At 42.6% G+C, this 142,092-nt stretch overlaps 7 protein-coding genes across 12 annotated transcripts in view; 5 read left to right on the forward strand and 2 right to left on the reverse strand.

The window, feature by feature from the left end:
* Positions 1–895: 895 nt before the first annotated feature.
* On the reverse strand, positions 896–10,004 carry tsnax (translin-associated factor X). Its single transcript, XM_041947619.1, has 6 exons — positions 9,706–10,004; positions 8,692–8,781; positions 8,469–8,583; positions 7,999–8,129; positions 3,341–3,462; positions 896–2,647 (listed from the first exon to the last, which is right to left on the reverse strand). The coding sequence occupies exons 1-6, from the start codon at positions 9,719–9,721 to the stop codon at positions 2,270–2,272; spliced, it is 852 nt and encodes a 283-aa protein (XP_041803553.1). The 5' UTR covers positions 9,722–10,004; the 3' UTR covers positions 896–2,269.
* Positions 10,005–11,860: 1,856 nt separating this feature from the next.
* Positions 11,861–32,775, forward strand: egln1a (egl-9 family hypoxia-inducible factor 1a). The gene is made up of 5 exons (XM_041947407.1): positions 11,861–12,858; positions 25,763–25,882; positions 31,830–31,966; positions 32,050–32,117; positions 32,220–32,775. The coding sequence occupies exons 1-5, from the start codon at positions 12,154–12,156 to the stop codon at positions 32,273–32,275; spliced, it is 1,086 nt and encodes a 361-aa protein (XP_041803341.1). The 5' UTR covers positions 11,861–12,153; the 3' UTR covers positions 32,276–32,775.
* Positions 32,776–33,189: 414 nt separating this feature from the next.
* Positions 33,190–38,849, reverse strand: gpr137ba (G protein-coupled receptor 137Ba). Its single transcript, XM_041947348.1, has 7 exons — positions 38,212–38,849; positions 36,894–36,943; positions 36,520–36,742; positions 35,100–35,246; positions 34,768–34,896; positions 34,252–34,373; positions 33,190–34,148 (listed from the first exon to the last, which is right to left on the reverse strand). Exons 1-7 carry the CDS (start codon positions 38,590–38,592, stop codon positions 34,034–34,036), a joined length of 1,167 nt encoding a protein of 388 aa, XP_041803282.1. The 5' UTR covers positions 38,593–38,849; the 3' UTR covers positions 33,190–34,033.
* A 5,501-nt stretch (positions 38,850–44,350) lies between these two features.
* On the forward strand, positions 44,351–58,935 carry nid1a (nidogen 1a). Its single transcript, XM_041947339.1, has 20 exons — positions 44,351–44,619; positions 46,593–46,895; positions 46,973–47,199; positions 47,280–47,581; positions 47,710–47,850; positions 48,407–48,658; positions 48,956–49,156; positions 49,314–49,547; positions 49,718–49,855; positions 50,401–50,529; positions 51,371–51,514; positions 53,094–53,213; positions 53,699–53,926; positions 54,094–54,266; positions 55,486–55,612; positions 55,721–55,892; positions 56,561–56,718; positions 56,800–56,923; positions 57,572–57,684; positions 58,353–58,935. Exons 1-20 carry the CDS (start codon positions 44,416–44,418, stop codon positions 58,481–58,483), a joined length of 3,621 nt encoding a protein of 1,206 aa, XP_041803273.1. The 5' UTR covers positions 44,351–44,415; the 3' UTR covers positions 58,484–58,935.
* Positions 58,936–60,753: 1,818 nt separating this feature from the next.
* Positions 60,754–120,003, forward strand: lyst (lysosomal trafficking regulator). 5 transcript variants are annotated; one of them, XM_041947160.1, is made up of 54 exons: positions 60,754–60,794; positions 62,167–62,445; positions 71,702–71,793; positions 77,031–77,229; positions 79,915–80,005; positions 80,999–83,099; positions 86,616–87,564; positions 87,676–87,837; positions 90,343–90,496; positions 92,289–92,500; positions 92,588–92,654; positions 93,343–93,452; positions 94,196–94,565; positions 94,656–94,812; positions 94,927–95,100; positions 95,184–95,344; positions 96,055–96,245; positions 96,896–97,141; positions 98,020–98,193; positions 98,998–99,147; positions 100,305–100,442; positions 100,528–100,726; positions 100,819–100,947; positions 101,473–102,094; positions 103,050–103,230; positions 104,601–104,770; positions 104,945–105,175; positions 105,360–105,526; positions 106,438–106,590; positions 107,248–107,439; positions 107,558–107,769; positions 107,882–108,091; positions 108,561–108,737; positions 108,963–109,039; positions 109,159–109,347; positions 110,316–110,461; positions 110,564–110,660; positions 110,853–110,914; positions 111,103–111,158; positions 111,266–111,418; positions 112,801–113,045; positions 113,283–113,349; positions 113,436–113,592; positions 114,177–114,317; positions 114,429–114,646; positions 114,741–114,971; positions 115,096–115,285; positions 115,381–115,517; positions 116,235–116,333; positions 116,794–116,933; positions 117,074–117,171; positions 117,268–117,424; positions 117,509–117,580; positions 117,669–120,003. In XM_041947160.1, the coding sequence occupies exons 2-54, from the start codon at positions 62,365–62,367 to the stop codon at positions 117,805–117,807; spliced, it is 11,493 nt and encodes a 3,830-aa protein (XP_041803094.1). In that variant the 5' UTR covers positions 60,754–60,794; positions 62,167–62,364; the 3' UTR covers positions 117,808–120,003. The 5 variants fall into 5 exon arrangements, with proteins under 5 accessions (XP_041803094.1, XP_041803095.1, XP_041803093.1 ...); XM_041947161.1 differs by having other exon boundaries at positions 100,531–100,726; XM_041947159.1 differs by having other exon boundaries at positions 94,196–94,812.
* A 1,742-nt stretch (positions 120,004–121,745) lies between these two features.
* Positions 121,746–130,852, forward strand: LOC121614036 (guanine nucleotide-binding protein G(I)/G(S)/G(O) subunit gamma-4). Of its 2 annotated transcripts, XM_041947801.1 has the most exons (3): positions 121,746–121,765; positions 122,097–122,169; positions 130,724–130,852. In XM_041947801.1, the coding sequence occupies exons 1-3, from the start codon at positions 121,746–121,748 to the stop codon at positions 130,850–130,852; spliced, it is 222 nt and encodes a 73-aa protein (XP_041803735.1). The 2 variants fall into 2 exon arrangements, with proteins under 2 accessions (XP_041803735.1, XP_041803734.1); XM_041947800.1 differs by lacking the exon at positions 121,746–121,765 and having other exon boundaries at positions 122,071–122,169.
* Positions 130,853–136,137: 5,285 nt separating this feature from the next.
* b3galnt2 (beta-1,3-N-acetylgalactosaminyltransferase 2) overlaps positions 136,138–142,092 on the forward strand; it is an 8,010-nt gene continuing 2,055 nt past the window's right edge. The window contains exons 1-8 of the mRNA XM_041947863.1: positions 136,138–136,338; positions 137,018–137,144; positions 137,518–137,618; positions 139,603–139,802; positions 140,058–140,153; positions 140,714–140,821; positions 140,940–141,018; positions 141,628–141,811. Of these exons, the coding sequence (XP_041803797.1) occupies positions 136,230–136,338; positions 137,018–137,144; positions 137,518–137,618; positions 139,603–139,802; positions 140,058–140,153; positions 140,714–140,821; positions 140,940–141,018; positions 141,628–141,811 (1,004 nt within the window). The 5' untranslated portion in view covers positions 136,138–136,229. The remainder of the gene's footprint in view (positions 136,339–137,017; positions 137,145–137,517; positions 137,619–139,602; positions 139,803–140,057; positions 140,154–140,713; positions 140,822–140,939; positions 141,019–141,627; positions 141,812–142,092) is intronic.

Raw genomic sequence — 142,092 nt, forward strand, 5'->3', positions numbered from 1 at the left:
AGGCTATGCCAGTGTTATTTTGGCTATTGAATATAGGTCAAAAATGCACGTTATTTTTGCATGTTTTTACACACCCTGAACACATCCTGGTATAAGTACAAAAGTGCTCCTTTGTTTGTGCAGTGAGGGGATGAATGAGAAGAGACCCCACATAGAGCAGAGTCTTTTCATCCTCCTTCCCACGCATCCAAATGGTCCTTTCATTCAGCTCGGCTGGCTGATGGACAAGACTCAGTGGCGTAGAGCTCAATTCAACAAGGCAGAGCGCAGCCTTTACTTCATTAGGCCACACTATGGGGGGTAAGAGAGCTGTGTGACAGAAGGGATGACATCCATTGCCACGCATGTACTGTAGAGTGAGGTCACCTGGCCAGTATTAAAGATTAGAAGTGCTTAATGTCTCTGGACAGCAACTCATGGCTCATGAAACAACTCAGTGTTTCCGCATGCTGCATAATTAACACTGGTGGCTTTCAGCAGAGGCTTCTCTCTGCTTCATCTGTAAACTCATACATCAAACAAGAAGCATTTTTCAAGCCCTTGTTACATTATCTTTACCTCTCTATACTTACATTTGTATCTTTTCATTCTGTGATGCACTTGAGAGGCATCAAAATGACTGGTTGCAACAGTCAGCAAGGTGATGGGGAGGATGGTGCAGAGGGAGATGATGCACCTTCCTGACACTGCTTCACCCTCATTTGTGTCACATTTACCTTTAAACATTAATTATTTTTCATGTCAGGTTTTTCAAGTTCTGAAAAATAAATCAGGAATGGCATTTTAAATTTCATTTATTTGACAAGGAGAGGACTTCTCAGACAGGAGGTCGGCCTGCCTCGGGCTGCTTGACATGGAGATTTCTAAGACATGAACTGAAATGAAAGACCCTAATCAGAAGTTGATTTCACCCATCTAAATAATATATAATTACACACATACAGTATATAATACTACAATGTATATGTTTGTTTATTGGATTAAACTGATTTACACACCAAACAAAAGAAACCAGACCAGTCGTCTGTCTGTCTCTGACTCCCTCAATAAAAAACAAAAACAGCTTAAAAATCTGACCAAACAAAATTAAACATGTGTAAAGCAACAGCTGTGAATAATAATAATTTGCAGTATCGTGTTTCATTAAGTTATATCTTATTTCTACAAAATGTATTGGAATAACACCTCGCTGAAGACAGGATCCAGGTCATCCATTTGTAGTACTGACACTGGCCACCAGATGGCAGACTCAAATTACATTCAAACCCTTTCACGGTCAACAGAATATCAAGAGGGATGAAATAAAGCATGATCTTATCTGTGGATAAACACAAAACTCTCAGCCAACAAAACAACAACCGTCGTACACGTGTTTGCATTAAGAGATGCATTTCAGCCTAAAGCTCCATTTGACCTTGTCAGAGTTGAGCAATAACTGGCTGTGAAGCACAGCAGCTGCTGTCTGAGATGGAAACTGGAAAACCTATAGAGGCAGTCTTCTTGTTTTTGTTTGGATGTTTTAATAATCAGACTCACAAGTGGCCATTTCTCATAACCTCATAACTTTTTCCTCAGCTATGAATAAGAGCCTCTGCTGCTGATTACAGATTAGTCAGACATCACCGTGTGGCCGACCATCAATGCGGCCGAATCCTTTCTCACTGCCTCAAACATCCATCTGGAAGGTCAGAATTGACACAAGGGGATGAGGAAGCAGCAAGTGGATATCAGGTCTCTGCCAGGAATATGTCTCGGCGCATACCAAACCTTACTTTGAATTAACGCAGTGGCGAGGATTGTTTAAAGATGGTAGAATGAGGAGGCGAGGGCTTGTGTGTTTGTGTGTGTGTGTGTGCCAGCGAGCCTACCAGAGAATAGGCACGTACAATGTACAAAGGTCACATGTTCCTCCTCCACACAGTATGCAGTGAGTGCAGGCAGCCAGTGGTTCTACCTTAGATTATCTGTGTGTGATAGAGAGAGGGAAGGGCAGAGAGGAAAATAAAATAAACACACACACACATTATCAAAGCAGCTTAAAACAGGGAGAGCATGGTATATTTGGCACAGAACTTTTATTCATGCAAAACAAGTGAAGTCATCAGATCTTTATCAAAGAAAAAAAAAACAGTCTATTATAAATCTGGTTTTATTGTAACAATAACAGCAAAAAGCATGTTGCAAAACATATCCCATTAAAAAGACATTAAAGTGGAATAAAACTGAAGCAGACAATGACACCAGAGGGAACATAATGCTGTTGAAGGGCTTAAACCACTCCTTCCTCAGGGTCGATGAGCGTGGTCCTACTGGAGAACACGTCGGCCAACATGTGTTTGGGGATCTCTGAGCCGCGGACTCGCAGGGTGTAGCAGGCATCCTCCACTTTGCCCAGGCTCTGCCGCAGCGTGTGCAGCTTCTTGGACACCTCGTAGGGGCCCGTGTTCCCGATGTAGGAGAATCCGTCGTGGATCTGCCGCAGGAACTGGCTCAGCTGGAAGGGCGTGTCGATGTCGCCGTTGCCCACGCTGCTGATGCACATCCGCATCAGCTCTCCAGTCAGGTCGGCCACGCCGAGCAGGTAGTCTGAGGGCGTCACCTGGAAGGTCAGGACCTGAGCTCCCACGGGCAGGGTTTCAGCTGAGCCCTAAGGTGAACACACAGGGAGAAAAAAAAAAATCTAAAAATCACACGAATGGCAACCAAAGAGAGATTCTGAACACTTTTTGGGATAATTCTTTCAACACTTTTGGACAAACTGTGCACAGAAATTCTTATCCCCAGACTGATGGTGACAACAAGTGTGTAAATAAGCAATGTTTTCCTTAAGCATGTTGATGCTTTTAGCACAAAATATTAGGGTTCAAGCAATTTTGCCTGCATCTACAGGCACCCATCATCTCTGAAAATAACAGGCAGAGTGGATAAAATGTTATGATGACACATAATGTTTAGAAATGTGGTGCATATTAACACCCATTGTTTCCTTTGTGTGCCATGACCAATGCTTTCAGAGGATATGGAAAAAATTGGAAAATGAACATTCAACAACAGTTTGGGGAATATACGCAAAATTGTTTTCTTGCAGAGAGCTGGATGAGAAGATCGACACCACTCAGGTCTGTATGCTAAATATAAAGCTACTGATTTTGACTTTGGACAAAGGCAGGCGTTATGCTAAGCTAGGCTAAGCTAAGAGACCAAACTCACACCATGAGCAAATAAGTGTATTTTCCAGAACGTCGAACTATTCCTTTCACTTTTGTTAAAATTGTTCTTTGAACACTGGAGAAAACAATCAGCACATGCAGCTTAACCATGCAGTTTTCTTCAAACTTACCTCAGGATCTGCCTTCTCGGTCCTCATGAACACCAGTCTGGCGTTGATCTCCTCCAGGCTGATGAGACTGCGGTGACGGATGTAGTGCAGGAAGGACACAGCCTCCACATACTCCTGGATCCCTGATGCATGAAAGTACATTGAAATGGATCGTCACAAGACACTGGGAAGTCCATCGAAATATTTCATCGCTCCTACTGCTGAATCTAAACAGGATTATGGGATGGTGGGTGCCTTCTACATTGATTTGCACTTGTGATTTACCAAAAAAAAAAAAAAACTATTACTAAAAAGAACATCAACTATGCATCAAATCGAGCAAAGCACGTAGAGTGTGTATAAACACAACATGGTGTCTGCACAGTATAGATCACAGATGAAGATAATGATTCAAATAAAACCTGTTTCCTGTCGCTGTCTTTTGATTGAACAACAGTGGCCATTTTTTGTGGCGGGTTGAGATGACCACCTCATTTGTTTTCGGGCCCTGTGTAAACAGCAATCAAATAATCACAGGACGGAAGACTTTGTGTCTGAAGTTTACTTTTGGAGCGGCAATTGAACTTCAAAGGGCCTATTATCTCCACGTAGCCAACCACAGCGTGCTACAGGGAGGAGAACGCGGTTCATCTCCACTTCACTCCGGGTGACTTTCATTGCGCTTGTTTGGTTTTTGGCGCAAGCAGCACCAGCACTTACATGGGTCACAGCCAGTCGAACGCGCAGATGAATTGACTTTAATAGTTTACTCATTATAAATTACTGGAGGCACCTCAAAAACATTTCTGAACGTTGTGTAGCTCTGCGTTTCTTTCCAACTGTTGTGAACTGACTCTGTTTTTTTAACATCAGCAGCTTCCCTGTGCTATTTTTAGCTCTGAGACAAGAGTGTGCTCATCAAGCTCACAGCGCTGCAAAGCAGAGTCAGGTATGTGATAGCTGGCTCTATGTACCAACAGTAAAGAAGCCCCCCCCCATACTGTTACAACTTGCATTTTTCTGTAAATAAAAGCAGTCCTGCTTATAATGATGCCAGAGGAATAAAATGAGTGTCATGATTGTAGAGGCACAGATTTCTGAACACCACTCGGGATGTTGCAGAATCTGAATCAAGGTCTGATGACAGTTTTTGGCTGATAAACTAAATTTTGTCAGAACTTTAAAGCTGATTGTTTCGCTTATTTATTCATGAAAATTTAATGTGAGATACACATAAACTAATACTTACATTGTCACCTACTACTCATGCAGGAAGTACTAGCAGTCACATATTTTAGGCCCAGCCCCAAGCCTTTGTTTGGTAGATTTTTCATAATCAAACAAACAAAATAACCATGCAAACATCTAAACATTGCCAGTGGCCCCACAGCTGTGACACTGGCGGAGAGAGCATACAACACGATCTGAGGCGGACAGGATATGACATGAAAAGGTTACACAGGCGGAGTTCAGTTCCTGAGTTTACTGCCAGGAGCTGTTCGTGTTATTTACTCTGAAGCTGCAGTCACCTTTGCTCACTGAGACCCAGATTTCTTTTTTTTTTTTTTTTTTTTACTGTAAATGATGTCTAAACAATGACTCAAAGAAAAACTGGCTGGAAGTTAGAGATTTTACTGGCACAGCATTTGGAAAAACTAAGGGCTGAGTGCGAGAGTGTGTGTGTGTGTGTGTGTGAATGCCTACAGATGATTAACAGATGAATTGAGCTTAATGTTTGACCACAGAGCTGTTCATCCAGTTGCAGGTGATCCCTGGGAAATGCCCCACCAGTACACTTGTGTTTGCACTGTCTCGTGGCTTCGAGCTGGGTCAAACTAAAGAGCTTATCAAAGAGCCGCTCTGCCCTGTTATCAGTGGCAATTATGTTCAGATTTAGCCTGCAATATCTCTAATGGTCCTTATATAAAAAGAGCAGACCCATTACACATGCCTGGAGACTTCACGTCCAGCCAAGATTATCTGGAGAGCCCGTGCAGCGAGCCCAGTCTCAATCTAATAAAGACGATAAAAATGGAAAAAAAATGAAGCGTCTAATTGGTGGGAACTGCCACTGGTCACGTCGCGGAGGATGCAGCGGTGATTCCTGAGTGACCACAATCTAAAAATGACTTCCCCAGCTGCTAGATAACAGCTCACCCTCACTCCCAGTAATGTTTTTCTCCAAACTCTGCAGACATTTTGGCTACGCTGACAAAAACTGATACTGATACTAGAGGGATAACAAGTTTATCAGAGGGTGTGTCTATCATATCCAGGCCTGCACCAAGGTCACGCTCTCACACTATCAGCAACTTCACAATACAACCCAGAGTCCAAAAAAGTTGTTAAAACATAATAAAAACAGAATGTAATCATTTCCAAACAACCTGTGTTTACCGTCAACAGTTACCGTCAAGTCTTCCTGAGCCCATGCCGTAACATCCTCGCAATCATGTGTTCACAAAGCGGTGAACCTCGCTCCATCCTTTCATATCCAATCATGATACTATCACCTGTTACCAATCAACATGTTTACCTGTGAAATGATCCAAACAGGTGTTTTTGGAGCGTTCCACAACTTGTTGCTCCTGTCCAAACTTGTTTTAAACGTGTTGCTGACATCAAATTCAGAATAAGCAGATATTTACAAAAATCATTTAAGTTGATGAGCTGAAATATTAAATATATTGTCTTTGTACTGTTTTCAATTAAATATATGTGAAAAAAGGATTAGTACATTGTCCCATTTTGTTTTATGTATGTTTTACGCAGCATCCCAACTTGTTTGAAATCTGGGTTGTATATCTAAATCATAAATAGGCCAACTGAGTTGATACCAGCACAGCAAAGATCAGCTCCTCAGGAAAGCTCCTGCATAAGTAAGATTTTAACTTGTGTCCTTTGCTGGAGCTTGTTTTTGAAGTGAGGAATTTATTATTATATTGGCAGAAATGAATTCCAGATTATATGAATTATATGACCCACTCACTGTGACTGACTGTCGAGCTTCAGATTTGACCCAGGCTAGTACAACAGTGGGGATGCAGATTGTGTTTGGGGGCTGGACTCCAGTGGAATCTTTTCATGAATGGATGATTCAGGTGGGCAAGGAGGCCTCGTTTGAGAAAATCTCATTCAGAATGAGATACAGTTGATCAGTATGCGATCAAATGTTTTTTTAAGTAAATGAACATAATGAATTGATGTGATAATGACAGGGATGGGACTGCAGGACAATTAGAACTCTTAATGGACTAAAATGAAGGTAGATAAAATGAGAAATATAATAACAAAGGGCAGATTTATGGGGACAATATATTTATATGCAGCTCTGTGGGTACATCTGTACTGTATGTACGTCTAAAGCTTCTGTATACGAGCATATGTTTACCTGTGGGTATGTCCTTAGATGCATATATTTTTGCTGGTCTGATTTTTTTGCATCTATATTTCTATTGTTGTTTAGTTTGGTTTTCTTTTAAGAGAGCCTTCGTGCTGAATCTACACCAATAACATACAGAATATTTTGCACATCATATCTAAATACAACCACAATATCAATAAGTGGGATATCGTGATATATGACACATTATCCTAGATACTAGCTGCGTATTTATAATAGAACATTCAAGTTTCTCATTAACGGACTATGACTTATTTTACGCTGGGAAAAAACTACTTTACACTTGCAGTCCCCCTGATACATTCAATAAAATTTTAAAATGCAACTATACAGGCAATGATCTGGGAAATTTAAACTATCCAATTTGTAATAAAAAGCCTTCTGCTTTGATTAATGAATGAGCCAAATAAAATGAAGAAATGATTTTCTGTTGATGACATGGCATCCCTGTGAAGCTCTGAAAACTTAAACTTGAGCATTTTTACAAGCAGACTCAGGCAAAACTGCAATATTATAAAATGATGAAACAACCACAGAGTTCATTTACTGCCGTGTTTTGCTTTCTTATGAAACAATTAATTTTCTAAACTTTTCCATAATATTTTGCCCCATTTCCATGACTTTATTTAAGTAGTTTATGATAAGAAGGCTGATGAGGCTCTGAGCCTGCATACAGGGTTTTCACCAGCCCACCCATCCCATAACAGGTTGTGCAGGTCCATGTGTTTGAGTTGGAGACCTTTGTTCAGGCGTTTGCTGAACGCCATAGCGTAACCAGTCTGTCTGAGCACAAATCCAGAATGTGGAGAGGTAAGGACACTTCCTTTCCCCATTACCACATTTGGCTGCTATTCCACTGTTGGGAAACATAGCTCTGGAAAGCCCACCTGTGTTAGCGAACAAGCTGTAAGAATAATGTGAGTCTATTATCTTCAGCTCAGCGTGCTGGTAGAAGTGATAACGTTATCTGACGTGGCTACAGCAGGTGTGAAATATGTGACAAGGCTGGCTTGGTTGTCTTGATGCTTTTTCCTTTTAGCATGGCTGACCAGAGTCACCCCTCATGCTGTTGCCAATGTCAAACTTTTTGTGCAGAGGCTGCATCTAGCGTAGCCAGGGCCTGCCTTTCTATTGAACCATGTATATTAGACTTGTTGTTCCAATGCCATACATTATTTTTACATTTCCATACAGCAATTTTGCAGATAAGCAAACTTCTGGCACTTTCTAACTTAACTCGCTTGTTGTTCCCAAAAAAAGCTCTACAGAAACTCACCTGGCGTGAAAGCTCTGTGAAACTGATAGATGTCATCTCCTCGTAGCTCTTCAGCAATATGACCAATTTTCTGCCTGACTCCATCCAGTTTCGCATCTGCTTCTTTAAGGATATCCTCTGCATCTGGTACACTTCCAATCCAGACGAAACACACAGAATTAAAGTTACTAATGCAAGTGCTTTAACTTTTACACTGTGTCTTGTGTCATGTTTTTGAGCAGACCAAATGCACTAACACAAACAACAGTCTCCTCAAACAGGAAACCAAAGCAGAAAGATTTAATTTGGTGACATATTCACTTTTTGGAGTTGGTCATTGACAGTGAACTAACTTTTTCTTCACAGTGTTCTTCATTCAAGTGATTTTAAACAAACACCACAAGTAATAGCTTTATGTCTGCCTCTTGAGAACAGAACAGTTAAAACTAATGCCACTGTTATAACATGTAAATCAATGAAACAGTATATACCTGTTGACTCTGTGTAAAAGAAAAATGGTCCTCTTGCTTTCGATGGTGACATCTCTACTGATCTTAACAAGACGCTCATATTTATCGTGTTTGGTGTCGAGCTCCTGCTGAAAAACTGAAAATGGTGAAAAAAGGTTAGTTTGAGTACAGACGTCTGGACACTAACGAAATACAGCAACCATGTGGGTGAAAAATGCTGGGAAAAAGCTGAGGATGCAGTTACCTTTGAACACAGTGATGACAGGCGAAGTTGGGTTGCCACTCACATCACGAACCTGCACTGCATCAGCACTCTTCCGGGGACATCCTTCACCTGGCATGAGGCAGGAAAGTCGGGTGATACTGCTGTTTGTATGCTCAGTTGCTGTTGTTTCCTCTAAACTGGCCTCGTCAAATTAAAGAGGCAATCCAACGATTTTGCACATGAAGATCAGCCCTGTCATCAGGGGTTATTTTGAATTAGGCTTAAAATATGTAATGGAAAGTCTGTATTACAAACAGTGTATATGGATCTTGGAAGGTGGGTGGCATAGATGAGTCCTTTGAAAAATGTAGGATTTGACATTTTTTAGGCCTTGGCCCATTCTAAGGACTAAAAATCAGGACACCTTGGACTCTACTGGATTGATTTTTTTTTTTTTTTAATATGTCTCTAATTCCAAAAACTCACTGGAAGTGCAATAATAGACAAGAGGACTTATTTTTAAACGATTAACCAAATTACAAAAAAAAGGGTTTTGCAACAATTTTGATAATGGATTTGTTGCGTAAGTTTTGAATAAATAAATAAATAAAAAAAATTTAAAAAATCGCTGGTTCCAGCTTCTCAAATATGAGTCAAACAGCTTGATGAAATGACAAGAGAACGCACAGGCTGATTGATCAATAATGAACATCATTGATAGTTGCAGTCTAGCATGACCTGTATCACGAGGAGAAGTGCGTCTGCTGTCTTTGCTGGGACCACCACTTGCACTGTCAACTAACCAACTTCAGCTTCAGTTACATTAACGTTACTGTTATAAGAGCTGGGAAAACAGACAGTTTAAACATTGATATACGAGTCATTTCTCTACATTTAATTCTATCTATCATACTGCAAGTTGGTTTTAATATCTCCATTGTTAGCTAACTAGTTAGTAACATAGCTAGCAGAGTTAAACCATGTAGATGGCAACCAACGATACACCTTTCATTAAAACGTTAGTCTAACTTGAGTCTCAAAAGTCGGACTTACCTTCTCGCTTATTCATGCCTCCAGTGTTGTCTGTTAATAAATTTAATAATTTTAAGCTCGCTTAGAGTTAATTTTGAACTGTTTTACGCACTGAAGCCCGTGCTGCGGACCAAATGTAACGAGGCAGAGTATTTTACATCTGTCAGTAATTATCAGTTCACCAGACGAAACAGCTACGTTTACAGATAAAAATTATCACCGCCGAGCAATAATAAACAGTCTGAATAAAGTCTGCATATAAATATCTGCAATGTGAAAGAAATGGTGTTATCTTGTTTTTAACAACAGGCACTCATATGGCCGACACTCCTCGCGGGGCTTTTGCGCTATTTACATGCGTAGCAGGAAATGAAGAGAATGGCATCATGGGAGATGTAGTAACATGGTAGAACGTGACTGTGGCGTTTGCTTTATTACAGCGTTTTCCCAACTTACCTAAGTTATTTGCTGATTTTTATTTTAAAGTCATTTGTAATTGTCGAAACAATTACAAATAACTTAAAGTATAGACCGACCACAACTAACTGTTTATTCTAAGATGTAGAGCTCTTCCTGGAACATAACCAGATATATCTTTGTACTTTTGGTTGATTATATTTACGAAGAATTTAGTGTCATGCATGGGTGATTGCAGATACTGTATCTGGTAATTATAGGCACAGTCCTATGTTAAATGTGTTCAATAGGGACTGACACAGGCCTGCCCTTGCAGCCAAAACACTTTCTGTTTCCAGTCAAAATCCAGATTGAGCAACCAATCATCTCTAGACTGCCATCCGAGATTGGCCTGTGTCATTTGTTGCTATTAAAGTATGTTTCATCCAACCTTTCTTGATCAGATTACTCGCTTCTCTCCAGTAACCCCTCCTCCAGGGACTCCTGCAGACTGTGTACGTGCCACACAACGGGTGCCAACTTGAGCTTGCGCTTTGCCTCTACACTGCACACTCCCTGTCATTCACACCCGTTTTACTTATTTTTGTAATGAGCGATAGACCCCAGCAATACTTACAATGACATATTGATCTGAAAATAAGTTTATGCTTCATAAAAATCCAATCAAATTTTGTTGCAAAATTAACTGTCCAACTGTCGATTTAAGTCCCTCTCAACCTCAATCCTGAGTTTCATAAACATCCCACTAACTAATTAGTCTATCACAACAACAGCAACATCTTTATGCAAAATATTCTTTAGTTGTGTGAAAGGAATTTCACACATGCAAGCCAGGAATGAGGGCAAAACACACTGACGTTGACGTTGAGTGATGGTGCCTTCAGGGAATGCCTGCAAGCTCCTACATTCGGGGTTTCAGCCTGCTGAGTTTCCCAAAGCAATCCGTTACGGAGTAGTTACAACAACACAAATGCTGGAAGATGCTGGAAGACAATGTGTACCACATATGTCAGTGATGCTCGAAACCAAAACTGTCCTTGAGCTGTTGACACTCCCTCCATATTCACATTTTTTCCCCTTCTCTGAAGTAAAAGTAGCAATTCTAGATTATAAAATACTTTAAAAATGCTCAATTACAAATAAAAATGCTGCATTCAACAGTTAACTTTCAGATGCATTATCAGCAAAACATTCTTAACTATGAAAAATAAAAGTACTTATCCTCCAGGATTGATTTGATACATTATGAATATTATTTTATATTATTAGAAATACTGCATCAATGTGTAAATAGCAATGAGGTGTCTAGTTGGTGGAGATAATTTCATACATTGTATACTGCTTGGAAGGTTAATCTAAAACTGAATCAGAACATAAGAAAGTGTATATTAGCATAAAATGGTAACGCTCGAGTAAAGTACAAATGCCTCAACTGTGCTCAAGTACAGTATTGATTAAATTTCCTTGCCATCACTGCCTATATGTCAGTGAACATGATTATAATGAATAATCACTGAGGCTGCACGACTGAAGCCGTCGGCTCGAGTAAAGATGACATATACTACTGTTTTATTGATTGACCGGAGGCGGACTTTTTCACACTCCCTGTTGGTGACCTGTCATGACAACGATTAACTTGTTCCACGTGTTTCGAGCCGTTTTATTAATTTTCGTGTGTCCGACGGCCTGTGAAGGCAGCTGGAGATGGGCGGTGCTTGTGTGTGGACGTCAGAGCAGGCTGGACCACAGAGAGGTTGAGCGCACTCTGAGCGGCGCCATGCTCTACCCCCGGACCGATAGCTAGCCTGCTGAAATGCCTCCTGAAGACCCAGCCCGAAATGTCCGACCCAAGCCACACGTTGTGTTATTTCATTAATACAAGATGTGAAGCGAGAGTACGGGAGATAAAATGGCGAGGTATTGAGTCTTACGTTTCCGTCTCGCTCGGTGTAGCGTGGCAGTGGCAGTGGATCGTTTCCAAAGTTGTCGGTTAGCAGGGCGCGTGTGAAGGATCGGAATTAAAGGCACAGCGCACCCGTTGTGGCTGCAAACATGGAGAAGCAGCAGAGCGATTTGGAACGAGACCGACAGTACTGTGAACTTTGTGGGAAAATGGAGAACCTCCTCAAGTGTGGTAGGTGCCGGAGTTCCTTCTACTGCAGCAAGGAGCACCAGAAACAGCACTGGAAGAAACACAAGCTCATTTGTAAGGAGGCGGACAAGGCGCAGCTTCCCAAAAATAAGCCCGAGCCGACTCCGCCGTCGGGGGACGACAAGGAACCGGAGAAATACCGAGAAACGATAAGCCCCGAACAGGCGGACAGTGCTTCTTTACCACCAGCCACAAACACAGAAGCACCTGGGGTCGGCGACAGACCGGGTGAGGACGGGTCCAACGACACCGCCACACCTAACGGACAGACTAGCTCATCCCCACAGAAACTTGCCACGGAGTACATAGTCCCGTGTATGAACAAGCACGGCATCTGTGTGGTGGACAACTTTTTAGGAGCAGAGACTGGGCTAGGCATTTTGGAGAATGTCAAAGCCCTGCACAAAACGGGCAAGTTCACAGACGGACAGCTAGTTAGTCAAAAAAGCGACTCCACTAAAGACATCCGAGGTGACAAAATCACGTGGATAGAGGGGAGGGAGGCCGGCTGCGAGAAGATCCGCTTTCTAATGAGTCGCATGGACGACCTGATAAGACATTGTAACGGCAAACTGGGAAACTACACAATAAATGGAAGGACAAAAGTAAGTATGGCATCTGGTGGAAACACGGCCAGCAGTCTGAATGTAGGCTATTCTTCATGCTTTAAAGCCACTGGCTTGCAGTGCGTGTCCCAATGTGACGCACACCGAGATGCCTCATCAGGAATATATGAATCATTGCTTGGCTAAAAAAAAAAAAAAAAAAAACCCAAAACAAATGAAGCCAAATCAATATTTGTGCATTTCTAGGCGTCTTTGCTCCACAGATCAGACTAGGAACTAACTGATAACTGAGTGCTGATACAGGATGCATCGCTACTGTGAGACTCAATGCCAGGTATAATTTTCAGGGTCTGCACTCAGTTTTCATTTTATTTCATGTAAAACTAATACAACAGTCCTGCAATAAGTCCAACCTTCATTGAGGTTGTAAGGCTCAGATTTGGTTGAAACCTCTTCAGAGAGGTGCTGACTCAACTGTGCACTCCTTATAGAGGCTGTGGTTTGAGGGGGGTTTCTGATAATCAGTCTAGCCGTGATTAAAAAAAAAAAAAAAAGCTTGGACAAAAAATTGAATCAGCACCTCCCTGAGACATTTCAACATAATGTGGACATTACAACGGTCGTGAAGGTTGGATTTACTGTAGGGCTGTTGAGCTTCAACTGCAGATCTTTTTCTCAATTAATTGTCTGGTTCATCAGACAAAGAAGTTCATGATTTCCAAAACCCCAAGTTGACACTTTACGATTGTGTGTTTTGTCCGAACAACAGGACATCATCCAAATATATTCATTTCACTATCATAAAAGACAGAAAAAGCAGAAAATCCCAACAATTAAGAACGTGCAGCTAGGAATATTTTGGTGTTCTTACTTCAAAAATAACTTAAGTGATTGTTCCTGATTAGTTTTGTCGATCAATCAATTGATTAATTATTAAATAATTTCAGCTCTACAGGGTCGTTGGATTTTGCTGCATTAGTTTCAGATACTATGTGAACCTAATAAACTTTCAGCTGAGTGTGTACTTGCGACATGCACAAGCATAATGACACAGCAGGACTGTATAACCCTCTGCACATGTTCTCCAGGTCATGCAACTCTGACAGACACATGCTGCTGCATAAGAGAAAGAAAATTAATTGCCAACTATGATGATAATTGATTAATCATTTCAGTCATTTTTCCAAGCAAAAAAGTCATACGTTTGCTGGTTTCACCTTCCTAAATGTAAGGATTTGCTGCTCTACTCTATCATTTATGATAAGCAAATGAAGAGTCTTTGGGTTTTGGACTGTTGTTTGGACAAAGAAGCAACATCACTTTGGACTCTTGTGATGACAATTTTTCACATTTTATAGACTGAAGATTAATTGATAAATAGTCAAAATAATCTGTGGATTAATCACTAGTGAACATGATCATTACTTACAGCCATACTATTCACACTTATCAAAAATGTTACATACTGTAGGTGTATGCTGATGTCAATGTTTTCATTGTTCTCAGTAAATGGACAGGATGTGTATGAAGGCTGTATGAAGTCTGAACTGTGCTGCTGAATCATCTACATGGAGGCTGTTCTGTAGCTGACTGCAGCCTCTGACCTCGATGTAGAGAGGCAGCAAACTAAAAGAGCTTTGCAGCAGTGATAAATCCAATTCAGTATCACACAGAGACATACAATTGGTTAGAAAGAGCATTCCTACGTTGAGAGGAAGACCTGCATGTTTCAAGGTTGGCAGTGCGTGGGAGAGGAAAGACTGCAGCTTCTATTTCACTGACGTGTGTTTTCTAAGAAAATGTCTAAAATGATGGGTAGTCTTGTTTCCAGGTTGGTTTCTTTGATGACAGTGAACAAGCTGTCCCAATACCCTGGTAATCATTTCTAACTGCTGCGTGCTGTTGTAAAGAAGCAGCCTACACAACCTCGAAGCAAAATCAACCGTGCTCCAGCGTGGCTGTTTGTTTGCGTGTGACCTGTGACTTTTCTTTTTACTAGATCAAGCCACTATGACCTTGTGACATGAGACTGACCCAGGAGGAGATGACTTGCGCTGGGCCTCCCCCCTCTTCCTCCCCTTCTGGGGGAAATACTCTGAAGTAGACTTGTCACAGTTTCACTGAACTGCAGTTAGGGTGAATCCCTTTTACATGCTAATACAACAGCCCTTCAATAAATCCTATCTTCACACAGGTTGTTATGATCAGTTTTTGTGGAGAGTTATTAAATCAACTTTATGTTTTTTTGAAGGCTGCAGTTTTTAGAGGTGCTTTTGTTCAACCCATATATGTTATGAATGAGGAAAGACTATATATTATAAACACCTATAATATGATACAATTCAGCAGCACCACAAACTGAAGCCTTCAGAGTGATAAAGTTGAATCAGCACCTCTTCAGAATAGTTTGAACAAAAACTGAACATTATAATGCAGGGCTATTGATGTTAATAATCTTGTGTCTAATGTCATGTAAACTTACCTTCTCACAAGGTCTTTTCTGGCAATTTTAGAGGAATTTAAAATAGTTATTTCATGTGCAGCTTTGTGCACTTACATGTCTACAGTTTTTGTTTTCACATTAGTTTTTTGCTTATGTTTTATTTGGCTTTTAAATATGTTAAAAAGTTAAAAACATTTGCAGGCACGCTGGGAAATCCAGCTTTTGAAGATTGCCGTGGCTTTGCTAGTGGGACAAGGTCAGTGTAGGAGGTCAGAGTAGAGAGAGTTAAAAGTCAGACCCTAAAAGGATTAGGATTAGTACATAATAAAACAATGTTCCCGAACACCAACTAACCCTACTGAGGTAGTCACTGTTTTAAATTTCTCACCTTACCTTATCATGTTCTGTTATCTCAGTGCTTGACATTTAAGGGCTCTAGCAGTGAAAGAACACACGTTGGATTGAAGCCCATGGCCTTTGCTCGCTTCAGGTGCTTCAGCTCTGATTGCCATCCGCTGTTATTTTTAGGCTGCTCATCCTGTCCAGTTGTCTTTTTTTCCCTCGCCGGTTCTTAGTAGACGTAAAACGTTTTTCAGAAAGCTTGCTATTTCAGAGAGTGGTCAGTGGGCTCTCGCAGCTGACCGCTGAGTCAAACTCCGTCGAGAACTTGACTTCCTCACCCACTGCCCTAGTTGCCTTGGCACACGCACGCCTGGACTGTGACCAGCGAAAATCAGCGTGACTTGCAAATGGAAGGCCGCCAGTATCAATGGCTCAAAGGGATACAACACAATGCAAGCACAATTCACATTGGGAAAGATAGAGGAAAAAGATTTTGCCCAAATAGTTATTTAATGTCATTGTTTCCATTTCCCTTTTTCACTTGATAACATTGTGGGAAGTCGCAGGCGGCAGGACGTGTTTGTTTCTCTGCAGCTCCAGCATGTTGAAAGCTCACTGATACCATTACAGCATTATCAGGGAACATATAAAGATTTCTGTAACCGCGGCATGACTGTCCCGTCACTGACTCACTTCTGCCCACTGAGTCCTAGTATGTCCAGCATGTTGAAATGGTATCTTATTTAGCCAAGGCTGCATACTAAACATTCTTACTGCTAGTGTACAAGGCTAACCTTTGTATAGTATGATACGTCTGTCAAGCATGCCATTTTGTAGCTTAGTATAGAATGTAATTACAGGATTTACATATTGTATTATTTGGCCCTCAGGGACTGAACTCCTCACAGTGTAATGCGACCTATTACAATAGTGAGATGTTTGTAGTATTTTGTGCACCTGATGGACATACTCTGATAAGACAGCACTGCACACATTTAGATGACAGCTGCATGCTTGTCTAAAGCATGACTCTACAATGTGAAGAAAAGGACATTCATGGAAAGATAAATTCCCCTGCAATAAACGTAACAATACCAGTGTATTGTTTGTCGTCTTACCAGATCCCATCACAGGTGAAAAGAGGGTCAATTATATGTCTGTGAAGACTCGGTCAGAAATTTAATCGCCAAAATATCGTTCAGCATTCCTCACTTCCAGCCTTACAGTTTTGAGCATTTCCTGGTTTTCTTTATTTTAGGTGATAGTAAACTCAATCTTTGGTTTATGAATTGTTGCTCTAATAAAACAAGACAGTTAATAATGTCGCCTTGAGCTTTAGGGATTGTGTTTGGCATTTTTCAGTACATTCTGACATTTTACTGACCAAGTGATTAATTGATTGATTGAGCAGATTAAACACAAATGAAAATAGTCATTTGACACAGTCCAAAATACAGCAGAGGGATGGGCAGTGTGAATAAAAGCAATATATATTGAGGAAAAAGTAGAGGTTGTGGAAAGTCATTGAAAAACTGTTTCTGAGATAAAATACCAATGTAAGTACTATCTTTAGTTAATGCATTGAATAATAATACCAACGCCAATAATACCAATATGAATTAAATGCCTTACAAATCAAGGCACTTTATCACACTAATGATAAAAGAGTCTGTAAATCCTTAATTTGCCATAAAACAATCCTGCACTAATTTTGCAACATTGCCTGCGTTGGCCTCGCTAGGGATATCTTAACATACGTATTGTCTCACAGTATACAAGTAATATTATCATGTCACTCTCTCCCATATACCCAAACCTCTCATTTTAACTGAAAGCTACTGGCAGATGCTAAAAAGCAGTTTAACATAACATTGGGATCGATGATGAGCAACTTAAGTTTGTATATCATTGAATGTTGAGTTATTTGTTGCGTCATTTGTAATCTCAGAGAGCAACTGTGGATGTGCGCTTTCATAAGGAAGTTGACCGTTGACCTAAATCTTAAAGCTCTATAGAGTAAGTAGGCTAGAGGAAGTCATGTGGTGGTGGTCCTCTGAGTGTTGGAGCCAGCTATACATTATGCTACAGGCTGCGCGAGCCACTCGTTCCTTCCGCCTACAACACCAACATGCCAGAGGCAGCACCTTGCATGCCACCTTTTTCCTGCTTATTGTTTTACCATCATACAGTAAAGAATAAACATAATATTTTTGGATTTAGTCAGAGCACAAGCTCACGCATTGTTCATGGTCAAGTATGAGCAGACCTGCAGCCAGTTTGAATTACCTTTTTGTTGTTATAATCTAATGTTGTATGTGCGGCATACCAGAGAGATAAATGAAGGCCAGTGGTTGGCTGTGACTTGCTGCATGGTTGTTAGATGTTTCAGATTATTTACAGAGGCCATAATCTGAACAGGTGTCCACAGAAGTGGGGGAATTTTAAGGATTTATCTAAATACAGATACATTTTATTCTAACTTTGAGCACATGTTTATCTCTCCTTTTACTAAGTAGGTCCTGGCCTTGTTCCAAGTGGAGCTTTGAGGAAAGAGGTCTTCTGTTTTTGACTGTTTGCAGCTGTAGAGTTGAAGACAGGGATGATTTATTGTCGGTGGAGCAGTACATCAAGATAATTGTGCAATTACAAAACAATTTAAAAAGTGATTAGGATAGTTTGTATTGCACCAGTTCTATACAAAATGTTTTTGAAAGATGTCAGTGAAGTAATTAATGATAATTAGCCACTTAATTGTTCCTATGCCTCTATATAGAATGAAGGGAGGCTATGAGCTGATGGTTGATGTAGAGTTTCTATTAAGTGTTGTCTCTAGTACTTTGTTCAAAGCGACCAAATCACTTTAACGTGATATGGCTTCTATTTCTTCAGTTTTTCAAGTGATATTTCTTATTGTGCTCAATCTTCTACCACTGGCAACAAGGAAGTATCAGTGACTGATCCAATTACAGAATGAGCTCACTTGGCTCACACACAGGCACGATGCAGCCATTCAGCCAGACAAAGCAGTCACTAAGATGTTACTGTACAAAACAGACACAGTATTGTAGATATTATTACAGTACTGTAGATACCACCTGACTGGAAGCAGGACCAGTTTTGAAGATGCTCTTTCATTCTGCCAAACGTGCTGATTTATCCGAATGCAAGGGTAGAAAGAGCAGGACTGTTTATGTGAGTAGATCCCAGCTTTCTGTTTGTTCCATACGAATGTTTAAGCAGGTCAGAGTTCAACCTGTTCATATATCTTTTGTTGATCATTGGGAGACAACAGCAGAGTGTGCTAAGAACTGCAAAGCTGACAACTGTACACAATAGAGTATTTGCGTAATGATACTAGAAACTATGGTTGTGTTTCCGTTGCAACATGTTGAGGGTGAAGGCTAGTGCTGCTGCTGTATACGTCCCTCTATTGTTCGCAGCCTACAGTAAAAAGAAAAGAATAAACTAGGTCGTTACTTTAAACATGGATTTCCTTTGGAGGCAGCACCGCTGTCTGACAGATAAAACACTGAGCTGTCCCGGGCTGGGGCCCAAACTGTCTTGGTTCCCACACTCCCCTGCTCTACAAGGTCTCCATCCTAACTGTTTGTACTCGTGTTTGGATAAGCATCTCTTCTGTGAAGTGAGCAGACCCCTTGCAGCTTTTCCTCTTTGCTCCACCCCAGTTCATGGCTCGCATCAGTGCATGAACCAGGGATATACTGATAGCATCAGAATGATCAGTGTTTACTTCCAAGTGATCAGGTCAGCACGAGGTCAGATGGAGATCTTTGATGAAGCAACTCCCTTAATTCAATCCTTATATATATATATGTGTGTGTGTGTGTGTGTGTGTGTGTGGAATGTTCCAAACAGGTGTTTTTGGAGCTTTCCACAACTTTTCCAGTCTTTTATTGGCCCTGTCCCAACTTACTTGAAACGTGCTGCTGGCATCAAATGAAGTTAATGAGGTAAAGCATTTGATTTATCGTCATAGTAACATAGTGTGGTGTGAGCATAGTGACAAGTTCAAGTTCATATTATGTCATGCTGGATGAAGCTGTCCTCCGGGCGTGGTGGTGCAGGACCAGATGCTGCTGTGTTGTATGGCAGATGGCAGCAGGCAAAACAGTTTGTGGCTGGGGTGACAGGGGTCTTACATGATCCTTCCACCTACACTGTTGGATGCAGAGGACCTCCAGGGGTGGCTGCTCCCTCCTGGCAATGTGATGTGCAGTTTTCATCACCCTCTGTAATGTCTTACAGCTGAGGGCGGTGGAATTGCCATACCAGGCAGTGACTACCTTTTACATCACCTGGTTCCTGTATCCACCTCTATGCTCTGCTGCCGATGAAGTCATGACCCACCCTACTCTGCTTTTGCTTCGTTCATTGCACCCCTGATGTGGACCCTGAGGAACTGAAAGCTGCTGATGCTCTTCATGTAGTCTCATTGATAGTGATGGGGACGTGTCCTTCTTTCAGGGCTCTGACTCTTCTATGTAGGCCGTCTCATCATCCAGTGATCAGGCCAATATTGTGTCGTCAGCAATCTTGATGATGGTGTTGGAGCTGTGGGTGGCCACGCTGTAGTGCATGAACAGAGTACAGAGGGGGGCTGAGCATGCAGCCTTGAGGGATGCTGGTGATGAAAGTCAGAGTGGAGGGATGTGGTGGTGCCTTTTCACACCAGTTAGGTTTGCCTATCAGGAAGATCAGAATCCAGTCACATAGTGTGGTGTTGGGTCCCATGTCTCTGAGCATGATGACGAGCTTGGATGACACAGTGGTACGAATGCTGCACTATGGTCAGTGAACAGCATTCTCAGGCTCCTTTGGTCCAGGTGTGAGGGGGCAGTGTGGAGGGCTAGGGTGATGGCTAGTTCTGATCAGCCATGTTTTTGTGTTGACTAAGCCACCATTGTTGTTTTCGAACGAACAGTGGCACTATCATCACATCTAAACCACGCCCGCTCGTAGCTGCCAGTAGTTCTCGCTTCGCTTCAAGTTAGATTAGGTATTGGCACACTTATTCAGTTAGTTACTGAAAAACGTTTAACCATTCACTTCTCTCTGGAAAGAGGCCGTAAAAAACAGTTTTGAAGCATGCCCTTTTTGCCTGGTTACATTCCTCTTCACCCACATGAGCAGCATCAGGGCTGTTTCTTGACTTTTACACCACTTGGCATGGCTCTATATATCCATTTAATTTCATAATGGAATTTTCATTATTTAGGATTTTGTGCCAGTGGTGACAAAACTGCATGCACACCACAAATGGCCAGATGAAGCAGAAACACACTGTATAGGCTCCCCAGAATCATTCACACGTGCACGTTTTTGTTCAACATAGAACTGTAAACATATGGTTGAGTTTTGCATTTTGGGCAAAGGATGGAAATCCTTAGGCAACCACTGTAGTTGACATCAAAAACACTAATTGTGTAAAAAGCGTCCGATGCTATGGGAGTTGTCCTGAAGCTATTGTGTATGCCTGCTGAGCTGTGTTTTTTCTGTTTTTCCACTGACTGCACTGAAGCAAGTGTCAGTTCAAGCTCTTGCCATTATAACAGAAGATGTTGTGTTTTAACAGGTAAGGTGGTCACTGTGTCCCCAGTCTTTGACTTTCTAGTTATTTTGTTATTCTAATGCAACAGGTTATTTAGATAAAGTATGGAATGACAAACCTGCTGCATGTCTGATTTAGGTTGATTAGACAATGACATGCCAGCATCCAAACATAGTCACCTGTTTGCACTTGCCATGGTAACACTTGAGGTATGGAGAAGGCGCTGTAGTGTTTCTGTTGTAACTTAATAACCCCATAGCAACTTATATTATAAATGCAAAATTTAGAAGTGCAAAGGTGTATGTTTTAGTTTACAGTAAATCTGTGGGCCTAGCCTTACATAAATAATGTTAGTCTTGCTTGCACTTGTCATGTCCCATCCAGTTCAAGCTTGATTTATTTGAGCTTTGAGTTGCAGTTGTCTGAGGCAAATTGATAATGAGAAAGAAAAATAAACAGTAGTGCACAGCTTACATGGAACAAATGAGTCTCTCTCATGGAGAGGGAGCCTCTGTCTATGATTCCCACTTCACATATAAAGGGATTAAGCCAAATACATTTTCCTGTTATTGACTTATTGAATTCTTGTAGATGCCCAAAAAAAACAGATTGATCAAGAATATAACAGTGACTTAGTCATTGTAACCTCTCTATCAGCAGTCTGTGTCTCATAACAAAAATACATATTTTACATATACATATAAGTACTTGTCTGAAATTAACATCTGCACCTGTAATAAACTGTAATGCAGGAACAAATGAAAACAGAACAAAACATTGGTGACACCGAAATAGTCCTTTAATGTTTCACTCGACTGTTTGACTGCTCACCTAATGTGCATCTGTGGCGTTAAGTTCGCCTTTCATTTGGCCTTACTGAAGGCCTCCGTGATCCAGTTTGATGACCTCTATTTCGCTTTCGTTCCCTCTTTGCCTGTAAACGCCAGTCGGCCTCCAAAGCCATGCCTGTGGAATGTAAATAAACGGCACGGGGAGCGAGGTCAACCTCCTAATGAGGGCCAACGTGGAATGCGGAAGAGTAAGTGGCTGAGAAGAACAGACGCTCAAATAGGAATAAAGGTCAGAGGTAAAGATGGCAATGAACCAAACCCTCCTGCAGTGTAGAAGTTTTCATTTTGTGATGGCTGGTATTCATTTAGACCAGGTTATATTGAAATATTTGTTTCTGTCAGGACTTTATCACATTTAGAGTTTGGTGTGGTGCATTCAGACAAATGGAATATTTGTGATTATAATGCCTGAGCACATACAGTAGTAATATGTGTCCTTCATGATTCATCTGAGAATCTTCCTCATTTTGCCAGTACAAACAGCTGCGCTATGATGCTGTCTGCATGTTGCATTTTTCATCAAGGCTTTAGCTCCAAGCGATCTGTGGTTCTCTGACTGAGGATTTGATCAAAAGTGGTGTCTCATCTGCTTGTGCTGTGCTCTTCAGCTTGCTGGGTCCTCATGACCAGATCACATGAAAGGCAAACTGGCATTTATAGATACTTGGTGATCTGTATTCCATTTTACATGTGTTTTCTCTGGATGATTTGTAGACACCCTCTTTTGTATGCTGTAGTGTGACATTATAATTTCTACTTCATTTGGGATATTATGTCCGTATAATACTAATATATAATATTAGCTTTCCACTAGTATAATGTTGATTCCAGCAGGGCAATGCAGCAGTTTAAGAATTGCACAGCCAACATTTATTATTTTTCTAGGTTTTGTTCCTTCATTAAATTGTTGTGCAACTACAATGGCGATTATTCTCTAACTTATTGATGCTAAGTAGTAACTTGTCAATAATCAAAACCATTCCTGCATAACAATGAGTAACATTTCAAAGACTACTGGAGCGCAACCTTTTTTTTCTTCAGTGTCCCACCCCTTCCAGGCTGTGATTGGTCAATTCACAAAATTGACTTTGACAAAAGCACAGACGTTATGAAAAGTGAACATGTTTCAACTAAAGGCACCTGCTATATATAGCCAGCCAGCCAAACCCAGACCTTGCTTATCATATCATCAAAACCTTGAATAACAGTTAAACTGGTATCGCTGGGCTCAATGAGTCTTGATCATCTTTTCAGGAATCCATCCAGTGACTCAATGTTCACTACTGCTTGAAGTAAAACTTGTGTTATCGATACTCGGCTGTTCTGGTTCTAACATCATTACAGAAGAGGGGGGGTGCTTGCCGGCTGTGCTTAGGGTTCCTTGACCTTTTTCTTTAATATTACAAAGGAAGTAGTTACCTGTTACTAGCTAGCTGAGGTTGTTAGGAAACTTTATATTGCAGTAATTGGATATGTCAAGTGTTGCACGTCACTCTGCGCACAATGAGGGTAAAGACCACTTATCTCAGATCTGCTGTTTTCCTATATTTTGTTCCCTTTTAACTAACAGATGTCGTGAGTAAGTGTTTCAGCCCCACAGTAGTTTTTTAAAACATCTTGAAAATAGGCTACATTTAAAAAGAGATAATAAAATGATAATAATAAAAATCCCACAATGCTTAGGTCCCGGCGGAGGATCAGCACAGGCCCAGTCGGCTGCCGGCCTTGCTACACACTGGCCAAAACTTTATAGAGTTTCAACAGCTATCCAGTGTGAGGACATGAAAGTCGAAACTGCTGTGTACAAGTTTCTGTCAACTGCCAAGGCTCTCACACCTTAAGTCAGCCCACCCCCAAACACACACACACACTAACACACACACACACACACACACACACACACCAAACTCACGTCTGAGGCCACACAAACACACTTTTCCTAGCAGAGGACTGTTTACCCATCTCCAGCCTTGCAGCATGAGCCAAGCAGTTAAGGGTGGGAGGGGTGACATAGCCGAGGATCAGCCAACCTTCCTCACGCTCTGCACGTAGCACAACCATTAAAATACTGCTCCCGCTGGAGGGAGGCCAGGAGTCAAAGTTTACAGCAGTTCACTCTTCTCTTCTGCTTCAGCCCCACCCCTCGGCTTTCTCTGAATGTCTTCTCTCTCTCTATCACACACACACACACACACACACACAGAGAAAAGCTTGCAGTATTGCGTTTTACTGACAGGAAGCCCTTTGTCAGTTTGTGTGCCCCACACCCGCCTTGATTCCCAGCAGCCTTTTCTTCTGGGACCCACCCCTTTTTTAAGAATCGATAAAGTAGTTTGTGAGGTCCTGCAGGCGGGGCAAGACTCCCCCCTTGTCTTTATGTTGGAGTTTTGTTTTTCGGCTTTGAAGGCCCTGATATTGTGCATTCCAGTGGCAACCTGCATCACTCAGAAGATGTGAGCACAGTGTGGACTGACGCAGGCAGCTGTGGTCAGATGCGCAGGAAAATAAGATTCAGGCGTAATGTGGATGATTTATTTAATTTTTTTTCACTCTTACTGAGCATTGCAAGACTAGCTTAATAAAAATAACCTTTCCATAAGTGTGTGGACTGATGTATGTGGCTTCCATAGTCTTAATTCATTCTGTTCAAGTCCAAATATTTTGAAATGCAGTGTATCCAATCATTTTTCTTCAGTCAGAATAGCTTTTCAAGATTCAAACAGAGTCTGACATCATATTGGCACAAGACCAAGCGTGGCAGGAGTTTAGTCTGCTGTGAGTGTTTATAATAATGTTGCTATGGTTTATGTTGATCCAAGTGCATGGAAGAATGTGGAGGAACTTGCCTTTTGTTTGTCATATCACTGCTTAGACACGGTTTATGTGGGCTGAATCTGCCCTCTGCACGTTTGCTCCTCACCTCAGCTCTTCTTTCAAGTCGGAAAACACATGCACTTGCATGGTGTCCCACAAGGGCTGGCTGTCAATTTCCAGTGCTTATGGTCTGATTTCTTATATACTATATATAAGAAATCAATCAATATACTATAGGCAGCATAAAAACTGAGTGATTTTAGATGATGAGGACAAATTTTCAGGTTCTTCTGAATTGACATCATGTCTCCCATTCAAGTCTGATTTCTGAAGAGTGTTCCTGTCACAATCCTCCCGGCAGTGTGCGAGTCACCACTTGTGAGTGTGTCTTATTTCCAAAGGATTTTCTGTGCTGTATGAGTGCGCTCGCTGTTTACACCAGGACGTTTACAAGAGCTCATAGGGGTTCACTGCCAACACCCAGGCAGATCATGTGAGTCTTAATAGAGCAGGAAAAGGCAAGGGGAAGTTGACATGCAGCACGATATCTCCGGTTTGTTTCCTCGCTAGTTTCAAGTTTATAATGAGGCAGCTGTTGTAAGCGTCCACTGGTGCAGGTGAGGAAAGGACAATGCAATCTGACTGTGCCAAGACCATCTGATGCATCCACATCACAGGCCAGCAAAGGCAATCCAACCTGCTTCCACGGCCCCAGTTCTGATTGACTGTTCACACCGGCAGTTGCCTTTGCACCAACATGCGCAATTTTAATTCGATCTTGACTCTTCCTTCTTTAGGTTCACGCCACTTCTTTTTCTTTTTTAATGACACTTAAGAGATGTAGGCATTGTATGCGTAAGTTTATGCTTTTGTCACAACGTATCGGCTTTTACTAATCATGCTTTTTCATCTCCCTGTCTTCAGGCAATGGTGGCATGTTACCCTGGAAACGGAACAGGATATGTGCGCCATGTGGATAACCCCAATGGTGATGGACGGTGTGTCACATGCATATATTACCTAAATAAAGATTGGACTGCCAAGGTATGTGAGTGATATGGGAAGGAAATAATGTTCGTTAATGCTAAATGATTTCAATTTGAACTTTATTAAATTCTCATGTTTCTCATTTGCTTGTTTCTAATTTTGCTTGATTCAATTGTGATTTGATTTTATCACTGAAGTAACCATCAAAACAAAATAATTTGTAAATAGGCCATGTGTCCGGTTTTCATATTCCATTTGGACTTCCTGTCACAAGCATATGACAAGTCAGTGTAGTTCTTGTCTCCATGGCAGGCTCATCACTCTCCATCCTGCTTTATTCCACACCCGAGCAAAGTCACTGGTAGAGGTTACGTGTCAGTACGTGCTGTTCGGCCACTCTCTCTGTTTATAATCCCATTAAAACACAGAGAATCCTGCTAATCCAGCCACACCCAATCAGGGAGAAGAGCGCCCCCTCCCACACATCCATTGTTCCTCCTGCAGGAAAGTACATTCACGAGCAGACAGAAGAAAGAGATTGAGGTGTTTCTATTCTGAAAAGATTACTATATATGGATCAAATAAGCATTTCAAATAATCCTGGTGTTTTGATGAACCTGAGGCATTATTTGGTTGTGTTTTGCTGAAGGAATATTTCGGTAAAGGTCAAATATATTGACTTTGATAAAGCCAATGAACCTTGCTACTACTACTTGCCTACTACCTACCTGCCCCATTTGTGTCTTGAAAACTTGAATACAGCCATGCTTTCAGTTTCAGTGCAGATTCAATGACTTCTAAAACATTTTTTGGAAGGTTTGCAAGTCTCTTGAGGGAAATAATTGAAAGAAATCCATGCTCTGGAATTAACAATTTGTGCATACAAGTCAATAGAACATAACAGCATTTGACCATATACAGTATTTTTATGTCGCACTTCTAATGTCTTTGAGCTGGTGAGGAGGGGCCACACCGCAAATCCTTCTTTTGCCTTTTAGGGATGTCAGAGATATCACAATCCTTGTTTAACCAGTAAAATACTATGAATATCTACAAATGTAACCCCATCCAGCATCAACACAAAGCTAAATTAAATCCAAGCATCTCATTAAATCGCATTGTCCACACCCTGACAACTTTCACTCTTTATTTTACACTGCAAATAAGCTATGCCATATACTGTATGTGCAGCTAACTGAGCGTAGCCATAGTTAGCTGGTACTGCAAAAACAACACATATACACAGTTGTATAAGACGTGTCCAGAGAATGCAGTATTGAATGCGCTAACCTCACCTAACCTACTGATGTTACTGTGGAGGGATGAATTCAGTAGCTGAAGGCACCTCAATGCCAAAACACAGCTGCTAGCCTTCTGCTAATGCTCTGGGTGCTCCTCCCTGGCTGACCAGACTAGTCACAACAGACTATTATCTAGCTCCTATTGCCAGAGAAACTGACAGAAATTAGAGATTAAAAAGCACAAATGAACTCATTTGTTTTTTCCACAAATTTGTTTTTACCACATGCCAGGCTCCACATTTTTGCTGGAACATGAATTGATAGAAAAAGTGTGGGCTACACTGTAATGTGCTTTAGGTGTTCAGCGATGAATGTTATTTGACAAGTAGTTCAGGAACTCATCTCTTGAATATGAGACAGATAAACAGGATGCTGCATAGAGGAAGTAACAGCCGTAACAAAGCAGCAAGTGTAAGGTGGAACGATGGCTTTCATGCTTCTCTTCGGACAGTACAAGACAAGTAGACAGTAGAATGTCTTCCAGACTTCCTCACATGCTTGACCTCTAGACCTGCATATGAAAATTACGTAATTACAGGAAACTCTGTTTTGCCTCTGGATGCTAGTTTGTGGTAGATTGCAGGCCATGCATGAGTCTGTCCTTTGACTATGAGTGCTACTAAATATATTGTGACCATTATTACCTGTTTTCTGCTATGGAAAGGTAGACAGAATAGCATCAGCACCTAATAGAAATACTTAACATGTGAAGTTACTGAATCAGCATTACAAACTCAAGTACTAATGTTGAGAATTCTGTCATGCACTGATGTACTGCATGTCCATCATGTCCCAGTCGACTTATTTCAACCTGTGACTGCTGTCTGATGCAGTTTGTTTTGCATTTGTTATCATGATTTTCAGGATGTCCCTTGACATATTACATAACCAGCAATAACCAGCAGGTGCAGTTGGTTTAATTTTTTACCAATGTACCTGCAAATTGGGTTCAAATGACTTGACCTGTTTGGGGTATATTAGGTGTCTCATATTGCAATGAAAACACGGACAAGTGTTGTTAACACACCACACCTCTTTATAGCTAAGAGGTGCTGATAAATGTCATACAGACCAACCTGTGACCCACTTTTGTAGCAGTGTTTTGCCCCGGTGTATTCCCTGGCACTTGTTCAATGCAATTACAGTTTTAGCTTGTTTATGTGTGTACTAAATCTCTTCGTGATGATACTCGTAACAATGTGCATCAGGTGGGTCATACTGCCCTTGTGTTCATCAACTAGACTGCTGCATGATTTCTATTGTGTTCACGCACCAGCTTCAATTATTCAAATGAGCCATGTTCTGGAACCCCAATGGATGTTTCAGTCTGGTCTCATATTGCCTGTTTATTAGGCATGTGATGAGCAGTGTTTTAGAAAATGTGGTTGCCTAGATACTTCGGTTCTACGAGAGAATGACATGTGTAACCAGTATGTGTTACCACTAAGGGCAGTGTCCACCAGGGCGTTTTTCCTCCGCTGAAAACGCCAGGTGCTCTTCTGAGAACATCCAGCTGGGAGCACTTGAGAGAGCTTTGGAGGGGCAATGTTTAGCTTGTTGTTTTTCACCTGAGGTGCTTGGTAAGGCTGAAGCATGTAGGAAGAGAGGACGGACCATCTGTTATGTGGGTTCATTAAATTTTGTGGCCAAGGTAACATCTCGGTGAGTGCCATTGTTTGGTTGAGTTGAACATTTTTCAACTCTCAGCATCCAGAAAAAATTGCGAAATGTTCAGCGCAGAATAATGTAACTAAGGATAGGACCAGAATCAGAAGAATTTAGGAATGGCGGGAGCCACGAGAGGGTGTGTGAGCATAGTGAAATAGAAAATACCTTTATTGGCCAAAGTAAACTTTATTTATTGGATCTATCTGTTAAACTATCTCAAACAAGCATGTGTAATATTTAATAAGAGCTTATTAATTTCAAGTGGAATAGTGTGATCTTTCTGAATATTAATGAGATTTGTTCATTTGTCTATTCTGGGCTACACATGACTTTGGAAAGTTTAGTTCAGTTCAGTAATTAAGTCATTTACCCCCAATTTTCAGCATCACGTCTTTTCACTGCCTCACTTATATATGAAATCATAACAAAACTGCATTGTATAGGTGTCTTGTTAGCTGTATATATACTGTAAATCAAGAAGTACTTTTTAATTTTGAAGCACAGATTACACAGTAGATCCACACAGTTGATTGTATATAACTACTTTCACGTATAAACACTTTATAATCATTGAAGTCTTAAACAAGTCAGTATTCTCAACTCTCCTGAAAGTTTCTGTGTGGTACATCATGTACTTCACTAGTGCATGACCAATCACAACTTTTGAATGTTCCCCATGCACCCATGAGACAAAAATAAAAGAAACAAGCCATGCTGGTGAGAGGAAAAATATACAGACAAGCAAAAATCAAAGTGGAAGGAAACGAGTCAGCCCTTGGATGTTTGCTTTCTGTTATAAGCACACCGGTGCAAAGTGTGCTTTAAGGTTTAAACTGCACAAAAAAAAAGAAATGCTTATGGAAATGTTTAGGGTTTAAGTTCTCAACAAAAGTTCCTATTTGGCAGATTTTCACCCTTTCTTCCTTGAAAAAGGCTTCTAGTTCTGTGAGATTCCTGGAACGTCTTGCATACATTGCTGTTTTGTGGTCGCGCCACAGATTTTTGTGATAATTAGGTCGGGGGACTGTAAGGGCCATTGCAGAACCTTGGGTTTGTACCTCTTGAGGTAGTCCATTGTGGATTTTGAGGTGTGTTTAGGATTATTATCCTGCTGTAGAAGCCTTCCTCTTTTCATCTTTATCTTTTTTACGGATGGTGTGATGTTTGCCTTTGTGCCTTAAAGGACCAGTGTGTAGAATTTAGTGGTGTCTAGGTGTGAGGTTGCAGATAGCAACCAACTGAATACTCTCCCTCACCCCTCCCCTTTTTGCTAGTGTGTTTGATATGGAGTTGGTTACATTGCTGAGGAGGTGGAGGTTCAGCCTGCAGCTCACTGTGGCTGCTTCGCCTTGTATCATTACTCCCTGCCACGTTTAAAGCCGATCCACCGACAAAAAGCAAACTCTGCCTTGTTGTGTAGATGCTGTGAGAAGAGCAATCTCAATCAACACTAGCCACTGTCACAGATACAGTTTGTTTTATGTGGCTTCTTCAAAATAAAGCTGCCGTGTTTTGCCAGTTGCAGTAGAAAATACTGGGTTTGAGTTAGCAGTAACCGAATCCTGAGTCGTGTGGCTGTAGGACGGTAAACAGTGAACAGTGAGACCATTCTCAATAAGATGATGTGATTTAATTAAATACGATTTTAAAAAGAAACAGTGTATGATAGGTACACCTTGTTTCCTGTTGCTATATCATGTGTAGGTTGGCCATTTGAATTAAAGTGAATTGAATTTGCGGGAATGATGGACTGTACATTAACAATGAAAACCATGAAAGAGAGGTAGCTAATAGATGTAAATAACACAGAATGGCTATTGCCGAAAATTGAACAATATCAAAAACAGTTTGATTTCAAAGCAGTCTAAAGGACCATAACAGTTAAGGGTTACAAAGAAACATGTAAAGTGTGTTATGTTTAGATATTGCTAATTATAGAACTTTATATTAATGTGCTCTGCATTCAGTGCATAGTAGTATTCTCCTAAACCTGCTGTGACGGCCAAACCCGTTCCCACACAAATGATGCACTACACTGCAGATCAGAAGAAGTAGTGCAAGGAATGTATACTTCTGTGGATTTTATAACCATTGTGCATTTGCCTTTGTAAGATTTTAAAAATCTTAAAAAACGTAAAAGGTTAGTCAGTGTCCATTTAGAGTAACAGCATAGTTTGGCTGCTTGTACCCATCCAGAGTTTCTAAGTCCGTCTGCTTGATGTGGGTCAGAAGGTCATGTCGTGCAGGCGAGGGTCATCCTGTGTTCACTCTAATCCATACATCATGAATACAGGCCTGCACACTGAACGCTACCACCAATGTGGCTCCACATGCACTCACAGTTAACATCAGTGGTCATGTGTTGCTGAAAAAAAAAAAAAGAAAAAAAAAAACCTTTGCCCTGTCTTCCTTGACCCTATTGTGCTTTATTTAGTTTAGTCACACCAGCGGCATTCCCCCTCATTCAACGTGGTATAAATGGGAATAGCATTACTTCTCCAACAAAGGGTGTGAACTTTTTTCTCTGCTAGTTTGCGTGTGAAGAGAGGGGCCTATCATATCAGCTGTGTGAGAGTTTAAGCAGCACGCTTGCAGCAATCTGCTTTTTCACTCTCCAGGTCCTTTATCCAGCCCGAGCAGTTTTCCTGTGAGTTATTCTTCCTATCCCTCCACAGGAAAGCCGCCCCCCGCTGCTGCTTCCGATCCTGAGCTTTCCTCCTAGCCCCTGGAGTCGGACAACCCTTTTCCTTAACATTGTCGTCCTATGTTGATCATTTAAAAAGCCTCACATATGAGATATATTTAAGTGGATGATTTATATTAGTGATAAATGCAGCTTTTAAAAGACATCCCCTTGCCCTGCATGTTTACCTTGTCATGTGGACGAACATGACAGGAATCGAACCCACAGATGTGATCGCTGCGGAGGCTTCACTTAGTGTTTGCTTCCTACAATCTCTCTTTACTTTCCTGCTATTGCTTTGTCCTGATTTGTATACATGATGGGGCTGTTTCTTCTTGTTCTGCTCTTCCAGGAACACGGTGGCCTTCTTCGAATCTTCCCTGAAGGAAAGGCCCAGTTTGCCGACATAGAGCCCAAATTTGACCGTTTGCTGCTGTTCTGGTCAGACAGACGGAACCCTCACGAGGTTCAGCCCGCCTTTGCCACCAGGTCGGCATCCAAGCATGTCCACCACACCGATCAGATGATCTGGTCTGTTTCGCAGTGACTCATTGTTCTAATCGTCTCCGCAGGTATGCCATCACGGTTTGGTATTTTGATGCAGATGAGCGAGCCAGAGCTAAAGAAAAGTACTTAACAGGTAAGATTTGATGCACAAACTGCCCAATCTTTCAGGCCTTGAGTGTTTTTTTTTTGGCTCTTTACATCATCTCTTGTGTGTTTGTGTTTCCTTTGTGTGCAGGTGCAGGAGAAAAAGGAGTAAAGGTTGAACTCGACAAACCATCAGATCCCAGCTAGTGGGAAGCCTGCACCCCCTGCAAACAGCCATTAAGTGCTCTGTCCTAAGAAAGTGGCCTATTGAGAGCATGTGTGTGTGTGTTTTACGTGGCAAAACAGCAGACTTTTGCTTGAGTGGGTGGAAGATCCATGTTCATGGAGACAAAACAAATACACAGTGATTTATGTTCATTTTCAGCAACCGGGGCAACCCAGCGGACCTTGAATGTCATGACATTGTACTGAAAGGGATTGTGTGAATTTTTTTTTTCCATTCACCTCTTCGGTGAAGAACGCTTACATTACAGCAGACGTTTTCGGAAAATCACTTCAAGCAGGAATTAAGCTCAGAGAATCTACATCTTTTGCATATTTGTTTTTGCAGTTAATTCCTTAAAGGTACAGTGTTCTGCATATGCTTAATGTGTTATGCTTTTCACATGGAATCAGCTGTTATAAGCTACTGTATGGCAAAATGTGCTTGAGTTTGCAATAATATGAGGAATGATCTGAATTAAAAACACCCCTTTTCTGACAGAAATTCATTGGTCTTAGTTGGAATCCATTCATTTGCAGCACAGTAGATGACTGATGATGTTTTTACTACTTTCTCTGAATACAAAGGTTTATCTGAATTAGCGCTGATTAAGGGAAAAAGATACATAAATCTGACCTGTGGTCTAAGGACACTGAAGTATGTCAACTACTGCATGTCCCTACATGCGGTTTCATGCTGCCCTCTGCAGGCCTGCAGTGTGTTGCAGCAATTGTTTTATTTTTCTGGACCCAAAGATACAGAAATAATGATAATACTAAAGTAAGAAAATGCAATTTTTCACACTTTTACTAAGAGAAAAAAAGCACTTAACAGCGAAATCCCCCTATCAATATTGTCTGTAGCATTGTCAGTGATTACTGACTGAAAATAAGACAAAATTAAAATGTTGCACTATTGCACTATTTCAGTAATGATTTAAACATTTTAGTGTATTGACCGGGTAGTAAATTCCTACGGGAATGCAGAGTATATCTTTTTCAGCTGCTGTGAATTCATCTGGTTGTGTTCAGAGATGCTTTCCTGTACTCAGAGCTGAATTACCATCAGGCCAAAAGGTCTCCAGGCCCCAGAATCTGTATGCTCATGCAGCAGTCATTAATATCCCGCAAGCACTTTATTATAGAGCTATTATGCAATGCTAAACCGCTTTATGTAAACCTATTTGCGGCATGATTCAGGATTCGAAGATTTACTTATGTACCTGATCTCTGACAGGATGTGATTCATGCAGGAGAAACTCATTGAAAACTAGCTCAGCTTAAGGCTTTACTTTTGTGCTGGCATTAACGTTTTTCCCCACATTTTTCATAGCATTTAAACTTTTTAATATGAATTAAATGAATAACTCCTCTATATAAACAACATCTGTATGAAAAAGAACAGTACATAAAATAGTAATACAGTACATATTACAAAAGTCAGGAAATATATTAAGCAGTATTCAATATAAACTATACAGTGAAAATGTTTACAAGCAGTCAAAATTAGATCATACTTTGTACAAGGAGTGTGCAAAATTAATGTCCCATTAGTGGACCTTTATATACTGGCCGAGAGTAAAGTCTGTTAGTTCATCTTCTGTAGACAAAATAGAAAACTGAATGTATCGAGTAGAGGGCGGCATTCAGGCCCATGTGCCTCTGCCACGAAGAGAGACTGTGCAAAAATATACAAATAAAAACACAATGCCACAGGTCAGCAGGAGTCACCGTGAACTCCAGTCAGTAATGGCTGAGCTCCTCTGGAGGAGGAGGGAGGTGGTAACTGTCGTCCTCTCCGATGTAGGCGCCGATGCCGCTGCTCTGGCTCCCCCACTCGTAGCTGTCAGCAGCCAGACTGGAGAAACAAACATCTGTTACATTACGCAGGATGACCCCCCCCTACCTTTCCCCACACTCCTTGTACAGCATTATGGTGATTTAGATGATGGTGTTTTTACCTGGCTTGGATGTTCTGAGGCATGACGCTCCAGGCCAGGTCATCGTCACTGTCATAACGCCGTGGGTTGTCGAAGAAATAAGCCCTAGAGGAGAAGATGTGACCAGGAAGGCCAGAGCCACTCTGCAGGACCAGCAAACAACAATTAACACAAGATACCATAACGAACAAAAATGGTAGTTTTTTACATTATAAATCCTTTACATTGTATTTCATATAACTGTCTCATGGCTCAGGTCACAACCCCTTAAAATATACCTGCGACCCCTTGTCACATGTTGCATATGACCTGTCAGAAGTTTCACCAGAGAGAAAAACAAAATTTTAGAGGCCTGAAACGACCAAACTGTCCAATATTTCACTAGAAAAAAGACATTTTGTGTGGCTGAACAGCAGTATTTATTAATCTGCCGTCCTATAGATCATCTCACGACCCTTCTGATTTATCTTGTGAGCCCTGAGAGAATTCCTGGCCCCCAGGTTGGAAACCGCTGGCTGAGGGTAATAGCTGGCTCACCCTGTCTTGGTTAGGCTGTCGAACTCTGAAGAAGAAAACTACGAGAGAAGTGGGGAGCAGCTCCCACACAAACAAGATCACTCCAAAGACGATGTAGCCGGCGTCGCCTAGAGTCGACTGTAAATCTGCCTGAAAACAAACAACCAAAAAAAGCATTGTTTTTCACAAGGAAAAGGTTAATCTTCATATTACTTAAAAGAATAGTTGGGACAAAAGCTAAGCTAATTGGCTGTTGGCTGGAGCCTCATATTCACTGTACAGATCTGAGTGCCGGATCATTTCCCAAAATGTCCAGCTATTACTTTAAGGCAGTATGACCTGTGGAGGTTCACCTGGTCTGAAACGTTGTACCAGTCGTAGTCAAAGGAGTTGATACTCTTGTTTGAGAGTCCCAGGACGATCAGGTTGTAGCAGGCCCTGGACGAGTACAGGAGGATGACGATGGCTCCTATGACTGTCACCTGGCACACTGACGTCCCCTGCACAGTTGAAGAGTTGCATTAAGAACCATAAGCCTACCCTTCACGATGAAACGAGACATGATGTGATGATGCGTTTGTGAAATCATTTAAGAACTACGAATAGCTGTACATTTTAAAAGCAACACATTCTGAGTATCAGATGCGACTTCTTCCCACTGACAGTTCTTCAGCACCTGTCGCTTTGTTGTTCAGTGTGAAATAACATACTGTGCTGTACTTCCAGTTTGTGAATGCACCGCAGTACAACCAGTCACGCATAAGAACAACACGGTGTTGCTAGGAAACAATCACTATGCACAAAGCATAAATTACATGGAGATGTGCATCTCCTCACAACAGTGCTTTATGCAGCGAACAATACCTTTCAATGTCACTGAAACAAATCCTGATGAAACAAAGCACAAGCCACTTGTATTCTTTTGATCCCCTTTTCAAATTGGATTTCAACCTTCAGCGCCACACTGAACCAAGGAAACTGTACAAGAAGGAAGTGTAACGCCGCTGTATAGCGCATGAACGCACACTGGTGCCAGATTGGAAACCCCTCAGCTCAGATAGATGGTGAATGGTCAGAACACTCCCTCGACTCTCCTCTTTCTTTCATAGGTTAGGTATCTGGGTGGTAGATGCACTGGTATTTATATGTTTATTTATGTATATATATATATGTGTGTGTGTGTATGTATACATACGTACATACAGTGTGTGTGTGTGTGTATATATATACATATATAGGTGCATTGCTATTTAGCTAATGTTGTGTGTTTTCAGGGTATACTTCTTTTGATTTGTATGTCAATTCAATTATTTGTTTGGATGCAAGTTAGGTTGATGTTATGCGAGATTTGTAACAGACAGGAAAGTGTTATGCATATGTGATAGAAGTTATTAGCAGACTAATGATAGTAAGTTAGCTAAACTGTGATAACACCCTAACCAAATTTACTCTGGACCCATTAGCAAACGTTATGTAATGTAGTCTACAGTTTTTGACATTACATTATTACTGTTTATTACATAATTTTGTGATGAAAGAAACAAATGTGCACAGTTGGAAAAAACAGTCAGTAGCCAACTCTCTGGTGGACACATTTCTCCATCGAAGGTCATATGACCTAGATATGTTGGGTTTTTGTATGCGTCTCCATGCGTCTCCCATAGGTTTCAATGGAAGTGGAAGCAAGCAGAGCATGAGAATGCTGGCATCATGACGTAATGACCCGTCCTTCTTTTACAGTTTCCTTGCACAGGACAGGGAAGCCCTTCTTACCTTGGACTCCAGGTAAATGTTGGCCAGTGACATCTTAGCGATCTTGTAAAGACACAGGGAGAGCGAGACGGCACACAGAACAAAAAGCGTGTCGTTGATTGCGACCCTCACTAGCACAATGGTGTGGGCTTCTGCAGAGGACATCCTCACCAGCAGGGCGCATACTAAATTCACAACTAAAAACACCAGGCTGATGAACAGGAAGAGCAGGTACAGCGGCAGCCTGCGGGTTGGAAACGAGAAACATATTAGCCCCAAAAATTGCTTTCGACCAAATTTTAGCTGTTTTTTTCATTACTTTAGTGAAGACAGTTCATGCATTTTTTGCCAAATTAGAAAAAAATGATTTAATGGCAAATGAAATCTGATCTTACCTGTATCTCAAAAGCTCTGGTGCATATTTCGACTTCGCCTTGAAAACAACCTGCGAACAGAAATCAAGTCCTGCATCATGCAAATGTGTCATGCTATTTCAGTTGCCAATTTTCACTTCTGTGTTCTCTCTGCGGAACAACAAGCCTTTCTTTTGAAACAGGAACCTTGCAGCTGAAAAACAGCAGTTTTAGATACATGATGGTCACACAGCGCAGGGCCACATGTAATGCTTTGTGCCTCACTGTCAACCCACAACTGTGACTCAAAGCAGCACAAGAGGATTACGCTAAAAATAAACTGTAGGTAGAGGCCAGAGAAGCTATTATTTGGTATTTGGATCACGTAAGCAGACGGAGGAATGATTCACTGCATTAACATACTTTGTAGCTGATTTGAATGACAGTGTGTTACACTGATAGCAACAGGTTATATTAACTGGACAGTCCTCAGAGGGTCCTCTGCTATTTGTTGTAACAGGTGCACCTGAGCAATAATTTAAAGTTGATGTCATTATTATCAGATCATGTTATTGATTCAGAAAATTCTTCAAGGAAATTTGCATGAAGGCATGGTATGAAAGGTCTGAGATGGAGCAGAAAACCCACACTTTACTTTATAATTATGCTGCATTCCATTCACTGAATTTACAGATAATGTGCTATATGGTGATATGTGTGGTTATCTGAATATGAAATGATCTATATCAAGCTATGAGATTTTGGTCATATTGCACATCCCTAGCAAACTCTGTTTAAAAGTCACATAATTAAAGGTTTCGTTTTAAATCCTTTTTGGTGTAAAACAGTTCAATATATCAGCTAAATCGTTATATAATTCAATACATGTTTTTTATATGTATTGGCATTGGAAAAAATATTCATATTTAGATGTGAAATGATTAGTTGATTAACAGAAAATTAATCAACAGTAATCCATTCTCAAGAAAACACTTGCTGGTTAGCTGGTAGGAGAAAGTGAGACATTTAAAAAACACACACTGAGATCAGGGAACTGGTGATGAGTGTCAGGTGACTTATTACATTATTTTCTATCTATAATCTATAAAATCCAGACTCTATGAATAATATCTTCCACGCGGGTGATGTCCTGCCCTTCATATACATCTTAAACTGAGATTCAAAGTGAGCACAGAGTAACTTTCTCCCTCCAGCAGATGATGTGAAAACAGGCTTCAGGTGCTGCTCACACTTTATTCTGCACAGCGAAGCTCAAACATCCAAGTAAAATAATAATTTAGACTTTTAACACACATGTTCAGTATATGAAACCCTGTCCCAAGCCTGCTTCATAACTCACCTGTGCAAAGTAGAGGTTCATGAGGCTGAGTGTGAAGAACTGGAGGCAGACAGGAAAGCAGTAGAGTAGCCAGAAGGGAAAGGGCCCCAGAGTGTTGGCAGTGACAAAGTTCCTGAAGTAGAAGGAGAAGAGCACGGTGCGCAGGGCCGACCACAGCAGGCACAGGGACAGGAACACGGTCTGGTAGCTGAAGCGCTTGTGTCGGTACCGCAGGACCAGCCAGAGCTGGACGTAGACGAAGATGAAGAGGAGGGAGTAGAAGACGGTGTAAGCCACCGTCAGGCCCAAAGTGACGTAGGGGGGCACGGCCGGGCTCAAGGTAGGCAGAGGCATGGACTTGTCCATCGGCGACGGCTCCTTCTCCGTCACAGGGGCCTCCATGACCCGCTCTTCCTGGCCGGAGGAGGAGGGAGCGGGGCGGAATGGGCCTCTGCCGGTGTCCGCCGCCGGTCTCTCTCAGCTCTCACGCCCGGCACAGGGGGAGGTGAGAGGGGAAAAGAGGAGAAAATGAGGCTGTCAGTGCTGCTGTCAAGACGTGGGAGAAAGGAGAAGCAGTGGGGAGAGAAGGAGGCGAACTTCCTGCTGCGGAGCCGGAGGCAGCCAGAGCGCGAGGCACATGATCAGTGATGAGAGCGAGCCGTTCGTCGCGAGCAGCAGCGGGCAGGAAGCTGCAGCTATAGCAGCTCCGCGCGAGGACCTGCCTCCCCCCGCGCTCGTTACGTGACGCTACGCATCAGCTGACGCACGCTACTGTACCTTTAACCCTGTGGTGGAGCTTCCCACCGCAGCGCCGGTCCCAGGAGAGCGGCTCGGAGCTGTGACATGTATTTACTCTCATTATATTGAGGTGCATGAAAAATACCACGCATGAGTTCATCATCATTATTCAACACCGGGAAGGTCATAAACACAGCAACAACACACAACCGTACTGCGTGAAGCCCTACAGTCAATACAGTCAATACATTTAATCGGACACAATCAAATGAAGATGTTACATTATGTTATGTTATGGCTATACTGAACTGTAAGTCATGATGAAAGATTATAAAATGCTTGAAGGAGTACTCCAGCTATTCATTACAGCTGCTAAATAAAGTTGGAGGACTTGCAAGAGACAGGTTTGGCTGCAAAACAAGGCCCCTATGTTGCCCAACTTGTAAACATATGCTGATTCAAAGAAAATGTATTTAAGAATATGAAACACTGTATTAAAACTAAAGATGAAGAGAATGAGCTTTTTGCACAGCCTCCTTGAAGTTACGTGATCAACGCAGAGTTGGAGGTGCCTTAGTGGTTTAAAGCACATACCATATTATCAGTGGCCCTGCTCCTAACTGTCTTGCTTCACTGTAAACTATTAAATAATGACAAAAAGCTCAAAATATATCAAAAAAGGACTCATAGATGACAAAAAATTTGCCATAATCTATTTATTGCACTAATTAAGTAATAACAGATCAATGATCATATTATTTTATACATACAAACTATATTTTTATCAATTTATTAACTTGTAATTAATTCATTAATCAAATTACTACAATGTGAATGCCACAAAGTGAAGTCTGTGTGGCCCTCTGAGGGTCAAAGGTTCAGCATATTAGTTGAGCATGGTGAGAAGGTGAATGGTTTGCATGAGCAGTGACTAGAACAAGGGGCCTACTTTTCCAAACTGGTAATCCGACCTGGATAAGGTGCTAAATGATTGAATGAATACAGCAGAGGCAAACATATACTGACTTTTTGTCCCAAATATGAGTCAGGCTCCAAGTATACTGGATCGTACAAATTCAAATCAATAGTGTGTTCATCATAGAAGTCTCTCTGCCTGGGAAAGGCCTACATCTTTCAAACTCCTCACCCACAGTTTTTGACACATCTTTTCCGTTAAAAATTTGAGGTCTGAAGCTCAAGCTCAAGGTTTTTTTTTTGGGACTTGAGATGACTCATCCTGGACCAAGGAACATTATACAGTGTTCAGTGTAAAATCACAGTCCCCCTTTAATTACAACCAAGAGTATTTCAGGTCTAGCCAGAGTGGCAGGATTTGCTTTCTGATTCAAGTAGAAACATATCCAATGTGCACACAGACCTCTGTGCAGTTTGTTATGGTTCGTAGAGGTGGGGGTTTTTGTTTCACAGGACTGGGGCATGTGAACATGAGAAAGGCCAAGGATGGAGGTCACTCCAGCTCACCTTTGACTGCTGTGATACATCCATCTTTTTGCACACAGGGACACTGCCACCCAGGCACCACACCAAACAGGATGCTGTCAGCTACAGCCCTTCCCTCATGCCTGTTAAATGTCACTTTTAACCAGCCACATTATCAAAGAGTTAAAAAGAAAGTGGTCTCTAGTGTGTAATATGTAGTAATTGATGCAATTATATCATCTGCCTTGCTCAAAACTCATCTGTTTTGAGTTAAAGACACTATACTTGTGTTATAATAAAGCTGAGGTCTTGACCAAATGGCAGAGAACTAGCTGAAAGCCTATCGAAACAGAAGCAGGAGATTGAGTCAAATATTGAATGAATAAATGTGATGCAAAATATTAAATACTTTGTTTTTTTCTCTAACCCTAACCCTCAGCCCGGCTCCGATAATACTAGAGTGGTGATGAAAGGCCACTTCAGTCTGATTATCAGGCTTCAGTTTGTCAGATCACATCCACTGCTGGTTCCCAGGCAACACAGCTAGAGAAAACAGACTCATGCAAACACAAACAAGTCACAGCTATTGGCATCACTGGCCCCAGGGTAAATGTTCAGCCTCTGACAGTCCAACAAGGGCCAGTATGTATCACCATTTAAGTGCAGTGTCAATCGACTGTAAATTAGCCCTCACCATTCAACATCCTTGAAAAAAATATTTTTGGCATATATTCTTTTTAAAAGAATAAATTATACATACATTATGTTGAACTTACTTTATCTGTATAAATGGATATTAATCACTATAAATCTTTTAAATTCTGTGGAGAATGTGCTCAGAAAGCAGAAATGCACACTTAACATAAAATGACCAGAAGGTGGCACCTTCCAACTGTAGATAGAAGGAAAGGCTGCCAGGGACAAAAAGAGGGAGAAATACTGTTTATTCATTCAACACATGGTGCTAAAATCAGACAAGAAGATTAAAAAGCCAAACAAAAAAAAAAACATAAATAAATATGCAATGATTAATTAATGACTTCACTTATGAGTGGTCTCTTTCCAAAATACTATGGCATACAGTGTTAACAATGCATTTATGCTAACCAGAAAAATGTTGTTGCATGGTACTTTTAAAAATTAACTATATTATGCATAGCATATATAAATCATTTATATTTAAATGTATTAAGATGACATCTGATTTCAGCCTTTGTAAATAGCATCCTAAGTGTAAAAGCAGGTATATAAAACTCCCTGCCTTAATACAAAAATAATGTGCTATTTACTATGAGTATGTCCCATGGTGATTTAGGGTAAAACCTTACATTTTATCTGTGGCATATTTTGGAGTCTTGACACCATTTAAGAACATAAGCAGCTGACGGCAGATTGAGAAATGTTGGGGTTGACTAAGATACAGAGCAATGATCCAGACAATTCCAATACATGTAAACAGAATTAAACACATTGTGGGTGTTTATACGGTGTATTTTATCTGAACATAAAGCACCAAGATGAAGTGCAACTAGAAGTCTAAATGTTCATTACATCACACTAAAGCTAAAGCCCTGCCAGTAGAGGGGCTAAAAATGGAAAGTTTGTCCTGAGGGTGCTGCTTAAGAAAAGGCCACGGAGTCATTAGAATCACAAGGATTTATCCCTGTGGAAGCATAAATGTGCCCTTTAGATTTCACAGCAGTGTGTTTTGTATAAAAAAGACTCTGAAGTTTTGGCCTGAGGGTGGTGCAAGAGGGTAGCTCTTTGTGTGCAGAAGAGGCTCATCCTTCAGGCCAGTGGTTCCCAACCTATTTGTTTTGTGGCCCCTTGAAACGAATCAGTGTCTGCTTTCTTCATCACTGAAGTTTTTAGAGGCCAGATAAGGGGAAGATCAAAACAAGAAAATAAAATAAAAATCTGAACACATAAACCTCCTTTTGTACAACAAATATATGTGTTTTTCATTCTCACACCTTTATACCAGTTTCATATATGAAGATCAGTTTACTGTTCAAGAGGAGCACACTGATGTGGGTGTTAACCAGGCAGGGAAGGTCTAAGAAAAGACACTTTGGGGCTACATTATGGAAAATGTAGTGGCAGAGGAAGTACTCAGATACTTTACTTAAGTAAAAGTAGCTATACCCCAATGTGAGATAACTCCAATACAAATAAAACTCCTGCATTCATAACCTTACTGAACTAAAAGTATGTAAGTCTTATCAGCAAAGGTATAAAAAGTGAAAGTTATGCACTAGAATCATCATGTAATGAACACGCTTTGCTGATATAGATGATGTATATGTTGCATGTCACTGCTGTAGATGTTTTAGATTGAGCTCATTTTAACTACTTTACTGTTGGGTAGTTTAATCTGCAGCGATGCATCAAATTCTATAAGATATACAAATTTAGAGAGCTGTTTTACTGACAAAACTATGTATCTCTAAAATGTCATCTGAACGGCCCTGTTTTCAGCTTTGTATTTCCCAACTAATCCAAGAGGGGGTGGAGTTAAATAGTTCATGTATCTGAAGAAGTAGCTGAATTTTCTCAACCCACAAAGGAACACTTAATCTTTATCAGAAATTTCAAAAATTCAAAATCAACACATTTGGAGATACATGGTTTTCACTGGACAGGAAGGACATGAAAAAGTGTAATCTGAGATATAGTAGAGTTGAAGTATACAGTACATCATAAAATGGAAATACTCAAGTATAGTACAAGTATCTTAAATTTGTACTTAAGAACTTAAATATAATTTGCAGCACTGGGAAAATGTGGGTTCTCTAAAACATAATCTGTATTTTCATATTTTTCATAGTTTTGATATTGCTTTTATAATGAATTCATGGCCCGGTGGCGGACATGGGAAAAGGCCAGGGGGTCACCGAAAACATTATTAATCATCATCTGGGGACCATGATTAAAGAACAACAACAACAACGAGAAGAGGAACAAGAAGAACAAGAAGAAGAACAAGAAGAAGGCATCCTTTTTTTAATCCTTCTAGGCGAAATTCATTTGTCCACACCGAATCTAGTCAAAATCTTGGCATTAACTCGGAGGTCACTTGTTATCTTATTTTTACTTTCAAAATACTTTGTTATCTACCGCAGTGTTGGCAAAAGACATTTTAGGCTGAGTTTAGCACTAAGCCAAAGGTCAGAGGTCACCATAAATCATTAGGACTCATGGCGACCATGAATACCCACATTAAAATGTCATGGTGACGCGGCCAACATTGGCTCAGATAAGTGGACCAAAGTGTTGGACGGATGACTGACCATCCGTTTGCGGCGCAGAAACAGCTCCAAGTTGAGCCATATTACCAGCATGCCCCTCATTATCCCAGCTGGAGTCGAGTCTGATAGCCACAGCGGTATGCCTCAAATGATTAGAGTATGGTACAGTGCTCTGTGATACTGTCCTTTACATAATGTTTCAATCAAACCGGTCATGGGGCTCTGTTGATGGTAACTGGTCCATGCTCTGATGTCTATGCTCTGATGGCCCCTTGGCCTTTGTCCAAATCTGCCAATACAGCTCCAGTGTGTCCCTCTGGAGACACTTGGACCTCCCACACAGTGGCCCTTTGTGATGTTCTACCTATCCAAACAGAGGTGACTGCTTCTACTGTATTGGCAATATTGGACAGTGAGTTGCAGGTCAGGGTTTAAATCAAGGGGTATGATGTGAAACCGACCTCAGTGCTTCTCAGCGCCCACTTCTGTCCTCAACCAACCCTTCTAACTCCTGCCAATGTTTTTGTTTTTAAAAGTGGGCCAAACGCCATCACTGCAGCTGTCTAATACCACATCACTTCAGGGATTTGTTTTAGGAACAGCATGAAAAGCAATGGAGAGGGCACCTCTCATTTCTCTCTCCAGTGTTGGTGGTTTTATGAAAGCAGCTCTCTTTCAACTCCGCCCCGCGTCTCCCAAACTCTGACTGAACTTTCCTTAGTGGGGCCCGTGCGTCACTCTCCACTAACCTGGCCTGGACGAACCACAGGACTGCTCAACTGCTCCTCTAACGCGAACAATGGGCTGGCAGGAGCAAGGATGGCTCGTCTGTGCGAGTTTTCTCGGGTTTGTGGCGGCGGCGCAGAGCATAACGCGGGGAGAGCTTTTCCCCTTCGGTCCAAGCGCAAGAGACCAGTTACTGGAAGCAGGGAATGACCAGACGCACCGAGTCGAGCTGGACAAGCCAGTGTTGTTTTATGATGGCACCTTCGACAGCATCTTTGTGAGTTAACCCAGAGCTTGATACACTATCGTAGCAATTTTAATACAAACGCGTGGGATGTATTGCTCAGGGTGGACTGTCCAACGATTATGCGCAATTGCGCATAACCTAGAAACTCCGGGGAGTTATACATTGAGATGGGTCAGTTGTTACCATCTTAAACAATGCCTGGAAGTTGCAAAATATATCTGGGTTAGGGTATGGGTTTTTTTCTCTCGCTCAGGGCTTTTTGTAAATATTGATTTGCTTATCACACAGGCTGCTGTATCTTGTGGAATGCATGAGTCCACGCATTCGTCCAGCTTCCCCTGAGGTTATCATTTTACTGTTGACACAAAGACCAGAGTACTCGAGGAACCTCATTTTGCAATCCATCCCAAAATCTCTAGTGAGTCTAGTATGTCGCATAGCCGTGGGGCCAATAAGAGAGGCTTGTATGAACCGAATTTATATGTTTAGAATGGCCACATCCTGCCAAACCTAAATAACTTACACAATGTTACACAGTGACCTTGTAGGTTTGCCTACAACATAATGAATACCATGCAAACAAATGAAAATAAAGACTTAATGTGTTTATTGTTTTTGTTGCTTGCAGCTGCCATGTGGAGCTTTTGTAAATGATTTGGGGAAAAAAGGCAACAGCAACATTTAGCTGAAGCTGCAGCATTGTGTTGGACAGACAAACAGCCCTTTATACCCCGCCGTTCTCCTTTTCAAAGAAAAGTGCTGCACTCTGTTTTAATTGTGCTGCATGGCGATAATACGCTATCAGAGAGTGATTCTATACGAAAGGCATTTCCCTTAAAAGGCAGGAACTCCACATTTGCCTGAGCATCCATATTTTCTGAAAGAAAAGTCCGGAGTCCTCACTTGATGACATGTGCTCTAAGCAGTGATCATCACTTCTGGATTTCAGCTTTAATTTCATCGACCAGACGTATTAAGTGATAACTCTGTTAAAAGTCAACGTCAGCTTTAAGCAGTCTTTTAATTTGTCCTTTGTGGGAGAGTTACATGCCTGATCTCACTCAGGGAGCAGACCCATTTGTGGAGATGTGCAGAGGAGAAAAGCTGTGGTTAAGACATGAGCCTGAGGTGGAGAATAGATATCTAATTCCTTGTTATATCTGTCAGTCTTGGGGGGGTTTCCTCACTGCTAACTACTTCCATCATTCACCACAAACATATTTTCCTGCTGTAGCCAAGATGGCCTCAAGATTTTTGTTTTTCATTTATGAGACAGTCAACCACTGAACTGTCTGCGCCCTGCAGGCAAACTAATGCTTTTCACGCCAGACGTGGTTATAGAAAAACCATTTTCTCTAATTATTAGGCGGCTTTATCGTCTCCTCCCGAGTGTGATTCACGTTCCACAAAGCCCTGGTATGTTCGGGTGGCCGCTTAACTTAAAGACCTCTCTCTGCACGACATCTGCGAGATCAGGATCACTGATCATTTTCCCAGCTCTTTCTTCGATTTTGGCCGGAAGTTTCTGTAATGAAGATTAGTGCGCAATCTTCAGGCTCTCTGGGGCTGCTCGTCAGGGGCAAGGACAGGAAACAGTGTGGCCCGGCCAGGAATAGTGCGCTTGTTTTCCCCTGGTCAGGAAGTGAAGGAGCCCCATGTGCAGAGTGTCTGTGTGTGTGAGTGTTTTTGACATGAGCCCAGCTTTTCTCCTTTTACAAGCCCTCCATGTGTTCATGTCCAACCTTAAGTGTGTAAAATCCGCGTTATACGGCATCTTGTTTGTTCATTAGTGCTTTTTGTAGGACATGGCAGCTGACTCAGATCATTAGTCTAATGAGTTTGGGATAAAGATCAAAGTGGGTCAGAGTGGACTAGGTTTCCCTCTGCTGTGAAACAGTTCCTCATGTGTTGTTATGCTAGTTATTATAAAGAGAGTCATACGGTGTTACAATCATCTCAGATCTTGTCATCCCCATTACCTTAACTTGAGCTTTTAATTGCAGATCAACACCAATGGTTTTGTTGCCACAGCAGAGCCAGCGAGCGAGGCGACGTATCTTGGCAGCTTGCCCCCAAAATTCGGCATGATTGCAGCTCTGCAGGGAGACCTGGACACCAGTGATGGGGTGGGCAAAGTTTTCTTCCGTCAAGACTCCAGCCCTGATGTTCTGCGTCGGGCAGCCGAGCACATCAACAGGGCCTTCCCCGAGGACGATGAAGTCAACCCCACCCATGCTGTGGTGATCACCTGGGTCGATGTCGCCGCCAACGAACCTCAAAGCAGAGGAGATGGCTTTGATAAGAAGGTGTGCATCGTGTATTCATTTTAGTGATCTGGTGTGGAGCTGGTCATTTACACTTTGTCTAATGTTTTATCACGCAGAGAAACACCTTCCAGCTGGTTATTGCATCCCTGGAGACGGCCTCGTATGCTGTTGTTCTGTATGCAAGGGACGGGATACAGTTTTCCTCCACGCCTGCAGAAGACGGTAGTGATACCATGCATGCAGGCTTTAGTAAGGGTTTGGTCCGGGGTTTCCTGTTTTCCAGTCAGGGGCCATACTACCGTACCACCACTGATGACGAGGCATCCGTCAGGGCTTTAGCAGAGTAAGTCTACCAATGGCCTCACCAGCTGTTTGATAGCGTTTCAAGAACAGTGACGGTAAAAGCGTCTTCTCTCCTTATAGGGAGACCAACTCCGGCCTGCGGGGTGTATGGGTGTACGAGATTGGAACTTCTCCTTATTTTACCAACGTGGCTCCAGGTGAGGTCACCGACCTGCCCACTGAGGCCACACCACAGGGTTCCCCTGAAGGCAATGAGGAGGCCTCGAATGCAAGGCGTGTGTATACTGACGGACAGCAAGTGGAGTACCCTCCTTATGAGTCAGAAGGGGGTCAGATCGAAGTCCACCCAGTTCAGTACCAGCCACATCAGCCCGGGAACCCAGAAGTGGTGGTGTTGGAGGACACAGATATAAATGTAGATGGTGAGTCTACGGGCTACCAGTGTGATTCTGTCATATGAACTGTGACTTAGATTTCTAAAATCTTCTCATTGCTGGAAGAACAGCATCATTTAATTAGCTGTTTCTGTCATATTCTTACATGTTTTCAGTGTTCTCATACAACCTTGGGACATGTGCAAACAACAGAAATAAGTGCTCCCAGTTTGCTGACTGCAAGGACTACTCCAGTGGGTACTGCTGCCACTGCAGGCCTGGCTTCTATGGCAATGGGATACAGTGTGTGGCAGAGGGTAATGCTATGATCCTGCTTTCTTTACTGCGTCAGGAAAATGGAGAGCAAAGGGTTTGGTTGAAATGCATGAAATATATGTCTTTGGCCAACAGAGACAGTTTCCTGTTATATTCTATGAGGTCCGAGCTAATACCGTACCAGTCATTATGCTGCATTAGTCTCTAAGCCTAGTAATGCTGTAATGTCCTTCCACTGTGAATTTGGTGGTTTACCAGTAACATAACATAAAATCATCACATAAACCTTTGCTGAACTGTTAAATGTATCTATAACAAAACATTTTATTGTCGTACCTAACTTAGCTGTTGTTAAACACAGAATCCTGGAGCTACCATCCACTGTATGAACCGCTGAAATGTACAAAGCCTTCGTTATCTACACAGCATTTAATGTGTTCATTGTTCTTCTTAGTGGAGATGTTGGAGAAAATCTTTTAGCAGTTTAGCAATTTAACTCCTCGTGTCAGACATTTTTCAAAACCACCCATTAGCATACTCTACTCCATATCTATGGATTCTGCTGTGGTGTTTGATGGTTTTGGTTTGTTTTTGCAGGGAAGCCACAGAGGATGAATGGTAAAGTGCATGGAAAAGTGTATGTGGGCAACTCTCCTTCCCCAGTGGATTTCACCAGCAACGATCTCCACTCGTACGTTGTGGTAAACGATGGCCGTTCCTACGTGGCCATCAGTGACATCCCTTACACCCTTGGGCCCTCGCTGCAGCCCCTGTCGGCCCTCGGTGGTGTGATTGGGTGGGCGTTTGCTCTGGAGCAGCCTGGCTTCAAGAATGGCTTCAGCATTATTGGTGAGGGAAAGACTTCTACAACCGCACTAACGATGTTTGATAATATGACACCCCGCAGCTTCTTGCGTGATTTTCTCATTCTTCACTTGGTTAGAAAATCGCAATATTCAGGAAGCGTTCGTCTCTGCACAGAAATGTTAATGCTGCTGCAAGCAATTTGCCATACAGCTGCAGTTTTACTCTCTCTGTCCAGCTGAATTCTCCTCACATTACCTCAGCTGTGACAGAAGGCAGTAAACTAAAGTTCATCCAGGGCCAGGGTCCTAAAGTTAACCTCCTCTTCTCTGTCCTCTGTAGGGGGGGAGTTCACACGGCAGGCTGAGGTGACCTTTCTGCCAGGGAATGAGAAGCTGACCATCAGACAGGAGTTCAAAGGCATCGATGAGCACGACCACCTGGCGGTGAGCACCTCCCTGGAAGGCCGGGTCCCTGAGGTGCCCCCCGGCTCCACTGTGCAGATCGATCCTTACTCTGAGATCTATCAGTACAGCAACAACTGTAAGATACAGCGTGAACAGATGATGTCACTGGATTGTTTCTCTTGTTTTTTGTGCTTGGCCAAACCTGTTTTTCTTCCTTTGTCATTGTAACGAAACAAAGTCAAGACTGACAAACTACAGGCTGCTTGTTTCTTACCTGCCGTCTTACTTTCCAGTGATCACCTCATCCTCCACTCGAGACTACGTAGTGAGCTTGCCCGATGGCTCCACTGACACCAGGACATATCAGTGGCGTCAGACCATCACCTTCCAGAGCTGCCAGCATGGCGAGGCTCTGAGAGACGTGAAGCCGACTCAGATGCTCAGCGTGGAACAGGTGTTTGTCATGTACAATGCTAATGACGAACTCATCCGGTTCGCCATGAGCAACAAGATCGGAGATGTCAACGGTGAGGTCATGGAGTTTGTTTTTGTCTTCCTGTTTTGGTCTGCGCTCACTTCCTTCCTGGAGTACAACATATAACATCCTGACCGAGCACAGTTTTGCTAAAAGTTGGGACTATTTTTGAATGGTAAAGAAGTTTTTCTCATGCACCTGAAATACACTGTTAATTCTCAGGAGGGCAGCCGGAGGAAAACCCATGTTTCACTGGGAGACACGGCTGTGACACCAACGCCGTGTGTCGACCTGGACAGGGAACTCAGTTCACATGCGAGTGTGCTGCTGGCTTCAACGGTGACGGCCGCACATGTTATGGTAAGAATGAAATATGATAGAATACAAAAACGTTTCCTTTTGTTGTGCCAATGAAGAGGGTGCAGTAGCCTCTTGATTTTCACCACTAATGTACTGTCCTGCTTTCAAGTAAATCAGACAGTTTCTACATCTGCTTAGAGCCATTATTTAATTAACCCCGACTCTAAAGCCTTCCTTCCTGGGGAACTGGGCAATCTCGCCAATTAGCAGAGTGAGTCCCACATGGGAAACAAAGTTTCCTATAGTCTCAGACCAGGTCAACATGTCCATTGTGGTCCTCATCCCCAGCCCAAACGCTCTACAACTTACAGTCTTTTGCATTCAAGACAGGAAGAGCTCTGAGGCACATACATTAGGAAAAGGAAGGAAGTATTTCAGACAGATTACAATCATGAAATATTTGTAAGAAATCTAATTAAGCGCTCCTTTGATCTCCCCAACATATCATCATGAAGGATCCTGATCTGACCAATCTTCAGACTTCAGAGCTCCAAACTCAAACTTGGAGTTATTAGCATGTGATAATCAGCTCTCCTCTTTATCAGACATTGATGAGTGCAGAGAAAATCCTCAGATCTGTAGCTCCCACGCTATCTGCAACAACCAGCCCGGGACCTTCCGCTGTGAATGTGAAGATGGATACCATTTCGGCAATGATGGGCAGACCTGCACTGGTAAGCAATGTTTGTGTGTTGCCAAGTACAGCTACATATTTCAGAAATCTTGCCTGGTGTTTAGGATGTACAGGTTCAGACATAAACTGTAATAAAATGCATGCGTGCAAGATAAAACCGATGCATAACTACTAACCATAAGTACACTACACTACAGCTTTGAACTGACTGATGCAGTGACATTATAAATTCAGAGAATATCTAGTAGAAAGATAAAACAATCAAACAATACTGGGTGGATTATTTGACCCTAGGCTGCATCAGGATACTTGAAAAGCCATGAAAAGTGTACAAGATTAGCCAGACCTCAGTTTCTCTGGTCTCCTGCTGCTTGTCACATATATTAAAGGAATAGTTCAACATTTCGGGAAATACACTTATCTGCTGTCTTGTATGAGTTAGATGAGAGGACTGCTCATACGTATGAATGCTAAATATGTAATCAAAACCAGTCAGTTAGCTTAGCTTAGCAAAAAGACTGGAAACAGCAAGCCTGGCTCAATCCGATAGTAAGAAACTCTGCCTACCAAACACGTTACATCTCACTTGTTTAATCCATACAAAAACCAAAGGCCTTTTTCAAGTCTTTGTGCTAAGCTAAGGTGGCCAGCTGCTGGATGTGAACACTGGTATTGATCTTTTCATCTAGCTCTCAGCAAGAAAGTGAGCAAAAATGTCCCAAAATGCTGAACTACCCCTTTAGAATAAGAAGTGACAGAAAGCATTGTAACAAATGGTCAACTGTTAAAGCTTTAATGTGACGTCTGGTCATTTTGGCATGCTCTATCATATCAGGATCTCATTTTAATCGCTTTATACCAAAAATGGATCTTCTCCTCAGAGCTTAATCGACCTGTGGACGCCTGTGAAGAAGGCACCCATAGCTGTGACATTCCTGAGCGTGCTCAGTGCAGCTACACCGGAGGCTCGTCCTACATCTGCTCCTGCCTGCCAGGGTTCATAGGAGATGGTAGAGTCTGCCAAGGTACTGCATAAAGACACTAAATATATGTTTATGCTGAAGAGTGACCACAGGAATAAACTGCTTTTTAATTTGTAGGTGTACAGAAGGCACAGTACAACATTATTAACTAGTTATTGCATCTAACTCACATTCAGTAAAATGCAGCTCTGATAGTATATTATTACCTAATTCACTTTTGTACATAGCTTTCTCACAACATTAGATTTACAGCACTGCATCAGTAGTTTTGCACATTTTTTTCCCTAATGCTTTATGTTGCTACCAGCCCTTTAAACAGCAGTATGTAACTCTGATCTGTTACTCACAGTCAGCCACTGGCTTTCATTCATTTCAATGCAGTTACAGTTTTAAAATCAACTTATAGACTTTAAACTTGCTTTATATAGTTAGATATATACATAGGCGTGATAATGCATCTGCAGGCAGGAATAACTAGAGACTTTTACATTGTTACTCAGAATCAGTTAATACATTTATACGCTAAGAAAAGCGTCTATTTTTTATGATGAATTAAAGATAGAATCTCGAAAGTCATTTTAAAAAGGCTTTTAGGTTTGATGTTCATTTAATTATGTGTCTGCCTATATATTCATCCTCACAATTCATTTTCCTCCTTCTGTAGCATTTACACACACACACACACACACACACACACACACAATAATGTATCAGTTGGTTTATGTAACAATGTTTGAGTTTATTAATGAATAATTAATACTAATAGGTTTTTTTAAAATTTCAATTATGAATTGATTATAATTAAATACTAAAAAAACTGTAAACACCACAAACAACACCTGTGGCACACTGGCGTTATACGTGTGCAGTGAAATCTGAGATTTGAGAGTCTGCTCAATGATCCCAGAGGAAGGGGAACACATAATTTGACAAGGACACTGTGAAATTATGTGATTTTTGTAGCTCCTGGCAAAGAAAATGTTGGAAACTCTTCTTCAAATCTTGAGCGTCATTATTACAAAGAGAGTTTTGAAAACTGTTCCTCCTTGCAAATGCCGTCATCATGTGATGATGACTAAGCGAAACAAATGTCTGCAGAAACTAATGGCTGCCTGCATGCAATGGTTCAGTCCAAAGTAATGTGAAATGTTTTGAAAAAGGTTGCCAGTAATATGACGTATTTGCAGTCAACTACATGGAAAATCGACAGGATTGTCCTTTAAAACAAGTAGTCCAGTTTTTAAATCCGTTGTCTGGACTTTAAGGCTATAATTGTTAAGCCATCTGTTCAGTTCTGGAGGAGGTGAGGTTGCTTACATAACACATCTGCCGAGACTGAGCAGTGAAACATAAAAACCAGATGGGCATTTCATGTGTGGAGGTCCTGAGTGTAGTTTTTTTTTTTTTTTTTTGGGGGGGGGGGGGGGGTTGGCTAGCCCTCAGGAGCGCTCATTCATAGTTTCCGTTCTTTCCCCACCTTTGCTTGATGCACTGCACTCCGAGGACAGTTTTGGTCACAGGCTGGCCCAGATCATAGTGGAGACCCCTGACCATAAAAGGTATCGGTACTGTTGACGGATTCTGCTCTGTCCTCACTCACCCTCTTCTTTCCTGCCTGAAGACATAGATGAGTGCCAGCCAGGCAGGTGCCATCAGGAGGCCGTGTGCTATAACACCCAGGGATCATTTACCTGCCAGTGCAGGCCAGGTTACTATGGCGACGGCTTCAACTGCTCTCCAGGTAAGTCTTTTGGAATGCCACCGCTTTTTGACAAGCAAACCCAACATCCTCCCCAAACAGTGCATCGTTGTATGTGGACTTTTACATTCAGTCTGTGCAGCTTCAAGTTTATCTTTGGAATCAGTCATGGGAGTTTAGAAAGCTCGGAAATAGTTTTCTTTGATTTAGTTGCAGACTTTGTAATCGAAAGATGGAAAATGGATTATTTTCGTTCTCAGCGTTGATTACACCCATTTGGATGAGAGGAGCGTTTGGAAATGAGTTCCTTGCCAGAGTGTATTGGTGCCAGCTGGAACCTGTTTTTCATTTTCTACTGGCTAGCAAAAGGAATTTGTCATGTCTTGTGAGGGATGTGGGAGTTTTTGTGTAGCTGAATGTAAAGCAGAAGACAAAAGGAGATGATAATTAGCTTATGAATAAGTCTGTGACATTGCTGCAGGGCATCTGTGTTCACTGTGGGGCTTATTTTTCATGGTTCTCTTCAGAGAGGACAAAAACACGATGTCAGGCCCACAGAGACAGTCTCCTGGGCGTGACGGAGTTTGGTCCACGCGGCCCCCGGCCTCCCGTTGGGCAGTACATCCCTGCATGTGACGAGAATGGTGCCTATGAACCCATGCAGTGCCACGGCAGCACGGGACACTGCTGGTGCGTGGACCGAAACGGACAGGAGATCCCTGGCACTCGCTCTGGGCCTGGCAGCAGGCCAATGTGTGAGTAAATCACATGTGGACAGCGAGAGACCACAGTGTCTCTCACTGTGTATTAAAAGACCAAATATGGAGTGTTTGTTGACCAGACAGCTTTTCCGTTGCTAAACTAAATTGAGGTTGGTTCCACCTCCACAACCCCCTGATTCTTCAGTGCTTGTCTCCGTTAGGTATCGACCATGGTGTTGTTCCACCGCCTGTTGGACCAACCCCTCGCCCCGATGTCCACCCCCTGCCTCCAGGAACACACCTGCTGTTTGCCCAGAGCGGCAGGATAGAACATGTGCCGCTGGAAGGTCATGATATGAAAAAGGACGATGCCAAGGCTGTCCTCCATCTCCCTGTAAGTCTCTTTAAAAACCCACTCCAATGAAAAAGGTTTTGAGCCGTGCTAACATGCCCACAGGATGCTTTTCATATGCTACAACACATATCAGAAGAGAAAAAAGCAGCCAACGCCATGGCTGAGCATTTCTGCTTTGGGACAATGACAGTCTCACTAACGCAGCTTCAGACAGCCAGGGTTTTATACATGACATCACAAAATCAATGAACCAACTTGTGGGGTGGGGCTGTCCACATCATGATAGCATATTCAAGCTGAAGGCTCATGTTATTTATTGCTGTTACATATTTAACATTACAGAGAGTGATACATAAAATATGTTCTTCTTGGATGAACTTCTAAATATGTAGTTTTGATGAACGCAGGTGAATTTGAAGGGGTTAAATACATGCCAGGAGAGGAACTTTAAATAAACCTGTCTTGTAGAGAGGAGGTTCCATAAGCGGCTTGAGCAGATTTGTATGATCCGTTTTTATTTTATTTTGGTTGTATGTTTTTGGGGGTTTGAAGCAGTTACCAGGAATTTCAAAGCAATATTGTTTAACATTAAATCCTTCTCCCTGAGAGATTTCGACAGGCTTTTCTGTTTATGAATCATGTCATAAAAGGGAATCATTTCCCGGATTTACATCTGTTCATGACAGACGAATGCTGATGAGGTCTTATAGGAGATCGTAGCTGTACAATAAGCACTTCTGAGGAAAGAAATCTTTGACAATGCAGATGTGAGTTTGAGAAAACAGTTCATTCTCAGGCACAGCGCTGAGTCAGGACTTTGTGGTATGTGTGATCACATTATACTAGAGAAAACAGTCAGAAAAGGCTACAGTATGTTTGTGTAGAAAACATCAGCTCAGCCTCTTACTCAAGTCGCTCCCTTGCTGGCAATAACACTTCTAGATCTGCGATTTCCCCGTCTGCTGCATGCATCCAAGGCCTGTACTTTATTGGAGGCACATGGTGACATTCACTCTAATTACTAACATCAGTCCGACATCTTTGGAATTGCAATCTGCATGTCTTGTTACACTGACTTCCAAAGCAGCTGGTCTGAAGTCTGGCCCAGTTGCTCTCGCTCAGTGTGTGGCTTTGTTTGTTTGGATTTATGTCTAGACGTTAATGTCAAAAAACACATCTGCTCCATGTTTCTGTCTCGGACTGCTCTTGTTTGAGTAAAGTGCACTTCAAAGACTGTTGGTTGCTGACCCCTCCGCAGGAGAAGGTAATCATTGGAGTAGCCTATGACTGCGTGGAGAAAATGGTCTACTGGACTGAAATCACATCTCCCTCAGTCAGCAAGGCCAGCATCGAAGGGGGGGAGCCCATTGCTGTCATTAGATCAGGTAGCGTTACTGTTCACCTTCACCCTTCGCTCTACTGCTTCGCTTTCATTTTCTGCCAGTTGTGAACCAGGATTTTCAGAAAGTAAAGAAAGTGTCACCGGTCAACAGATTTGGACAGCCCAGAGGGTATCGCCATCGACCACTTGGGACGAGCTGTGTTCTGGACGGACTCTGTGAAGGATCGCATCGAGGTGGCCTCTCTGGACGGCTCTCAGCGTCGTGTCATCGTAGACGCTGATCTTGTCAACCCGCGTGCTATTATCACTGACCCTCCCAATGGGTGTGTGTCATTTCACATGAAACTTCTTTAACGTAGCACAAGTGAGATACCAATCGCTAAGAAGCTTTTTTAGTTCACTTGTTAGAAGCAAATTCATCCTCTCTCAGTTCTGATTGGCTGGCACACATTTAAAGGAATAGTTCAACATTTTTGGAAGCGCACTTATTTGCTTTCTTGCCGAGAGTTACATGAGAAAGTCAATAACACTCTCATATGTGTGTGTTTAATATGAAGCTGCAGCCGGTTAGCTGGCAGCCTCACAGTGAGAACAAGACTTCAGGCAGTCACTGTGTCCGGCCAAGAAACAGTTCAGTGCATAACCCCACAGTTAACTTAAACCCATGCAGGTTTTGTTGTATGAATGAAACAAATGAGATATAAAATAGTATTCAGTGAGTTTTAGAGGTGCTGGTAGGTGAATTTTGTGAGCTTTGCACGGAGCCAGGCTAGCTGTTTCCAGGTTTTATGCCAAGCTAAGAGAGTGCTATTGATCTTCTCATTTTACTGTCGTCAAGAAAACAACAAAGCATGTATCCCAAAATGTTAGCAAGGCCAACCAAGATAGGTTTGATAAATATTGTGTTAAAATGAGGATTTATTTGTAAGATCTGGTCTGAAAACCTGTCGAGTTTGATAGTGACCTGACTCCGCGCCTGTCCTTACAACAGCAATCTATACTGGACCGACTGGAACCGCGATGCACCCAAGATTGAGACCTCTTACATGGATGGATCCAACAGGAGGGTGCTGGTGAAAGACGATCTCGGCCTGCCGAACGGCTTGACATATGACTCTCAGAGCTCTCTGCTATGTTGGGCAGATGCAGGTACTGTATTCAGACAGATGACTCATCTATGAAATGGTGTCTGCCTTGTCATCAGCAATAAGTGTGATCTCTCGCCTGCAGGCACCCATAAAATGGAGTGCATGCATCCTGCTCGGGGTGACCGCAGAAAGATCATGGAAGGGATTCAGTACCCTTTTGGAATCACGTCTTTTGGGAAGAACATCTATTACACTGACTGGCGGAGGTTTGGCTTTTTGTTTTCTCATGAAGTCTACCTTGTTACCCAGTGACAATACTACAATACTACTTTTAGAGCTAAAATTGATTGAAATCCTAGTATACTTTATGTTTGTATGTGTAAAGATATAACGCAGCCTTTTATCCATGTGCCATGCAAGAACCCAGATCTGTCAAGGTAGAGGCAGGAGAGGGTAGGTCAGAGGTCAAAAAGCTCCCCACACTTCAGCTAGGCCCTTGATGTTCCTCCAGACTCGGACACTCCTACTCCGAGGACTGTGGAGCTTTCTTCCCACGCAGCTGATTCTGTATGTTAACCACTGCAAAAAGGTGGGGGTTGGGGTGTCTATTTGTGTGTGTGTGGGTTGAGGAAGCATCTTAAAAAGTGGCAGCTGCTTGCAATTTCTCAGCCTCAGCGTCTGCGAGTGACCTGCCCAGGGCCTCCCTCTGATCTTGCCAGGCCTGTAGCCGCGCTGGAGAAGGTTGAGAGGTGGTGGTGGAGGTGGTGGTGGGGGAGGCGCACAAACTATGTCAGTAATGGCTAAGAAAACCTACCCTAACCCTTACTCACTCTTGACAGACGGGAGGCAGGATGTTAACATTTCTCAAGATGGGATAGTCCAGGATTGCTAAACTCTGGTTGTGTTTACAATAGGGATGCTGTGGTTGTTGTGGACCGCTATGCTGGCAAGGAATCAGACCAGTTCCAGCCTCAGAAACGGACCAAGCTATACGGGATCGCCACAGCCTATGCTCAGTGTCCTTCAGGTAAATATGCCAGTGGTGAGTGTGAAACAGGGCCCCACATTCCCCATAAATTCCCCTTACAATGTTTGCTCTTGAAGTGCTTTGAAATATTTACTGAATTTATTACATGCTAGCAAGTGGAGAGAAAACACTGTCTTTTCATGCCTGGAGTCATCTTTGCATTGCATCTGATGTGCAGCCCCACTATAGAGCCAGTCCTAGAAGAAGCTTGGCCCTTGTACATTTGGTCGCTATACCTTTGAGTCGAGTTTATTCAATTCCATTCCCTTCACTCTCCAGGACCTAGCAGACCAATTTTGTGACCTCCATGCCCTCTGTAAATATTTCTGAGGGTCACTCCTCGACCTGAAAGCAACAGGAGGAATTCTGCAGCTAGCATTCATTATTAAGTGAATCAATGGCTGATGTTACTGTGCAGCACCAGGCCTCATCCTCCCTTCTAGATAAGACTGTGTGCATTACGCAAGCCAGGGAATGTGGAGCCAGGGGAGAGGGGCCTCCAACATCTGGAGTTTGCTATGTGTTGCAGTGAAGTATGTATATATCTGCTGAAAAAACAGTGAAGAGGCTGCTTCCTGCTGCTCCATGCTGCACTGGCTTGTGCTTTAAACAAATCTCCTGGAATGCCCCGCATTAATAAGAGTGCATGTTTTTTCCCCTTCCACCAGGACAAAACTACTGTGCTGTGAACAACGGGGGCTGCACCCACCTCTGTTTAGCAACCCCTACCGGCCGCTCCTGCAAGTGTCCCGACAACGCGGTGGGCGCAGGCTGTGTGGAGAGAGACGGCGGGTACTGAGAGAAGGCGGCTGCGCTTTTTGAGAGTTGACACTGTTTGGATGTTTGACCACAAATTAGGAGCCACTCAGCATTACTAAACTCTAGCTGCTGAAAATGCCACTGAAAACCCGAGGTGAACTTATTGTGCCTTTTACAAATCTTATCTACATTGTTACATTTCCCATTGCCGTAATAAAATCACAGCTGCCTTTGAGAATTGTAAATATAAACACTATTATTTTGTCTTTTCCCGAGTGCACATAAACTGAGAATAAAGCTCAAGGGATGCATAATTTAATGTGAAATTCGTCACAGCGATGCATGACGTCATCCACGTCAGCTGTGTTACACTGTGGCATGCTCGGATTAGCCGATCTCATGGAAGTATTACTGTGGAGTGTGACTGGTGTTTGTACGAGCTGGTGGGATGAGTTTACATGCCGGGCTGCAGAAGAATAAACATTTTTCTAACATGTGGGACTGCTGTGTCTGTGGCTTTGGTATGAAAATAGCGACATCGTGTGTTCGGCAGAGTCAACTACAAACCAGTGTATGGTGTTCTGTTGTGGTGGGTGCCGCCACAGTAAACCTTAGGAATAGCATGGCTGGACAAATGACCTGTCTAATGCAGATTTATATGTAGAAATGAAGAATATCAAAATGTTTGCAAGGTCTTTAGTTGTGGCCCGTAGATTTATCATGAATTATTTTTATTATACTAATGTAGGATTTCCCCACAATATCGTTTTGTAAGTCATTAAATAGAAGTCTACCTGAATAACTGACGCCTGGAAGAAGTGGGGAAACTTTACACGGGGAGGATTTAATTTCGCAGGACACTGGACTACTGACCCGTCCTATCATGTTGCTCAAGTAACACAGTAACCTGCAACCTGCCTTTAACGAGGCATTTGGTTTGTTGTTCTCACGTGGCCTCTTTCCAAAATGCAGTGTATCAATGGGATGACGTCTCTGCTTTGTTAAGATGAGGAAAACAAATGCTGCCACCCTCACAGGCTGCGCGCTGCCGCAAAAAGGGAGACACTTGCTTACGTCAGTGGTGCGTTAAAGAGCTCTGAATAAAGAAGGAATATGGTAAATTCCCCACGCGACCTTCAACCCACTGCCATCTCAATTTTCATTATTAAATAGTCCGCTGTCCGCCCACAAAATGTCAGAAAAAAGTGAAAACTGCTTATCAGTGTCCTGAAGTTTAAAGTGTTCAAACTGCAAAATCTATAGACTTTCAGTTTCCTATAAGACAAATAAAAGCAAAGTGTCTTGTCACTATTGACAAGTGGACCAACGAAATGTTTCCGTGAAAAATGACGTAAGTGATTAATCAATGAGCAAAACAGTAGCCAGTAATCTTTGGGCAATCGACCAACTGATTAATCAGCCGGTAGTTTTGTCTCTAATTTAAATGCAAATACAAATAATCTTGACACGCAAGCATGTGACACCCCACACCAAAAAAAGGGCACGTTGTCCTAACATTTAGTTTACAGCAGCAACAGATTTACAGCAATGTGTCTTTAAGAAAGAAGTAAACGTTTTTAAATAACCATTATCTTGTTTGTGGTTCATAGCTGTGCTATTAAAGCATCTTCCGTGACTTCCGAAAGCAAGCAAGTTACACATACTGACAAAAGAAGAATTGTGTAGCAGCGTGCTACTCCATTTGTGGTACTTTTGCCGTGTGTATTTACAGATTTACAGAGGTTACTCAAATGCACCACCGCTCCTGAACGAAATGATTTGATTGATCGGGGAATTAGTTGTGTGTTATCCAATGAGAAGCTAAACATGAGTCAGTGGGCCTGTCACCGGCTGTTAACGTTTATTACCATTTCCGGCCTACACCCCCTCAACTTTGTCTGCGAGGAATATTTTGCCAGTATAGATAAATTAATATTTTACATTAATTCCTTTAGAAATGTGGGTCTTTCATTCTATCATGTTTAATCACATTTGTTTGCTCTCTGTTATGCAGATTCAGATTCGTCAGATGACCAAAAAATCATTTTTTTCTTTACTGTACTTTACATTTACATTGAAACTGTACGTCTCGTTACTTCTCGCCAAAAAAAAAAAAAAAACTAGAAATGTAAAAATGAAAAATGTCGCCAACAAAATACACTTTTGTGACTAAGTGTCATTATAAAATCTTTTCAATCCCTCACTTTACCGTTAATGGTCTGGGAGGTTCTAGCGTTTGGCAGGCGGGGAATTGTGTTGCCTTGCAGTCTTTGCTGAGGGCAAAATCACTCAAGACAGTCTCAGCTGGATGAAGGCTAGCGCTAGCTGCCTTTAATTCATGGGAAACGAAGGTATGTATGAAAGTGAATTATTCCCAATCGGAACTTGATATTATAAATGCAAGAAAGGTGTAGCCACTACCGGACCGCCTGCTTATTTCAGTAAAGGCCGTAAACGATGTGTTTGTTTCTCTGTGCTACACAGTTTTGACAGCTTCCATACACATTACGATGCGATGCAACAGCTAGCAAAACAGCTAACGTTATGACTGTTAGCAAAAGAACTACAATGCCGGAATATGCATTTTGTTTTTAAAACAGGTGGTAGGACACGTTAGGTATAGCGACTCCGAGATTAATATTGCATTTTTATCAAATGCTACGGTTAAAATTATCGAGCTATCTTGCTGCCGCTTGTGGTCAAGGTAGCTAGAACAATACCCACAGCCATAGAGCAGAACTTTCAAAATAAAACGTGAATTGCAACGTTTTAGGCGAAGAATTCAGTTCTCAACTGGAAGTAAAGAATGCATTTTAATGGAAAATATAAATTAGAACCAGTTATATAGCTTGTGGTACATAATTGATGTCAGTCACATAAATACATCACACTAAATTTATGAAAGAAACTGTGCTGTACATGATTAGAATGCTTTTATCTCCAAAAAAAAAATGTTACTTTAATTAGGTTATTTTTATATGTATGGCTCTTTTTTTAACCTAACTGTAGGAAATAGTTTCAACTCATTAAAGTAAGGACGTAATTTGAGATGACGGCTGATCTGATGGTTTGCTTTTGCATCTAAAACATGTGATGTGCTGTTGGCGGCAGGCGGCTTACAATGCATCATAACTTGCTTTGAGTCAATGATTTTAAGAAATTGCCCGGTTCAGAGATGGTACATCGTGATAATCACCCCACTGCTTACTAAACATTGTGGAGAACAATTATGGGAGAGGGAAAACATTACATTCGTGTTGCTTGCCTCAGGTATATTTACCATGTATTGTTTGTAATTATGGAAACAAAACGGTTTACATAATTTATCAGCAACACCTTTTAATTTTGATTGCCTTGTGTGTGTGTGAGAGAGAGAGAGAGAGAAAGAGAGAGAAAACGAAAAACCCCACGACACAGTAGTCATCGAATGAGGTGCCTTTTATTTTGAAAATGAAATCCCTTACCGGAAATGAATTGCTACAATCTGCCTGAAGCTTTGACTCAAGTTGTGTCAGATGCCTAGCTAGCTAGCTGAGTGTATTACTCGAGTCCGTTTTGTTGTGGTTATGCTACAGTGTGGCGCTCGTTTGGACGAAGTTTCGGGTTCAGGTCAGGTTCAAGTGCGTCATTTACGACAATCACTATCTCCGAGTGCAATAGCGAAAGTTGCGTTGATAGCTTATTTTGTTTTGTTAACCTCTGACACTTTGTATCTTTCTGCAGAAACACATTTTAAAAGTGGTAAAGCTGCGCCGTGAATCATGAATCTGCTATGAATGACTCAGGAGAACAGTTGGGGCTTCATCCGGTTCTGTCCGGGCCACTTTCAGGCGCCTGGAGGGAGGAAACCAGAGGGAGGCTTTTGTCATTCCTGACTTCCTAAACGCCCTGACTGGTGTTGTACCTGGAGCTGTGGACAACATGGCCAGTCCACAGCACACTGAGCTGTCATACGCGTGGGAAAAGTACATGGACTGTAGACTGCAGGGAGCGGATCTGCAGGTAGGCACTGCTGGCGCAGCTCAGGTGTCGTTGAATGGTGGTGATGCTTGCTTTTAATCTCCAGACCTTCAAGAAAATCTAGAGTAAAGTTAGGTATATCTTGTTAAGTTGTTTTGTTTTCATTGTGCTTAAGTTGGGGCACTAGTCGTATGCAGTATGTAATTAATTAAGTCTTAGAACATATGAAATTCTGCTTAATATCACTTGCAAATACAGCATGTCATTATCTTAGAGCCCACTTTGCTGGTGTCTGAGTGAGACTTGCTTGATTCCAAGCTAAATAAAATGTTCACTAAGTTAATTTCACCCAACAATAGCAAACATTGTTCAGAGACATTCTTTTAGTCTGCTCCGTGTCATTCAAGCTGCCTAGATTACTTTCCTGTTTTTGCCCTGGCTGTTCACAGTGAGTGACCATGACCAACAAGAGGCCGTCATAAAATGTGACGTAGAGTCATGTTAGCATTCATTCTGCTGTAAGGAATATGTGGAGTTGAGATTAGCAAATACTATCGTGTTAGTGCATATGCCTTCGTTCTACATAAACTAAATCAGACCCTCCAAAAAACTTACATCTGTATGGAGACATGCATGAGACTACAGATGTGTCTCTTTGTAAGATTTCCTCCTGAGAATCAGAGGAGTTTGTCTTCAGATATGACTTATTTTGTGCAGAATTATATGTAATTGTATGAGGAGGTTACCACAGGGTGGAGAGTCATTCTGTCACTGTGGCAGGAAAAAGCTGTAAAAATAACTCTGAAAGAAAACGACTCCCCATGCATGCCTTGAATCCTCTTCAGGAACCTGGAGGTCCCCAGACGTCACTTTTAGTAGCAGAAGTTTAACCGATAAACAGGTCAATCACGAGCAGGACCAGCGGTGAGTCACTGCACAGGGGTGGAGGCAGGTGTAAACCACAGATTGCTTGTTATGAGGGTTGCGCAAGTGCACTTTTGTTCCTGTGTCGGCGTATCAGAGGAGTGAATGGCGGTGGTTCTAAAATCTCTATCAGGCCACTGCAGCTCTTTTTCCTCCCTCCTCCTGCTGTCAGAGAGCTAACAGCAGCCAGATCACGAGACTTGGATTAGGATCGGACTGCAGGCTAAGAGTGATCTGCCCTGCATATGCACACACTCGCACACACACAGGCACACAGACAGATGAGTCGCTGGTTTATGTTAGTCCATTATTTTTGATTTATCATGTGCAAGTTGTTGTTAAGAGGCAGACCTGCGAGCATTTTGCTAACGTGTGCTGAGAAAGCCTGTAGGGTTTTTTTCTTTCTTGAAAAATAATGGCGTCCTTTCTCTGTCGTCATCATCACCGAGGTGGTGTGTTGTGCTTCGTTGCTTAATCACGTCGGTGTGCGTTTAAATATCAGCAGTAGAAATCGTGCTGGCTTGTCCTCAGTCGTCATAGTGATACTAATGTTTTGTACTGCTCCAAGCAGGCTCTGCCTTTCTATTACTGGTAACTTTTATGTCACTTTTGTTGTGATGAATCTCCTTTGATGACTGTGTTAGCTCCCCGGCTTGTCACAGCGATCAAAGTGTTGTGTTTGTGCATGTGTGTGTGTGCATGAGATGCAGAAAGATGGTTAAGTGAGCACCGCTGTACTCTTCAGTGTGCTGATAGCTCTCCCTCTTGATGGAATCTGATAGGGATGTATACACAGAGCCCTCGCATGGACTGCACTGCTGATATTTTTCTCTAGCTCAGTCTGTGCATCAGTGCACAAGTGTATACTGTAAATTCCTGCCATCCCACGTAAAGTGACATCTGGTAGTCACTGCGCTCAGTACACAGGCAAACATGACGATGTGATTATGGAAAACATCCAGTAACTGAAAGGCACCTGTTTTAATGCCCATCAGACAGCAAGACTCTTCTGTGATCACACTTTAGAGTGAAAGTGGAGGGCAGAAATACACCCTCACCTGCAGTAATCACTAAGGTACCATGAAAAAAAGTGTGAAAGTACTGATGCTGCAGCCCTGCTCCTTTTTCTGTCTCCCTCATCTTTCGTTATCTGCATTCTTGTCTCTCATCTCTCTGCTTCCCATCTGCATTACTATCAGGATTTATCTGGTATTTCTGTCACTTATTCACATCACATTGACCAAGCTGGGATGTCTTAATTGGGTGGGGTCTAACCCTGACCTGATCGTTGTTGTTTTGACTTTAGTCGTCCTCTTTTCGTTTCCCATTGAGACTATCATTCTCAATAAATACTCTCCTGAAAAAGCAGAAATGCCGTGAAAGATAAAGCTATTTTCTTGACTGCCTGTAGTATAGTTGGGGTCAGAAGAAACCACAGTGGAGCAATGGAGCAAAGAGTACTGGTGCAGTTTCCAAGTTGTCACATGCCTGTCCTCCCACTTGCCATGTATTCACTGTACATTAATGCTCCTTAGAAATCACTTTTTGCTTTTAATTTGCAGTATTTACTTTGAGAATAATAGCTTCAGTTAATGTGATTACTGTCGTTAAGCCTTTCTTGTCATTCCTAAGTATTTCCTCCATTATAGAGCCACAACTACATATTAGTGTGTTCCGCTACAAGGGAAATTTGCCTTAGGCACACAGAATATCTATGGGGACACTTCTCCATTCTGCCCAATCTCTCTGAATCCTTATGAGCAGAGTCAATTTAGTAGAATGGCTACCTGGCCAGCTGCCAAGCAACAGGCCAGGTTTTGTTGCTTGTGCACTGTTGAGTTTCATAATGAGCCAACAGGATGTTTCAAAACACCAAAGAGAGATGACTTGAACGCTTCACTTTTTTGGTCCTCTTGTACCATGGGGCTTCACCTTATTGATCCTCTCTGACTCACTCTTATTTCAATTTAATTTGGACTACTAGTAACTCTGGTTGAGTTCAGCTTTTTGCAATAAAAATGGATGACCTGCACTTGAAAAGACATTTTCCTGCAGGATGATCGGACTCACCTTGTAAGTATTCCTCTGTAGCCACTCTGACATGTGAGGGATTAATTCTTTGCAGACTCTTTGGTGATCTTTTTACACAATAGTTGATAAGGTTAACCCTTTGTAAGACTCTTTTTATGACTCTTTGTACCAGAGCTGTTTAATTGTGAGGGGAAGGTCACTAAAAGCCAACTGGCAGATGACATCTATAACAACACTAGGGCCATGGTTGACTGAGGAAGCCTTCCAGGAACTGGTCAATCTTGTCATTTGCATTCTATGAGTCTAGCAACTTGCCTTCCGTTGATCTATCCCTATATAATGTAAATGCTCTGAAAGTATGGCAGAGAACGCTGTGGACTAGTCTTCTCTCCATGCTGCATGAAGTAAAGAGATCCGATTCATCACACCGTGTTTGTAATTCTTGAGAGAATTAGCACTCTCAAATCCACAAGAAGAATTTCTTCAACAGACATCACTCATGTTTTTGACAGCTTGTAATCGTGATGGGCTGTAATATAAAAGTCTGTTGTCTGTGCATTGTCACTTAATCTCCAACAACAGACACTTGTGTGTAAAGCTGCTTAAATATAGTGCTTTTCTGAATTAGGACAACCTTGGTCACACATTCATTCCACTCACATTACTTGTCATTAGCTTTCTGCGCTTGGTTCCGTGCTTTGCATTCCTTCTGTGGTAAAGCCCCGAATCCTTGTCTAAAGAAGATTAAACATGTCGAGCGAAGCATACGGCAAAATGTGGTGAATGCTAAGGAGGGAGCAAAGATGGCAGGGCTGGTCCACCTTCATCCCCAAAGTTAATTATTTGGCTGGTCAGGACTGATCAATGTGAGATGCAGCATGCTTTATTTCTGTGATATTTTGGTAAAAGACTGTGCTGGGCACGTTTTTTCCATGATATGTGTTATCATATCATTAAGGTCAGCTGTAATGTATATAACTGCATCAATTAACGATAATGTGCGTGGATCGTGTTCCACATCTGAGTAACAAAGAGCACAATAAAATGGGAAGAAGGAATTGCACTGTGAATTGATTTCTCTTATACATTTACGTACAGCTATCTAGTAAAATGGAAAACTAGTTTATGATATCTAGTTTACGTTGACTGGCCAATATTCCAGGATTTATTAAAATGTGCATGATTTGTATCAGTGCAACCCTTGGAAATTTGCTTTTATGTGATTTTTCTAATATGTGAATTTTGTTACTATGTACAGCCTAAAGGCATCATTGTTTCTCAGCAAAACACTAATGAATATACAGTGTAGTACATGACCTGTCTTTGCAGCTGGTGATCACTGCTGAAGCACATAACCTAAAGTGGGTTAGTAACCTAAAGCTGAAAAACCAAGGAGACCAGGTTCAGTCTGGTGATTTCCCGGCCTTCCTGTTTTCAGGGTTAGTAATACCTGAGCTCAAGTGATTATACAGTTTCACCCCTAAAGCTTTTCTTTCATAATGTGTTTACTCAAACCAACCTACTACAATCACATGTACCACTATTTAAGCTTCAGTCCTGAGACAATATACAGTAGAAATGACAGGCCTACTAATAATAACAGATCTGGCAACAGTCTAGTGTGAGGAATCTGTTTCACAGTTACTTTGCATTAATGCTCCTACACTTTTGTGAGACTTCAGCATGACTAAGGTCTAAGTGAAATTCAAGTGCTATGGTCCAAACATAAAAAGCATGAGGCTCTGATAATGCTGTCTTGTGATGGTCACACTACTTTAGCTAAAGGTTGATCATTTTAATTTTATGTGCTGTGGCCATGATTTCTTGGATGTTCTGACATTGTTTCCCAATATGTTTATTTTGGGAAGTTGCATTCTTCGGCTTACTTGTTGACCATAGGACTTGTTTCACATCTGCATTTATTGTTCCGTCCTTAGTTTCAACCTAACACCTACTGGCTCTGGTCTCCAGGGCTGTTCCAAACGATTGGCTGAATGGATGAATAATTCATCTCTCTGGTTCTGAGTCAGACTCCAACCGTTGCTCTGTCTCAGCTTTTTCCACCCCGTGGCATGTTATTAAGTCAGATCTCTCCCTCAAAAACACACTCTCTCAGTTCACCAGGGGTAGAGAAAGGCCAGTGCAGGCTGTTTGGATTGTAATTTTGACCAACAACAGCTTGCACGCTATCTTCCCTGTAATGAAAACAATGAAGCAGAGTGCAACACAGTTTCATTTCCTCCACAGTGGCTATGCTTGAATAAAGGTCGCTGCCTGTGACAGCGTGGACGAGACACTGACAAAAATACAAACATGCTTTTTGATGGTAGCCCCTTGACATTTTGCAGTGTGTCTTAATGGCCGAAAAGAAAGTTACTTGTGGTGTTGTGTGAGGCGGCTCTGCTCTCTGACTTGTAGCTTCTGAGGAAATGCGCAACGTTAGGGGCTCCTCATGACGCTCATCACCCAAATGTCAAATTAGATCAGTAGGGATCTGAAGTCGGAAAAAACATTGCATAACCAACGCCCCGCATCCTCTCTCACGAGGACGGGATCACATCGCTTTCACTGCCTCTGCCAAGTTGTAGTCGGCCAATTATCCAAAGAGAGCTTGAGAGGAAAGTCTGTACTAGTGTGGGTGACTCACCCGTCAGACTCCCATGACCGGGCCTCCCATGATTGCCGTGTTGGATAAAGGCAGCGCAAAAGACACAGGTCACAGCCACTATGTCCGACCAATTCCACAAACTTCACTCTGGCTTTCAGTATACAAACTTGTTTTCCACAATAAGATATTGAGATCGAGTGAGAGCAAATCTGTGAGGTTTTCTTAAGTAAGTGCCAACTTCAGGTTTGCTGTTCTGTTGCTGAATCTGACCTCTGACCTTCCTGCACCAGGCAAGAGTATGAAGTAGTAGTTAGATATAGTAAAAAGCAAGAGTGTTGTTGTTTTCCTTAATCCTGATGAATCTGTGCTGTCTCCTTTCACCTAACTTAAATGTGTATTCTAGTTATTCTCCCTTTGGCCAGGCAGCCTCTGTATTTACACAGCATCAGTTAACCATTAAAGACCTGCATCACCAAAATGTTATCTGAATAAATTTAAATTAATTTGTCTGTGAACAAATCATAAAAAAGCTAGAAAAAATTGCTCTTAGCATACAAGTGGCAGTAAGTGAAATCCGTAGCTGTGTGTCTCAGCCACCCAGATAGCTTGTCTGTGTTTATGTGACAAATGAGCAAATAAAGAAGTTCATCACCGCGGAGGAAAGGTCAAAGCTTTCTTTTTGTTTACAGAAATGTGTTCTCTGAGCTTTGCGAGCTGTTGATTTCCCCCTCCAAGCTGTATTAATCAGTATTGGCAGCCTCTCCATTATCAAATCACGCCGGCTGGTTTGTGCCGAGTGCATTGTAATATTGGATTAGGGCCCCAGAGGAAAAAACAACCCTGTTGCTGGAAATTAGTGTTATCGTGAACCATTCAGTTTCCCTTTCCCAAATGAGGAATATGGTCACAACAGGTACACTGATAACACAAGGACAAACCGAGTCATTTCAGATGCTCATTTTGGGAGATTAGTTTTAATAGACTGAGTGCACAGCTCCAGTGTAGCTCAGAGGCGTATTTATTAAACTAATAATAGTTTTGGCAACCTTGAAGCTTTGATTTCCTGCCAGTCACCCACCCTCGTTTATCTCTGTTCTCATCTGCTGCTGCATTTATTTCTTTCACCTTTATGTTCTTGTCAGCTTTCATGTTTTACCTCGTCCTTTCCTTTCTCGCTCATGATCCATGCATTTCTTTCTCTTCCTCTTCCTGTCGCCCGTGTGTGATGTTGTCCAGCCCCCTGGTGTGCAGTGACCCCCACCCACCTACCTACCCACCCATCCCCTCACTGCTTGGGCGGCTTGTTGCCTCAGCTGTTGAAGCGTCACCCTCTCTGCCCCTCCTTGACCCTGGTGAGTGTGGTCAACTCTGCACCTTCATCACCTGCAACTTGAAATTTAAGGATCTTTTTTGCTTGTGACAAATCACACAAATGTGCAGTTGCATGTTTGCTAGTTACACCTCTTATAGTGCTGTTCATAGTGGTAAGAAGTCACATAAAAACAAAACTTGCTTTGACAGTTTTGACACAGGAAGGACGTTGCGTCACCATGGAACTGCATGACAGAGATGGGTTTTACCCCCAGAGGAGCCACGGCCCCTGTCCTCATCGTAGTGATTAGCAGCAAATGCTGAGGTGTGACTAAACTGCAGACACCTGAAAAACCGATTTGAATTTTCCCCTCTTGTGTGTTAGTCATGGAAAGAGAGGAAATCAGTTTCGCAGATATGCGTAGCTGTCTTAGCTGTTTTAGGGCATATAAAGTACATGCAGGAGATAGTGAACTCACTATAGCTGTAGATGGTGCCGTATTTAATCTTTAAAGGGCTGTTTTATGTCACACACCTTCTGTTTTTGTCACTTCCTGCTCTTATCTATGTGTAACTGTGATACATTCTGGACGTGAGTCTAAGCACAAATCTGTGTCCATGCAGCTAGGTCATTTGCGGTGTTGTCGCTGTGACATAATGTGGCTGTACAATCCAAATTTCTATGGAGCTGTACTACTGGTTTGCTTTTTTGTTGGAAATCAAAGGTTGCATTTGAAAGAATGAACACATTATATTCTTTGCTGATGACTAGAGCTGGTTATAGACTCCCTGTGTAGTTGAGTTCCAGTGTTAGTTGATGAGTGTCTCACCAAAAAGCAGCGTGTTTATCCTTGAGGTCGATGCTGAGTATTATCACTTCCTCCTTTGCTTGCTAGCAGTCTTCTCCTTCACAACGGTTGCTACGCTTCTTTGGACATTACTGCCACCAATTGTCGATTAGTAATATGTCTTAAAGCACAGATTTTTTTTGTTTGCCAAATATCATTTTATTTTTACCAAACAAACTTTCTAGTGTTGAATTGAGGTCAGATTTGAGTAGAATCTCAAGCGAGATGAAAAATCAGTTTGATTAGACTGGTTCTTCTTAAATGTAAGGACTTGTAAGGGCTTACCGTTACTTTGACAAGAGAAGCAATTTTGAAGACGTCACTTTGGGCTCTGGCAAAATCTTTCTCAATTTTATTTTTTGACATTTTATAGATTGAACAATTAATCCATTAATCATGACAATAATCTGCAGATTAACCGATTAATTAAAATAATCCTTAGTTGCAGCCCTTATCTCTTGCTAATTGGAAGGCATGTGCATTGACTAAGATTACCAGGTTGCTGAGTTTATAGTGAACCCACAGGCTTCACCACTGTAGGCATCCCTTAAAATAATAAAAATAAAGATATATCCCTCTAATTTCAAGTAATTTTGTGTCTTGGGAGTTTTCCATCCTGTCAGCGTCCTGCTTTTGTGTGTCAGACTGTGTGTAATGTGATTGGTTATGTGTGGTGTCTGTTCTCTGGCTTTGTGACCCAGACACTCAGCACTGCCACATCAGTCAGGGATCAGCGTCGCCTGAATAAATCCAGTCAGGGGTGTCGGATTAGCAGAGGTGTAAGGCTAGCTCCTGTTTGATGTAAGAGATGGCAGGACGCTGGCTTAGAGAACCGCCATCCACCCGGGATGGCATTAACACACTACCCTGGAACCAGTAATGCAGTTAAAAGTGGTCAGGTGGCTCGTGTCACTGTTATGAAAGTCCCATTTGCCTTGCCAGCTCTGGTGGTGAGCGATTCCTGCTCTATGCTCGTGCTCTGACCCCGGCGCTGTAACAAGGCTGATTTAGTCTTTCTGGTTTTTGTATCCCAGACTCACGGGTTCTCTAGCATTATTCTGTTATTGCTGGTTGTGATTTTAAATCAGGAAATGCCGTGCTGTTCACCAGACTATTAATGAACCTTCACATTGAACATGAATAAGGGGAGTTTATACAGAGATAAGACATAACATCTGAAATATGTCTTATGGGTCGGGGAATTATTTTTGTGTGATTTTGATTTCTAGTGTGTCAAAACATAAATGGAGCTTTTTGGTTCCAGTGCTTTTGTATTGGGAGTTTAGAGAGGAGAAATAAAATGCATCTTAACTGACAAATCGTTACTGAAGTAATATTTCCACATAATGACATTAGTGGCTCTTATATCACTCTCCAATTGACTGTGTCATTGTGTATAAGGATTACAAAACATGATTTAGGATAATGTCATAATGGGCTATCAAGTGAAAGGGTGCTGTTTTTCTGTGGTGCATTTTTCATTCCAATTGCTCTTCAAATGAGTGCAAGTAATAATCTGGCCTTGATTCATGTTGCTACACTTGTGTCTTATCTGTGTCTCTCTGTTTGTTATCAGATCAGCCTTCAGGGTCTGGAGAATTTCCTCTGTCTCTTCCACTATGTGCAGCATCACCCCAACCGCAGCACCAAAGATGCACTCAAATTCTGGTAGGTCTCATTATTATTTTAACATCCTCCACTGTGGTGTGATGGAGGCAGCAGAAGCCTTAGAGAGTGCACAGCATTCAATCAACACCTCAGTGACAACACTGGACTTGATCAGTTGCAGATTGTGCAAACAGTGCCAGAGAATAATGTTTCAAAGCAGAAATTGTGATGCTATAAATCATTAATGATCAAACAGTAGGGTCAGTTTTTAAACTTCACCATGAAAGGTGGCATCATACTGTGACAGATGGCTGTGACACGGACCGGGTGCAGTACCTGTAGTTGCTTCGGTCTTTTCTCTAGTCTTTACCAAAGGAAAGAAACTGCAGAATTGACAGATTTATTCTCATCATTTTTATGTCCCTCCACTATAGTAGAGGTTGCAGAGTGCAGACATTATGTAATCATGGTGCATTAGCTGTTGGAATACCTTGCTGCATAGATTTACATATTGATGTGGAAAATTGTGGGACATTAGCACCTCAAGTGCCTCTTGTTTGTATTCCTTTCGGTGTAAATATATCTCACACACACGCACTACCTAGAATTAAGTGAGGGCATTAGCATTCATGTGCGATGTGTTCCCTCATCTGAAACAAGATTAGCTTGAATGTGGTTTTGGTTAAAATGGCTGAAATAATGTCCTTGTTTAAAGACAAGCTTAAGGCAGTTTAATGTTCCGCTCTGTGAGATCGACCGTTACTTTTTCAATTTTTTTATTTTGTCTGCAATAATTAAGCACGTAGCTAACAGATGTTGTAGAAATTGAACTACTCTGGGTTTGTCACAGAATCCTCAAGTCGTTGTACTGCCGTTAGCTTTGAGTTTGACTTTTTTTTAAGATTGTATGCTTGTATATTTATGATGTTGTAGCTATACTTTGTTTTAAATTGGCAGTTTATAATTTAGGTAGTGTAGTGTTACCCTGAAGGGGAGGAAGCTCTCAGAGTTGGTAATGTTGGAGGAATGTTGCCATAGATTAGCCTCACACTTGAATTTCAGTGATGCATAAAACCTTTAAAAGCACTGCTGATTTGTACTTTAACTGAAATTAATATCTGTTGAATATCTGAAACCTGCAATGATCAAAGAGCTTATTCTGACATCACTCAGAGCCCGCAACAGCTTCAGTTTGAACTGTTTAAATCATCCATAATCTTGATACATTCATTTGTCACATACAAATGTCCATCACAACTCATCGCAGTCCTGAGTGACAGGTTTAAATTGATCAGACAAAACAATCCACAGTGAATACATTCACTCTTAATTTCTTCTTGTTTGCAGTGGAACCAAACATATTGTAGCAGTTAATCATGTGAATGAACCATGTTTGCGTCCTTGACATAATTATAGCTCTTGTCACTCTATTAACATGGCACTGTACAGCAGGATTCCTGGTTCAAGACACTGTATCATTCACTCCACATAGAGTGTCTGAAGTGTCCTTTAATACTCAAAATGAAACCAATATTTCCGTACTTTTACCCACGCTGAAAGAGACAGAGAGATGCTGCTGTAATTAACTCAGCTGGAGTGAAGATTGTCACAATAATTGGCCAGAGGGGAAATGCAAAATTTGAGATCTGCAGGAGAGAGATGTGTTTTGCAGCGGGATGATATCATAGAACCTGTTATCTCTGTTTACTAGGTCTCTAATCACTGTCGTGTGGTAATGATAAAACTGAGAGCATGTTGGCACAAATCTAGTAAAGAAATAAGTCAGAATAGTACTTACAATATTAAATATTGTGTCTTAAAAACTGTGGGGTATTTTTTTTTATTGGGTTATCTTCTATTAAATTTTTCTGAACTGGTGCTGCAGCCTGAACTCTCACTATATCGTCTGTTTGTTTTGAAGTTATTGTATCTTCTTTAATAATACTTTACATAATACATTTCCCTCTGCCCTGAGTTGATGAATTTTGGCTTCCAACGATTATGAAAACAAGATAATCGAGATCAATTTACCGCCTTCATTTTCGCAAAGATGCTCTTGTTTTGTCTTTTGTTGTAAATCCAATGTCTTTACAGCGATGTGCTTTTCCCCCTTCCTAAAAGCCCATACTCACTTTCAGGCTGTGGCACGTTTAGTTGTTTGCGGAAACCCGGTCAAGCCAGCTGCCGCTTGGATTTTGATGAGTATCTATGTGTGCTGTTATGGTGCAGGTGCTTAGAGTGCTCACATTTCAGCAATCCTTTGTCACATTTTATATATCAAATAAAAAATACATTATTATACATATCATATGCTAAATTAGTCTTTATATTGTATTACTTAATGGTATATATTATTAGTATTAGTATTATTTTATTATGATGTTATTATTTTTTTGTTTTCCAGTTGAATTCTATTTAAAATTTAAGGTAATCCACTGACTGAAGCACTACCAGATCACATTGCCTGTGCTTCACTGACAGCTCATTTTCCTCTTTATTCGTCTTTATCACGCTCATTACAGTGCTATTCTCCAAAATGTGTAAATGCTAGACATGTTGGAGAGATAAATTCAACTGTGATCATGCGCTAGTTTGAGTCGGGGTGCGATCAGACTTGCTGATAGCATTTCAAAGCCTCTTAGATGTGCATCTGGCCTGTTTGAGAGTGACCTTTGGCACAAATAAGCTCCATTCAGTGGACAGACACATTTCACACAGACTGAAGCGAACATGTCATGGTAAACTTAAATTTGAAGGTTACAGTGTGTCACTTAATACAGTTCTTATTGTAACACTGTGAGCATAGTTTTGAAAGACACTTCATTATAAGTTATAGCATTTCATTATAGCCCAGTTTCTTTTAATATCTGGATGTTCATAAGAATATATTTGCAATGTCAACATATCATAATATGCAAATGTATGCAAAGTAAAACATAATCAAACTGGTGATCAGTGCGATGAACTGTCTACCAATGTGAGTTCAGTGTTGGCTAATTATCTACAGACGCCAAGTTCTAAATCTTAGCCTGAGATGCATTCACAGGTGTGTAAAGGGTGACTCTGTATATGCATCTCCATGCTGTGATTGGTTTGTTTTGGCCACATCCTTCTCCTTCCTGCAGCAACTTTAGACCATCATCTTTTTCCATAATTTTCCTCTGATCAAATCCTGATGAAATCTCCTCCTTTTCACTTCTGCTCGAGGAAATTCGCTCTTCGTTATTTAGCAAGGCCGTTTTCAATGCTCCATTCTGTCTCTGCAGATGCAGTCAAATATTAACCCCGATGGAGACTAAACATTATTTCCTGTGCATCCGTGGAGTGGAAACTGTTTAGCGACTCCTTAGTAGAAGTAGAATGAGTTATGTTCAGTTGTTTTTTTGGGAACCTTGTGGTCTCTAGGGGTTGTGCTGGTAAAGTTTATGCCAAATGTAAACAAAAAAGGTTTGTGTATAACTTTAACACATCTTTATGGAACTAGTGTTGACAGATTGAGTCAGAGACAAGAATAGAAGAGTTCAGATGTATCGCTATGGGTGTCATCTTGTAATAAAGATGACCTGATGCTGTAACAGGCCTAGCTCTTGCTCTTTCTGATGCTTTTTCCAGTTCATCCTAGTCGGCCTTTTTGTGCATTGATAAAAATCCCAAAACAATGGTTGTAGTGCAGAATACAAAGACAGCTACTGTGAATGATGGCTGATTACGGAGGTCTTCTACAGGGCACCGGTGGCTCGTCACTATTCCCAAGGCAAGTCCCCTCGCCATGTGACATCACATGCTTTCATGTGATACGCTGATCTGCTGCAAATCTGGAAAGCTTCCATTTGAAATTCCAATTTAATGGAATTTGTGCTGCGGAACAGAAAATTCAGTCAGCAGTCGTGTGAGGAGGTATGCAGATAGAGCCAGCAGAGCGGCAGTCACACTTGGAGAAAACGCAAGATGACTGCAAGGAAACTGTTTGGCCCCGTAACATTTGGTAAGATGAGAATGAATGACTGTACATGTTATGTTACAGAGGCTAGTGTCAGAAATCAGGAGATTTTATTAACCCAGCATTCCTCTACGTATTATGTTAATATTATGTTGTAAGTAGGTTTGGATCAGAGCAGCACCTAAACAGCAGAAATGTAAACATGTAGTCAATTATTTGGTAAATCTCTGATGGACTTAGTTATGAGCTGTATAATTGGGGTTGTGCCCTGAGTGGTATGTTTTATGGTGAGACCTACAGTTTATTGCTTATTACATTTAGAGGAACACGTGGTTGTGGCAGACATATGCATACAACCTTGGAGGCGCTCTTTGAGCACTTTTAGTTAGACAAGTCAGTTTTCATATTCGCCTTCAAGCTTCCTGAGTCCCGATTTTAAGGTTTGCCTATCACATGCGTGATTTGACCAGTAGCTGGTTTTACTTGTGATGATAGACTTTGTGGGAACACCCTGATAGGCATTATTTCACCATGTTGTCAGCTCATGCTTTTCAAGGGATTTGGCTTTGGCTTTTTTCCTTTTATCTCACTTCTTACTTCTTTGTTGGTATCCAGACATTTCTATCACACAAACCCCAACAGAATGACTACTGTAATTAAGCTGCAGCTTTGTTACATTAGTGCAATTACAGATAAAATCCCAAGCAAACGTATGCATAATCATCACTAAACTGTAATTATTCTCAACAGTTTTTTCTTTCCTTTTTACAGTAATAATTCATACTTGACATTTACACTGTCATCTGAACATACTATGACTAAAGGTATTGTTGCTTTTAGTGTGCAGTACATGAGCATTAGTAGGAGTAGCCAGAACAAAGATGATGCAGTATATCTGTATCTGCTCCCTCCATACTCTTTATATGCAATCAAGTATCACAGCAGAAGAAGAGATTAACTCTAAACGTGCTGCGTTTCCTTAAGATTACTTCCGTGACGTCTGTTGTCGACCTTACATACGTCTGTCTGGGTTTACATTCACTGCAGAGGAATGTCTCTATGAAGAATTAAATCACAAGACATGTTAGAAGCAAAGAATGTGACTTTGCTGGATATTTTGAAGAGGGTGGTTTGTCCATTAATGTCTGTCAAGATGATTTCACAGCTTTTCATTTTCATTTATAGTATGAAAATAAAAATGATGCAGCTACCCAAGAATAGCAACCTTTTAGTTTGACTTTTTCCTCATATGAAGGGCAATCTCATAATCCTCCATAGTATTTCTGAGTGCGTATGCAGATGTGTGGCGGATTTGATTGTGCCACAGCCTGATGATGATTCATGTCCTCTGTTGCAGCTCAGACATGAGTGGGGCCAGTAACACACTGGCGAGGGAGTTCCTGACTGATGTACATCAACTATGCAGTGCGGTGGCCCAGAGAGCGGAGGCACGGGAGGAGGATGAGGAGGAGAGTCACATGGTGGCACTGGGAGAGTACCTGGTCAGGGGACGGGGCTTCCTGTTGCTCAGCACCCTGGACTCCATCATTGACCAGGTGAGGATGCTGTTTAATTTCAGCAGTCAAAAATAATAATTTCAGCAACAGCTCTTGTCACAAATGTATGTAAATGTAAATGTTGTAATCAAATTCAGTAATATTCACACTAAGCTTTAGGCCACTGCTGTTAGTTTCAAATTCTTCCTCACATTTTTCAGTCGGTCGATTACATTTATTTCATGCAGCTGTTCAATATCAGCATGAGAAATTGAAATTTCTGCACAGAACCTATGTAACCTCTGCTGCAGCTAATCTCTTCATCAAAATGAAATCGCAAACATAGATGCAATAGAGATACAGCGTGGTGAGGACAGATGATAAAAGCAACAAGGATTATACGGACATCAGACAGACTTCATCTAGTGAGATTAAAGGGGTATTTAATGAGCACTGTGCAGCATAAGCTTTTAGTGAAAAATCAGTAATGCACGGATGAAATTCTATATAATCTAATGTGCAAATAAAATGACATTCACTATACTAGAACATAATGTACATTTTTTGAGTTTTAAACTTCCACTTGAGTTTAATGATTATTATTAAGTCCAATTTTGTCTCTGTACTTGTTTAGTGGCCTTTTAGGTTGCTTCTCTGCATCTGTGGCTGGTGTTACTACAACTTGAAGTGTGATCTTATTCGAAGAAGAAATTAGCGCTGCAGTGCCCACATGTTGTGTGGTTTTCAGATTGATTGCAGGAAGTCTGTCTCTTTGTTCTGCTGCTGCATGCAAGATGTTGATGCTGATATACAAAACAGTTTAGTAGCACTGTCATATAACTTTATAGATAGGGTGTTTTTGATCATACAGTATACACAAAATATCTCAGTACTACCTCTTTCAAAATGGATTTTACAGGTGTGGTTTGGACTGGCTCTATGTACTTATCTGATCTGTGAGTGTTCATGGGTCAATTAACAATTGAGGAGATGCTCCTATCCAGAGAATTTTAGGGCTTTCATGTGACAAGTCAAGTGCTGCACATAAAAGGTCAGTGTCAAACCAGGACAAAGCTGAAAGCAGTATGACCTCTGAACACTGGGCTTTGGCTCAACCCACAAAAAATGTTTTATGTCGGCATCAGCCCATATAAAACATTTAATGAGCTGTGCTAATTAAACCATACTTTGATGCTTATCATATGAAGTTAGCTTTAAGGAAAGTAACAGTGAATATACATGCCACAATACAGTGTGCTATGGTGTGTCACGAATGTTCAGTTGGACTGATGAAGTGAGAAGGAGTCTGTCAGCCATGGTGGCCTTTTGACAATATGTAAATGTTGATCTGCTCTTAAAAGGGTCTGTAGGCTCCAGATGGAAAGATGTGATGACTGAGCTCAATTATTTTCATGCCTGAAAGTCTTTTGAGGAAGAATAGGTGTTTTATAATTCTCTGACTTGAAGTGACAAATGCATTATTGAATGAAATATAGTAATTTGATGAATGTGACCCTGTGTGTCTGCATCCCTGTGGCCTCATATTTTTCATATCCTTAAGCATATATTTTCTCTTTTAATGGGAGCTTTCACTACAGAAATCAGCAGTCACGGCAAGTGTATCTCAAGCTCCAGCTATGGCCTGATGGGGTCAGGGCACATTTATTTATTTGTGGTGTAGAACAAGCACTTTTCAAAACAAAGATTCATATCATAAATTAAATCTTGTGTTTGAAAATGTACTTGTTCCACCATGCTGTGAAATACTCCTCCCCTGTGCCACCTGGGCTCTATCTGACAGTTCTGACACTGTTAAGATTATTCAGCTCAGTAAAATGCTCCTTGTGAAATGGTAGCAGGGCTCTTATTCATTACATTTCTAAAACAATTCCACTATTCCAAGCACTATATAAATACAGTCTATGACCATTGATTCCTATAATCTTTATCCGAATTGAAATGTATGTGTATGTGTTTGTGTTTGTGAATGTATTTATGTTAGCCGACCTATAGCTAAAAATGTCAGCACATAAATGCCAAAGGTGATTTAGAAACTGTGTCACCAGTTTATCCACCAGAGCACGCTGACAAGTTTATTTTTACACTGTAAAATGTTTTGCTCAGTATCTATCTTGGTCACAAATAAAGAAGAGGATCAAGATTGTTTAGATTTTTTCATGTGAAAACACAAAAAATCAGATTTCTCCCTCCCAAATATCGATATCAGTATAGTTACAGTGTTAAGTATTGTGTATGATTAAATACTGTATGTTTTGAAAGTTTTGTTCAATCAGCAAGCTGATCATTTTTAATTCACACACGCAGGAGTAGGATGATTGTTTTTAATTAACACATGAAGGAGTTGGTTCTCTCTCTGCTGTGAGATATGCCCAGGATGCCCATGAGATCCCTTGGAAGTAAGGCTGTCATGTAGATGCTACATTGCACCCCACACACACTTACAGTGATGACTAACTGACTAACTAGCTGACTAACTGCACACAAATTTACAAATACATATCTAGCACCCGGGATGAAAACAGTTTTAGAACAGCTAAATTCAGATTCAGGCCAAAAGTAGCGAAATTCTCTTTGTACAGAGTAGTGAAAACCAAAGGGGCGTTTGTACGGAGTATGCAAAAGAGTTTGTCTTGATGGGAGTGTCTATGGTTGACATCAGACTGCGACCTAAAGGAGACAGGCGGGGACCCTTTCTATGTAACCAGTGTGTTTTATTGCACTCAGGAATTGACCTGCCGGGAGGAGCTGCTCACTTTGCTGCTGTCTCTTCTACCACTGGTCTGGAAAATCCCTGTGCAGGAGGAAAAAGCCCCAGGTCAGTACCCACCAATACTTGTTCGTTTACTCGTTTATGTTGATGTTAACAGCACATACCTCTAAATTCCGGCCGACATGTGACCATCTCCTAGCTTGAAATTAATGATATCAATCTACATACTTTATTTTATGACTATAAAATTTGCTGTGCATTACAGATCTCTGTGATTTGCAAACTGTACAATAATATCTGAACTATCTATTTGAACTGACGTGCAGACAGCATTTCAAGGGCCTTAATGTTCTTTAACTTTCTATATTTGTGTGTTTTTCTAATCTTCCATCTTTTACATAATGTTTTTCCAATTATTAAGGTTAAGCGATGATTCAGCATTAGGTTTGGTTGGACGATGTGAAGGCAGTGGAATGTGTGCACATGGCTTTTGACTGTAAATGGTGTCTGTGATGTTCTTCTCAAATGACTCATTGTTATTTTTAATGCAGTATTTTACTTGCTTGGCAAACTGTGCTGTATATAGTTTGGGATGGATGATTCAGTTTTTTAGTCATTGTTCTCACTGTCCCCGTTATCGTTGAGTCTTTGTGTTTCAAACATAAGCAGCCACACAACATTAGTCGACTAGTGGTTGTGGAGGCCTGTGACCTCAGGATGACACTGGTATTTAGTATAGGGCTGCTGAACCTCTCTAACAGGGGCCCTAGACATTTTTACTTTAATTAATTCCTACTCACTGCGTTTGTTTTAACAAACATTGAATGGCTGCTGACTTAGACTAATCTTTGGCATCTTAGACTTTAAGAATAAATCTTCTGCATTTTTGGAAATGAAAATTCCAAATGGCTGCAGTTTGAATGTTGATTTTAAGTCTCAGTTTCTAAATTGGGACGTGGACGGACTTTAATGCTACATGACTTCAGCATACAATTTAGGTTTGGTGTGCCTCAAAATAACAGTGTGAATTTACATTTGGTTTGTAGCTCTGTATGTACATCCAGAATTAACTTTACAGATGTGTCTATGTGTTGACAGATTTCACCCTGCCGTCCCTACTGGAGGTATTCCTGAGCCGGGAGGTGAAGGCCACCCCTCCCAGAGCAGGACAGAGAGCTGCGACGGATGAACAGAACTCTGGGAAGAGGTCCCGTGTTGGCAGTGGCACCTGGAAGTCACGGAGGTTGCGCAGGACAGCGCAGAGGTACTCTGTAAAGGATGCTCGGAAGTCCCAGGTCTCTACCTCAGATTCAGAAGCCAACCCTGAAGACAAAGCTGTCCCAGGTCCCGGTGGTGCAAGGAGCCGAAGGTCGCATGGCTCCACCATCCGGGTAAGCTGTCAGCATCATCGTTCAGAGGCCTCACAGTTAACATCCGCCACCACCACAGAAACCATGAGTGCTCCATACCCACACCCTCGAGCCCCTGGGTCTCAGATGACGGACACTGAAACCCTGACAGACCCAGCTGCAATTTCAATTTTCAACCGAATGGAAAACTCTCCCTTTGATCTCTGCCATGTGTTGCTTTCCCTGCTGGAGAAGGTTTGTAAGTTTGACATGAGCATCAACCACAACCCTGGCCTGGCTGTCAGTGTTGTACCTACTCTCACTGAGATCCTGACTGAGTTTGGAGATTGCTGTGGTCCAGGGGGAGGGGGTGGAGGTGGAACGGGGGCAGAGGAGCTTGCTGGAGGCTGGACAGAAGAGCCCATCGCACTGGTCCAGAGGATGCTTCTACGCACCATCCTGCACCTGATGTCGGTGGACGTGAGCCAGAGTGAAACCCTCCCAGACAGCCTGAGACGCAGCCTGACAGACCTGCTGCGAGCCACCCTCAAAATCCGAAGCTGTTTGGACAGACAGACTAACCCTTTTGCTCCTCGGCCTAAGAAGACTCTTCAGGAGGTCCAGGATGACTTTTCATTCTCCCGCTATCGTCACAGAGCACTACTGCTGCCAGAGCTTCTAGAGGGAGTACTACAAGTGCTCCTGGGTTGCCTGCAGGCTTCCACACCCAACCCATTTTTCTTTAGCCAGGCGCTGGAGCTCATCCACGAGTTTGTCCAGCACCGCGGCCTGGAGCTGTTTGAGGCCACGGTGCTGCGGCTGGAAGGACTGAGCAGGGCCAGGGATTCTGAAGTAGTAGGTGAGGCTTCAGAAAGGCTACGAGGTCTCATTGCAGGGGTCTTCAAGATCATCAGTGCTGTCAAGAAGGCAAAGTCAGAGCAGCTGCATCAGTCCGTGTGTGCCCGACGCCGCCACCGACGCTGTGAATATTCCCACTTTCTGCATCACCACAGAGACCTGTCAGGTTTGCCCGTCTCTGCTTTCAAGCAGGCTGCTAGACGGAACCCCTTTGAAGAGGACGGAGAAGGCAAGGAAGGGGTTGAGGGTGACGCAGTGCGTTACCCTGAGCGCTGCTGCTGCCTGGCTGCCTGTGCTCACCAATGTCTGCGACTCCTGCAGAGACTCTCTCCCAGTGGTCCAGCTGTGTTGCAAGTACTGGCTGGGGTGCAGGCTGTTGGAATCTGCTGTTGTATGGATCCCCGTTCAGTTGTAGGACCCCTGCTGCATGCCTTCCAAGCACCAGGTCTGCGTAGTTACCAGTCTCATGTTCTCAGTGTCTTGGGCAGACTGATCCTAGACCAGCTTGGTGGAGGGCAGCCCTCAGAGAAAGCCAAGCTGGCTTCCTGTAACATCTGCACTCTGGACAGCAGCCAATTGCCAGGCCTGGAGGAGACACTGCAGCACGGGGATCCTTCAGCCGTTCCTGCAGGTCTGTGCTACCGTTCCCAGGGTATTCTGCCAAGTGGAGGGGGGACAGAGGACATGCTGTGGAAGTGGGATGCTCTGGAGGCCTACCAAGAGTTAGTGTTTGGTGAGGACTGGCAGCTGAGCCAGCAGATAGCTGGCCATGTGTGCCACTTGACCCTGCGGGGGAACGCTATAGTGCAGTGGCAGCTCTACACACACATCTTCAACCCTGTGCTGCAGAGAGGGGTAGAGGTGGCCCACCATGCCCAACAGCTGGGGGTGTCCACTGCCTGCACTCAGGTCTGCAGCTATCACACACGGTGCCTGCCTGTGGAGGTCCTACTCATTTACCTGCAAACTTTACCTGCCCTTCTCAAATCCAGGTGAGAACAAGTGTTTTTTTTAGTTTTATTTTTTGTCTCTTTTTTCAGCAGTTGTTTTAGTCCGTTTTCCCTGGACAGCAGTTCAGTGTTCTGCCAGAAATGCGTTTTAAAGTTTCATTTCTTTAGGTAGACAGATGTGTATCTGCAAGCTGCTCCTGGGTTAATTAAATGTGCAGAAGCATCAATAACATGTGTTTCGGCTAATTTCTCATTGCGTTAATGTGATGCAGATGGTTGTTTTGAAAAAATTTTAACAAATTTCTCACTCAAGGAATGGATTCTGCTTCTTTTATACTACAACACAAAGCAAATATGATCAGCCAGGTTAAAGCTGGACACCTTATCCACTTGGACATTGTTTGTCATTAGATCTGTCTCTCCGGGTCATTGCTAATTGATGTGAATCCATAATTTATTACATCTTTGTGGACTGAGTGAGAGATGGAAGATTATTGACTGCTTATGTAACACTGTTACAAGTGCAGGTGCTTGTGGTGTTTGTTCAGACACATTTAACAAAATTCTGCCAACACTGAACAGTAATACTGTGGGAATTAGGTTTTACTTTTGCTTTGGGTATTCTCAGTGAATAATGAGTTGTCAGCTTTGAGGCAGTCTCACAGGACTCACACATATGTGTGAATGTGTTGTCTCTGCATGTGTTAACCCTGGTGATGTGTCGAGCATGTATACCAGCTCCTACCCAATACATGCTGGGACAGGTTGAATCCCCTCGTGACCCTAAGCAGGGGTATAGAAGTCAGTGGGTATAGAAAATGGATGGATGGATGCTTTGAGGCAGTCTGTCAGCGGTGGGCTGGTGGGTTTACGCATTAAAATTCAGAGTATGTTGTTGTGCTGTCTGCAGGTTTGACTGGCGTTCAAAGTCTTTATAGCTGTGGTCTGAGCCCTTTCAAAAGACACTTTAGAGACAATTTTAGGTTCTGATGCTCTGTGGATATTTGTAATTTACATTAAGGGATGAGCTCATTAATGTACCAGAGATGCATATTTGCATTTCTGTTTAACTCATAATTTATTTGTTAATGAAAACAAATAATCAATACTTAGTGATTTCCATTGTAGCATACAAATAAAATTGTGAGTAAGGCAAGTGCCAGTGCCACTCAACAGTGGCTAACAACAAATCAGTATCAGCTGTTAAATGAAGACTGTGTACAAGATACAAAGTTCATCAATTTATCATTGTTGTACAATGAAATGCAAGTCCCTTTAGTCCCTTTATGCTGCTAACAAAACAAAAACATATCAACTTAATGTAACAGCTCCTGGTATTCCACTTTATGGAGCTTTTAATTGTCAGCTATCAAAATTGTACAACTTTATTGAAACTTCAGGTCGCAGCACACATGATAAATAAAACAGTGGTAGCTCAAATGCAACATATAACTGGTGTTACGAGTAGAAAGAACCTGGAACATTAGCAGCCAAATTGCAATGTTTACTGCACAGCAAGATGAAAGATGATGACTCGGAGGAGGATGCTTAGTGAGGCACGACTCCTGAACAGGCCGAAACCACCCACCCTTGTATTTCTATGGACAGTCTCACAAGATTAAACTATACGGCTCCATCTGGTGGGCCATTTACATTTTCAACTTGTTTTTTTGTTTGTTTTTTTCATATTGATACAACATCAGCTGATCCAAAATAAAATGTATTCTTTCTATTCTCCAGCTTGATTGACATAGAGTTGAAAGAAGAGTAATTCATCAGTTTTACAGGCACATACATTGTATCTATTTGTTATTAAAGGATGGATGGATATTTTAAAAAATGTTCTACACAGTATCCAAGGTGAAATAATAACTTAAGATAAAGTTAAGCCAAAAAGTTTTTGATCTTTATCAATCCCTGCTTTGCCATGTGGTCTCCTCTCAAACTGTTGAAATAGGTCAGCTTTCATCAGTTTCAGAATTTCACCAAACAACACCTTCATCCTAATCAATGTGTTTTTAGTCAAATTATCTGTGAGCTGAGTAGTATACCTTGTGTGACATTATACTGACCGTATTCACACCTCTACACTGGTCTGAATGACAAACTGCTTGCCATGTTCTAAATCAGAAATCAGATTATTGACCACCCAGAGTGTAGTCATTGAGTAAGAAACATTTACACAACAGGAAAATTTACTTTTCTAGCCTCCTGGGGCCACCATGTGAGGTTTGACAGGATTGGTTTGTTTAGGTGATCTTGTCCTTCACCTAAATGGATCAACTAATGCTACGGAAGCAATTGCATTTCATTTTTATACATTGCATACATTAGATTAAAAACATGGCAACCGGAAAAGTTGTTTCTGCAAGAAAACGTAATAGACAAGTAATTATTTTGTCAAAGCTGCACACCGTCTTCATCCTCTTGCACTGCTCCTTTTGCTTTCTGCATAGCATATTTTTCAGATCAGAGTATTAAATATTCGTGCTAATGGATAGTCACCCTGATGGACTTGCACGCCACTAATGAAAAGAGGAAATGTTCTGAAAATGCAGAATTAATCAACTCTAAATTAATTTAGAGGAAGGTTTGGAGAAAGAGTTTGAATTAGAGAAAAAATCTCCAAGTTTCTAATCTATCAAGATATATCTATTTAATGCTCTGAGCTCAAAGTTTCGGCTGAACATTTGTTTTAGTTCCTTAACATACTACGTAGACAGTCCCATGCTGAGATTAAAGTGTTTTTGTTCTAGTCAGTCAGTGTATAATGTCAGCAAATCTCTTGAAAGCGTTGTTTTCTCTTGCCAAATGTTGATTTAACCTTCACTCACAGGTGATGTATTATTCTTTTAAGGCAATTTACCCTGCATTGTAATCGTGTCATTTATTATTTATCACCGCTTAGTGTTTGTATAGCAGTAGTAAACAAATTTAAAAGGGTACAATGTCAGCTTTGTTTTCCTAAATAATGCATGATTCACATTCAAATAACTTTGACACAATGTGACAAAAATTTGTCTTTAACGTGGCTCATTTAAAAATAAAAAGCACCCCAAAAAACACATTAGATAACAAAGCAAATGCATTGTAGTAATAAGGAAATACAAGTATAGCAGGTGTGTTCATGAGCAATGTAAGTGTCCTTCACAGTTAATTTATCATGTTAATAGAAGTTGACTAATTTATTTATTTTGTTGTTCCCTGAGGGAAGTTATATCTGCAACCTGATGGGAGGGAATGAAATAAATGATGGACGGAGTGTGACGGTCCTGTGTGGCTTTTCCTCTGAACGACTAGTTGTAGAGTTATTGAGAGTGTGCAGTTCACATCTGCTCTCTCTATCATCACATTAGTCCTTTCCTTGGTCAGTGAGAGGTGCATGCATAGCTATATTCTTCCTGGGGTTAATTATAAGGAAATGAATGGCATAGTACATTATAATGCAGTAAGCAAATTATGAGTCTTGCTAATTACCCACATTTATATGAACCCTATGTAATGTTTATGTCCATTTTCTCTTTTACGTTGCTTAGTTTCTAATGTTTTCTTTTACAGGGTGATCAGAGACCTTTTTGTCAGTTGTAACGGCCTCAATCAGGTGACCGAGCTTGTCTACCTAGACCAGACCCGCTCTTTGGCTTTGAAGGTGTTTGAGACTCTGATAATAGGCACTGGACATCAGCATGTTGACGGGGTGCTTCAGGAGCTCGAGAGTGCTGATGCTGAAGAAAGGGAGGTCCTCTTGGGCCTGGCTGAGGAACTGGGTTCCAGAGGGGCCGGAGAGGGCCCGCAGAGCCTCACCAAGTTCTACGAAGGCCTAAAGGAAGCATATCCACGCCATAAGAGCCGGAGCGGGCAGGGACGTGGACCAGGCCGCAGCCGAGCAGAGACCCACCTCCATGTTATCAACCTATTCTTGTGCGTGGCCTTCCTCTGTGTCAGCAAAGAGGCTGATTCTGACCGGGACTCAGCCAATGACTCTGAGGACACTTCAGGTTACGACAGTACAGCCAGTGAACCTCTTGGTGGGCGACTGCCTTACCTGTCCCCAGACAGCGTGGCTCTGCCCTCCAAAGAGCAGGTACGACGCGCTGCAGATGTTTGGTCAGTGTGCCGGTGGATCTACCTGGCCAGCCCTTTGTTTCAGAGGCAGTTCTTCAGGCTGGGAGGACTGGATGTCTGCGTGCGCCTCATGACCATGGTTATTCAGAAGCTTTCCTGTAAGAACAAGGATGGAAAAGCAAAGAAGAAAAGAGACGGTAAGGGCAAAGGCAGCCCCGAGTCCACAGCCCCGGGCGCCTCACTAGGAATGGAGGAGACGACTCAAGATTCAGCCGACACCCTTGGCATTAGTCTGTCTGAAGGAAAGACCAAAGACCCAGCAAAGAAGCTGGAGGAAGAGTGGCAACTACAAAGTATACGTCTGCTTGAGGCCTTGCTGGCTATTTGTCTGCACAGTGCTCACTCAGCCCTGCAGAGGACAGAGCCTGAGCTTTCTTATCAGGTATGTGCTTTAATATCATATTGATCGACTAATCCCTGACCACATCAACCACAAAAAGTAACACTTTTACCCTGGCTTCAATTCAGCCGTTATGTCTTCTCTTGTCTGCAGCTCCAGTCAGTGGAAGAGACTCTATTTGAGGTGAGAGACCAGCTCTCACGCTCAGGGGTGGTGAACTCTGACCTTGCTGTTCCTCTGTTTGACTCTCTCCTGAGAGTGGCCTTGGCAGAGGTGTCATCCGGTCCTGATCCCCCTGAGGAGAAGCCAGACAGGGTGAGTCCTGCCGTGGGAGAAACTGTGAGTGAAGTTACTGCACCTTTTTATATTCTCAACTTTTTTGAGCTACTCGTATAGCAAGAGGCAAGTTCAGGTTATAGCCAGTCTGGCATCAGAGACTCGATCCCTCTGCAGCTACAGCAGGTGCTGATCTTTATGTGTTCTGCTGAACAACTTCTGTGCAGTAAAAAGAAGCTTTCACTTTAATTTCTAGTTAAAACAATAAATGTTTTTGCTTGCACCTTGTGTGCAAATCCTCTTCTCAGCAGTTACTCTGTCTTTACTTCCTGCTTCCCAGTATACAGTAGTTACGTACTAAGTGAATGTTGCCACTCGTTCGTTTCCTGGTATTTTAAAATTAGTAACGAAGGCTTTAAGGTGCTGATTATAAAGCTTTGTTGCATGTCATACCCATCTCTCTCCCCTGATTTCTATGAAATGAAAGCTCTATGAAAGGGGCATAAAATGCCCAGAAATAATTTTCTACTAATTGCAATGAAATAAGGACCAAATTGTTACCTATCTGCTTAGTTTCACTGATTTACTGGCTCAATTGCTCTGTTTTTTTGTGCTCTGTATTTTATACATTCCTTGTCATGCCCTTTCATTAACAGCTGTCATTACTAGTTTCACTAAGGTGGCAAACGGGCAGAGAGAGAGAGAATCAATGTGCTGTGTACAACTTTACGTTGACATAAAATTTAAATCATCTGAAACAGTAAAAAAAAATGGTGATATCGTGGCCGACATTGGAAACAATGGAACTAAAGACAGTCAAGAGAGATCACACAATTTTAAACAAGCTTGTGTGACCAACAAACTGAAACTTGATGTGTGCTACACCGTCAAGATGACAATTAGGGTCAGGACCATTGACCAATCAAGACGCTGTCCAGTCAGATGAATAATGAATCTTTGTTTCATATAGTTCATTCGAACACAACAAATAAAAAAAAAAAAAATAAATACAGTGGCTGTATTTTTGTTAGTTTTTTTTTAAATGCTTTTTCCCCAGTGGAATGAAGCAGATTGTGTTCAGTCACTACCTACTGCGTCTTTGGCTCAAATATATAGAGCAGAGGTGTTTATTTAGGAGGCAACAGTACAATGAAAGGAAAACCATTTTCCAGCCAAGCGTCATCAAGCATCACGGCGGCAGCGGTGTGTGTGGCCTCTCACACTACGTAGCTAAGCAACCGTTATCTTCCCGATGTACAAAAAAAAACAGCCAACGTAAATAATGATAGCTCTTGTTTAGACCAAGCAGTGGGTGCAAACATGAGCAAACATGGCCTCATTGTGACATTGTGGGTCACTTTGTTCTAAGATTTGTACCTGTTCATGTAACTTCTTTCAACATAGTCCTCATAAACATAAATTAATATTCACAGATGCTGACCATATCTCACAATAATGAAAAAGGTGGGAAAGAAAATCCTTTAGTCACAGCAACTCCCTCCTCAAAAGTGTCACTGTCGCGGTATGGCTGCATAAATGATCGATTCTCAACACTGTATATGGTTCGGACCAGACACGTAACTGCTCATATTTGTTTCCGGGAATGAATAAAAGCACAGTGTAAAAAGCTAATTTCTCTCCTGGTTGTCCTCAGTGAAATCACATCCCGCCCCGCAGTGGGTGCCTCCCGTCTCACAGCCTTAGATGTGTTTTTCTCAAGTCTTAAAATGCCTGTCTGACTAAGCCTGTTCCAACTCAGGAGGATTTAGCTTTTTATATAATAGATTTACCTATTTCCTAACAGCTTAGTTCTTTCTCAGTGAGCCCAGCAGAGTGTGATGTTCACTTAACCATTACAAGTCGATCGGTCTTCCGTTTTTTGTGCACTGAAGGACTTTTCTTTAAAACATTCACTTCACCATGATTCAATATCAAAGCTGCCTAGTTTCTATGTTGAAAGGAACAGAGGTGTGTATTACAGTAAGCCGCTGAACTAACTTCTTTGAACTAATAAACGGTTTAGAGTTTGACTGTTTGTTCTCGTGTGTGTGTGTGTGAGTGTGTGTGTGAGTGTGTGTGTTAGTGTGTGTGTGTGTGTGTGTGTGTGTGTGTGTGTTTGCCTACGTGCACATATGATGACTGACTGTTCGCATCAAGGAACTGGGCTGTGTGAGTGCAAGTCAGCTGATATCTGTCTTATGACCAAAATCTTGTATTTTTTTCCCCCCTCATCGCTTGAAAACATTTTGCTGGCAATTTATTTGCTGTATTAGTGGAAGGACCGCTGCTTGTCATGCTTATTATATTTTAGCCTTTTAGTCCCGGACTTTTTTAAAAGCAGGATTGGGTAAGCAAAATGAATGTTATTATACCAACTAATTGACAGTTAACCAGTCGAAGGATCTCGGTATGGTTGTATTCAGACTGTATTTGATTTTAAATTTCTGACTTTTTCATGCTTTGCAACCCCCCCCCCCCATCTCTCTCTCTCTCTCTCTCTCACACACACACTCTTTCTCTCTCTCACTCTCTTTCTGTCAAAAGCTGCAGGTTTTGGCCGAGGGGGCGGCCCCGGCAGGGGATCTGTCTGAGGAGGTGGACGAGGTACAGAGCTGTGGCGTCAAGCCCGCGGGGGAGGAGGAGGGCTACGACGCTGACAGTGAAAGCAACCCTGAGGACATGGCCAAGCAGGAAGAGGGTAGGTCCACGCTTAGTGCCACACACACACACAGACACACACACACACACTTACTCCCATTTCCCCCTCCTCAAGCTACTGCACACACCTGACGGCTCCGTATAGTAATAGCTTAGGCTGTTTTAATGCTACCTGTGAGGTTTGTTTTATTTGAAGTCTTGCGACTGTCCACTGCTGGTTCATTTTTCACCCTTTTTACCTCTCTGGGGTTATTTTAAGAACGCTTTAAATCACTTTCACTTCATTCACTCCGTCTTCTCTGGCATTTGTTTTTGTTGGTCGTGAATGTCAACAGACTAATCTTGATGGATGGATATTACTCTCAACCTCTAAACCTGCTGATTTTTAGCTTTGGGAAAACCCTTTCTCCCACTATTGAACTGATCATTCAAAGCATTTGTTGAATTGGTTTTATACATTATAACATTTCCTTACATTTGCTGGAGGATTTTATGCTGAACAGCATCATCATGGCTTTTAAGCTATTTGCAGTTTGAAAAAAACCACATCCTCCTTCGGGTCGCTGTGGAGGGTATTTAGCAATAACAAGTGACTAGTGTTTGTTACGTACATATGACATGGCAGAAACAGGCCTGAGCGCTTCCCTCTCAGCAGCCTCTTGTATCAGCTCTGCTTCTCCACTCTGGTCTCGCAGGTTAAGAACGTGGCCTGATTACACCCTTTTTACTTTTTCATCCCCTCAGAATAGAGTCATTGTTTCACATTTTACAACTGCAGGCAACCTCACTTTGTGGCCTCATGAGCTGGATCTTGTGACTTAAAGTCCTCATCAAATGGAGGCTTTAATTTCCTTGAAAACTCTTAACTCCTGGAAATCAGTCAATTTTTAATGCTGACCTCTTGCTAAACAAATATATTAAGGAAAATTAAATAATTGAGCCATGTAGTAGCAATCTTTGGCCAGTTACACCTCTCAGTCCTTCCTCTGAAATCAGTCTCTCTGTAATATTGAACATCTGTGTTCTTGCGTTAGTCACAGACTGAAGTACAATCTATTTCAAATTGTTTTACAAAGACTTTGGTTTTCTGTAGGTAAGTTAATGGTGGTAGTGTTCCAGTATTAAGTATTTCAGGGGTGTGTTGCTTGATTGACAGGTATCTAAGCCTATCACAGTCCTGCATCCTCTCTCTTCAGACTTTCTTCTTGATGCCCAAATTAGGATTTTCTGCCTACAGTGGCTGCTGTCTCCTCACAGTCCTATGCATGTCATTGCTCACAATGTCTATTTCCTTTTCTCTTGTGCACTTTACCAGCTTTCTGTGTTTAGTTATACAAACTACGAGAAAAGGTTAATTGAAATCATTTGTGAATTAAAGATTACATTTATTTTCCAAAACAGCGACCAAAATGACTGGAACTGTTGGTTTGCTGCAATTAGTAAATTTGTTTATATTTACTGAAAGCAGCACGTATCTGGATGTGTGAGTGTTAGATGGAGGCACTGTGTGTAGCTGTGCACAGGGAGAGAGAGCGAGCTTCATTAATGAAGGAGGTCCCAGAAGCTGTGTGAAGCCCTGCTGGGCTGCTCTCCTGTAAATCATGAGGGGACTCCCATGCTGCTCTGAGGCTCAGCACAGGACTGAGGCTAATTCATTTTTATGAGCTGCCATCAAGATGGAAGGTTGGAGCTGAAGCTGGGAATGCCTGTGGATCGTGAAGCTGCCAGTGTGTGTTTCTGAGTTGCCACGTTTGGCGGGACGTTCATCATCTCTCCATGTCAGTGTGCGAGTCTCATGTGTCTGATCTTGCGTGTGTGTTTTATTCTCTTAGGAGTGAAGGTGGAGTGTGCTGCGCTGCGTGAGTTTGCGGCGGTGGCAGATGGGCCCGGGCGTGGTGTGCTGCTCTTCCCGGAGATCTGCATAATGGAGCTGCAGCTTCTCGCCACTGGTTCCCCAGACCTGGAAGTTCTGAGTCATGTGTTTCACAGCCTGCTGGGTGCAGTGCACGCCAACCGCCGCAATGCTGCTTTGCTCTATGACCAGGTCAGACTGACCACTTCTTCCTCTTTGTCTCTTCCCCTCAGCTGTGGTCTGATGAATATCACTGACCCCCTGTTCTTGTCCTCACAGGGAGGAGTCAAAACCATCCTGTCTGGCTTTCACAGCATCCTCAGCCAAACGGACCCCTCCTTTACAGGTTTGTTATTTCTGCTGATTTTTATTTATTTATTTTTTTTGTGGCTATTTTTGCACACACCTCTCACACTGTAGGATGTTTTTCTTGTTTGACATCGAGGGAAAATGCTGGGCACGCTCAGTTTGCTGTGTTCCTAAGATTTTTATTTCCTGCTGCTGGCATTTGGTTTCCTGGGTCCTCTGGGTTCAAACGTCATACTCTGTGTTAATAACTTAACTGAGTAATTCTCAGGAGAATCTGTACCCACCCAATTATTTTTATGTCATGGGATTTACTTTTACATAATTTTTTATTGTAATTGTCATGTGCAAAATCGAAGGAAAACAAAACTGGATGAACATTGTTTGCAGTGTTGGTTGCAACTTTTTTTCCCCGGCTTCTGGCATTTTGACTGGTTTCTCATGGCTAAAGCATAACAAGCAGTATGAATGAAATGAGTAATTATGTGGGACAATTGTGCACAGCCCCCAAACTTAGATATTTTAGAGTATTCTGTATCTGTTAGACACATCTGTTGCGCTCGTCTGTGGCCTCCTTTGTTTTTCTTTACCATAGGGATAGATATTTTCTGCTGAGATAAAAAAAAAAGGCAGTGATGCTGTTTTGTGTTTTGCCTGTGGTGTTCTGGTGCATGCCCGAGTGAATGAAAACTGTTTACGTAATGTGCTCTTCATTGGTTTACATTCAGATTGCCAGACTGTGCTAGTGGAGCTGCTGGTTGCCATGGTGAGCCAGCGAATCACAGCGGAGGAACTGGCTCTATTGATTCGCCTCTTCCTGGAGAAGACCCCACCTACTGTAAATAGCGCTATCAGTCACTCAACAATGCACTGTTAGCTTACATTCAGGGTGTTGACACTGATAGCTTATGCTCCCAGTACACATTCAGTTTTTCAGTAGAAACGAGAACCTGCTTGTAAGACATCCTTCCTGTCACACTCTCTTCTCACCTCTCGCTCCTTTAAAACTCATCAACACATGATGCTCCCCTGGGCCCACTTCAGTCTATATACAGTCGGTACCAATGTGTGCAGAGCAGATGTGATGCTGCAACTTATAACCACAAGTCTGTGTTTAATTGGAATCCAGCAGCAGACATCATTAATAACCTGTCTCCAACAAATGGGTTCCCAACAGGGAAGTTATTTTTAACCATGTGAACGTAATGACATGTGACCTGTGGTTTCCATCTGTGAAAATGAGACACATCAGCGGCTGCAGTGGTACATGTAATTGTTCTGCTACCTAGGTTTTTTTCTAATTTTAGACTTTTGCTGCAGTCTTCTTTATTGTTTATGGCTTGTTTGTTCAGACTAACAGTGTTACCAAAGGTTTAATGCTCAGGTAATTTAGATGGCTCACACCGTGTAAGCACTTAAAACAGCTCAGTAATGTGTGCCTGTGATGTTTACTTAATTTAGGGATCAAACAAAAACCTAATTGAAAAATTGTAAGCATGCAGAGTTTGCACATATCTGTATCTGTATTGAACTTGATAGAGACCGTCCTCCTCACTTCCCTTTTTCTTTGTTACCTGACAGGAGGTTTTACTGAAAGGCATCCTGCAAATCGTTGAAGCCAACATGAATATGGAACCTCTTCACTTCCTGACCTTTCCAATAATCCTCGGGGCCTCGACGCCTGGAGGGGTGTCTGCAAGCTCCAGACAAAACGGTGCTGCCGGAGGGAAAAGTGTTGGTTTGCTCTGGAAGGGCAAACTGTCTCCTGGACGCAGGGAGGGGGATAGCGAATACCGACCAAGCCACATCCATTCCTCTCCCTGGCACATTGCTCCTCTCCACTTGCCCCTGGTCGGGCAGAACTGCTGGCCCCACATGGCCAGCGGCTTCAGCGCCTCTATGTGGCTAAGGGTGACAGAGCAGGAGGTGAAGGAAAGGGACAAAGTCGAGGGTGAGACACAGATCTTTCACCAAGATGCTTTTATGCCTGAAGCCCATAAATATGAACTGGTTTTGAGATTCTTTAGTCATTGTCTTCCAGAAGAGAGTAACCCTCCTGCTGTTGAGTCCCACCATGGCTCCTCTCGGGCTGGGACGAGGTTAGTGGAGGAAGGCCTCATTCATATTCTGTCCATGGGCTCAAAGGCACTGATGCTTCAAGTGTGGGCAGACTTCTCTACAGGCTCTCTCACATTCAGGTGATTTTCAGCGTAGACTGCAGTCTCAAAGATGTATTTGAGGAATAGGTTACTATTTCTGAAGTATTTATAGTTTATGGACCTTGAAGTATTGTGATGTGCTGTGTCCCTCAGGATTTGTATAGACCCAAACGATGAGATAAAAGCAGGGCTACTGGCACAGGCAGACTCTGGCGAGGAACTACTCAGAGCTGGCCAATGGCAGCACGTTGGCCTCACTTACACCCAGCAGCCAGAGGGCAAGAAGAACATCCATGGCCGCGTGGTTGTGTGGGTGTGCGGCATCAGGTGAGGAACTTGTGAAACAGCAAGAATGTGGTTTTTAATCTGGCAAATAAGCGAACTTTCCCTTAACCTGCTATCTGTTTCAGGAAATGTGAGGTTTCTTTAGACTACACTCTACCCAGGAAGTCTAGTTTATCATCAGACAGCAACAAAACCTTCTGCATGTTGGGCCACTGTACGCCATCGTCTGGGGAGCTGTTCAAGCATGGTGGACGCTGGAGCATGGGCACTGTGCTTCTCTTCAATGGTAGGACTCCTGTTAACTCCTGTCTTCTTTATCTGACCGGAATCATGTGTCTACAAGCTCTTAGACACCTAATCCCAGGCAGTCCCTTTTCATTTTACTATACATGCATGCATGCAATCTGCTTTAATCCTTTATGTAATCTTATCTGTTTGGCCTCAGTGTTGCTCCCTCGTGGTACACTGATTGCCATCGTCTCATGTACAGTATAAGCATACTGTACATGAATGTACATTAATGGTTTGTGGTGCAGTTATGTGTCCAGTCCAATGATGGGCTGTTGTTCATGTGCTGAAGATTCTCAACATTCTCTCTGGAGGCTTACTGAATACTTCTCTTGTTGTCTCTAATTGGCTGTGGATGGCTTGCCTCTAGGCGATCTCAACCTGTGAACCCAACTGATATCTTTAGACAAGCTTGAGCCTCTCCTCTGTTGTTGGAATTCATCACTGGTAGCAGTTTCTTCTCGGAAGAGAAGGACTGCGAGGTTCACAAAAACAATAAATAAAACATCAAGGCTCCTCAAGGGTCTCGCTTTGCATCCCACTATGTGTTATTGCTGTATTATTGTTGGGATAATCTAAATCATTTACACAGGTAGGATCTGCGTTGGATTTCTCACAGTTCTGTTTTCCAGCTTCCAAATAACAGAAATTTGTGCTGTTTGTCTCATTAGAGGAGTAATTATGACTGTCTGTGGCTCCATATTTCAGGATCTAGAATAGGATCCGAGGAGGCCCTCTACCTGTACACCAGCGGGCCTGACCTCACCTCGATCATGCCCTGCAAATATGGCAAGCCCAGTGGGACATTCTCCAAGTTTGTCACTGAGGAAGGCCTCAAGTGTGAGCATGTACGAGAACTTCTGATGAAGAACAAGGATGTGGACATAACAGCGTTGGTTGTAAGTCTTTGTTAAATAAGCTTCAACTAATCGTTCCCATCACAACCAAAAAATTTATTCATGAAATATGAAACAGACAAACAAAACTTCTGCATGTCAGTTGTGTCAAAGTGCAGATTGACACTATGTTAAACCCTGTCCGTGTGCTTTGTGATTCAAGTGCTCTGTAAGCATAGCTAATCCCCCCTATGTCTCATTTATTGTTTCATTTCACGGTGTATGGGTAATGTGCTGTTCCAATTAGCTGTCATTAATGATACTGCATGGTCGGAAGTAATTTTTTCCCCAATGGAAAAAGCTATTACAGTTAAGCTGCAGCTATTTCAGTGAGACTGAAAATAGTTTTTTCTCCCATTAAATGTTAATGGATTTGTTGATGATAGCTCTGCTGATTGGAAAAAAAAGAAAAGAATGGAGTAAGAAAAGAAGAATGAATGATTTTTCCTCCACATATAACTACTAAACGAAGTTTAACCCAGGTCTAAATCCAGGCTTGAAATTGCCCCAAGCTAGCTGGACACTTTGCTTGGGTCTAATTGAATTTCAACAAGAAAATCTGATACAGTAAATACCTCAAACTCTAAGTAATTAAAAGTTACAGGAACGTTTTGCCTGTAAATGATAATTGTGTGTGTTGTGTCTATGTACAGGAGAGCTTGGCAATAGTGTATGCTCCCAGCAGCCCCAGAGTCTACACTATCTATGAGCCTGTAATCAGACTGAAGGGTCAGGCCAAGACAGTGGTTACCCAGCGGCCGTTCAGCTCCAAGGAAGTGCAGAGCGTTTCCCTGGAGTCGAACTCTCTCAGAGCCCTGCTCCCCACTGAAACCCAAGGCCTGCAGAGCGTCCTGCACAAGATTGGAGGAACAGGAAATTTTGTCTTCCTCTTCGCACAGGTAGGATGGGCCATATTTTTAATGGAGCTCTAGCTGAGTTGGAGGAGGTTGTGACTCTCAGTTGTTGTGGTATTTCTGGAATGCTGAGGATATACACAGATCTATTCCTGAGATTTAATAAACCAGAAAAAAAGCCTCGCCAATTGGATGTGGAAAAAAAAAAAGGAAGTTTTACACCAGTGCTGGTTTAGTTGAGCAAGACTCATCCACCGATAGAAAATTATATGACAACTATTTTGTCAATCGTTAAGTCATTTTTCAAGCAAAAATGCAGAGTATTTGATGATTCCAGCCTCTCAGATCTGACAATTTGTTGCATCTCTTCTTAACATTATTGTAAATTTAATATCTTTGTTGTGGTTAGGAAAAAAATAGGGAAAAAATACTTTTTCACCTTGGACTCTAGGAAATTGCTTTTGGCATTTCTGACTGACTTAATTGGTTGTGAAAATAATTAGCTGCAGTTCTACAGTTTAGTCTACAGACCCATTTTATTTTGAAGTCTATGTGCTGTCATACAAATATTTCCATATGAAGGCGCTCCATTCAACCAGCACTGCAATGACATTACTAAGCTCAAAAGATAAATGACAAAGCTGTAAGTCCTGTATATTTTCAGGCAGTGAATTACCTCGTGTTTAACTGTAATTAGCTGACAGTGTGACCTCATTAATTATGTCGGTTGAGGGCAGTCATGTTAGTGTTAATGCACCAGTAGAGATTGTAGTTTAATGTCACTTTTAAAAGCAACGTTGGTTATTAGGCTCATGTTTGCTTTGTGAGAACACAATTGCATTGTCACGACTGCATTGTTGACATTCATGCATTTTTTCTTCTTCTGTTCCTCTGTCCCTCACCTCTGGCTCTGCGGTGTCCAGACGGTGGAGCTGAGCGACTGTGAGAAGACCCAGGCTCTGGCCCTGCGCGTGCTGCTGTCTTTGTCCAAGTTTAACCAACACCGCATCCATGAAATTGACTGTTACCATGGTTACTCTATGATCCACCAGGTCCTCATCAAGTCCAAATGCATCGTGGGATATCATATGCTGAAAGTGAGTCACACCTTGAAGTCTTTGCTGTCTTCTACCCACAGCCTCCACTGATCTGCACAGTGAAACATTTTTTTTTTTTTACTGTGAACCTGATCCAGCCCGACACACCGGTACCTCTCTGAGCCGGTGTTGGTGACCCTGCTGTTACTTGACCCTCTGGCTGTGTCTGTAATGGAGCTGTGTGATGGCGGTGTGCTGAAATGGATTCTGTCTGACTTGATGAAACACTGAGCTCCTGCAGAGTCACACAGCACCTCTGATTGCCTTTGTCACTTTAGGGTTCCACATACTGTATTGTGCAGCACAGAACTGCACTGATTAGTGGTATTAAACACCCATAATCATTCCTGCATGAACGGAGCACACTGTGTCACACTATCTGGCTTTTTTTTTTTTTTTTTTTACTAGTGCTTCTCTATTTATGCTGCAAAAGAAATCTCTCCTCTGTAACCTTTTATTGGACTTTAACTGAATTCACTTGTCTGACAGATGAATAATGTAACTAACTGTGTTTAAGACTGCAAGCCTCTATCTTACTCCAGTCTAGAGACCCAAAGGACTGCAAGATTTATAACCACTGCAGTGAAGCTGGACACAAGTGATAGAGTCTGATCAATACAGACAGGTCTGGCCAGGGAGTAAATGGCATTGGTTTTGATGGAGTTATAAGCACTCCAAAAAATTTCATGGAGAATGTATTGATGTCTGGTGCTCTCCACTGTAAGGTTCTTTCTGGAGAGATAGCGATTATCAATATGTTGATGCATGTGTCCAATGAGACTGACCAGCCCTCTGTCTTCGTAGACCTTACTGGATGGATGTTGCAGTGGACCCATCCTCATCCTGGGGGACGATGGGCAGTTCCGTTTGGACACTGAGTCCGTCGCTGTGGTGCAGGATATCAGGCTTCTGTCAGACATCCTGTTGGACTGGAAGATCTGGGCCAAGGCGGAGGTAAACACAGACATCACAACATCAATCATGTTTCATTAGTGACAATAGTGATAACACATTGTCTGTACGTGCATTAAGCACACAAAAAGCCAGTGATTATCACAAATTCAAATTAAGACACTAAGCAAGTTTTTAAAAAGACATTTTCATTGTTTTTTACTTTAGTCAAATGTGAAGTAAAACCGGGTGCCTGTTTCTCAGGAGGTTTGCGGTCCGATCCCCTCCTCTTCCTCCTGTCCACAAGTCGAAGTGTCCTTGGCCAAGATACTGAATCCCTCTTTACTCTGCAGCCACTGGGAATGCATGAGCCAGGGTATTCCTAATTGCCGGTCCCAAGCCCAGATAAATGGGGAGGGTTGCATCCGGCATGAAAAAGCCAATTCCAAAACAAATATGCAGATCTCTATGCCAGCATAGAGAGCTGAGTGGTTGCCTGGTCTAGCGAGCAGATGATCCGCTGTGGTGACCACCAGTGGAAAGCAGCCGAAAGGGGGGGGAAAAATTAAGTAAAAAAGTACAAATAAACTGATACTCTAGATGATCTGCTGTTGTTTCATCAAGCTTGAAGGAAGAGAAAAGTAGGAGAAGAGCAGAGTGGCTTTACTGAATCCGCCGCACATTTCTCGTTTCTCCCAAGGTCTATTAATTTATTAACATCCATTCCTTATGAGAGGAAGAGAGCGCAAAACATCATCATCTAAAGATGAGCTAGTAATAAATTCATACACGTCTGGAGAAACTCTCAGTGGTCACAGGCTCATCGATTTCAGTTTTTACCACGTTTCTCCAAGAAAACCCCAGGATTTAAAAGTAGTAAAATGGTTTGAACCAATTTTCCCGACAAACCCAAAAAGTTTTGGGAGGAAACACTAGAGGACTGTTAATCATGCAGTCTGGCTAGGTAAACAATAATGCTGAAAGTGCTAACACATTAGCACTCCAAATTGTGGTACCACCCAGCTTTTAGTGTATCACAAAATAAACACTGATAAAATCAAAGAGAAAAACTAATGAGTCCTATATGTTTGCATTCAGTGCAGTCCGGTTTTACTTTGCTGAGGAGTAATTTTACTCTCAGCCCAAACATTAGATGATGAAGATCCAGTTAATGTGTCTGCCTCTCCATTGTCACTCACTGTTTGTGTTGTGTCTGTCAGTGTGGAGTGTGGGAAACGCTGCTTACTGCCTTAGAGATCCTCATCAGGGTGCACCACCCTCATCAGGTCTTCAACATCTGTCAGTTCCTTAAGGCTGAAGTAGTGCATCGCTTCCTGCTCACCTGCCAGGTGTTACAGGTACGTCCCTGTCATAACGCTGCTGTAATTAGACCCTTTTAATCTCTCCAGAGACTGTTACTGACCGCATTGTGTTTGTCTTAAGGAGCATCGGGATGAGCATCTGACTGCCATCCCACAGGAAGTCTGTCTGTCATTCGTCAAAATCATCCAGGAGGTGCTTGGGTCTCCTCCGGACATGGACCTGCTAAAGCTGATCTACAACTTCCTGCTGGCAGTTCACCCACCTACCAACACCTACGTCTGCCACACTCCATCCAGCTTCTACTTCTCACTACACATTGGTGAGGGAGCAGCGCAGTTGAAAGCAGCACCTCTGTATAAAAGTGCCTTTAATTTGATGCACTGAGTTGTTTTAATGTCTCTTATCTGTCAGATGGGAAGTTGTACCAGGAGAAGGTACAGTCCATTATGTACCTGAGACACTCCAACAGTGGAGGAAAGTCCGCCAGCAGCTCTGTGGTGTCGCTCTCCCCAACTGTCTTCACTGATGCTCCCCACGAAGGTACAGCTGCTTAAAAAAGATTTATTCTAACTGCTGCTCCTAACAGCAGTTCTTACACAGCCTGCCCTTATTATACATCTTCATTCCAACTATGTCATTTTAGCTCTTTTATTTGAGCTTTTATTGTTCTACTTTTACAGAGGCTACAATATAAGCCTATTTTTTATTTCTTGAAGAGCACTGTATAACCTTAGGAAAGAGATGTATAAATGAAATTGATTTGACTGGAATACTTGCAGCAATGCATTGTACTAAGCTCAACAGTACCACAACGACTGACATTCCTGCACTGACAGTGTTTACACAAGATATTTGTTTCCTGTCTCAACACAATTAAATACAAAATACAGTTTTGTCAATGATCAGCCACAATTCTGTTTTGCCACGTCATGCCAGTCTCTCAATATTGCCATTTGCATTGCAAGTGTTGTATAATGGGCTTGCATACAAATAAGGCTCTTTGCGACATTCAGTTCTAAAGTCTTATTATTTCTAAGTAGTGAATCATTTTGTTCTGTTTTCCAGGCCATCTCCACGCTCCTTCCCCTGAACAAGGAGGTGATGATCAGTCGTTACGCCCACCTAGTCTGGCGCCATCTCCGTACTCCTCCCCTCTTCTGACACCTCGACTCGGACACGGCAGCTCAAATGAGGCAGAAGGTGATGGGGTCTCCCTCGCCACTCAGCAGGCTCTCGGCAGTACCGAGACGCTCAAGAAAGGCGGTGGAGATGAGCTGCTCCTGAGCAGCTGTGAATCAGCCAAGACAATCTGTGACTCTAAGGACATAGGTGAGGGAGGAGCCCTGCGCACCCCTTCCATCAGTGTGGAGGAGGAGCGGGACGAGGCGACAGAGGTGGACAGCCTAGCAGAGGGCAGCGTGGGGATGGCGGAGTCTGAGGACAGGTTTGACTGGGCCAGTGATGAGGCGCCGCGCCGCCCTGACAGCCTGAAAGGCATCCAGTCCTTCCAGAGGAGCCACAGCAACCTGGCCAGTCTGGGCCTGGCCTTCCCAGCTCCTAACGGCTCATTGGCAATCGGCCGCTGGCCCAGTGCAGCTGACCGGGGCTCCATGCCCGAAGACTGGGAGAGCTACACCTACTCTCCTGGCTATGAGAGGGCACACAGCAAGACTGAGTCTAATGACAGGTATAACTTGGTCCTCATTATTAAGGCAGCCCATAACAAACCTTGGCCAATCTATGAATGACTTACAATGAGCACTAACAGTCCAGTCCAACATTTGGGTATATGTGGGCTTTGTTCTGGTACATAACTCTTTGGTAGAAGATAGATAGATAGATCTGTGAAGGGATTTGGACAATCTAAGCACTACATTTGGTTTTGGTAATAATCCTTAGCCAACTCTGAAAATAATTTTGTACTGCAGTGACAGTTTTATTTTAGTTCTACTTGCCAGCAAGCTGCTGACTTAAGCTGATAGAAAATAAAAAAGATTTGCTCGTCGTGATCCTGTTTTCTCACCAAAATCACCTTTGTCTTTTTATTCGTCACAATGTGGGCTGTCTGACAATAAGACATCTGCTTTGATTTGTTGATGAATTTCAAGCTGTGCAGAAAACTTTCAAGAAAAAAAAAGTCTTCTATCCAGATTCATGGCTGTTTGTTTTAGATTCTGATAATGTGGTTTAACTGCTCTGGTAGTGTTAATCAAAGTAGATGCTGAGTACAACATCTTGTTGTGTTCTTTGATGAATAGCTTGTTTTCTAAATTATGCTAGTTTTAGAACACATATGCAAAATATTCATTTATCCAAACAAATTTCTACAGCACTTGCTTTTTGCAGCATTATTTTGGTAGCAAATACAGAAATTTGTCTGCTGCCAAGACATTGAAAATAGTTTTCTCAGTTCTAGCAGTGCTGATTATGGAAATCTCTCATTGGAGCAGTCAGACATAGTTGCATACACAACAAGTGACTCCTCAAGACGCTAATCTCTATAAATATTATTTAAATAATGAAATAAATTTCTGTTAGAGTGTACTGTATGTGTTTTCTCTAAAATGTCATTTTGAGAGCAAATTTGGCTTATTATTCATGCACAGTAATTCAGAGGTCTAAGTCTAAGCTGTGTCTCTCAGGTCCAGCACTGAGGACTGCCTGGTGCTGATCTGCTGTGGACTCTATGATCTTCTGAGGGGCATCTTGCTGCTGTTGCCTGACCTCATGCTTGAGGAGGTGATGGACAAGCTCATCCAGCCAGAGGCCCTCATTGTCCTGGTCAACCACTCGTCACCTCTCATCCAGCAAGGAGTCATGAGGGTTGGTTCAGTGTCCTCTCATATACTGTAAAGCAGGTTGATGTGATTTAGCATCAGGTGTCACATTTTATTGCATGAGTAGATAACATAGTATCTTCCACTGTCAATTTGCTGATTACCATTCCCACAAGTCACACTTGTATATATTAGCCAGACCCCCCCTTCAGTCTTAATGGTAAAGAGATAACCGGCTGCTCCTGGTAGCTACGTATTTAACATACAGACTGCTTTCAATCTTCTCAACTCATTCTCAGCATGAAAGCAAAGCATTCCTTTAATTGTCTGTCTTCTCTAAAACTGGTGTCAGCGTATTAGTAAGGCATCACATTATTTTTTTTTAATCTTTACTGGATCAGGCAGCCTCATTGAGAGTAAGATCTCTTTTCCAAGAGAGACCTGAGAACAGGAAACATTCATAAAAACACAATCGACAAACAGAAGCAACACAATTACCCAATGAATTGTAACATTCATTACGGGAATTCTAAAGAACATCAGAAAATAAAGCTTTAAAATCTCCAAGAAGGATGTGGGACGCATTGCGTTTAAAAGGTGTGTAGTATCTGGATCCAGTTATGCTAACATTAGTGTGTATATAAAGGATATCTGGGGTTAAGTAGTTTCTGGATTGTGTGCTGTAGTCAGTAGATTTAAGTGAGAGAAGAGATGTGAGGTAGTTTGGAAGCTCCTACATTAGAGCTTTAACATGACATGGTTATTTCTTCTTAACTGCATGGAGTCCTTTCAACCATGTAATACAGTGAACAATGGTAAGTATGACATTTGTCATTTGTGATAAAGCCTAATGCACTATGATGCAGAGGCTTTAGCTGCTGAAATGTTGATGGGGCAGCATGACAATGCAGAATCTCCATAGTCAAGGACAGACATGAAGGTTGACTGCACAATAGTATTACGGCTGGAAGAGCGCAGTCATCCTTTAATTCTATACAAGAAGCCTAGTTTGATTTTAAATTTTTGAGTCAAGTGGTGAATATGAACTTTGAAAGACAGTCTGCTGTCAAGCTGAATTCTAAAGTATTTGTATGACTCAATAAGAGTAATCTGAGTGCCATTTAAAGTTATACTGGCAGGATAGTCAGAGTCACTGGTGGACACCATGTACTTGGTCTTTTCTGTATTTGGAACTAGAAGCACCAAAGGCAGGCTGAAGATCAGTCGGGGCTGGGGTGGAGCCTGGGGCATGTGAAATAGTATCATCAGCAAAAAATGGACAATGAAGTATTGATTTATGTATAATGTAAACAGTTATGGACCAAGGAAAGACCCCTATGGCAACCCCCGTTACTGGCAGTGTTATGGTTGGACCCTGCTCTAGTTGCCTCAGATTATTCTGCCTCTCTCTCCTAGCTCCTGGATGCCTATTTCAGCAGAGCCCTCAAGGAACAGAAGGAGAAATTCCTGAAGAACCATGGCTTCTCACTGCTGGCCAACCAGCTGTACATCCACCAGGGCAGCCAGGGGCTCCTCGAATGCTTCCTGGAGATGCTGTTCGGACGGCCGGTGGGCCTGGAGGAAGAGTGAGTGCCGGGACAACACACGTTGACACACCATGACGTCTAGTGTGCCATAGGCTTAGTGTTTTATCTTGTAATATTATGCATAGGATTGTCTACTGTGTGAAGAAATGTGCCTGATGCACACATATTTGCACTTGTTTCACCATTGTTTTTCTTGTCTGTATTGCTTTCCAGTCTGGACCTGGAGGAAATGGAAAATATCTCACCCTTCAGAAAGCGTTGTATCATCCCAGTGTTGGGCCTAATTGAGAACTCCCTGTATGAGAACTCCTTGGTGCACAACATCCTGTGTATGCTGCTGCAGCTCTTCAATGCCTGCCCCAAGCTGGCAGACATCCTGTTAGACCACGGGCTGCTCTACGTGCTCTTTAACACCCTCTCCACACTCAATGGCATGGAGAACGGGTACGGCTGCCAGAACAAAAGGATAATTCATTCAAACACCTCCATGGGTTCATGGGATTTTGTCTTGAACCTTTGAGCCATGAATTAAATCATTAATCCTCTCACTGTTCATTGATCCGGCATATGCGAGTGGGAGAGCTCCGGTGCTTCATATTTTTTTCGTCTTCTTGTCCTCCTACTGCAGTATTCCCTTGAATGACTACAAGCTCCTGGTGTGTGACATCCAGCAGCTGTTAGTAGCTGTGACTATCCACTCCTGCAGCTCTTCAGGGTCCCAGTACTTCCGCATCATCGAAGACCTCATTACCTTGCTGGGTTTCATGCAGACCAGCAAGATGCGTCGCACTCAGGGTGAGGACTGGCTTTCTAAAACTCGACACACATGCAAGAAACATCGGTGTTGTCATCAGCTATGCTCCGCAGTTCTGAATGATATCAAGCTGTCAAGCTCTGCTGCAGGAAGAAGCTGGGCTGTCACTTTATTATCTACGACTGCAGAGTGGAAACTCTTTTGAGAACAAATGTTATTTGAGAAATATCTCACATCTCCATCTTCTCGCAAAATTGTTTTCTCTCATTTTTTCCTAAATTTACTCTGTGAAAAATATCTCTCCCACCTCTTCCCCATTAGCGCTTACTTATTTGCTTTTTTTTTGTATCTGATATAATTCATCTGTGATCACACATACTTTGCAAAGGCATTATGGCTGTGTACATGGCACCTTTTATTTTTGGTTATATTGGAGTTGACCGTATTACCGCCCTCATCTTAATTTTTTTCCAAGTTGGATTCAGCAGACTGCACAAACTTGTCATAAATTACTTGTCTCAACTTGATGAATGCCACTTGTTCATCAGGAGCTGTGCATTTGTGGGATCTGATAATCAGCAAAATTGACTTTCCCAAATGCTATATGAAGCTGCCTTTTCAGCTCTCTTTGTGAGCAAGTTTCATCGACAAAAATATTACGCAAGACTAATAATATAGAATTTAAAATCAGCAGATCAAAACATGAAATATTTAGCTGTGTCAGTCATTGAATTAATATTACTACGTCTGCCAGTGCTGTGTCATTACAGAGCCATACACTGGTAACTCAAAATTAATTCAGATTAAAACAGAATCTGGACCCGTCATGCACTTCGTTCATAGGTATATCATACTTAAAATTTTCTCTTGTGTGCAGCGTACCTGTTCATCCTCAGCATCAGGTTAACTTCTAACATGACAAAGTTCATCATTGGTTTTGTTTTTCCCACAGAGATGGCAGTGGCTTTGCAGTTCCGCGTCCTTCAGTCAGCAATTGAGTTTATAAAGACGACAGCCAATCAGGAACCTCAGAAGCTGAGCACCTCAGTTAATGCGCCGAGCTCTCCCCATCACGCCATCTATCAGAAGCGCAAGAGCATCGCAGGTGAGTATTTCCAACAGATGCAACAGTGAACTGGTGTGCAGGTTTTCTGATCCAGGGTGTCGAGGTACTTCTCCACTGTCACCTATCTATTCATTGACCCTGTCCTCATCCCGATCTGAAGGTTCCATTGCCATGAAAGACTCCATTATCCCCCGCCTCCCCAGGCAGCACTACTGCTCCTATGGCCAGATCCCCCTGTCCCCTCCCTTCAGCTTCCTGTCCCAGGACTCCCCCCTTCCCTCCTCCTCTGGAGCTCCATCCTACATGCTCCACTGTGACGCAGGTAGCTCGGACTGCGGTCCACAGCGGGAACATCCTCCCTGCCACAGGGCATGTCTCCCTTGTTTGCTGTGAACTCACCATTTCCCCCCGGCACTCACCTCGGGGACTAATTTGCCCAGTACCCTGGTGCGCTACTGGCGCCTTTGTGTGCATGTTTGAATGCTTTACTTAGTTAAGCATTTCAGCACAGATGGCATTTTGATCAGTAAATCTTTATAATCTCCTCTGTGTTCAATGATTTATGAGATATTTGCATGACCTAACTCTGAACTTGAATGGAAAAAACAAGCGTGCTTCTGCTTACAAACGGCGAGCCATCATGTGCGCCCAGTTTGTGTTCTCACATCTGAGCACATACCAACATTGTGTCTGTAGGCCGGCGCCGGTTTTCTCTGGCCCAGACTGACTCTCTCCTGATACGGATGCGCTCTGTAGCCAGCGATGAGCTCAACCAGATGATGCAGAGGAGGATGAGCCAGGAAAACCCCATCCGTGCCAGTGAGACTGAGTTCGTCCAGCGACTGCAGAGGCTCGTGGTTCTTGCTGTCAACAGACTCATTAACCACGGTACAAAACTTGTTCTTCTCTCGCTTATCTATTCTTATCTTTTCTATTTTCTCCTTCACCTCACATGAGCCCGGACTGAACTAATCCGGGTTCTGTTTGAATGTGTCTCTTATTGCAGATGTGAGTCAGGACTTATTTGACCTGCTGAACATTCCCGACTCTCCAGACCAACAGCTTTTCACACCAGATCCAGGTGATCAACCACAGGATGAGAGTGGCTCCGCCTCTGTCCCTCACTCTCCCACTCCCTTCATCCTGCCTCCTGCCAGCAAGAAGAGCTTTCAGAAAGACATCCTCAAGCTCATGATGGACGGCATCAAAATCAGCCTGGTATGACGATGGTCACCGGGAAGCTTCTTAATGCTTCAGAATGCTTGTTTTAGCTTGATTAGAGCTAACTGCTATATCGTGCAACCTTATTTTGATGGCTGTGATCTTACAGGGCAGCACAGGTCGAGGAGGAGCCCCACATCAGCAGTGGCGAAGGATCCTGTGGTCGTGTCGGGACACTTTTCGGGTCCAAATCGGCCGTCTGCTTGTGCACACACTCAGCCCTGCGCTTCCCCTGTCTGACAGGAAGGAGGCGCTGGAGTTTGTGTTTGATCCCAGACATTTGGATATCCTGAAGGAGAGCCTCAGTCCAGGCCTAGAGGTAAGTGTGGTGGAAATGCATCATTAGTATCTGTTTGCTTCCATGCACATCAGCTTGGTTTTTATTAATTATCTTTGTTTTTATTAAGTTATAGATTATAAATTGATGTATTTCTGGTCATTTTTGCCAACCCAGTGCAGAAAGTCCTTCTTTCTATGTTTGTTTCAGGGGAAAGTGTGAGTGAGTGTACAGTGTATTGGCTTTGTTTTGTCATTTTCACTCCTACTGACAAGCTTCCCAGCAGCTGTCAAGCCGTGACTCTAAAATAACTCTGATACATGTTTTCATGCTCTTCTTCAGCCCCCTTGCATTGTCTTGGGAGTCTTCTTTTACTCTTCGTCCTCCCCTCAGGCTTTACAGAGGGTCAACTAGCCGGATAAGGCTTGTTTCCTGTCATCACTGTGTCCGACTTGCTCCAGACACAAATTAAATTTTAATCCGCGCTCCTCTTTTTCTCTCTTTCATTCAGCATGGACCGAAGTTGTCACTGTACCTGTATGAGTTGCTGCACGATCACAAGGACAGCCTCACCAAAGACGAGCAGAACGCCGTGGGTGTATTCATGACTTCACTGAAGCTTTGTGGCCATCGCTGCATCCCACCCAACGCTCCACACAAACAAGACTTGCTCAAGGCCATAAACGAGGTAAGTACACAGAGTTGTTTTTAAAAGGAAGGAAAACCATTTCTAGGTATTTGTGGATTACCAAGATTTTCCACCCGCGCAAAACTTGATATTTCATACTGCTGAACATGGAAATTAAGTTTAACTAAAAAGGCTAAGTGCAACCTGTCAGGTTGATTTTTTCTAATCAGAGAATGAAGATAATGTGTGTTAAGAACTTGTTTGCCTGTAATTTTATTCGTACAGGAAAAATTCAAATATGAAGCAGAAGAGAAAACAAGCAAAGTGGCATGGGAAAAGAAAATGGCCAACACTCAGAGGAAGTGAGTAGGGGCTTTTTTCCTGATGTGAGATTGATGTTCTTTACAAGAAAACATTGGTAAGAATCGTTTCTTTATTCCTCTCTCTTCTATTCACTCCATTCGTTATTGTTTCTCTGCAGTCTTATCCAGAGACTGGATGGAAAATCCAAGGACATTTCCAAGATTGCAGCTGATATCACTCAGAATGTGTCTCTGCGGCAAGGCATGGAGAGAAAGAAAGTCATCCAGCACATCAGGGGACTTTACAAGACTGACCTCAGCGCGAGCCGCCATTGGCAGGAGCTGGTGCAGCAACTCACGCATGACCGGTGGGCTTCAAAATCTCTCACAAGGGCTTACGCAACATTAGAACAGAGTGCAATCATAACATCGTTACTATAATGATGATTGTTATTCTAATGGTGATTACTTTTCAGGTCATTGTCTTTAGGAGAGAAAATGACAATCTAATGTGAAACAATTAGGTTGCACTTCGTTTGAATAAATAGATTTGAATAAAATAAAAGTTGGTCTCAGACATGCAGAGCGTCAGAAGTAACATTTGTAGAGCATTTAAATCAAACTAACTTTTTGATCTATACATTAGTACATCTATATCCTGTGAGGCAGGATGTAAGAAAAAGGCTCTTAGTGCACAGTCATGCTAGCAGCTCTGTCAAGCTGTACTAATGCACAGCTCAGGGCTAAATGCTAACATCCGCATGCTGACATATTCACAAGTGACAATACCAACATGTTGACGTTTATCATGAATAATGTTCAGCATTTTCACCATCTTAGTTTAACATGTTAGCATTCTTACATTTTGCAAAACTTTTGACCTGCAGGTGGCACTAGATTAAAAGTTAAGGGACACCAAAGTTATGTAATTAATTCTGAGGAGGATATGAATGTACAAATTTCATGGCAATGCATACAACGGCCATTGAAGCATACGAGTGGCGGACTGACAGGCCAATAGTGGCATCCATGCAAGCTGTGCCGCTGGAGAGACTACAACTTGGGGTCAAGAGTCCAGAGTCCTTTTTTTAATGTGTGTCTGACCTAAACTTTTGACTCTATCAGAAAATATCTGAACCAGGCTTTAAGAAACCCTGCACCATGTGAAGTTGTAAAATATAAACTCCTTCTCAGGAAGTCAAACCCCCCAGTTTCCTAAAACAATATTGACATGACCTTGGTGTCGTCAGTGGTAGCTACAGCCTCACTGTGAGGTAACTTCTGTTTTGATATGAGCAGACGAAGTGTTTGACGGGGCGGTAATGATCTGTTTCAGGGCGGTTTGGTACGACCAGTCATCCTACCCAACGTCCTGGCAGCTGGACCCCACCGAAGGGCCGAACAGGGAGCGACGGCGGCTCCAGAGATGCTACCTCACCATCCCCAACAAATACCTGCTCAAAGACAGACGCAAGCCTGAAGGTAACCAACCCTTTTACTTCAAGCAATATTGCAAAAATCTGTCTAGTGCTAGTGTGTTTGTCTCCTTTTGTGTTCCTAATCTGACGTACATGTCTTGTTTAGACACAGTGAAGGCAGCATTGTCCTTCCTGTTTGAGGATAAGACACACTCCTCCTTCTCCTCCACTGTCAAAGACAAAGCCACCAGCGAGCCCATCAGGTATATTTTTTTACCTCTCCGTGTCTCTGCCTGCCTGTAAGCCTTTAGTAAACATCATATCCCTCTCAGGCAGCCGGGAGGATCTGAAGAAGGCACATGAATGTCTCATCAACTTGTGCTACATTTGAGAATGTGTGTTTGTTTTATTCAGGTGGTGTTTTTTCTTGTATGAGAATGTCTTTTTGTCCTTAGGTTCACCAGACGCTGCATTAGCGTTGCCCCCTCCAGAGAGACAGCAGGGGAGCTACTTCTGGGTAGGACACTGTCCATCTCACACAGCTGCTCCATGCATAATACAGCCAGCCGGTCACAAGGAACATAGAGTAATGTGCTCTCTCTGAGGCACTTGAGAATACTTGTTTGTTAGTTATTCAGTGGGGGAAGCGTTTGTTTGTCTTGTGCTTAGTACACCAAATCTCACTCACCCTGTGCTGTCTCACAGGAAAGTCTGGGATGTACTTTGTGGAGGACAACGCCACTGATGCTCATGACAACCAGGTAATGTCAGAGGACTGTTCAGCATTATTCTCTGCCAGAGGGATGGCTCTGCGTTCTGTGAGTCGGCCTGGCTACTCAACACCGGATGTGTTTATGTGTTTGGACAGAGCCTTCACGGGGAGACCGAGGCACCTTCTTTCTCCTGGACGTACGAGGAGATCAAGGAGGTGCACAAGCGTTGGTGGCAGCTAAGAGACAACGCCGTGGAGATATTCCTCACCAATGGCAGGACCCTGCTGTTAGCCTTTGACAACACCAAGGTGAGGCAATAACACAAGTCACATGGAATAAAGATGAAGAAAGCAATGTTGCGACTGGAAAGAAATGCTGAAATGAATGCTGACGTTCCTCTTGCAGGGCATACAGTAGATGTTCTAGTGTGTTTTTCTTCAGCTGTTTTATTTCATTATTGCAAAGCACTGAGTTGGCTTGTCATCTGCAACTAGACTACACAGCAGATCCCAAGATTAAAATTCAGGCCATGTTTCATTTGAATATAAAAATGTAGCTTCGCAGGATGGACTGTGGTAGAAATGAAAAGATTGAAGTCCCAACTGATGCTCAGAGAAAAAGATGCACAAATAGACAAAAATCATGTAGCTTGAAAAAAATATGTATTTGCAGTGACAAATAATTCTTGAATTATCTTTTTGATATTCTATCCCTGATACTTGCAGAGCTCTGTAGCATTCTGTGCCAGGAATGAATCATGATAATAAGATACAGATCACTCTCTGCAGGAAAAAAAACGATTATCTCTACTGTCAGTGAAATACTTAAAGAATGTTACTACATGGTTGGACAACTGACTTTTAAGCAAGCTTACAGCAGATATTTTACAATTCAGAAAAACCAAAGGGAATACAGACACATGGAAGCCAAACAGGCGATCTGTTGTCACAAGTTGTCTGTGGACTTGGAAAAACCTTTCCTGGATAGAGGGGCTGATACATGTGCATGTAGCAAATGTTAGCATGCTAAGGTGCTAAACTAAGATGTTGCACATGGTTATTTCTATAACTATTTAACATCAGCATTTTTGACATTGTAACTGTGAGCATGTGAGCATGCTGGCATTAGCATTTAGCACCAAGCCTTACTGTCCCTAAGCAAAGCCTCACATGGCCGTGGTCTCTGTTAAAGTGTTTTTTGTGGCATTTTATGCTTTTATTGATAATCAGACAGTAAAGACATCAGGGGAGAGAGCGATGGGCAACATAACAAAGGTCCCTGGTTGGATGACACTGGGGATTTTGGTCGGTTAACCTCTAGGCCACATGTTTAACTGTTTATTGAGGTTATTAATAGTTGAAAATTTAATAGCAGCATTCAATATCTTTTCAATTTTACTTTCATCATCTCTGATGTATTCTCCTAGGATAGTAGACTTGATTTGGTGGACAAGTTTTAGCTTTCAGATGAGTGAAACTAAACCTCAAGACTGATTGAGTTATTTTATGTGGTTCAGCTGTGCCTGAAGGCACCGGCCTCATTTTTTTCAGAGGTTCAGAAAACAGAGACACAACAGGTTTTGTTCATCAAACTGTGTCGTTCAGATTAAATATGTGAGTTACCATGTCCCACTTAAGTCCCAACAGCAGAGATGGAAAACATCTCATGGTTCTCTGTGTTCTCGCCCTAGTTCCGTGACGATGTCTACCACAACATTCTGACCTCTGATCTGCCCAACCTGCTGGAGCACGGAAACATCACAGCGCTCACTCAGCTGTGGGGCTCGGGACAGATCTCTAACTTCGAGTACCTGACACATCTCAACAAGCACGCAGGCCGCTCCTTCAACGACCTCATGCAGTACCCGGTGTTCCCCTTTATCCTGCGAGATTACACCAGCGAGACGCTCGACCTGCAGGAGCCAAACATTTACAGGTCAGTGCTGCATGGCAGTGTTGACGCCAGAGCCATTCCACACTATGGTTTTAAATCAAGACAGATGCAGTTAACTGGCATGTTGTGGTATCTTTTGATAAACTGCATGACAAATAAGGCCTCTCTGAAGTCAAGGCTCATGACATGGAATCATTTATAATAGGAGAATTCTCTCCATTAGTCACTGATGAACATCGTGGTTCATCACTGCTTTGCTTGCACTTTGTTGTCATGCAGGAATTTAAGCAAACCCATCGCAGTGCAGTCAAAAGAGAAGGAGGATCGCTATGTGGATAATTACAGGGTAAGGCCTGTTCTACACGTATTTCATGAGTTTACTGAATGCTCAGTGAGAAAACACATCAACACCTGTGTGTGCTCGTTGTGCAGTACCTCGAGGAGGAGTACAAGAAGGGCATCCGCGAGGACGATCCCATGCCTCCCGTCCAGCCTTACCACTACGGCTCACACTACTCGAACAGCGGCACCGTGCTGCACTTCCTGGTCCGAATGCCTCCTTTCACCAAGATGTTCCTCGCATACCAAGGTGAGTCTCACCTGAACTCTGACTAAAGGTTCAGGATAAAAATCTTAAGCTCCCAAAATTTAGAAAAAACACTTAGCTGCACTATATTTTTACAGTATCTGTGGTTTCCACAAGTACTGTAAATGTTACCTGACTGACAGTCCAGGGCTCTTTAACAGCAGGTAATTATCATAGGTACATCTCGAAAAAGCTTTTAGCAGCACCGAGTGCTACCTGTCTGCATCTCATTGGCCGCTACATCTTGGTTGATGGAGAGGCTTTTAGTACTGAAATGCTGCAGCGTCCTGATCTCAGATCTGAGCAGCATGTTGCCATGTTGCATCACGTGTTTTAGCCATTAAAGCTTTCTTCATCTCTCTGCTTCTCTCTGATCAGCTCCTCGTCCTTTCCCTCCTCTTCTCTGTTTCTTCCTTTCTTGTTAATTCTTTTTTCATGCAGTCCATCTCTCCCTCCTCTGATCCTCCGAGGCATCTTTTTATGTGATGGTAAATGTATTCAGCAAGCGTGGCATCTAAGGTCATGAAAGGGGATCTTTTCAATCAGTGAGTCGAATCTGTAATTAGATTGTCTTTGGCCTTCATCAGACCAGAGCTTTGATATCCCGGACCGGACGTTTCACTCCATGAACACCACGTGGCGCCTGTCCTCCTACGAGTCTATGACTGATGTGAAAGAGCTCATCCCAGAGTTTTTCTATCTTCCAGAGTTCCTGGTCAATAGAGAGGGTAATTATTATTATCCGATCCACTTCATACATTTAATCATTAAGTCTGTCATTTATACCAGCATACATTTTTATAGCTTCTCATAATGTAAACATTTTTTTTCCTTCACAGGTTTTGATTTTGGCGTTCGTCAAAATGGTGAGAGGGTGAATCATGTGAATTTGCCGCCCTGGGCCCGCAACGACCCACGTCTCTTCATCCTGATCCACCGACAAGCGCTGGAGTCGGACCAGGTCTCCCAGACACTGTGCCAGTGGATCGACCTGGTGTTTGGGCTCAAGCAGAAAGGCAAAGCAGCTGTCCAGGCCATCAACGTCTTCCACCCAGCTGTAAGCAGCTGCCTATTTCATCACGGTTGCCATAAATTATTGGGGAAATATTAGTAGTTGTTGCCTACACATATTTTTATTACATTTTTCACAGACGTATTTTGGCATGGACGTTTCGGCAGTAGAAGACCCAGTGCAGCGACGGGCTCTGGAGACAATGATCAAGACATACGGACAGACACCCAGGCAGCTCTTCAACGGCTCTCATATCAGCAGGGCCGGCCCCAAACTCATGATGGAGGGGGAGCTGCCGGCAGCCATGGGTCTCCTGGTTCAGCTGGCCTTCAGAGAAACACGAGAACAGGCCAAGGAAATAGTCTGCCCGGTAATCTTCTCTGTGGTGGCGGTGACTCTGGCAGCCCGCTGTGCGCTGAGGAAGACGTGACTTAACGCATTGTCCATGAAATGATCTGCTGCTCACCCAGCAATTTCCTCCTTCTCCCCCACAGAGCCCACTGCCATGGATCAAAGGTCTGAAGTGGGGCGAGTACGTGGGCTCGCCCTCCGCTCCGGATCCGGTGGTGTGTTTCAGCCAACCGCACGGAGAGAGGTTCGGATCCCTGCTGGCTCTGCCAACGCGGGCCATCTGCGGGCTGTCCCGCAAGTTCTGTCTCATGATGATTTACAGCAAAGAGCAGGGTAGGAAGCCCACCATTCAGTCACAGGTCGGCCTGGGATGTTTTGCACAATGTCCTGCTGACTCCATTAACTTCACTCTCTCTCTCACTCTGTAGGTGTCCGCAGCATGCACAGCACAGACATCCAGTGGTCGGCCATCTTGAGCTGGGGCTACGCGGACAACATACTGAGGCTGAAGAGCAAGCAGAGCGAACCACCGATCAACTTCATTCAGTGTTCACAACTTCACCAGGTAAACACAAGTTAAACTCTGAGTAAAGACTCCTGCTTGTGACAGGAATTGCTGCTCTCTCTTCAGGCTACGTCGCACTAACACATTTTGATTTTAAAACCACATCCTAAAATGAAAAAGTCTCCGTCCAGATGCGTATCAGAAATAACCTCCAGCCGGACTAACAGGCCTGAAAAACCATATCACATGACCATTTATGTACACTGGACATGCATGTGCGAGTGTTTGATGTTTGTCTCCTACACGTAGCATGAAAAAACGCAGAGCTCAACCGCACAACAGCTGCTAGCATAGACAACAAGGTCAGCAACGCCTGTAATTTCTTGTCCATGTTGAATTAAGCAGCAGTAGTCGAGGCTCATATATAAACGTAGCAGGCTGATTACAGGTTTGATTAGTTCTGGAAAAGGGTCACATGACAGGGGCGTGACCAATCGGTGAAGGAAGCAACGAGTGATAAGACCCATTCAGGAGGTGAATGCGCCATCGTTTCCTGAAGTTACGTTTCTACTATCCAGACAACAGTTTGCAAACTAAAACTGGGTCGCTAGTGTGGACGCTAGGCGTAAACGTAGAAAAAGTTCTACATTTTTAAAACAAAAACATATTACTGTAGATGTAGCCTCAGTGTTACACAACTCAACGCTGAGGATCACCCCATGAGCTGCCAGGTTTCAGGTTTTCCTCTGTCCAACCGGCTGTCTCGCTCTCCTCCAGGTGACCAGCTGCGCCTGGGTGCCCGATGGCTGCCAGCTATTTACGGGTAGCAAGTGTGGAGTCATCACCGCCTACAGCAACCGCTTCACCAGCACCACGGTGGGTTTCCATGGCGACGTCCCTCTCTAACCTTCCGCCTCCACATCAACACCCAATCCACCCACCCATCTCCCATTACCCCCCTCCCTCCCCCACCCCTCTTTAGACCGCCTCACCGTGCTCAAACGCTCAGCTTCATTAGTCACATCACAGTTGCCCTTGAAACACATTTCCAGTGAGCCTACAAGTGGGATTAGAGGTCTAGGAGTTCAGTCATCAGAGAGGCTTTCAGACTTTCATCGGTCCCCACCAATAGGCATCTAGATTTCCTGTTTTCTCTGTCTCTGAAGGGTCTTTCATTAGCAATTGATTTGTGCTGTTCTGAAAATCCTGTTGGGGATTGATTAGTGGAGTCTTTCTGCAGGAAATGGCAGTGAGTCACATGTGACTGTTCAGTCCTGCATGTCCTCTGTACGTGGTCTCTAATATGTGTCTGGATTTGGAAAATGTCTTTCACTAGCCATCAGAGATGGAGGTGGAATCTCAGGTTCACCTGTATGGACACACCGGGGAAGTCACCAGCCTGTTTGTCTGCAAACCCTACAGCATCCTCATCAGCGTCAGCAAAGATGGCACCTGTATCCTCTGGGACCTCAACAGGTCAGTGTGTGTGAGAGGTGAAAAAAAAGAAGAACATGCTTCACTCATTGTCTTCTGCATGTCTTCTTGTGTGTGATGAGGACTCTAAAGTGCAACATGCAGCGTTTGTGTGGTCTCTCAGCTGCTGTGTGTCTCTTCAGGCTGTGTTATGTACAAAGCCTCACAGGCCATAAAAGCCCAGTGACTGCGGTGTCTGCCAGCGAGACCACAGGGGACATCGCAACTGTCTGTGACTCAGGTGCGTCCTCTCAGACTTCTGCACTTTTCCACACTGACACGATGTGTTTTGTGGGTCCTGGATGCCAGTTATCACACATGCCTCTTTGTATCCCAGTGGGCGGAGGCAGCGACCTGCGCCTGTGGACGGTGAACGGTGACCTAATTGGCCACGTCCACTGCAGAGAGATCATCTGCTCGGTGGCTTTCTCCAACCAGCCGGAGGGCGTGTCTGTCAACGTGATCGCTGGCGGGCTGGAGAACGGCGTGGTCAGGTTAGCACAAACTTTTTTTTTCACTCTTCTCAAGCTACTGAATTATTCACGCTGATGTTTTTTTTATGGCTGGAATCTGTTCAGGTTGTGGAGCACCTGGGATTTAAAGCCAGTGAGAGAGATCACCTTTTCCAAGTCAAGCAAACCCATCATCAGGTATCTGAAGCGCTGCCACCACGCTATTCTTTGCTGTTATGTGTCGCCTCAGAATGCTGGTTATAATGTCCTCTCCTGTGTGCCTCAGCCTGACATACTCGTGTGACGGCCACCACCTCTACACAGCCAACAGCGAGGGCACGGTGATGGCGTGGTGTCGGCGGGACCAGCAGCGCATGAAGCTGCCCATGTTCTACTCCTTCCTGAGCAGCTACGCCGCAGGCTGACTGTGTGTCTGACGTTTACGACTGTCCAGTTCTCAGCAAGAGGAGCCCCAACCCCCTCTCTCCTCTTCCTCCTCCTCTCTGTCAGTGCAGGGAGGAGGAGGTCCCGGCATGGCCTCAACCTCCCTGAACCCTCCCTGACTTTTAACTAAAGCATCCCCAACTGAGCAAGCTCTACCACAGCATCAAGAAATTCTGAAAATAGTATTATATGTATAAAAATATATATTTATAAACATACTGAAGTGGAATGTTGGGGGGAATGGATGAGGCTGCAACAGACACTTTATACTAAATGCATTTCTGAGAGTGTGTTTGGTTTGTTAAGTCTTTTACCATTTTGTTTCCTGCCGCTGAGTTTTCGTTTGTGCAAAGATCCCTGCCTGATGTTGATTTCCGTGTTTCCTGGTAAGCTGCTATCGTCTGGCCGAAGCCAGACCCCAAGTGTGAAGACCCCCGTCTCTCACCTCGGCGTGGCGCTCAGTCCTCCCGCAGCGCGCCGTCTGACAGATTGCTGCCGGAGCTCGGGGAGCACGTCCCGCTGACGCTGCGGCTAGCTAGGAGGGAGGGGGCCCTCCTCGCGTCTGTCACCGGGAGACGTCCCGCTCTGTGGGAGTGAGACGCCGCTCTGCTGGGCTGTCTGCTCCACTCACGTCTGATCACTGGTGTCACAGGCCTGCATCACTTTGTATCCGAGCTCAGCGGAGGGACGGGGGGAACTGAATCGTTCCTTGTGCTGCCTGTTCTGTCCTACTTTTGCATGCTAGAATGACGCTGACCTTGACTTTGTGTATGTGGATGTGACATTTACTGTCATGATACTTCATTAATAAGACCTGCCTTGGTTGAACCTGTTCTTTTGCATTGAGAAATGTTGATATTCATTTATTTATTCGAAACACCGTGGGGGCTCATCTTCTTTCCCTGTCTTGTGTTGTTTCACTCTCTGCCACTCAAATGCACTAAAAGCTTTTCAGTACGTAATATAGTTTGGTGAATTTCTGAGAAAGCAATTAACAAACGGCACTGGATGCTGGAGAAGAAGCAGAGGGTAATCTCCTGAAAGCACCCTCGTCCTCGCTGACCTAAAGGTCATGCTCGGTACCTGTGCAGCATTACAAAAAGGATGTAGTGGGCTGGGGGGTGTGGTGAGGAGCGTCATGTCCAGCAGACTGAGGTTAGAGCAGTTAGTGCTTCCTGCACTGATGAGGTTTACAGCTAATTTCAAAATCTTATACACTACACCGATCACTCTGGGAATCAATCAACCATCTGTTTCTTCCTTTAACCCGCTCATCCATTCATGCAGCTATTCTGTACATTCCCACTTCACTCACAGCTCTTTGTTTGTCTTACTGTGTGTGAAATGGTAGTCAAAGCACTTTTTATCAGCTACCATTTAACTCAAAGTGAGCCAATGATCTGTGGTCTGAACCTTAACTGAGCTTTGCTTTAATTCCACTAATAAATCTAATCCAGAAAGCAATATCAGACATGCATGTGTGGTCATCTTTCATATGGGAAGAAATCAGGAGATAGTTCTAACACAGCTTTGAAAGAAAGTTTACCTTTGTGGTGACTGCGGAAGCCTTCTGTGATGTAAAAATGATGTCTTACATTTCACACTTGATGTTTGACTTGTTTACAAGAAAGGGAATATTTCTTCTTATATCATGACGTCATTCCTTTTGTGTTGTTATCTTGATGTTTTTTCTTTCCCCCTCAGCCCACTCGGACCCCACCGTCAGGCCTGCACAAGACATGAAGTTACTGTTTGTTTACTGTGGTTCATGCCTGAATTGTACATACATTTCCTCCTTGAAACTTGTGAGACCCTTACCTTTTTTTTCTCTCTTGTACATCACATGTGAGATTGTGTGAATGGTTTGTTTCCCACTTTTTTTTTTTTTTTTTTAGAAAATGGCAAAAAAGCAGGGAGGAAAACGTGCTAACAAGCATTTTTTTGTGTGTGTGTGCTTTCTGACACAGAAGTAAATATTATTTTTCTGTTCATAACTTAAGCTATGCATAATTTAAGATCATGTCTTAAGTTGCTTTGATTGTGTTGTTTAACTGACCTCTCTGGGCTGGTTTTGCAGTTTGCCATCGTGGACTGAGGCTCTGAAAGGTCACGTTTTATGTTTCTTTGTGTTTGTATATATGTGAGTGTGTGTATGTATGGACAAACCAAGTGATGAGTATATTATAAATATATAAATATATATAAATATTTGAAGAAATATTACTACATCTTGTCGTTTGTGTCTATTTCTTACTTTGTGGGGAGAAAGGTGCGTTCAGGGGCATGTAAAGCGAGAAGAAACCAAAGTGATGCTGCACAAATTACCTTAATAGATAAGAAGCATAAGTATGAAAAAAATATTGATTATGGTTCACATAGATGGAATAATTCTTTTTATCTGGATGCCGATTCCCGGCGTTACTGATGAGGCCCATCAGTTACTATGGGGGGGGGGGACCCGGTGATGTCAAAGCTGATGTAAAAATGAAATGGGGAAGCCTGCAGATCTCAGGTGCCTTCTGCAGCAATAACGCAAATTAGAAAATCAGCAGATGCTAATTTGACTAATAGCGCTGTCTCGGTGCGTTTAGGGCCAGCTTGTACAGTAGGAGCGCACCGTGGCTCGTTGCTGCCGCAGCTCCTGGTCCACTGATCGAGTGCTCCCTGCCCCACAGCCTGTATCTGATCGTCATACAGAGGTTTCCCCCCCTGCTGCATGCGTAACATCTCTCCAAGTCCAGCCGTGGTGCTCACCAAGACCTCGCCGCTTGGATCTCATCTTCCTACACGGAATACGCACGACTCACACTGCGCGAACCGCCGAGGCGAAATTAAAACGCCAGGATTTACCTCCTCGGGTTCAGTCCAGACCGAAGCGAGGCTGGGATTTCCTCTTATCATTTCATATTTGACAGATCCTCTTTTTTTTGTGTGTGTGTGTGTGCGCGTGTGTGTGTGTGTTGGGTGGAGTCAACCCGGAATTCTCCAAATTGGAAAAGCATTGGCACATTTCAGGTAGGTCGGCGGCTGTAGCCTACATTAATCTGCTCATAGCCGAGCGATGCAGCGAAGCATCAGGAGATGTTTTCTTGCTTTAGACGTAGAGATCCTTCATGCAAAATCATTTGTTGTTTCATGGTGTGTGGTTTGCTGTTTTCTGCTCTGACCAGGGCCGCAGCTCGCACGGTGTGTGTGTGTGCACAATTTAATCCCCTTAGAAATAAGAGTCGCCCATGTTTGACAGATCTGCATCAACAATTAGCATCGTTGCATTCGGATAAAACGGGGTAGACACAGCCACAGATACAGACACAGCTTCAGGATGGAGGGGACACCTAAATGGAAAAGGCCTGATAGCGTCCTACCTACGAGGGTGTGATTAAAAGCTATAAATTGGCTTCAGAGCCGTGAAGGGTGGGATTGGAAAATGAATTCACCGTCTGCAAAACAGCGGCTTCATAACGTCCTTTTAATACAGTAAAAATCTGCTTGATGCGATGAAAATAAATAAACAAATCGATGCAAAGGAGGGGGAAAATCCACAGTGAGTGTGATTTGATTCAGCAGGACCCCACCTCAGTGAAACTGCTCCATATTTTCATGCACATTATTACCAAACACATCTGTGGTCAGGTGTCAGGTCTCTGCTGTGGCCGCCGAACTGGGACGGTTCTGGAGCGAGGGGGTCAAGGGGCCTGAAACGAGAGCAGGATTCAGTCCCTGCACGGAGGGGTGCACAGAAAGGAGCAGATTTAAGATCAGTGCGGCTGCGTCGATGCACACTTTGTGGAGAAAGTTGGGGAGGTGAAGGTGGAGAGCGGGCAGACGTGTAGGTGCAGGGGGCAGGTGGAGGCAGAGTTGCAGGTTTGATTCCTGGTCCAGGAACTGTTGATCCAAAGGAAGCAACATAAACCCTCTCATGTCTGCTGAAGTGCCTTTGTGCAAAGCACCGGAGCCCCGCGGTGAACCGTGCAGCTCCAAAGAGGTGTGTGTGTTCATGCATGAGCTCTGAGAGAAAAATGACAAACTGCTGTCCAGCTGCTGCCTTTTAAGCCCTTTCTTCAGATAAAATGGAGCATGGCTGCTCTTGAACAGATTCCCCCAGACAAAATGGGTCCTTTTAAATAAAAGGTTGTGGTAGAGAATTGCTTGGGGGGGGGGTTGCTTTGTGGATTTAATGTGATGTTCATTGACTCTATGTGTGTGTCCCCCTTTGTGCCCGTGTTTGGCGTCACAGGAGCGCCATGAAGGACAGTATTGCCAACAACAGCACGGCCAGCATCTCCCAAGCCAGGAAAGCTGTGGAGCAGCTGAAGATGGAGGCCTGCATGGATAGGATAAAGGTACAGGGCTTTGACTGTCTCTCTGTTTCTGTTTATGGCTGAAGAGCACAGGCACAGTTGTCCCAAACTTCCATTTCATGCAACCACAAGAGCTGCCATTGGTTTAGACTAAACCAGGTCTGTACATGTATAATAATGAGTAGCAGCTTACCAGGAATAATGAATAACGAAGAATCAATAATGAAGTGATACCTGTATGTGATACAGATGCAAAAACCTGCATGCATCCAAGCCGCTGATTTAGACACATTGAGCGTTCAGAGCAGTGCAATAGCCTTCTCTTGATGAGTGGCAGTATTCAGCTTTCAGCAGACATTTCATTTTCAGTCATCTAATGTCTGAAAAAAGCACAGAAAATGTTTGTTTTTCTTGCCTGGAATTGGCAGCATTGTCATACGCGCCTGTAAAAGCTTAATATTTGCACACAGTTAAATGAAAGTAATCATTTATTTGACTAAAGAGCTGCAGAGCACGTCAATGAGGCACGCTGTTGCAATGGCTGACACGTTTCTTCATGATGATGAACTACGGCGTTCATCAATCCCACATGCACCGTCCTGCTGCCGTAAACACTCGGCTTGTGCACCGAATGTGTATTAATCCGCGTCTCCAATTAGTCCCCTTAATACACTATTTGGTCCTGTTGTGATTATGTTGGATAAAAAAAGATGGTGCCCAGTGGTTTCTGTACATTACAGAGTGTTTTTGGTTATTAAAGTGTACATATATTCAAGATTTTTAAATGGGCTGAGGGTGACAGAGAGGGTTTGAGAGACGTACTGGCGCATTGTTGGTTTTGGTCATTTCATGGAATTTGTAGCATGAATATAGAATACTGTCAGTTTTACCCTTTAAACCTTCATCAGGGGAAATGCCGTTGCCTCCTTCAAAGAGGACCAGGTCAGAGCTTTAGCCATCACCTCCTCTGTGACACACTTCACCTGCTGCCATCTTGACATTTTAAACCTCGGAACGCAAAGTCAGAAGGAGTAGTTCACATTATTGCTGAAAGCTGGATGAAAAGATGTGTGCCGGTCTCAGTCCGAGGTAAATGTGTAGCTACAGCTAGCAGCCGGTTAGCTTAGCTCAGACAGTGTATTAACTCTACAGTCCAGATGAGGTCTTTGTGTTGACCCCTATGTCCACTGCATTACGAACGCATTAACTCATGAATGAGATGGACTGATACAGTAGCAGTCCACCATCACTATCACCATCACTTTGTGCTTCGTCGACTGTCTTCACAAGAGCACGCCATCGGTTTTGCACTGCAGTCCTATAATGTTACCAGACTTGCCATTAAAAAGGCTAAAAACTGAAGAAGCAATGATATCACAGATGTATTCCATGCATTTTTCTTCCTGGTCAAACCCGGCGCTGACATGACCCACAGTGAAACTCAGCTGCAGACGGTTTGGACATTCAGTCTGGTCTTCACACCACTAGAGGTGATTTATCAGACTTCACACAGCTGCCTCTGGAGCCACAAAGGACTCTGCAAAACCTTTCCCACATATATGAACACTGATAATGTACCTTAATTTATTCCAACAGCTGACCGCATTCATGCAAAATGAATGTTTCTCAGCTTAGTTTTGTGCAACTTCTTCTGACAGGCGTCACATGACGCCTCCGTTCACCTTGAAAGCACCGGTGTCACCACCTCTCTGTCAGAGTGCATCTTCTGTGCACAGCGAGCAGCACCAATGAGGCTGTGAGGGGTGAACCCAGAGGCATGGTGGGCTACGGTGATTGTTGACCACTTCTGACGTTAGTTTTCTACCAATTTGGGTCATCCTCTCTGAGTCTCATCATCGAGATTCTCCTTGCTTAGCACTTCCTCATGCGGGCTCCTCCTTCTCATTTTACATTGCCAGCGTTTGATTTCGCCACGTGTGCAGCTTGTGATCTTCGGGTCTCCGGTTCATATTCCCAGCTGCAGTAAAGTAAATGTGGACATTTAAATTAGCTGGAGTTCACTTGTTCTGTATAATAATCAGATTCGTGATCCCCATAACCTCCTGCAGCTCCACTAGACTCTCATTGTGAAACAGTCCACACCTCATAAAGAATAACTGCTGTCATCAAACAACATCTGGTTAAATATTGACTTCTGAGTCCCATATATTCTTTATGGTTGAGATCAGCCACCATGTCGTAGTACTGTTTCTACAAATGGTGATTTCTGTATTTCTTCCATTCAATAGATGCAACTTTGACCAGAAGCAGTTGTATTTACTGCACAGTGTTTTCACCCCAATAAAAGGCAGTTTTACGTCAAACCTCTCTGCGGTGCGACGGGGCGGCTCTTCTCGACAGCGTTTGTCAACGACTTCTTGTGCATCTTAAAAGGCCGTGTCATCATCTCGTTGGTTATGCTCCTCATGTGCCCGGGGAGCGATTGCCCCGCAGCCCCGAGGCTGTTCGCTCAGCGTTATGGCCGGGCCTGGAAGCCCGCCACACACCATCATCCCTACTCAGCACAACGAAGGCTGCTTACAAGAAAAACTCCTGTTCCTAAAAACAAAGTGATTATCCCCAACTTGTTATCAGGGTTCAGAAGATGCATCATGCAGACCCCTGATTTAACTTCCAAGTTGACTTTTTGCTACAGCTTGTCATTTAAACCTTTCAGCCACTCTGATGTTTGCATATTTTTAAACGAGAAGGTTTGACATGCTCCGTTAATGCCCAGATGAAACCGATCATTTATATTTCTGCATAGATTTCCCTCCTACCGTCCAATTTATAACTCTGTGCGACCCCAGCAGGCATGAGATTCACCAGACACTTTGTTATGAGTTTAAACCTTTTCTTTTCTTTCTTTCGGCAAATCTAAATATGGATGAGGACTAATGCCACGTTCACGTCATACCACAGCAGCTGAGTGGAAAAAAAATGTTCACGTCAACCTCGGAGACATAATTCAGAGACATATTAAATAACAGAGAAGCCATGAAGAGTTTCAACTACATGGTCTAAAAATGTGGGAAACAGTCAGACTAATGTTTCACATAAAAACTTTGGCCACACTTTAAATTAAGGTACACATATTCACCATTTACTAGTTACTTAGTAGCATGCACATTAGTAGCTCTTTATTAGTCATTATAAAGCACTTATTGATGTTTTATTCTGGAGGTTGTTGATATCCTGACCATCGATGAGCAGTAATTAGCAGGGTTTTGAGGGGAAACTTTTAGTTATTGGCTTAGCAGTTGTAGAATCTGGTCATGCAGGTTAAGGGCTTTAAAGTGTTGCCGAAACTTTTTGAAATTGGGCACCAATCTTCTCGTTCAGTCCACTTTTATTTATCTTTCTACAACACAGGGTTGTACAATGAAACGCCCCTGAAAGTCCCCTTTTACCCACAAACAAAAAACTTTCATTCATGGTGAAGTGCGGAGGATGGATTTTTAAGATTTTATGCTGAACTGACACCCACCCCTGCCTTCCTTTTGGGTCGGCTGTCTCTTTGTTTTGTTGTCAGTGTTTATCCCCTCACACATTACGCTCAGGACCAGTGGTGATGGCCAGCATGACTGACAGAGGAACACAGAATATCCAAGAGCGTCACACTACGGGTCACAAAGCGATTAAAGTGGCACCAGGATCAAGCGTACCAAGGTTGTGCTTGAATCGCACTGTAGCTGTAAACTGTTAGAAACCGCGCTTAATAACCGGCTGTCAGGCCCAAAACCACGTGCAAGGTAAAGCTGTGAATGGTAAAACATGTAAAATGACAGGAAGTCTTTGTGTCAAATGAGCTGAAAAGTATGTGGATCACATCGTGTCTGAACAGGTTTGACTTGGGAGTTTTATTGTTCCATTTTATGGAAAAAGACTTGAATGTAAATGAATGTTAAATGTCACATCTGATCTCTATCTGAAAGGCTTTCACTCAGCTCCGTCGTGGCTCAGACAAAAAAAAAAAGTAAGCTTTCTGAATAATTGGCTTCTGCAGTCTCATTTGTCTGCGGTGTGATGCATCTTTGCTCTTATTTGAAAACCTTTTAGCACCAATAATTTAAACTTACTTGTAACCAGGCTGTGTGTTTTTTTTTTTTTTTAAAGGAGGACAGACAGCTTTGTTTCGTTGCTGGACAATCAGGCGTATTTTAGTTAAGTAGTGAGTTTGTAAGAGCAAAACTTATCTCTTAAAAAAAAAACATTAAATAAAGTGTGACATTAGTAAAGTTTGGTTTTCAGCCAACTATGATGACATTTACATGAAGTGTTCGGCAAGAGGCCCTGGGTTCACAAACAATTTCACTCTTTGAATCAGTGCTCACATTGTCAACAAGTCATTAGACGTAAAAATGTTCGAAGAAATACGAAGAAAAAAAGTTTATACTGATCTCGATAGCTGCCTATATTAAGCCACAGGCAGTTATAAATAATAAAATAAAGGTATTTCTTTAAGATTTCTGCAAATCTAAAAGTGAAAAAGTAACTCAGGTCCTCAGACAGCTGAGTTCATGAACAGCTTTAGTTGCAGCATGCTTTCACATCTGTATTATTTTCTCAACGCTTGTTGGATGATTGATAGCCAGGCAGCTGTTTGCGCTTTAATAACCACTTGGCACGTCAGATGTGGAGATCCAAGTAATTCCTCATTAACGGCCCCCCCAAAAAACGAGCCACTGAAGTAGAACGTGGCTGCAAATGAAAGCAGAGAAAAGTACAAAGAAAGAGGAGAAAACAGACAGTTGGCCACGTCTGGCGATCCCTTAAATTTAATTAAGGGATCTGATGAGGGAGAGTGTGTATCAGTGACAAGAGCGCTCTCTGTGCTGCTGATTGAGGGATCACCACGTTCTCATTAATTGCTCAATCAGCCAAAGGAATGTGATCTGTGCTAATTAGAAGGACTCTCCTTCCATCATGGGGCTGCAGTGTAATTACAGTCAGTCTGGGCCTAATGACACACACTGTGCAATACCATGTTTTGTCCTGTGGGGCTCTCGCTCTCTGCAGAAACCCTGGCTGCAGCTACATGATAATATAATTATTACATTTACTTTGATTATGAGAATAATTAAGCTGTTTACTTGCGTTCCAAGAGAAAGCTTTGTTAATGTTCCCACTTTGAGCAGGCTTGGATGCTCCAATAAGAGCCTGAATTGACCAAATAGAGGCGAAATTTAAACTAAATGTGCAGCTAAAATGATTAAAAGTTTTTAAATATTGCGTCTTCTGAGTGAGGCGACTGTGCTGAACGACTCTATGAGTACGACCTTAAAGCAGGCATGTCCAAACTATTCCATAAAGGGCCGTGTGGCTGCAGGTTTTCGTTCCAACCAAGGAGGAGCACACCAGGCCAACCAATCAACATCAAGGGATCCCTTAGTTATCAGCTGAAAAGGGAGATCAGCTGATTAAATGAGTCCAGCCTGGTGCGCTCCTCCTTGGTTGGAACGATAACCTGCAGCCACATGGCCCTTTATGGAATAGTTTGGACATGGCTGCCTTAAAGGCATAATATGTAACATTTCTGCACTAAAATGTCTAAAAATGACTAGATTGGTCGCCTGTCAATGGCGTCATGTCTCCTTTATCCCCCCCTAGCTGCTCTAACTTACAGGGAATCCCAGGAAACACCAGACGATAGCCACAGAGTGAGGAAGGAATCAGCCAACTAGCCACGCTGTTATTTCCTAGTGTTTGTATCGCTGACTCATAACGGGGCACAATTATGCATTTTCATCAGTAGTGGTTGTTTAACAATTCAAGACAACAACTCCCATGATCCCACGCTACGCCTTCTTTTGTTTTTGTTCTGATTGAGAGACCGCCGGCAGCAGAAATTGCATATGTGTGATAAAATTAGGTGTGACGTCCCCATCATTCTCAGCTGTACTTTAGTGCAAATTAGCAAATGTAAGCATGCTAAAATGCTACACTACGATGATGAAAAAATGCTAATGTTATACATGCTAGATCAGCATTGTCTCTGTCAGCGTGTTAGCTTGTTAGCATTTAGCTCATAACACATAACACTCACAATATTCTATATATGTCTTATCAAATCCCACAACAAGTCAATGAATTGTTCCAATTGACAAGCATTTTTCCTGCATGGTCAAAGCCTGACACACTAAAGCCCTCTCTACCTCGCTTACTGTCCAAAAACTATTAAAAACACATCAGTGAGTCACTAACAAATGCACTATTTTCTCCTGTTTGGGTAACATTTGTTAAAAACTACAGTGCCCAGCTGTTTCAGGACATTTCTTTAAATGGGAAAGAATATGTGTGTATGAGCCATTTTAATGACTCTCCATCTTCAGAAGGAACAACGGGCTTGTGGCATGACTGCCACAGATGGGGGAAGACAGAACTGAGAGACGGACTAACGCGCTGTTGGTCATGGTCTTTTGTTGGGATTTAACGTTACACCAGCCTTATTGTTGGTTGGAAACACAGGAATCTCGGCATATTGATCAGCAACCCTTCAGGCATGTTGTTTTATGCTGCAAGACTGTAAAAATAACACTGTATGAACCACGTTTAAGAGTCCAGCTGATGGATGATGATGGATTTCGTTCGCTGTGTTCTCTTGTGAGAGCTGCAGTGGGTGAGGTGAAGTGGCAGGGAGGAGATCAGATGGCTCTGTCCTCCATGTAGATCCCTGAGCCCTCACCGTCCCTCCGATGCAGCTGCTCCTCTGCTCTCCATTTGCGGCCTCCCCTCCCATCACCTCCCACTCAGCTCCCCAGTAGAAACCTACATTCACACGCGGTCTGACTGCACTGTAAAATTTATAGTCGCTGTTTGACTTTGTAAAATACAATATGCTTCCTGCCTTGAGGCAAGAAGTTTGTTGTTAGTCCCACCCGTCATTCCCCTCAGTTGGTCAAGGTCCCGCCTTAACGCCTGTCAGTCATCTGAATGAGCTGTCTCTTCCTGTTGCCTGAGGCTGAGTTAACAGGCATCAGTGCAGTCACCACAGGCACTGACGAGCAGGAAACACCGACCATATGCAATTTTAAAGACAAACGAGCCGTGCAACATTCAGCCAGATTCTGGGCAGGTCTGATCTGGTGCAAGTTTATCTCCGAAAACATTTTCTCTGAGCTGGAACTCACGGGGAGACCAGCCGAGCCTCTGTGCAGGTCCGTCAAGAAGAAAACACATCACACAGCTCTTCTCCAGTGCCCAGTGCCTCATTCACCTCCCCACTGATGCTTTCCGTTTCCTAGGCGATCAGGGTGGCCTCTCAGATTGTTTCTGTCAATCAGTCAGTCATGTGACTCGTGCATCATCATAGTACTCATCATCAAGTTAACCAAGCAACTTCATCCTTTTATAATAGACTTTGTAAAATACATAATACAAAATACAATGCATTTCTGAAAGATAAAGAAATGAGCGTACAACTGCACAACCAACTTTTCAAAATGCCCTTCACAAAATACAACAATACTTTATGCATTAGGGCAAAAAGGCCGACTCTCCATTTTTAGCCATGCTAGTGGTGTGGCTCAATATTTCAATATATCAACTATTTGATGGATCGCTATGAAATTTAGTTCATGGCCCACAGAGGATGAATCCTGATGAGATCCCCTGACATATCTTCCAGCACCACCATCAGCCCAACATTGTAATTTTCATAATATTTCCCATCAGCCTCAGCTTTACTCTGTGCCGATCATGTTACGACAATGTTAGAATGCTAAATTAAAAACGGTGAACATTATCCTTAAACCTTAGCATGTTAGCATGCCTGTGTTAGCATTTAGCTCAAAGCACCGCTGTACATCCTCAAAGAGCTGCTAGCAGGGCTGTAGACTCTTGTCGGTGCAAAAGAGCAAATTCTACTCTTCAACGAAAATGTTCGTAACACAGCGTATTCAAAGCTGTACCATCTGTTAATACTTATGAATAACCCCACCTGGAAGTTAGTAAAGGTTATCTACATTTGACTTTGACACTTGAAGCTAAAATTCAAATTATTCTGAAGTTTTTTCAGAACAGATGTAATCCACTGAACTCTTCAAAATGGCTTTTAATCTAGTCCTTATTTGATCCTCCGGAGTTTAAAAGGGCCATGTTGAAATCCAGCATGCCTCCCTCTGAATGAACAGCTCCTCGAAATCTCTTTCCCTCTTTGACAAAGATGTTGGTATATCAAAGCGAAGAGACCAGATGATTCTTTTCCATGAAATGTGCAGCTCCTAAATCGCAGCATCTACCCAGTGTTTCTGGGGCATTTTAGGCCTTTCTTAGATAGCGCCAAAGAAGCGATGACAGAAAATGAAGGGGAGAGAGACGCAGCAAAGGTCCCCATCAGACTTGAACTTTTAAGTCACATGAATTATATATCAGAAAACCGGAAACAGCTTCAGTCGTCGCCCTGATGAAGGCAAGGCAGCTGAAAATGTTGGAAGTCAAGCTTTAGATGTTGAAGTGCGACCACTTTTAATTGAGGTATTTTCAAAGATTTCCCAAATATCACTCGGGACAGTTAGAAGAAAAGAGATCAGTCAGTCCGGCTGTTCAGACATCTGATCACCTATCCATGTCCTTTCCTTTTGTCTCAACACGTCAGGTATCCAAAGCAGCTGCAGACCTGATGGCGTACTGCGACGCCCACATACGCGAGGACCCCCTCATCATGCCCGTGCCCGCCTCCGAGAACCCTTTCCGGGAGAAGAAGTTCTTCTGCACCATCCTCTGATGAGCTGCCGGTGGAGCTGTACGGGTGCAGGCATGGCGTTGCCTGGCTTCTCTGTCTTCACCACACCTGAAGCTACTGGCCGCAGGCGTTGAGTTGAGTTTTGCCAGGCGGACACTCTGTTGTTGGTCAGCTCTGTCCTGGTGGCTGAAGGTTTTGGGGGAGTCAGCTACCAAACTGGCAGCCCAGTGAGCGTATCATGTCTTGTTAAATAGGTTTGTTATTGCTTTGTTATTAGAGAACAGCCTTGCTCAGTGCTTAATGAGATGAGAGATGTTTTTTTTTTTCTTATTTTGTTGTGCTAGATCTTAACATGCCTCAGGAAACAGAAACTTGCCCAGTGTCTAGGACTTTTTTAAACATTTTTTCCCCTTCCCTGCATCTGAATAAAAGAAGTGTTCATCTTTGTGTCATCTTGAACACAATTTCAATTTGTTTTTCATTGCTTTCAGTGAACAAGTTTGACTATTTGTAGCAACACTTACTGAAAGCACCACTGAAATTTGACACTTCCCTCGCTAGTGGTTTCTGTTTCAGTTTGCCTCCGCAGTCACTGACAATTAGTGCTGCAGTACAGTCAGATTCAGATCCGAGCGCGGAAACATAGTGAATTATTTCAGTTTGTGCAAACTGCACTTATAATAAGAAGGAGGTGGCTGCAAATCAGTTCTGCTGCAAATAAATAAATAGGCTCTATTTATTGAAAGGTGCACAGCTAATGTTTCAACAGTGAAATGAGTTCTTCAGGGTTATCACTGTGCAAACAACCCTTAAGTCAAAAATTATTTATGAATCTGCCACCTCCTTCCCAGGCCCGCTCTAATGCATTCTACCTTTGCTGCTCTGTTTGATTTACTCTTCATATACTTCATTCACTTCAAATCAGAGACACTATCAGTTAATCCTGCCGCCCTCGACTGGAATATTTTTACAAGTTGCAGGAGATCTTTCCCTCTTATTTCCTTAACGGCCTCATTTGTTTTCTGGGCATGTTTCCTGAGCCTGATTCCTTTTGCCTGTCCTAGAGTGAATGGCAAGGCCTTTGACATTAATGCCAAACCAGAGGCCTGCATGTTTCTCTGCTCCTTTTTGACAGCCTCCTCTGTTTCCGAGGGACCGTCAGTCTTTTAGAGTGTACAGTATGTTACAGTGCCAATTTCTGTGAGCGCAGTGTGATCTTCACACTGTGGTCCCACAGCCTTTTTCCGTTTTGTTTGTTTTGGAAGAAAAAGCACACTGTCGAAACATTTCCTTTACATGGTAGTTGAATAGCATTTGCTAATTTTTACGACGAATTGTTATGATCGTTATTAATATTGTTATTATCAGTAGTATTATTGAATATTTGTTGCACAGCACTGACAGCTACATGACGTTTAGTGCTACTAAGCTTGTATGATACTTAGGAGAAAAAAAACATTTATAAATCATGCAATTATTGATACTATCTGAGTATTTTTTAAAAATAACGGTAAGGGTCGGTTTACATAATATGATCCCTTCAGTGGTTCAGGCTTTTTGCATCATCGTTTCTGTAAAATTCAAAGAAATTTCCTCCTGGTACTTGAACAGCCTTCACATTAGGAATCAGACTGATACTGGACTGTCACAAACACAAACTATTGGACTCAAATTGTTTTCAGGATTACTGCTGTCTTTATTTCCTATCTAAAAAACCTGAGACTGACCTCAAGGCTCTCACTGACCTCATCTTAATGATGGTGCCAAATCTGAAACAAGAAATATAACGGCTAGAGATGAATATTGCATGGATTTATTTCTATCTATAACAGAGAGAACTATTATGATATGAAATATTGCCTCTTCGTTGACTTTCTGGGTGCTACTCTGCACATAATTGGAGTCCGGATATGTCGACAATGTGCAGCTGTATTCATGAATGGTATTATCGTTTTGGTAAAAAATAGCATTTAAATAGCAGGCTTTGTAAATCCTTTGATGGATCAAATGAATTAAAGGAAAACGGCAACCCAAACGTGCTGTGTCTTCAGTATTTGTGCCTCGTGTCTCTCTCTGAGCAACCGTCTGTCTCATCACACTGTTAACAGAAAATGCCACCGCAAATCATTCTGGGCTGTGTAGAGGAACATGATATTCTGGTGTGTAGTGGAGACCTCCTGTGGCTGAGCTGAACCACAGGCCATCTGGATGCACCGTTCATGTGTCGTGGCATGTTTTTAAAAATGGATAATGATTAAACTCAGCTGCAGCTAGTTTGCTTTTGATGCTGTTGATTTTTTTTTTTTTTTTAAGGCAAGACATCAGCAGACGCTGCAGGTCGCATGAAGAATGGCCTTTGTAATGATTCAGGGCATCAGCCGCTGACATCAGCATTCAAATGTCCTGTTGTAGCTGTTTCATGTGTCCATCGATGCATGTGTGCACAGCCTCGCCTGGGAACAGACATGATGCTGGTTATTTATTTTGAACACTTTTCAGACACTGTTTCACTGAGCTTCTGGTGATCATAGCAGTCAGAATTGCTTTTTGGGGGGCTTAATCAATCATTGGACATGCACGGAAATCAACCTCACGATTTACTGAATTCCACTACAAAACCGTGTGGACACCTTTGATGAATGAGATTGATAAGACAAGCCACGTGTCCCTTATTGATTTCTCTGAACCAATCCCAAAGGGGCGAGATGTAATTAACAAGAAGCTAGAGGGGGATTTTTTAAGCCTTGGCACAGCTGTGGTGTGGATTATTATCTACATTTATTTCGAGTTAAAGGCCCTGAAAACCTATTTTCTTAATCAGCTTCTTACTGTGAATGATGAGGTCCTGCGTGAACACAGCATTGTCTCCTAAAGTTAGAACAGTTTTGGGTTTTTTCAGATGAGGAGTTTGTGTCTGTTTTTTTTTTTTTCTGTGATCTTTTTGCTGGTTTAAAGTGGGCGGGGCTCATTTGGGGAAATGTGATGTCACAAACTTCTGTGCACCAATCAGGATTTAGTCAGAATCGGGCCAACGCTGGTGGGTTGTTTGGTCGATAAAATCTGATCCAACCACACCCACATAGTCCTGATGAAGCAGATTAGCTGCATTTTGGAGTGTTTACCTGAGGCTTTAAATGAACTATTGGTTGATTAGTCTTGACTAATTGAGGTTATAGAAAAATACTTGACAGTCACAAAAGTATGCCAGAGGGCTTTGCAGTCTGTACAACATGCAGCACCCTTTTTCTTTAGAACCTGAATTCGGATAGGAAGAATCATTTTATGGTGCAAGTATGTAGGCGATATTGATTAAAATATGAGTTTTATGCACCACTAAAATTAGAAATTCAAGAAATAGGTCTCAATATTATGTGGTATGCACATGGTTCTCAGCTGGGACCTGACTAGATAAAAAGAAATCTATATTGATCCAGAGAAAAGTGCAGCCAGTGCTGAGTGTTTTGAATGCTGCGAAGCAAAAGAGAAAGAGACAAAAACTGCACACACATGGGTTGGAATAGTATAAATAGAGCGTAAACAGGTGTCAACATTTGAATAACAAGCTAAATCAGAGTTAAGAGTATAAAGAAGAAACTAGAATAGAGGAGGGCTGGATATCTGCAGTAGAGCTGGATGTTAGCTTGTGTTTCAAGAAACCCTGAACATGTTATGAATAGCCTTTTCCTTTAAGATGAATAATGTGTTGCAGAGAGAGAGCTAAATCATTGTAATCAGTATATTTATGAATATGGCCCTAAAAAGAATTATATAATGCACAGGAAAGTAATTATCCCTAGGGCAGTAGGTTATCTAATACTGAAAATCTGTGCTAGAGCAATTTTCCAAATTGAGCATTGAGCCCCCAAAGTGTACGCAAAATACATGAAAATACTAATCATTTCTGATAAGATTATATATCTACAGTCACAGCATGCTGTTCTGTGGTGGTTTCATTTCTACTCATAACATTGGCACGGCACATTCCCATTACATTATTATTTTTCCCTAGAATACCGTAGATGGTGGAGGCTTCTTTAAAATAACATTTGTGCAACACTGGAACTCCATTAAAATCAGTACAAATGAAATGTTTACAAGCACGGCAGCAGGCGCTCATGGTGGCGTGGCCCGCTCCTCCTCTTCAGGAGAAACACTGGTGTTCTCAGAGTCAGAAGAAATCCTCCTCAAACACCCCTCTCCATGCACAATAGATTCCATTTAAATGATTTATGTGCAGCACAGAGGACCGGGTTTAATAACATTATGTTCTAATCTTAAAGCCACAACATGTCACCTGGGTTTTAGAGGTATAAAATGATTCATATGTTAATTTTCTTCTCTGCTTAGAAGGTTTTTCCTCACTTCATAAGAAATTCACAATGTAGAGCAAAACAAACCACAAAAACTGACACTTCTTTATGTGATAAACATGTGAAGGTTCACCTCACCAACACTGTTTGTAGCCATAATCAGTGTTTTAGTGTTTCAGTTTACTTTAAGGACATGCAATAAACTATTTATTGTGTGTACTATAGCATTCTGTTTACTTTTAAGTGGATTGAATGGAAATTGAAACTGCATGGTGCTGCTTAATTTTTTATGGAAGTGTGAGAAATGCTAAAATGTAGATGTAATGTCAAAACCCACTGTGGCACACACATTCATCTTTGAATAGCTTAGACGGATTTATAGTAGGAATAGATAGGAATCGTGCAAAGCAGTACAGAAATTTGAAAGGGAATGCATCATATTTTATGGGGTTCTCATTATTCTGTCCAACCTCTGTAAACTGCATATCATAGTATATGTAAATTCATGTTACATTATTAGTACTGCGTAACTCTAGCATTATTATTATTCCTTAACAGTTTATATAATTTTTATAGCAATTTTGCCATTACATAAAAAGCAATAGTTGTGCTTTGTTGTCTTGATCTTGATGTTTTTACTTTAAATCATGATCCCTCCAAAGAGCTGCATCTCAATTTTTTTAAAAAGACAATTAAATGTAAACAAAATATTACTATTACTGCTACTGCTACTATTACTACTACTACTACGTCTACTACGACTACTACCTCTACTACTACTACTACTACTACTACAAATTGCACGTAGAGGTTAACTATATATTTACCAATATTTTATTGCAGAAATTCTAGTACAAAACTGTTGTGACTGGTAAGAGAACTGCATCTCCCAGAGTGCACCACGGCAGGGCTCCTCGTCTCCCATTGGTCCGTCTCTCCGAGCAGCGGAGGCAGACATGAGGCAGTGGTGAGAGCCCGGCGGAGAGCTGCGGAGCTGAAATGAAGCGCACACACGGAGCGGCTCACACCGTGCAGTTCCGTGCGGCTCAGGAAGAGGCTCCGCGCCGCTAAAGCTAAAGGCTGCTCCGGCTGAGTGAAGGGCTCCGTCCATGCGGAGGCTAGCGCTCATTCTGCTGCCCTGTGCTGTCGCCGTCCTGGTGCACTTGTGGTTGGCACAACGACCCTCCTCCACCCCGCCGGACAACAACACTCACTCGGGTACTTTTCAGCCACAGCCGCGGGCTTCACCTCCTCAAAGCCTCGCAACTTTTTTTATTTTGTTTTTTAACATCCGAGCGGCTGGCTAACTTTGCTTTTACCGCCCCGGTGTGTCTGTGTGGCTGTGAGTTTGTGTGGGAGCGGGCAGTTTGAGCTCGTGTCAGTGTGCTCGCGCTTCAGTGTGTGTCCATATGTGTGTGTGTGTTTCAGTGGGAAATAACGTGAATGTAAGAGTTCAGTAGTGTTGGGCGTTGCTGGGATCATCTAACGCCTGGACTGAAGCGAGCTGAGCATCTCTACCTTGTTACAGAGCAACTATTGAGCTCCGTGCTGCTCTCAAATGGACCGTCACTTGTTATCGGGGCTACGGCGGAGGCTGAACCCCCCTTTTTTTAATCAGAGGACTATAGTTTAACCAGCTTTTGATGTGTGAAGACAATTTTCAGGTCAGTTACAGGATGCATCAGACATCAGACATCAGAGGCTGTCAGGAGCAGGGATGTGAAGCACAAATCACGCACGCAGCAAAGTGTGATTTTCGTGTCTTTATCTGCGCTTGATGCCTTATCATTGTCACCAGCTGTAGCTCACATTTCGCCACCGTCCTCATGTTAAACACCTCACCACTGGGTAGGAAGTGACATCCTGTTTTGAGATTGGCTTTCTGTCTCTGATACAGATGAGGCTTTACCTTTCTATGAAGTTTTGGTGGGAGTGCTGTCAGCGAGACACCATTATGAACTGCGACAAGCGATAAGGGAGACCTGGCTGGGCTACCTCCGAGATCACCCCCACTTCCAGCACAGGTCTGTAGGGTGGAGCTCCAACAACAACTCTTTCTTTCCTTCCTTCCTTCCTTCCTTCCTTCCTTCCTTCCAAGGGCAGATTCATGCAGTGGAAATAAAGCCTGCAGCTGGCAGTAAATAGCTGGCTGCCCCATCAACCCTTTTATCTTTAGCTACCTGACCAGCGGCCAATATTGTTCTCTCTCTCATTCTTCCTTTTTGTCCATTTCCTTCTCATTCAGCGATCTGAGCACAGATAAGGTGTGATGGCCTTTAAGCAACCCCCAGTAACCATGGCAACGGAGGGTGGATAGATGGACAAGCTTTAGAAATCTTGCAGCCTAATATTGCACAAAAAAAAGATGAATGCAATAGTGTTTGTGCTTATTTTCAGAGTGGGGGTGAAGTTTATCGTGGGCGAACATGGGTGTCCCATTCCAGAGGAGGACAGAGAGGATCCGTACTCCTGCTCCCTCCTGAACTTCACCGAGCCAGGTAAAAAAAAAAAAAAAAAAATCAGCCCCACACACTGATGAGTGGACATCTGCAGCTCTAATATGGAAAGATATTCTGCATGCAATCTGTTGCTTGTGCAAAAAAAAAAAGAAGAAAAGCAGAGCCGAGGCAGAATAACTGGAGTTGAAAGAATGAGGAAAAAAATGCATGTTCTCGCAAGAAGTAAAACACCTTTATTCATGTTCACCCACACCTCAAGGACACCATTCTTTTCCTTTCTCTGCCCAAGGCCGAAGCAGAAATCTGTCACAGTCAACAGCGCCGCTGCAGCTTACAAGAACTGCGTGCTAACACTTGAAAAGTAAAGCTATAGGAAGCACTGACGCACTATGTAGGAAATAATTGAAGCGTCTCACTGTCAGATAGAGCGTCCACAGTAATTGTTATGTCTCTCACCTTCCGGAGTCAGTCCAGCGCAGACGTTTCACTACTTTTCCCGTTCTGTTCAGTGTGCGCTGCCTTCATGAAAACATAATTACTGCTCATCGGAGTAGGCTTTTTCAGATGACGGCCTTTAGGGTCATGCTGATGTTTTGTTTTTTCCAGCCCATTCTCCGCTCTCCGCCGTGTTAATGGTTGTAAGTGTTGACGTGATGTGCTTCAGAATGGGCGGCGGGCGGGCAGGCTTCGGGGAGAGATGCTCGGAGTGATTGGAAGACAAAGAGACAGTGGCTGCTTTTAAACACAGTTGGGCACCTGACTCAGGATTCAGGTCAAAGCACATGTTAAGTGGACAATTAATTGTTGTTGAAATTTGCTTGTGTGCTGCATTCATTTTTCTTTGGGACTACAACAAGGTGAATGCTGATTAGCTTCTTTTAGTAATTCTGTTGTTTGTGCTTTGGTGAGGAAAAGTAAAAAGAATTAATGATATTGAAAGGCTGTGAGGCTGAAGCGTGGATATACAGAATTTGTTATATAGTGTTTTAATTGGCTTGTTGAAATGTGACTGGAGCTGAAATGATTCATTGATTTGTTTATCAGCACACAATTTCAATAAACAATTAATTGTTTAAGACCTTTTTATTAAAGTACAAATGCCCAAAATTTGTTAGTTCCATTATAGTTGCTTTTCTTTGTCTTTTTCAGACGAAACAAGCAATTTGAAGAAGTTGTCTTGAGCTCTGGGATTTTCCTTTTTTAGTATTTTTCTGACATTTCGTAGGGCAAATGTTAATCGATCTTAAAAACAATAATCTGCAGATTAACTAATAATGTAAATAAGTGTCCGATGCAGCCAAGTGTGACTTGATTTGCACATTGCATACTTTCCTGTTGAACACTGCAGAATAGCCTAAACCTTTACTTGTTGCCTGACATTGAAAAAAACACCTAAAGATGCTAACACTGAATTTGCTGTTAATTATTTATGATTTATTCCAAGTTTTATTCATTTTATCCCCAGAATTAAGTAGCAGTCTCATGCTGTCCAGCGCCAAGAGACGCACTGCTGTTCGTAATTTTGAGAAATAAGCACAAACTAATCGTTTTGTATTTGGCGAGCATAGGAATATTACATATATCTGTGGTGACACCCCGCCACTCGATCCCACTCAGTCATTTGGTTTGATGAACTGCTGCTTCCTCTTTGTGGTTCTTTGCTCTAGTTGTCTTTATTTTGGAGTGAGCAGCAGAACTTCTATAGAATGCATTTAAAGTAAAAAGCCTGCTTCCCTTTAACAGCCTTGATCTTTTCATTGATCCCCTGGGTAATAAACTGCTCTTTTGTAATTAAGAAACCACACTCACGAGCAGAAGCTGGCTTTGAAGACAGCAGTCCTAAGAACCAGCTCCTCAAAGTGCTGATGGTGTATCTTTACCAGAGCTCGCCTTCTTCTCTGAGCGCTCTGCCTCTCCCCGAATCAGCCGGTCTTCATCACCGAAAAGAGACGGTCAGCACGCTGGCGGCGTAATAAATTTCACACGTGCTTGTGCAGTAATGTCTGCCATCCCTCTAACTCAGTGGCAGGCCAGGATGCGGAGATAGAGATCGTGACGGTGTCTGACCCCTCGGCGCTCGCCCCCTCCGACGTGTCGGCCATCGCTCTGGATTTCAAGGTCCTCCACCCGGTGGTGATCACCAGGCTGGGGGTGTTTCCCAGCGGGACCCGGCCCGAGCTTCAGAGCAATGTGACGGTGAAGCTTCTCCAGCTGGACCAGGAGGTAACAGAACCTCGACCTCTTAGCATAATGTATCCCGTATGCTGCTTTTCTGTGGAGCCTGTTAGAAACACAGCCTGGGGGCAGCAGGAGGATGCTGCTGGTACTGTTGACTGCCTCATTTATAGACATAAACTCCAAGTCCTTCAGGACACTTGTCTTTAATATAATAGATACGAAAGCATAGTACTGAGTGTAGATTAAGGTAAATTTGCACACTTATGAGTCCTTGAAGGATAAAAGCTTTGATTTTTGCAGGAGGCTGTGGTCACTGCTCGCTTCAGTGCCATCAGCCCGGGGACCATGGTGAACGGGGTGTGGTACAAACCAGTGGAGCAGTTCATTTTGCCTAAGGTCAGTTTTTCACAGGATGCTCCCCAGCCGACACCCAGAAAATAAATATTCTAGCATGTTTTGATTGCTTTTATTTTTCATTGTTAGCTGCGGATTATAGCTGCTGCTGCAAAAAAAGTTCCTTCAGAGAAAATCATAAACTGAACACAGCTAACGAACCTCTATCTCTTACTTTTTCCTCTGTAATTAGCAACAGATTGCTGTACATAGTGGGAAGCATCCCAGGAAATGACTTTTAAATTATTTCCCAACAAAAAATAAAATGCAAAATGGGATTTCAAAGCCTTCTTCACGATGCTTGAGTACACATGTACGTCACTGCTGCAAACTGAGAAGTTAGAATAGACAGAAATAAGACTTTCAGAGAGTGCAATGTAGAAATACCAGAATCAGCGTGAATGAATCGAACGTTCTGAACAGTTGAAAGTTAACTACCGCAGGGTGACGACAGTGTCCTCAGTGGAAGCTACAGCCCTGCATACGGTATAATGTCGCTCAGTTTAACGACGACCAGAACGACACTTGTACAAAGAATGAAATATCTGAGTTTTTCTGTCCAGGGTTTTGAGGGGACGCTGGTTTGGGAGAATTTGGACTCTGCTGGACTGAGTGTCAATTCCTCCTCTGTGCAGCTCAGTGATGGAGGAGGTGTCCTCAAGATCTCCTCTGTACGTACTAACGTGGTGTCAAAAATCTATGTATAAAGAATATTTTCTCAAGTTTTGAAGTGAAGTAAAATTTCAAGAAGTTACAAACTTTAAAAGCTGCTGTTTCCTTGAATTGCAGATTGCAGAGGGCATATTGCCTCATAGAAGTGCGCTTGGATTTCCTGGTCTGGCTGGAGGGTTCACATTTACTATCTACGGTTGGTCCAGCAACAGAATTAATTCAGAGCTTTTTATGAAAACAGTTCGATCAAAATCTCTCTATGCGCAAACTGTTGTAAAAGGAGTCCCAGTCACCATGTAAATATACAAAAAAAAAAAACAAAAAACCTCGGATTCACTCTGGCAGGTTATGAGATTAGCTCCTTTTTCGCCTCAGGGCTCTTGCATATGTGCCAAATGAAACAACATTTTTCCCCCCTCAACCCTGTTGTGTTTATTGATCGTACCACCTGCACGTGTTTGCATTTCAGTTTATCTGAGAATGGCTTACTAGCCATTTTGGGAAAAACAAAATTAAATTCACCATCCAATATCTCTGAAAACAGAACTAATGGTCCACTCAGTAAAATGTTACAGTTTTATCATATTGTTTTGCCAGCCAGGGGTTTAAGTTATTATCCCTCAAAGGTGCCTTAATTTATTCCGACCATGGCTGAACACAAAGTTAATGTGACTTTTTCAAAATCTCATTTTGGACAAGAACACCTTCACCATTTTCCCTAGTTCATCCCTTTTTTCTGCTTTTTTCCCCCCATTACCTCCATTACGTTTCTCCCCATGCCGAACCCTCTCCACCTGTGCGTCAGATGGAGATGGCCTGTCGGGGCTCCTGCGGGACCGCCCGGCTAGGATGGAGCACCATGCCTCCAGGTTGAGGCAGGAGGACGCTGTCTTGCAGCAGGAGAGCCTCAGGCACGGCGACATGGTGTTTGTAGACGTGGTAGACACCTACAGGAACGTGCCTTCCAAACTGCTTCAGTTCTATAAATGGTATGCCAAGTGCTAATGACTCGATTCTCTGTCTCCAAATTGCCTGAGCCCTCTGAGGAAATCAGCAACCTGAAATGAAAGTGTGTCATTGCCTCAAAATGTCCCTCTGTTAGAATCACGATTGCAATCGCTCAGTCAGGGAAAAAATGTATTTGTGTGTCATCAGGAAGCAAAATATACAGAGTGGTCTTAAGTCTTGACTTGACAGCTATATTATTTACTTGCAGGACCTCCTGCCCTTCACTCTCAGTGGTATTTGAAAGTAAATCCACTCTGGGATA

The sequence above is a fragment of the Chelmon rostratus genome, chromosome 11, assembly GCF_017976325.1.
Source record: "Chelmon rostratus isolate fCheRos1 chromosome 11, fCheRos1.pri, whole genome shotgun sequence".
In the NCBI taxonomy this organism is placed as follows: Eukaryota; Metazoa; Chordata; class Actinopteri; order Chaetodontiformes; family Chaetodontidae; genus Chelmon; species Chelmon rostratus.

What these genes read in the sequence shown, in the direction of transcription:
- tsnax (XM_041947619.1), bottom strand. An exon ending in TGTCATCACTGTGTTCAAAG is followed by an intron (nt 8,584 to 8,691) that starts GTAACTGCATCC and finishes CACCATTTTCAG; the next exon opens with TTTTTCAGCAGGAGCTCGAC. An exon ending in CTTTTACACAGAGTCAACAG is followed by an intron (nt 8,130 to 8,468) that starts GTATATACTGTT and finishes CTGGATTGGAAG; the next exon opens with TGTACCAGATGCAGAGGATA.
- egln1a (XM_041947407.1), top strand. Translation starts at nt 12,154, where the DNA reads ATGGAGAAGCAGCAGAGCGATTTGGAACGAGACCGACAGTACTGTGAA. An exon ending in CAATAAATGGAAGGACAAAA is followed by an intron (nt 12,859 to 25,762) that starts GTAAGTATGGCA and finishes CCCTGTCTTCAG; the next exon opens with GCAATGGTGGCATGTTACCC. An exon ending in ATAAAGATTGGACTGCCAAG is followed by an intron (nt 25,883 to 31,829) that starts GTATGTGAGTGA and finishes CTGCTCTTCCAG; the next exon opens with GAACACGGTGGCCTTCTTCG.
- gpr137ba (XM_041947348.1), bottom strand. Translation starts at nt 38,592, where the DNA reads ATGGAGGCCCCTGTGACGGAGAAGGAGCCGTCGCCGATGGACAAGTCC. An exon ending in CCAGAGCTTTTGAGATACAG is followed by an intron (nt 36,743 to 36,893) that starts GTAAGATCAGAT and finishes TCCAACCCGCAG; the next exon opens with GCTGCCGCTGTACCTGCTCT. An exon ending in GACAGCCTAACCAAGACAGG is followed by an intron (nt 34,374 to 34,767) that starts GTGAGCCAGCTA and finishes CTGGTCCTGCAG; the next exon opens with AGTGGCTCTGGCCTTCCTGG.
- nid1a (XM_041947339.1), top strand. Translation starts at nt 44,416, where the DNA reads ATGGGCTGGCAGGAGCAAGGATGGCTCGTCTGTGCGAGTTTTCTCGGG. An exon ending in AGATGGTAGAGTCTGCCAAG is followed by an intron (nt 51,515 to 53,093) that starts GTACTGCATAAA and finishes TCCTGCCTGAAG; the next exon opens with ACATAGATGAGTGCCAGCCA. An exon ending in CGGCTTCAACTGCTCTCCAG is followed by an intron (nt 53,214 to 53,698) that starts GTAAGTCTTTTG and finishes GGTTCTCTTCAG; the next exon opens with AGAGGACAAAAACACGATGT.
- lyst (XM_041947159.1), top strand. Translation starts at nt 62,365, where the DNA reads ATGGCCAGTCCACAGCACACTGAGCTGTCATACGCGTGGGAAAAGTAC. An exon ending in TGGACTCCATCATTGACCAG is followed by an intron (nt 77,230 to 79,914) that starts GTGAGGATGCTG and finishes TATTGCACTCAG; the next exon opens with GAATTGACCTGCCGGGAGGA. An exon ending in CTCAATGGCATGGAGAACGG is followed by an intron (nt 105,176 to 105,359) that starts GTACGGCTGCCA and finishes CTCCTACTGCAG; the next exon opens with TATTCCCTTGAATGACTACA.
- LOC121614036 (XM_041947800.1), top strand. Translation starts at nt 122,071, where the DNA reads ATGAAGGACAGTATTGCCAACAACAGCACGGCCAGCATCTCCCAAGCC. An exon ending in CCTGCATGGATAGGATAAAG is followed by an intron (nt 122,170 to 130,723) that starts GTACAGGGCTTT and finishes TCAACACGTCAG; the next exon opens with GTATCCAAAGCAGCTGCAGA.